We start from the raw sequence: 144,179 nt of genomic DNA, 5'->3' as shown, positions 1-144,179 counted from the left end.
CGCCCAGATTGTTATGGAATAAAAACGATCATCCCTATTCACCTCCCCCCACTCCCTGGAAAGGGATGTGTCCGAGATTATACGTCTTTGGTGTAATATGTTATGTAGGTACTGAACACGGCGTGGAAAAGTATAAGTAATTTATGTATATTATAACAATATATGCAATTGTATCAGTGGTAAACGAAGGTAAAAAACATTTAATAATCGACGGTAGTGATAAAGAAGTGCTAACAGTGCAAAATGCAGTTCCCGTATTATCGTCTAAACGGAAAAAAAGAAGGAAATAGGACCTATATTATACGGCTGTACGTTGAACTATCGATGTTGACGGAACTCGTTCTAGTCGCCCATGAAACGACATAATATGTAATGTGTTAATGTGCACCCGGAACAAGTTTAGCTCGTAATTTATTACCGATGGAGAGTTCAAATACCTTCAGCGCTAAACTTCATCGCGTACTCACTGGCAGCGTCACACAGATGTATTCAAATATTTACATTAATTTTACGGGCCATACGTCATAATACTGTACTGCAGTGCACTTTCGGAAACTCGAATTTCGTTCACTCGAAATCGTTGACGGAAATATAAATTGATTCGCTGTCAAAACGCTTGTGTTTTTCGATTTAGTAAAATACGAGCATATTTTCACCAAAACGTAAAACTAGTATTATTTTATTGTCGTGTTCGATATCTACGTCATTTGGCCTAATATTTGTCTACTATAATATGATTTATAGGTCAAACCGAGCCAATAAAAATGTCTAGTTTCGTCCATATTGGATTAACTTCATATTGGCTATATTATTATTTGACACTGCTGTCCGGCTTTTAGACATATTATTATAAATAAACAATCAGTGTTTCGAACACGTCTATTGAGACTTTGAGAGGAAAAAACTTTATTCACCGAGTAGCCCACTGTTCATGCGGGACATGAATGGAAAAAATTTAGATTCATGCTTACGTGATTGTTGTCCACTCTGTTGACGTACTTCTCAGCGTACGGCGATGGTGGAGGAGGACCTCCACCGCCGTCGCCGCCGTACTTGAGCGGTTCGTATTGAGCGGGCGATGCCGAGTACGAGTACTTGGGGGCGTCGTACTGTGACGTGCCTTCCCCGTACTCGCCCAACCCCCAACTGGCCAGCTCGTCCGCGTGGTCAGACACCACGTTGCTCATTTCCAAACTGTTACGGTTGTAATAGTCACCGCCTCCACCCAAAGCCTAAAACGATCGTCGAAATCATTGTTAAAATTGGGTTGGGTTCAGCTCAGTTTGGATAGTATCATCGCAAAACGACCAGAAAAAAAATTATATCATGGCATAAGTATGTACCTCGGGAGAATCGTATGGTCCCGACGGAGGTGGATGGTCCAACGTGGGACCGGCAGGGTAGTAATCTCCGTGGTAGCTCGGTGGTGGTTTGATTGGCACAGGTACCGGAACAGGGATCTTGAGATGGTGGTGGTGGTGCTTCACCTGAATAGACGAAACAATCGATATCATTAATCAACTGCAGATTATATATATATATATATAATTATATTATTACACTATTATTGTTATGAATTATTAAATAGCGAATGAGCGATACTTAACGATTCATATACTAAATTTATCTCGCATACCTATACGGCGCGCGCTTTCGCCAAAATAATAATGTGATGACACATGCTCTAGACAGTCTAAACAGCAGCGGTGGTTGCAATAATATTAATGTGGGCTGTCTATTGCAAGAAAGCTATGTGTGTAGCTTGTGCATTATTAAAAACTAGACGAAGAGAGTGCTTAACGAAGTCTCGGCGAGATGGTATAATTATGACAAATGGACACATAGGTTATTTCATTATATATGTTTCGTGACCCCCTTAGTCGTTGTTGTCATTACGTGTATAATGGTTTGAATTTCACTAATTATTATCTTATCGTCATTCTGAAATATTGCTGCATAACAACATGGGTTCATACGATAATTTGATTTCGAACGCGTTGTATATTATGTTTAATTTCAATTAATCGTACGGTACCGGACATTATTTTATACATCGGATGGTACCACTTGTACCTATTAAAATATGGTCGATTAGGAGATGAGTGTGTAACTTCACATTGGTCAACATGAACAGCAAAAAGGATAAGATAATTCCTTAAAAATGATAGGCCACAGACAACGACCTTAATTGAAAACCGTCATAAATCCGTCGTAAATCCTTTTTGTTAGCACGATTGCGAACGATTGTCGGCAGATCAAAGAAATAATAGTTTATGCCTAAAAATTCTAACGATTGCTAACGATTTTTCGAGCGAAGTTGTCAGTTTTAAATTTTCATAGGTCTGAGGTATCGTTGTATGATACTGAAAATGAAACGATTGAAAAGAACAAAGCTGAAACCATGTCAGACAAAGATTAACAATATGATCATATTACTTCCAAAATGAATTGTTATAAAGAGTTTAAGCAGCCTGAAGATATGATGAGGTCTTTAAACATATCCCTATGCTAGGTGTAAAATCAACTAAAGAACAAATCTTATTTTTCAAGTTAAGGACGATAAGGACCGACAACGACCCATATCTGCTGATTACATTCTCGCATACCTTGTGATGGTGGAAGTGATAGAACTTGGAGGCGTGATGGTGGTAGTACGAACACAGCTTGAACAAATGGGCCAACGGTGGGAACACGAACAGTAGGACTTTGAGCAGTATCTTCTTGGCGGCTCCCGCTCCGATCAAAAGCGGCAACAATAACAGAACCTTGATTTTGATCAGCTTGATGATCAACATAAGAGCCATTCCGCTTGACATAAGTTTCTTTTTGAACAGTTGCTCTGAGGAAAACATATAAAATACACGTCTGTTATTGCCTGCAGGATTTAAGATGCTTACATTTAAATAGTATTAATGAACAAAACCACTTTAAAATGTGCACTTAAAAATACTTGAACTATGTAATTAAGTATTATGCGCAATTCATAATATATACTTTTCAAAAAAAAAGTTAAAGTATAAAAAAATTATTAATTATATAAGTTGATTAAAGTGGATACATTTCAATAAATGCAAATATTTCCATTGAGCATATTCATAAAATAATAATTTATTTTTGAAAATGTCGAATGTTTATTATATCTAGGATTAAGAATAAAATCGCATAAGCCCATTATTTTGGTGAGTGTAGTTGGTTTACTTTATTCAACAATTTGTATTTTATTATAAATTATTTAACAACTAAAAGAATTATGAATTGTGCAATAAAACCCCTTCCAAATCGCTACAACATAATTGCACACAAATAAATACCAACACATGCAAAAATATACAATAGGTAGGTAATCGTTTTTTGATTTTATTTACCGGCATCATGAAACTCATTTGTTTCTAATCAGATTTCTCTTATATTATATTTACTCTCCTAAAACAAAATATATGCAAATACGTCACGTCCCGTGCCACGGTCAGTATTCTCATGACATACCAATTAGTCTTAAGTCGTGTTATATGTTATCAGAGTTACATTTTATATAGGTACAACACGACACTATATGACTACGGGTCCTTTCACGGACGTCGAGGATCGTCTTATTATTAGGTGCTATTATTATTATTCTTCCTCAGTGTCATTCATTATAGCACAACAACAATAATTGGTGTGTGTTTTTTGGCCTTTGTTTTTCCGTCTAATTTTTCACCCGGCTTTACCAAACTCGTGTGCCTACGCGATATACCAATTATTATTATTAGTGCCATCGCGAAAATCTAGGCTAATGAAATACATTAGGTATTATTCCAAAACGGCCTCCAGTAAGAGTGCAGCAGGAAGCAGATTTAATTTGCCTGCTGTCGAGTGCCTACGTACAACACACGATACGCACTGTCGGTTTTCAAATTAATAATAATACCATTATGGTAATTCGTGAACACACGCTTAAAGAAACGACCGATTTTTCCCACGTCCACCGCGATGTTGTCTAACATTGTGGACACGATAGTAGTAATAATATGATAATATAATGACATTATTACCGTCACACGACGATTAATACTAATTATTAATATCGATCGCGTCGGTTCCGTAAACAGTGCTAAATACATGACGAAAGTGGGCGGGCGGACGAATATAAGCAATTCCATACAATTTAGATGATGTCCGGCGTGTTTGTGTTTGGCGTGAAACCATTTGAAATCGTCGCACACGCGACGCGCGACAAACCGAAACTAATTGAACATTTATTGAATTAGTTACCAAGTAAAATGTTTGACATAGATAAATTCTATATATTAGTTGATACATTTTAGTTCAATCATTAGATAAAACTTTTCTAATCAATTTTTACGCCGAATATATGTTTTACAATGCCTCAAAAGATCAATCGTGTTCCTTACTCCATAATATGTCTGATATTTATATGATGAATTGTGAGCAATAAAATGTATTGTTTGACTTAAGTACGATACTTGTACATGTTTCCTTGCTCATGTTCTTTCTCTATTTTAAAGGATTTGCAGACAGTAATAGGTTTATAGTGAAAGGTTCGTTTTCCAGCAAACAAATTATATTCCGATAGTGGTTTGATTCATTATTTTGAACAAATTATCATAAAAACAATTTATTATGCGAGTATAAATATTCGAAGCATTGTAACAGAGAAAATCTTGTTATAACAAACAAATGATTAAATCAAAAACAAAAATTGATTTCTTTGAAAATTTTCAATGTTTAGTTTAAAAGAAGATGTTAAAGATATTGTTCTAAAATCTAAACATTATTTAATCTGTTTGTATAAAAAGTAACCTATAAATGTTATAAGTTGTAATAATTTCACAAAAATCGTATATTCAACTGATATCTTAGATGTCACTTAAAAAAAATTTTTTTTAGTACCTATTCCTAGTTTAAAGAATATTTTTTTAATACAAATTTGATTGTAAATGGTAATATCCTTTGTATCATAATATATTATAATAACTATCCCAAATAATTTCTATTAAATTCCAAACATAATTATAAAATATCAAGGTACAAAAAAAAAATGTGTCTTACTTAATACTGGTTTTTGTAGCATTATTATTTAGGTGCGTTGAGTTTATATTATTGATTTTGAATGTAATATTTAGTTAGATACAAGCCAGTCCAGCCACAATAGCTTATGTACCTGATGAAATAAATTACGATGTACCTACAGGCTACGATGGACGGTGTACTTACATTAATTTTCATTCCTCAAAATATTTTTAAAGAGTTTAGAATATATTACATTCCAAGTTTATAATAATGTCACGAGATTTTGTGTTTAAAAACGAAACTCGTATTTTATTCATATATTTTTTTTATTAGTTCTCTACATAATATTAAGTTTCGTTTTATATTTAAATACAGTATAACTGTGGGATCACTTTGTGGCTCATATATTATATGATTTAGATGTCTTATGGTGTATTACTTTTAAATTATGAACATGCTCAGTGAAAATGTGTTATTTAAAATATTTAGGTACCTACCTATGTATAATAAAATAGCTATAAAAACTCGTATTTTAACTCTCCGATCCCAAAAAAGTGAAAGAAAAATGTTGATATTATTGAGTTCTTGATTTTGGAATCTACTTAAGTATTCTAAGCTATTCGAGGAATATGTATCTGTCATTTAACAAGTTCCCATTAAACTTCAGCTAACTAGTATGTACATTTTAACTGGGAGATTAACTTAATATGTATAACTAAATTTCGGTTAGGTTAATAATATGTACATTCTACATTAATTACCTCACATCTTAAAGCAATATATTTTTTATTACCTACCTATACCTACTCACAACAATTAAACAATTTGTTGACCGGAGCATGGCCTGGAGATTTAGGAAACTAATTGTGTATCATGTAAATTTCTACTGTACTAATCTGCTCTACTGCATGTTTAAGCATATCAAATATAAATAATACAATATTAGTGTATTGAAAAGTTATGAAAAATACAACAAATAAACAAATAGATTAAATTAATATTAAACTAACTAATAATTAAATTAACTAAAATTAAACTAGATCATTCTTTTTTTTAAGTATAATAAACCTAACTACCAATACACATATTACACATACAAATACTTATTAATGTTTAAGAGTGATGTCTTGGAATGATTTACTAGTTTTATGATTACATTTTAAGGATCATGATTATATTTAGATAAGATTAGGTAGTTAATTATATTGTTTATAAGACTCAAAATGATTTTTTTGTATGTTATTTGTGTTTATGAAACATGATGTTTATTATAGATGAAACATAAATGATTTAAAAACATAAAGTTAGTTGAAACAGTAAGGCGAGTAAATAATGTGTGTATAAAAAATAACAAACAAACGATTCGTATTAGAGTGTTGTGTGATATTTAATCATAATGAGGATAATTTATTGAAAATCATGGTGTATTTACGATAAGACATCGTTTTGACACACATAAAACTCACTGGTGGTAAATCGGAGTCGCCGTACTTGGATTCCAGCCAAATCAAGTTCAAGGCCCCTCATAGACAGTTTAAATGCTTTCTCTTTTTAATAACGTATTCAAATACGTTCGTGACTAATTGCTTTAATTAAATATTTCAGAGTGAATTCAACATCTACGTCTAAAAATGTATTCGTTTTGGCAGTATTCTTCAAACAGACATGTTTGTAATTTAATTCAAATTGATTAACACGGATAGAGTAGATAAAACACTCTGTGTTTACGCCTTATGGTAATATTGGTGATGAGTTGACTTCCTATGCTTAATGCATATGAATTAAACTGCTTTTTTAGATCTAGGTTGGTATTTCAATTGATATCTAGGTACCTACCTACCCGCTGGGTTTTATAATACCTGCCTATTATTGAACTCCATACATTTAACAGTTATATTATACTGCAACGATACACTTACGGACACCCAAATCACTGTAATTATCTTAAGTATGACCTCCTATAATAAACGCCCACATACAGATTGACTTGATTAGGGTCTTACGAGAGTTCTATAACTCCTATTATAATCGAACGCGTTGCTTACTTATCATCTTGTGCATGAACCTAGGCGATCTAGCGTCTCTCGCGGCCGGCAACACGTCCATCCGCAGGATTATACCGCCGTCGGGCAATATTTTTTTGGGCGACAGGCGAACCTTAGCACCGGGTCCACCGCCCAAAAAACTCGGTACAGTAGCCTCGAAGTCGTGGGTGGCCAAGTACTTGGCGCCCTTTTTGTACAGCTGCTCTGTGACGTCGGACCAGCCGTCATCGGCTGCTGCTTCTTCTTCCTGCAGAAAAGCAAAATAACGAATTAGCCCTAGCCCGATACCATACGACGCCTCCGTGGGGGGGGGGCATTATCCAGGGATCCCGGGGAGGTATAATATAATGGTATAAATGATAAAAATATGGAACAGTTGTTTTTCACAACAAACCAGTTGACGGTCGTCGGTGGGAACACAGCCGCTGACCGGTTTTAATCAGTCGAATTTTATCATTATTATTATTACGGTAAAATGCGCTAGCACAATTTCCGCGTTAACACGTTTGTTATTACATTAGGTCCTATTTAACGCGATTGTGGTTAGCGGAGTGCAGCACACTAGAATTCCGCGACAAATGCAAACGAGCGCGATTCCCGTGTATAATATTATTATGTGTACGTGACGCCTACAGCTATGCGTACACCCGGCTAAATGGAATGAGTGGGCCCCCCGGTTTGCGGTTTCTGCGGTTAGCGGTCACCGGTCTCGACCTAATCGCGATAGCCGGCCGATCGAGTAAAACCGATGTGATGAATTTAGTAACGCAAATAGAGACGACGGCGAGCGGGAAAACCCTCGTTTCGTGTGGATCGCGTCATTACCATTTCAGGAGCTCGGGCTTCCCGGTAGGACGCGGGGGTGGTGGAGGTCTCGTTGTTGCCGGGGGGGCACATGGACTCGTAGTCGTTGGAGTTCTTGGTGAATATCAGCCCGTCGGTGATGTTGAAGTCGGAGTCGAACGTGTGATCGACGTAATTGTACAGCCGGCTGCGCACGCAGTCCATCGTGTTCCTGGGACCGTCGCACTTGCCGACCAGGTCGTCCCACAGCCCGTTGCCGCTGCCGGACTGCTGCACCGAACACAGCGACGCCGGCGCCAACGAGACGAACACGATCGCGGCGATGGACGCCACTGCGGTGACCGCGGACCACGGGGGAAGATGATGATTGACGACGGTCGTCATCGTGTAACGCGGACGCTAACACAGTTGGCATCGCACTGACCGAACCGGCGTCCGAGAGGTCTCCGAGCGCGTTCACCGGTTTCTTTGAGCGACGCGCGCGCGCGCCAGAGGGAGAGAGTGACGCCGATTGGTGCGGCGGCGGAGAAAGGAGGAGAGCGAGCGAGGAACAATAATAATAATATACAAGAACGAATAGATCCTACCGCCGCCGCCACCGTCGCCACCGTCGCCACCGTCGCCACCGTCTGCAATCGCCGCCCGAAAACGCATCCAATGTATGTATATGACGTGTGCATGCGCGTCTGTGTATATTTCAGCATACACGTGCATATTATAATTATACGTTGCATATATACGCGCGGTGACCCCGATTTGCGACAGACGCATTTCGATTTCTTCCTCGTCGTCGTCGTTTAAGCGAGATCTTTCGATCCGGTGTTTGCCGGAAATCATCGCTGCGTGTTATCTCACACAAACGCAGTCCGCCTTGTGTATGATTTGGTTTTATTATTTTTTTTTTTTTTCGAAAAAATCCGGATTTTCGAGTTTGATCCGTTTGCTTTTTGGTTTTTTAATTTTTCAAAACCATCACGGGTCGAGACATGTATCTTTTCAGCTCGGGCGTTGAATAAACAACGTCATCGTCGTATCTAATAATTATGGGTGGCGAGGTAACGCGACATCGAAACATCGAAATGCCACTCATCTATCCTAGTATCCTACTGCGCGATAAACGTCGATATGGACCAACCTAAATCTACCGTCAGACTCTGGAATGTCACTTTTAAAGTTCACACGCGCCTGGTGCCTACTACCGTGGTTTACTTTACGACAGTCGGCGTGTATTCTGCTATTGGTAAAAGCATACCACACGTACACGAACACGTAATTTTATGATTGCAGTTTTCCTTTCTTTACTTTAATAATCGCCTACTTTTGAAGATGCGGAATAAAAAAAATAATTCACGTTTTCTCTTCCTATTTCTCGCAATGGTCATGATGTAAACACGTTATTCCGCCAGATGATAATAACCGCATTTGCCCTCATTTCTTGTAATCGCCAAAATTACGGCCATTAATCTCATCAGTAAACATAGCTGGATAATCCGTATCTCGTGGAAACATATCTTTCGTTGATTAAATTCCATCATTATATTATGTGTTGGCCGATACGTTTTATAGGTTCGATAAACTACATAGGTAGTAACAGATATTTTTTATCTATAATGCAAACACGTATGTACCTAATACCTAGTATTTTAGCTGTCTGAAAAAAGTTTTTATGTATTATTATTTTATTCATACTATACTTCCAGAAAAGATTTTTAAAACCATTTTGACAAGAGTTAAAGGGTTCAAACGGAAACAAAACCAAAAAAATAAAATAAAATAAACATCTTGATTATATAATAATAGGATACACATATTATCTATAGTTATTGAACAATAATTATTTTAACGGTCTTATACCGCTTTCGTGAGTTGTAATTTGTAAGCGACAATATTGTCAGCGGGTTAAAGTGTTGTGAAAATGAATTACACATAATAATGATATTTTTATTTTAAACAATAACTTAACCTTTAATAATTTAAGTAACAACTACGAATAATACGAGTTTCACGAGTCCCAAATATTCACGATTGTTATATTATCATCACAATATTGTGTATTGAACTGTTGTAGCGTGCCAGGTAAAGGATATTATTATGATTCTGGTTGATGGTTATGTAAACCATAATACAAGTAAATTATAAGGTACCTCAAATACCTAATATGCCACTTATAAAGTGCATATAAATTTGTTTAATACATATTATAATATATAATATGCCAGTATAGCACCATAATATTATCGTCCAAAGCACGACGTGCATTATAACGCTTAGGTACGACAACTACAACTATTCTCCATTCATAAACTGCATTTATTTAGTTAAACGATTAGTTTTTACATTTTGAAACGAAGGGTTGTTTGTCTAATTGTAGAATAATACTATTTTGTAAATCATTGCATAACCTATCCATGTTCAATATTTTACAATTCAATTTTAAATAATATGATCTATTTCGAAATTCAAAATGGTATATTTAATTATTTCTTTACCTGATGGACTAATCAGTACGTATCGAACTTTCTACTAACTGAATATTTAAGTTGAGAGTCCATGCATTTAATATACTTTATAGCTAAAAAATTGTAACATCAATATATTTTCGAATTGCATAATTTTGATTTTTAAAAACTGTTTATTCGGTACTTTTAAATATGTTTTTCATAAGTTGTAAGTAGGCGGAAAAAGTGTATGCATATTTGCATAGTATATAGGTATATAAATATTTGTATATATAATACATATATTTTTTTTTAATGTACATGTTTTTACTTTTGTACGTTTTTTTCTTTAAAAATATAAGTTTAAGGTAAATAATGTGTAGTTAACCTGAAAGCTTATACAAAATGAATTGATTTACGTTTGACTTGAAATTGTTACTATGCTTAAATTTATTTTTTATGTTACGTTTTGGGACATGGTCGATGACAAATTCTTAACCGCTTTTATTATGCAATGCAAGCTCTAAAATGTTTAAAATTTAGTCATAAAAGTGAATGTGAATCACATAGGTAGTAATATAATGTACAGGGTGATTCACCAAGCGTCCTCACCCACTTTTTTCTTTAATAATTTTGTTATTTAAAATATGATTTTTGGAATTTTCAAATATACTAAAAACATTATTTTAAATTTTTTTTAATTGTTTGTACTAGTTAAGGAGTGTCCGTGCTGATATAATCTGTTCTTCAAATGAGAACCCCCCTTGTTTACTGTGAATTGTGTAATGTACAATGTTTTTACAAAATGTTGATTTGCCCCTGGATCCCAACACAAGTCTTACATCTAGGCGTCAGATATCGAATAATAATCCACATATATAATTTATATTTATTAAGTATAATATTATTATGTTATCTAATATATACCTACTTGGTGGATATGTGATTATGTATATATTATTATTCTTACCTAATAAATAAATAAATCTAATTCAAAATTTTAATGAATAATTATTCCGTAGTTATTTAAATGTTTGTACCAAAAGGTTAATAGGTAGTCCTCAAAAATGGTTTTACAAAAATATAAAATATACAGGTGCTTCCGACTCACACAATTGAATAGTGGAGAAATAAATTCTTCGTTCCTTAATAGTAATAATGATACTAGACGATACACCAAACTTATAAAATTATAACTTATTATAGTTCTTAACCTATTAAATAATTAACCGTACATCTGGAAATAGATATGTATACCTCATTAGTTCATTACCTTCTATGTTTTGTTAGTACATTGATTGTTGCAAGTTAACTTTAAACGTATTGTGGTACAAGACAAACTCAAGCAATGTGTATGAGCAGTAAAGTTAAATTTGTTCAGTTGATCATCAGCCAATTTGGAAATATTAAAATTAGATCACTAACTATATTGATAATGGCACGCCTCAAATGTTAGTATTTGTTTAAACATATGAAAAATTATCAATTTAGTATTTATTGGAAAAACTATGTACTTGACTAAATTAAGACACCTGACATGATAATAATATTTTAAGATTATTTATACCATCTTAATAATATGGTCCTTGGATCATGTAAATCATTGAGCAATCCGATCAGTGTACCGTAAAATTTCCAGAGATCGAACGACTTGACGCATACATCTCACGGGTACGATTTTTCACAAGTGCGAGTGCGTCCATTTGCTGTCAAATGGCTACTTGTACTGAACGACTTTGCACATCACAGACATGGCACAAATGAGATATGTTCTCAAAAGTGTCATCAGGTGTGAGGTCGGACTTCTTCTACAATTTATTATTTAACACGTATTAATTGTTGTTCATACAATTATTTGGGTACTATGATTTACTGTTAATAAATTGGTTAAAATGTATTATAATCTATTTTAAATTTATTTATTTCACTGGGTTTTTAAGTCAATAAATAAAAACAAAAAAAATTGTTCCTACTTACTATGCTTTATTATTACCTAATATGTTGATTGTTGTCAGTTTACTCGTAAGATATAGATACGAGACGAATGTCGAGCAGTAAAGTTCAATTTGTTCCGTCTAATCATCTTCCAATGGGTAAATATTAAATTCAATTACAAATAAACTGATCAATTTATTAGCTTGTTATAAAATCTTATCAAAGTCTTATAGCTAGCGTATATTTTTTAAAGTGTTTAAAAAAGACTTAGGAAATAATAGAAATGCATTGAATACAAAAAGTTTGCAGTCAAGAAAGTGCAACAAGGTTTAACTGATAATATTTTAAAACCGAAATGAATTTGGTATAAATACGTAAGTACCTACATCATAAACGATGATCGGTGTCACAATGTCATTATATTGAATGTAGCAAATACTGTTCAGATGGACTATAAAAGTAATCGTATATTCCACTATTTCCACTAGGAACACACCCTACAATTCGAAGGTGGTTTTGAGAATTAAAAAGTTCAAACCATGACTTAAGAAATGTTTAGAATAATGCATACCAGAGTGGATAATATTATGTAGAGAAGAAACATAGACAGTAAACACTTTTACAAAGGTGATTATATAAAACTCATTAGAGATTGTCACTTGTTACTTATTAATTATTTTAATTTAAAACAACAAAGACATGTTAATCAACATTAACTAAACATTAATACTGTTTGATAAATACATTTGTAGACATACATATACATTTGTTCTGATATGTATTGTAACACAATTATATTTATGTTTTTTAGAAAAGCACCTAGTACCTACTTACCTATTTGTCACTTGACAATCATAAATCATAATACATGATATCATTATACTATATTATATTATAGACAAGTATCTCAATTTATTCTAAATATTTGGTTTTCATTATTTTCCGTACTGACCCGGAATTGACTGACTGAATATTAATTTCTTAAAACCTTTGTTTTTCTTTTTTCTTTTTTTTATGAAAATAATTATAAAATAGTCTAGCACAGGTTTTATTCAAATCTATAAAAATAAATCTCGCGTTTGATTAGTTTACTCAACGCTCTATTTTTCTTTTGATTTAAGAAGCTGGTTTTTTTTTTTCTTTCGTCACGTTGGTTTTACGCATTTATATATAATATATTATAGCTTCAAGTTAATATATAGGTATACACCATTGATTGAATTGGTAGGAAAAAATAAGTGAACCAGCTCAAATTTGTAAAATATGTTAGCCGGATGAAATGGAAACCGGTCCGGACGTTCGATGTGCCTGTGTGAGTGTGTGTGTGTTTGCGCGTGCGCTGCACGAGATTATATTATTATATATTGCGTATAGAGCCATAGCGGACAGGAGAAAGGACTCCTATTTAGCAACGCGTGGAACGCCGGACGGAAGAGACGGAAGAGACGGATCGTAAGTATAATATCATATAGAGGCGTGTGAGAAAGTCAAACGACGAATTTTTAAACTAACTAATAGAAACACGTGTAGGTACTTGCAGCAATCGATGTGCGTGTAAATAAATATTGGTGTTGATATAATTATACGCAGGACATCATATTTGTCGATGTTTAACAATAGCTGTGGTAATAACGCGTGTATCGGTTCAATTATATAAAAATAACACGAAACGCTCAAAATCTCACATTTATTAATTATAAGTGTGATGAAAGCGAGAGCTGATACCGCAGAAGGATAATGTAAATTATCGATAATGATGCATACGAATATACAACAACAACTTATATTTTTGAGACGTACCGAAGTCCTGATAAAGATTTTCGGGACACCATTATAGACATTTCTGGGCAACTAATGGTGACTTGAGGCAAAATGTAAAACTCAATATTCCAATATCCATGATGATAACTATAGTGACTAAAAAACGGGAGGGGGTAAGAATATTTTGTTGCCGTTCCTGGTATTATAATTGTCAATTTTATAGTTTGGTCACTCTTCTCAGAATCTAAAATCTACATATCTACTTGTCAGTAGCTGAGTAATTTATTACGCAGATACTTCCTATTAAAACAAAATAACTCGTTTTTTTTTACTAAAAATATTAACTGTGCCTGCCTAATGATCAATGACTATCCTGTTGTACAGGATTTCATAATTTTACTTTTGTAAAATGTAATTAATCAATATACGTGATTATCTATACCAACAAAAAATTTTTTTTGGTGTAATCACTTTTTTAAATTCCCGTTCCATCCATTTTCGGAATTTCTGGAAGTGCCTAACCCAAAGGTTTATCAAATTTGAAATAATTACTATATTTTTGTGTAGTTTGATATTATCCAAAGACGATGGGACTTAAGGGGTTTATGCATTCGTAACCTACCATATATCACTTAGCGTTTATCTCAATATACGCTTATGTACCTCAAATCTCAATATACATTGAAGTTTTATACGGCCCACGAACCTTTTCGATGTGGTCCACTATGAAACCTACCTTTTTTCATTCATTATTAAATGACCAAAAAAAAAGTTTTTATCATACATATAATGTAAAATAATTACTATTTGTTCTACATTTGAAATCCTAATAAATTATTTTTGTAAATTTAGTCTTGTGTTTATGAAATATACAGTTTCAAATGGTTTGTGTGTAGGTACATTTTTTTTACGACAGTGAAGTAAATACTTCATAAGACAACTACTCTACAAATCTAAGGCAGTAAACAACAATATAGTTGAGGTCCGTTACATTAGCATCACCATAATATTCGAAAATTCAAAAAAAAATTATACCAACGATTGTTATTCCATTTGTACACATTTGTAATTCTAATATAAACATTTGTACAACCCCTCAAACGCCCCAAAAAAATGTTTTTCCGTGGCAGTGCTAATGTAACCTTACACCAGCACCCCACTTTTTGTGCAATCGACTCATGGACTCCAAATGGTACCGAAGATTGTTATTCCATTTGTAAACATGCTTGTCTTTAATTATGCGAATTAACTAACAAACATTTATTTATTAATTAACACAACATATCGTATCTAATATTTGTGGGATAGGAATGGAGGGGAGGAGCAGGGCTGAGCATGGCCTGGTAAGGTATAGAGCTGTAGGCTGGGCGGGGTAGTCGGATTTTCCGGATTCACCGGGGATAAGAACCTTCCACAGACAGAATTTCTGATATAATTGATTTTAAAATATTGTGGAGAATGCCTTTAGTCATGGTTAGTGATAAAGAAAAAATACAGTTGTTTAAAGTAGTAAACCATCAGAAACCTCTGGAATTGCGTTTAGATCATGGAAGTTGTGTGAATACTCATTTCTATCTCAAAACACTTCCATTCGTGGAAAGTAAAAACATAAAACAAATTAGAAAAAACCTAGATATGCTATAATCGGTTTTCAGACTGATAGGAAAAATAGTGTGGGTAAAGCAACGTCATATTTTGATCGTTGTAAAATCAAAAACTTGAAAGTTTATTTAAATTTGGAAGTATTCCCCTACGAATATTTCCAAAGTGATTTTACTAAGAACAAGATGGCTACATTATACCGTGAATATATACAAAATTCTAGAAATCCTACTATGGTCGTGATAATGTTACACCTTTATTGACTTGATCGGATTTCAAAAAACTATCACCGATTAAAGCTAACATACGAGTAGACAAAAATAAATGGTAATGTAAAAACTTCGACTGTCGATCTTAGAATTGAGATTGAAACCGAAGAAGCGTTTCCAGCATCTATTTCGGCATATTGTTTAATATTACATGACCAAATAATAACTTATAATCCATTTAATGGTGAATTAAGAACATTATAAATATTGATTGTAAAACTTAATATTATTTTAATAAATGAAAACGTTCATTTTTTGGGGGCATTTTGGAGGGTGTGCAAATGTGTACAAATGGAATAACAATCGTTGGTATAATTTTTTTGGGTATTTTCGAATATGGTGGTTCTAATGTAACGGACTTATATAGTTGTTTTTCTAAATTATCATGTTATTTTTATCACATTATTAAAATAAAATAACAAATTAATGATTCTAAAATAACTTTTCCTGTAGGATCCAACAATACTCATGGATAAACTCTAAGATACCTTTTAACGCTTCAAAACGCATTTATACCTAGTTACGTACGTTTAGCTTAGTGTTGTAAGACATCAATATAATTGTTTACAGAAGGAAAACTTCAGTATGTACACCATTAAATATTGGACGATTGAGGACAATGATAATAATGTGTACATACTGATATCGAAACAAGAAAATATATTATAATAAACAACATTTATTTTATCAATAGTAAAATATGGTCCAAACAACAATCATTGTTATAATATATGATAATATGACATTGTGTGATGGGGTTATAAAATTATTATCAATAGGTACTAAACGAAAATACTGTATTCGAGCCAATACGAAACAAAACAATTACCGTATAATGTGGTCAGTCACTGCCTTTTTTCTGAGCACATGTTTAATATAGTACATATCAAGTATATATATATTATATATACTATATCGAGTATCAATCACATATTTGTAAATACCTGCGTATAATATTATGTTAATTATGAAATCTTTTTCATTTACGGTATTTTTGCTGAGGAATCAAAAATGGGCCTTATAAAATAACGAATAAATTGGTATAATAACCTCATTTATCAAATGTCGCTTACTGCCTTTTGGCTTAGAAGGAAATAACTGTAGTTATCTAAGTCATCCTAATTCTGAAACTTCTGAATATTACAGATATAATATATGTGGACATCCCAAAAATTTCCTTAAGAAAATATGCGCAATACAGAGTTATGATGATGCCCCTCCTCCTAAAAGTAAAGCCTATAGTCACCTCTGCTAACTAACCGAACAATCTCGCACGGATATGAATAAACTAAATGGGTTGGCCTTATTGGCGTGTCATCGGAATATCAAAATTATGCCGGATGAAGTCATTGGTGAATTAAGCTCAAAAAATAGAAAGTTGGCTTTTATGTTATAGGTTGTAATGACTATGACTATGCGTAATTAATATTATAAAGTGATAACTAATAATATCTAAATGCCACATATTTTATTAATTGCAATAACACTGAACATGAATAAAAACAATACTTACTTACTTAATTATTTTAAACTTAAAGGTAACAGGCATTGCATTATATTGTATTTTAGCAAAGCATAATATACGTTAAGTTTTAACCGAATCTAAGTAAAAATGTCGCAGGAAAAAATGTCTACAGTAAAAATAACTAAAATTGTCCAAAATCAAAAATGTCCATAGTAAAATTCTTCAAAATAAGCAACTCTTCTTTCTAAAGTTAATTGAAATCAAAAATATGATAAGTATACAAATGAAATAGATTATTATTATAAATAATACACCTAGCTAAAGATATATTTTCATCATTGATTTAAATTTTGTTTTCAAAAAACAAGTCTGATGATTAATATTATTCAAAATTGTCTTTATACCTAGGTACTTCTACTTTATACACATAAAATACAATTTCTGGTTTTCGAAAAAAAAAGAAAATCAGATAATTAACATATTAACACATTTACTTAAAATGTTTAAAGGTTAATCAAAAACATTTAAACACTATTTCCATACTTTCGTTATTTTTATACTCAACACATATTTTTTTCAAATTTGTCTTGCAAATCAATATTATACATTTTTTTTTCACTAGATGTTGATCAATTTCTCTTTGACCTAATTTAATTAATAAATACAAACTAATAAGATAATTTTTGTGCCTCTGTTATTCTAATTTGTTACTCTTTTTTTTTTTATTGGACAATTTTATTATTTTATAATGAACACTTTTAATTTTGAACAATATCACAGCGGACATTCTTGATTTTGGACATTTTTGTAGACTGCCATTTTAACTTATCGGGTGATGAATTGTTGTGTAGAACAATAGTATAATTATGGTTGTAGGTACTTATACGAATTTGAGTCAACTTTGGTGTAGAGTTGTACAACACCCTAATTTGTAAGCTCTGTATAAAAGTATATCCCCCACACTAAGTCAAAATGCTAAATACACCAGCGATACTGACGATCACTTACGCATAACTTATTAACTTATGAATTATTATATTATACCATAATTTATGGTCTATGGATAACTTAAGAAAAAAGGATGTCACCGCAGCTGTATTAGTTTCTTTTTGTATACTAATTATCGTAAGACATGCTATTACTCTCGAATACAAAAGCGTAGCCAAGAATTACTTTACTCGAGTGTTTTATTATATTTGTATAAATTATTATATGGGGTGAACTATAGTCCAGCCATTAATAAACGTTAATTATTACTATATTATGGTCATTAATCATCTTCAAATAAAACAAATACCTTTATAAATCGCCTTTATAGTGTATGATATAGGTATACAGACCATATGATATTGATCTACTATAAAAGATATTCTGTATCTTAATCTAATGCTTTAAGTAATACCGTACCTATCTACTCTAGTTACTACCTACCTTTTTAAATGTTTTACCGTTAGTGTGTTCGGCATTACTAGTAGATTAGAATCGAATAAAACTAACTGCTGATGAATGAAGAATTGGGTGGGACAGGTAATGAGTACTTTTATATTTGAAATCGACGACAATTAATTGCGTTAAAAAAACGTTTCTGAGTGAGATAGTTTGTTGTACCCGAAAGTTTTTAAGATTTGTTAACGACGCTTCCCGGTTAGTTTTAGTTTATGTTATTAACGAATTGAGTCATGACATAAGTACTATAACTTACATTTGTCCGGTATAAATAGGATATAAATCACACATGAGTGATAAGTTTTCAGTATTTTTTTGTAAGCCCGTTTCCATATTTCTATTAGTGATTTAAATTTAATTCTTTTTATCTGATTGTTAGTTGTTGGCAATTTTAAAGTTTTGCTCAATATTTATGTTACAATGTGCGTTAATCGTGTTACCAGTGTACGCCTGGGGATCTAGGTCACTTTGTACGGTCAGTCATTAAAAGTGCGAAACTCAGACGCTTTGTACTACAGGGTAAAAATGTTCATTTTCGAACGTGGACACTTTGTACTAAATAACTACATAAAGTTTATAATATGTATAAATGTATAATATAAGCAATTGAGAAGTCATAAACAATATATAATTATCTATTATGTAAAAAAATATGTTATTACGTTTAAATACCATTTGGTATGTCTAATTTTATAGGTAATACAATTATAATTTATAAATATAAATAAGCACCAAGTCATGTTTGGTTGTTACCTAACGTGTACATTTAAAAAACTTATTATTTTGACTTGTTTTTGTATACTATATATAACATTCGACTTGACTATTTAATTTCAAAAAAATCAAACTATGTTTAAATCTCATCAAACTTCATAACATTGTATTATACACTTTTATGTGCATGTACACCTTATGTTTATAATAGTACTAAGTGTCCGGTTCTGAAATTAACTTTTTTACCCGACCGTACGAAGTGTCCGCGTTATGCATTTTAACAATAGACCGTACAAAGTGTCCGCGTTATGCATTTTAAACAATGGACCGTACAAAGTGACTGTTTACCATGCCTGGCTATCAAAATATTACCTTTTTAATCCAAGTTAATCTGCAGTGGTATTCCTGATGTATCTATTACAGCTCATGGTTTTGATTTATACAAGATGGTATAATTTCAAGAGCCAGGACGCGCTCAGGAGATCCTGTCGATAAATCTTTCAGGATCAACAGGCAATTTAATATCGTTTCGTACCGTATATATTATTAGGTCTAACCTAATTAAAGTTAAAAGGTACAAAAATATCAAAATATTAAAATTGGGCATTTTTGAGAAAAAATCAATAATTAATATGGAAAGTAAAATGGAAATGAAAATATATCAAATTATATGGACTGTTGGGGTATAAGTTAGTTCTTATTCTCATGGTGTGTCATTTTTAATGTTAAATTAATAAATTGGGATGCAATAAAATTATTGATTTTGTGTTTGTACGCACAAAGAATAAAAACAAAGAACATTTCGGGATTTCGGTCTATTTTGTTGATGATGGTGTTAATATATTTTGTAAACCAAAAATGGTATTTTTTAATAAATAATATTAATATAATATCATGAATTCATGCTGCATTAATTTTTTTTTAAATGGTTGTATTATTTTTTGGTTAATTTTTTATTCACACACATTTTAGGCACCTAAAATATTAAATTGTTATTTGTTGTAATAATATGGCACATCAAGTTTGATGTTGTAATATAATTAAAGTTTAAAATGCTGGGATGAGTAGTTTTATCATATTCTAATACAAATATATATTAAGTGATATCAAATCCAAACAGTGCTTACCTAGTTGATGAGTATATTGATAACTTTCAAGAAATTCAGTCATGTTAGTGTGTTGTAATTCCTTTAGGCTATACAATTTTTTTTCGTTAGGTGCAACTGGTGCAAGTATACTTGCAACATATAGTGGTTTATTAATTATTATATACAAAAGTATATATATATATAAACACGTTTTCAGATTATAAATAATATTTTGCAGTATTAATGGTAACATCATTATACATTTCTAGAGTATCCATATAAATATATAATCAATTTTAATTGTATTAAAAACTATACACGTACCTACCAACCAATAAACAATCATGTCACTCCGATCTTACCAAACGATAAAACTTTGGATGCAGAACATGTATCATTAAGACATTAACCAACACAATTAATATTAGTTTTATATTTTGGTCTCAAATATGTATTATTGTTTGACCTAAATCTATTGAAAATAAATTAGGTACATCCTGATTTTGAAACAATTGTTAGTAAAATATAATTTACGTTTATCACAAACAAATTATTACATTAGTACGAGTTCTTACTTATAAAATGTATTCAAGATTATTAAGTTGAATAATTCAAAAAAAATTTATTATCATATCAATATTTTTTGTGATATTAAAGTTCGGGAGAACACCATTATCATTAAAGTAATCAATAATCATTGAAGTTGATTGTTTCATTATAATTAAAATTGGGTTATTGTAAACAATATTTAATTTGTTTTAATATTCCATTTAATAATAAATTGAGGTAGTTTTTATTTCAAGCAAACATTTGGCAATTTTATAAAAAAAAAAGAAATGATTATCTTTTCTAACGAAGGAAGGTGCCATGGTTGTACCAATTTAGTCATTACTTTTTATTCATAATTTGTTTTAAAATATGAAATTGGTGATCGTTTACATCTTATTAAAACCTCTGAAGTTTTTATTTTAATGTAATATGTTGGATGTCGTAATAATTTTCGATAAAATTTCAATGTAGGTTTAGATTTAATAGTTTACTTTTAATTAGCAATCAAACCTAAACAAAAAGGTTAATAACTATTCGTCACAGTACGCTAATTATTCGATTTCATTGACCAATAATTATCGTTTTTTATAATCTTTATATAATTATCATTAATCAAAACTATAATTTACAATAATTGTTATGTTCGTTTTGCATTTATTAGATTATCTCGACAATGTATTAAAAATAGAAACTATTTATTTTCTTGTTTTTCTAGTACTGGGAACACAGAGTACCCGCTCAATACCCTTATTTACTCTTCCCCTATAATAGTTATCAACTAAGTTGTATTTTTTTTTTTTTTTAATAAAATTAAGATTTTTCAGTTTAGTCGCTTATTGTCTTTAAGTTAGTCATTTTGATTATTGAATTGTTTGCTATGTTAGTACGGTGTAAATATAGTAGCAGTGATATGTTCATTATTTGTGGATTATCTAAGTACCTATATATTATGTAATTTTGAGGATTATATCATATGTATTATTTGTATACAATTTGCATCTCATAATGTGTGTAAATACTAAATATGCAGTTTCATATTAATGCACTTACAGGCATTTCCTGAAACTCTGATTATTGATGATTTATAATAATTATTATAAATCACAATTAAATAACTGAAAATTCTAATTTATTAAAAATTAAAAAAAAAACAGAAATTGCAGTGTTTGAAATGAATAAAATTAAAATTCGAACTATTCAATAGCACTATGTTCTTTAAGTATATTTAATCAGATTATTGTAATATAAACATATACTGATAAAAATAAAATAAAACATCATTTTCAAACAGAGAAGTCTTAGGCATAACAATAATCATTGTTAACTCTGACATTGATTGGTTCCTCAATTCCAACTATAATACAGAGTAAGACGGCTTAAATGTATCTTATAACTAATGTACTAATGTGTATTATATTTAATTGATGGTACCCTTAATTTTTTAATCGAACACACTTTTCAATACAATTCATAAATCATTTATGATTCCATGAAAATCAGCAAATGTAAAAGGTTGACATAATTTTGACCATGTCAAACATATAATTTGTCGAGAATTTCAACTGCAATAGTTCGATTAATTTATGACTAGGTAATACTGGCTACAGACTTAAGCACATATTATATCGCATATAATATACAACGATATATTGTATGTACAAAAAACTGTCTATATATGAGATAAAAACTAAAGATAAACTCTTTTGCACCGTAGAACAATCGAAATCGAAACCTGGCAAACAGTTCGTGGGCAATCGTGATTTTTGGTAGAAGTTTATCTACTTACCCATACACGAAATGTGCGCAATATAAAATAATATTAATATACTTCACGCATGTATGTGAATGACCTGTTTAAACATATTATACTTTATTGATATACATAATATATACGGCGATTCACAGGTAATTGAAGCATTTTAAACTTTAAAGTAATACATACAACCGTGTACGTAAGTAATTGCCATTAGCTAAAAAATAATTATGGGCACTGTTTTTGGTATATAAATGCGAGTAATGATATTTAAATGGTCATTCGTTGTTGACGTTTCATCTGCTACTTGCAATTAATCATGATTAATATCTATCGTAGCAGCGTGCTGATTAGAAAATGTGTTGCGGTGAAAACCTATTTCCGTTAGAATGAACAGGGCTCGTTCAAAAAATGAAAACTTCATTCCATAAAATTGTGATATAATTAAGCAGAATATAATGTCAATATGACAGTATGAATTTGCATAGTACACACGTCATATCGGTTTGGGAAAGTTGAAAACACGTTTTATTTTTTGATCAATATTATGTTTTTAATTACCTATAATTTATAACATATATTCAGACTGTAGGCACAACTGATTCACGGGTAATTGGAGCATTTTTAAGTAGGTAAAGTATACAATAAATTGTATAGTATGTATCTGTAGTTAATTAATTATGAATATAAAGTAATTTAACTAAACAATAAGTACCTACCCTATTTATATACAAAGTGCTTATAATATTTTTAAAAAGATCATTCGTTATTGATGTTCAACATCATACTATCATCACACCGATGATTTGTCTACTATATGAAATTAATTATGATTTTTTTTTTATCGTAGGTGAGTGCTGATTAAATCTATCTTTGCAGTACTCGTTTAAAAATGAATACTTCTTTTCCGAAAATTATAATGTACAATCTGAACAAAATATAAGGTCAAAATTATCAAATTTACAAAAAATGCTCATACTCGTCGCTTTGACATAGAAACACTTTTTGTTTTTATATCAACACGCTCTTAATTACCTGTATAATTTATAATGTATAATATTTAGACTACACTGTCTCATAGGCACTATAATTATAATATTGCTCTAAACTTTTAATGAATACACCCATATCCTACGGTCCTACCTAGGTCCAATACCTAGGAGTAGTATAATATAGGATATTAACAAACAACAAATCATAAAAAAACTGAGAGACTTTTCCGTCAATGGTGATTAGGTTGGACAACCAGGTACAATTAATGAATCGAAGTATTGTCTAAAATCATATTATGATATAATAAAATATCATTCTATAAAAAAAATATAATTAAATCAGGCCATTATTTGCTTTTTGCGATTTAGTTTATTTTAATAAAATAAAATTGACTTTATCACTAATTTGTTTCCATACATCAAATCTGTTCACGGTGTGCTGATGTAAAAACTAATTATTCATAAAATATCATTAATTGCATATTACTACTCATCGTTGTATTCATAGCTGATATACACAAATCGTGAATAAATACCATTAGTGTGCCAAACAAATTTTGTTTTTTAATTTATTAAAATATATCAATCAACCGTGGTTGATCATACATTGTTTAATATACGTAATTTTTAAAATTCATTAACTGAAATAATCGTGAAGCCTAAAGTGTAGACCGATATTTTTTAGGCATATAGGTACTATCCTCATGGAACGTCTACCTATGTTTGTATATTATATCTTGTGCTATCCGTGATCTACTGTGTGTCTAATTGATTAATCTCAATTCAATTTCCTTGCCGCTACATAGCAGCTGTTTATTATTATTCATTTTTTTTTCTCTTTATTTACCAAGAAATAGTGTATTGAAATGTCCAACATTTTTTGTCTTCTAATTTTGATTTTGTACGGGTTATGTCAATACCTACGTGATTATAAACATAATTACTGTCCACGGACTATTCAAGCGGCAGTGTATTTCTCTTTATTTTTTTTCTTTATACATTTCATTCTTCGTGGAATGTTATTTTTTAATGAGGACAATGTAAAGTAAATAATAGCCCAACACAATGTTACTTAACCGAGGCGGTCTGATAGGCAATCATTATTGCTTTAGCGTAAACGATCGCTTTTCGATGCCAACGCCTTCAATCGGTTTTAGCAGAACGAAAGTGCATCCATATTATAAATAATTATATTTTATTACTTATGAATAGTTTATAATAAATAACAAATGTGTTAAATTAAATATTATATAAAACATAGGTTTATGTATACATACGAAAGAACGGACAGTAACACGCGTCGATAAAAACCGTATAAATACTTTTAATATACAATTATGATTATTATTTGTTAAAACTATATAGATAGATATAAAAAAGGAAGAAAACAAATTGCTAGTGTGAATATTATAAGAATCGTGAAAGCCACAACGTCTAAAAACTGTGTAAATTCTCACATTATACTCAAAGCAGCGTTATGAAACGACCTAGTCGCGAGGTGATGGTAGTTGTTAAAATTGTATTTCATTTATACCAAGTGGCTGCCTAAAGGTAAGCCTTTGATAAACGATTTTGTCGTATCCGTGATAATATTATTACAGATAACTCATCGTCAATCGGGTTAGAGGGAGATATTTCATTACAATAGTGTTGGGACTCGGTGTTGAATATTCAAAAGCTATCGTCATGGCGTCATATAATAACGATATTGTAAGAGGCGAATATTTGTGTTTTTACAAAGCACTTGCATATTTGCAATTACAAATTAGATTTTTTCATGTCTTTTTAGTCTAATTGTTTTTTAATGGCAATTCATATTTTTAATTTTATATATAGAATTATTATTTGGAAATGTTGGCGAAGTTAAATAAATAGAATATGGAATCAATAAATATTTCAATTATTATTCATGTTTGATGTTTTTTCTATCTGAAAATTATCGTAAAGTATCCACTAACACCACTCATCTAAATTCTAAATTAAACTTTTAAAGATTATAATTAATAATATCCAAATTTAGATATTCGCAGATGCAAATTTTTCACAAAAATAATATTCTAGTTAGAATTGTCATAAACATGAACTAAAAATAAGAGTTGCCATTAGAAAACGTTTTCAAACAAAGTCTAAAAAGGACATTCATAAAAAATTCTAAAACTTTGTACTTTTCTAATGTTGCATCTCATAAATACCTAGGTACTATTCAAATGGTACAAAATACAATGTGCGTAATAATGAAATTAACTGAGAAAGTGAGTACAAACGATACGATAAAAAAAAAATCACCTCTAGGTGCGATAAGGACAACGAAAATGCCCATTTATAATTTAACATTAAAAATAATAAAATATAACATACTAGACTGAGAGAATAAACTGAAAAGTAATATGAGTACCTGCAACAAAAACGTTCCACGACATTATAATATTTTGGGGGTGGGGGATGCATGTCTGGCGACTTACAGATTTCGAGGATGGCAAATCATGTACCTGAAGCTATACAGCTAAACGATGACGGTTGTAGGGGATGACGTGAAGGTGACGATGGTGGTTGATTTGAGAAGGCCGAAGGGGTAAAGCGGTGACTAGTTTGACGGACACGCGCGTTTGGATGACGTCCGCCCGCCCACTTCCGGATAACCACGGACGTGCCAGATGTATACATATAAGTTTCATATCCTGTGGCCGGAAGTTTGGGGCGGGGGGGTGATTGTGATCGTGGTGTCGACGAGACAGCGTTTAGGCAGCCCCGTGATAGCCGTGAGGTTCATAAGAAGGGTACATCTGTTGGAGGGGCTGTTGCGAAGACGGCGACATGACAGCTGTCGCTGAAGCTCCGGCCGACTGTCCAGCGTAGGCGAGCAGATGCGCGTTTCGGTCGTCCTTGTCCGACGACCAGTCAGCCTGGACCACGGATCCACTACCGTATCCTCCGCCGCCGCCGCCTCCGCCCTTAAACTTCTTGAGCAACATGAGTTTGGATATGGTCAGCGAGACGACGGCCAACAGCAGTGCCTTGAGCGCCTTGGCGCCGATCATGACCATGGCCAGCGGTCCCATCAGCGACAGTTTGGCGCACATGATCACGCCCAGCATCGACATCATTTTCTTGAGATGTTTCAATTTGGTCTTCTTGCCGCGGCCTAGATTGCGACGGAACAAAAAAAAAAAACAAAAACACAAATATATACTAAACGGAAAACGCAAGCTGGCTGAGAATAAATGCCTAAGTAAATATTGTTAACGGAAGGGAAAAAAATCGGTATTATAATGATACGGCGGCGCGCGCATTCCCGCATTGTTGTCGCCGCCGCCGTCGTTAAGATAATAATAATATTATTTTACTATTATAATAATAACGCGTTGTATACATTATAATAATATAATATTATTATTATTTATTATGTTGCAGTAATTGCGCGTGCGATGCCCCGCTCGGTCGCGGCCAATTGGACTGTTAGAGTAATTACGCGCGCGCACATAATATATAGAGGTATACAACAGGTATGCGCCGCCGTTTCGAGAAGTCGGAAGTCGGATGGTAAGTATAACGTGGAGATAGTGACTTCAGTATAGCTATGGTGTGTATATATACACCGTGTATTATAATATACCACCGACGTTATTATAATGACGCTATCGCCCAATGACTCGTGACGACCGCCGTCGTTTGATTAACCCGTTGACCTCAAACATTTTTCCGATATTCGCCCGGAGAGAGAGAGAGAGAGAGAGAGAGAGAGAGAGAGAGACGGACGCGTTGAGGAAATATCTTCCTCTCGCAGCTTTTCGCCTGCGTGCACTACTACAATATGTCATTATCGTAATACATATTAAATACTATATTAAATGCGACCATAGCTAGGGGCCCCTATTGTGTTACACACACCTATTGCACGTCGACTTCCGTTCAGAAGTATTTGCTCGGAAAAGCGAACCGGAGCGGCTTTCGCCGAAAACGAAAATATTCTACTATTTGGCCACTGACTATAATATAATCGCACGATATAATATGGGTACCTATGCTAACCCGCTGACCTCAAACATTTTTCCGATATTCCCGAAGAGAGAGTGAGAGACTTCCGCGTATAGAGAAAATATATTCATCTCGCTGCTATTCGCTTGCGTGCACTATTACAATAATATATCATTATCGAAATATTATTGTAAATTAAAGGCGACTTGGGCCTTATTGTGTTACACACACTTATTGCACGTCGACTTTCGTCCAGAAGTATTTGTTCGGAAAAGCGAACTGACACTTTCTAGTTAATGCCGAGGGTTTTGTCGCATGTAGGTCCATCACACTACGATGTAGGTAGTATGTGTGACGACTGCCGTCATTTCATTAACCCATTGACCTCAAGTATTTTTCCGATATTGACGGGTCCGGGGAAGGGGTGAGGAAATATCTTCCTTTCGCAACTATTAGCCAGCGTGCACTATTATGGTGTATAGTTATCATAGAATTTTTATTTCTTTTATTGTTTATATAATAGAACAATCCGTTGCCTAAATTACAGAATCGAGAATAATATTATATAGGTACTTGTACATAATATTAATAGGAACAAGCAGATGAGTAATAATCGGCAAAAAGCATTGTCCTAAACACATCGGTCTATTATACCAGAATGATATGTTGGTGGTGCAATGGGGTATGAAAAAAGGATAAAGGGCCTAACCTAGGCTAACCTAACCTAACCTAACCTAACCTAACCTTGGAAGCTAGGGATCTCGAAATTTAGTTCAGGACAGTCAATATAGAACCATCAATGAGTTTTTTAGGAACACTTGGGTTAACAGAAACACAACACATTATGTACAATGTATATATGTATATATATAGATATATAAAATGGGACATGGGCCTCATTGTATGACACATTGCACCTATAATTGCAGTTTGACTTCCGTTCAGCGTTTACTCGGAATAGCGAACCGGCGCTTTCGCCGCGAAAAACGAAAATACACGACAACACTGAATTCGTATAGTCTATCACTCGATATAGTATGGGTAGGTATAGGTAACACACACCGATGCGGTAGGCGGTCGATTTTCCGAACATAGTAAAACAATAATTGCGCTGAAAATCGGCGCAGCTGACGTGAAACGAAAACGACAATAACAACAATAATAACAATTATAATATTATTAGAAAAGATCAACGCCGCCGCTCGGATTTGTATTATTATTGTGTTGGTCTACACAGATCGGCTTCATCCGTCCTAATGAATTATACACGGTATACCCATAGAAAAGATTTACCTACCTACTATAATAATAATAATAATAATATTAGAATATTACAATTATTATTATATTGTCATCGTCTACAGAGACTATTGTAGACTATTCGGCGGCGTGTTTACACGACTCGCAAATTCGGCAGTTCGTCTGCGCGGCGGCGATGGATACGAATCAAAAACCGTAATGTCGCTGCGTTCTTTTCAGCTGAAATCTTACTACTGCCCACTTTAGTACACTCGGTGTGTCTGTCGTTAGCCGTACCAGACTTTGGGACGAATATAATAGTAGGTATAAACGTTTTCGTTTCAGAGGAAAGGAGAAAAAAAGAAACCGTTTTCGATCGACCGTGTTAGAATACAGTGCCGTTTACGAATAAGACGTATCCAGACATTCGAAACCGAGATCGCGACGAAAAAATAACCGACGGAAAATCGGATGCGAATTACACATATTATTACGCTCCAATATAATAATTAATAACACAGGCGTGGGACAAACGATTATATTGTGTTTACCTGAACATAAATAGCTATGTCTAAAAAATAGGTTATGTTTCGTTAAGAAGACGCTACCCATGCACTTGAAGTCTCTGTCATACACACGTACGACATGGCAAATTTTCATTTACTAGTTTCAATAGTGTGCCCTTATAGTTTCGATATTAGAGTTAACATTATTAAACTTTTGGGTAAGAACATAATCTGTGCTTAAGCGTCGGCTTTTATTCGATATTTGAATTTTCAAGAGAGATATTAGCATTTTTAATGTATGATGTTTCACATGTACCTACCAATATATTTTGCTTGAAAATTAAAATATCGGAAAAAAACCGTCGACGCTTAAGCACAGATTATGTTTAGATAATGTTCGACAGCAAATGCATGGCGGTCTATTAAATGATATTGCAATGCGCCATTAAATAAAAGTTGAATCGAACTAATTATTTGCATTACCTAGTACACTTAGCAACTACTTCATTATTCAGCTTTTTATCAGCGCTTTGTTGGACAGTGGTTTTTTTTTATATTATCAACATTTATACATTAATTATCATTGAACAAAGTAAGTATAAAACACTATAACGGGATCTATGTACAAAATATATAGGTAGTAAAAACCAATAAATTCAATTCGCAATTCCATCTTTAACACCGACAAGGCGACCATTTAATGCTTTAATGTTTTAAGAAATGGTACTTTATTATAATAATAAATATGGGAAGGTAACTGCCATGTACCTATGTCTTGCAATATTATTATATCAGCTTATTACTTTTTAAACCTCGTGAATAAATTTGAATATCATCAAACCGATCGTTAATCGAATTCAATATGATATTATTATGTTCAAAATGTTTTATTTTTAGATTCATTCTATAATAACATAAATAAATATGCAATATCCTCACATAATTTACAAAGCAAATTTTCAAAACTTGTTAGTCAATATACATAATGGAATAAGCGTACCCGTATACCTTTTTTAAAATATTAATTGGCTTTATTTTTAAAAAACTTTATACCTATAATGTATACCAAATCTATATTAGACTATAACTTCGCCGATCAATATGCAATTTTACTAAAATAGTTCCTACTACAAAATATAAATATTTGGCAAAAAAATGGTTTGTGCTTATATGTCGAAATAATTATTATATTGATTCTGCGGTAACTGCGGAGTATTTGAAGGTGATCGATGTTTCTGTCCAACCTAACGTTAACGCGAGTGAAATTAGTTTTAACTGTTTAAACAACCGCAACTCACGGGCCACCGCCCTATTACTACTACCCACGCAAAACACGTAAATTGATTCATAAGTTGTTTTCCAAGGTTTGACTTTCAAACTTGATGTACGTTTCTAAGCAAATTCCAAAACTTAACCCTCTATTTCTTCTCAGAATCCTAAAAGCTGTATCCTTCCTTGGAGTGTATGTACGTATTAAAAACAATTTTCATTATGTCAATGTTAAGAGCAATAATTGTTGTTGGGCTTATAGTTTTAGATACCAAATTCCGAATGGTTGGAAACAATTATTGATGGGTTGTTTAGAAGTTTACAGCTCAGAAGTCAGAAATAATAAACATGGCTTGAGTAACGATATCAGTGAACAGGAAATATTTGTATAGGTACTTCAAGTCTGTCCAAGAGTAAGAGCAGAATTGAGTAAATATTTATATAATTACGTAATATAACTAATAATATTATTATGTCTAAAACAATAATACAAATTATATAATAATAGTATTTATTATGTTACGTTCATCTTTCGCAGTAAAAAATGACGAGATCTATCTCGTAATGAATATTACGAGGATGTGTACACATTGTGAATACCCACGCAAAATATTGACATATTTAATACTACTACTCTTAAATACTAATCGTCTGTAATGGAGATTAAATGTAGTCTGAACGTCCACAACGTCACAGGAGTTCATATTTGAGATTTATGATGTTACATAACCCGCGACGTTTTGTAATCGTGTACATTGTACAGAATCACGGAGACATCTTACGTTTCGTAATATAATAATAAAATAATGTAGTAGAATATTTTCCGTGTCTAATACAGACCGATCTTATTAAAATGACAGATTATTCACATTAGCTTCGGTGTTTAATTCAGTATTTCCATTAATTTCTATCCAAGAAACGCCTAATCATCTGTCACACGATAAGATTAATATTTACTGTAAAAATAACGGATCGTAAAGACAAAAAATTCCACACGTAGTTATTGGAAAAAAAAATACTTTAATTAATTTGTTAATACAATCACACGAGGCAATATTGGATAAACAAAACCAAAAACATTCGTGTGTTTAATTTATTATTCGATGGTCTTTATTAACCCCTCTGTTCCGGTGACTTCACAATACTATTTTTTAAATTTTTTTTTTAGTTCAGTGACCCATATTGAAATTAAGATGAAAAATTATCTACGCAAGGTAGGTGGTAGAATATATTTTATAAGATTATAATATACCAACCATAATACTATTTGTTGAAGACTAATATACAATACTCATCGGTCATTATTCATTCATCAATAATACTTGTATTTATCGTTAATGGTATCTAAGTAATGTGGACAACGGACATTAAAAAGTATTAATAAATTATTAATACTACTATTATGTTTATTTTTAAAATAACATTGACCATATAAAATACAATACTTCATCGAAATACATCATTTAAATAAAATTTTAAATCTTCAGCTGAATACATAATATAACAGTATGAAATACATTAAAACCTAATAATAATAGTTTTTATATTTTAGGAAGATACTTGACCTATCGTATAACAAACAGTGAAACACCATAATTTGTTCATTTTAAATAAACTCCTTACAAAGCATTTTTAATCTCATAAATTATCTAATCAAATTACATTTAGTTCATTACTTTGCAAGACGTTTTGTAATTTCATTTTTGAAATTCTTAACCAAAAATAAGTATAAACTTGTCGGTACCGAACTAAGATATCCAAATCGAATATAGTAGAACTTAGAACTTAGACAATTATTTCATCCACTCGACAGAAGATGGTTTTGACGAATCTACATTCAGAATTAGAAACTGAGAGTACCTATAGATTTTATGGGTAAGAAAATCATTAAAATGAATATCAATTCGGATTAACAAAAAATCATACAACTATTTTTCATTGCTAGTTTGCATTTATAGTGTATTATTCTCGAAATGAATAAGACAATTCGTTAAATATACTTTTAATATAGGACAGTATTTTTTCTTAAATTTCCAACGTTTACTCTAAGGCTTAGAGAAAACATTTTTTTTAAATGGACGTATGGTCACCCTACTCTAAGATGTTTTCTTCTTTTTTATATACCTAGTCAGTTTTATGATTTCAACTGCCACAAAAAAATATTGCACATAAATACATAATAACCATATTCAAAGTTATTTGGTTTCCATTAGACTAAAAATTAATATACCAATTATTATCGTCACTAAAAGATTATTATTATTATTATTACTTACGAAATTCGATAAAATCTGGAACAAGAGTAGACAATTACAGTAGTAAAGTCAATCGATCATTTTTTTTTTCTTATAACGGTTTGAGAATTAGTATGATTGTATGAATACTGAGACACATAATTAATTTACATAGTAAAAACAAAAAATGTTTATAAACAATAATTATTGTAATTACAATTAAAATTCCTTTAAGAACTAATTTTTTTCTTCTTATATATAGTCGAGTAAAAGTTAAGATTTGTGTATTTTAAAATAGGAGAAAATTGTATATAATAAAGTGTATATTAGTATTATTGTATTTAATTCGTATAATCGTATGTATGAAATATTTTCCACCAATTGTTATTAATTGTAGTTTATCAATTATAGCTTATCGCAACTTAAACTGATTTATAATTTTTGTTTTTAACAAAGAGCAATAATAGACTTAATCACAAACAGTCAATTAAAGTTACATATTTTAATATTTATAAGTATTTATAACTTCATTAGTAAATGTTTTACTGCTATATGCAGTATTATAATGTTAAAATTAAACTATTTAAATATTCCATTAAATGCATGTAAATTCCATCCAGGTCAAAAACCTTATAGTTTTGTTTTAAAAAGATTGAATAATTTTTGCACGAAAACAAAAAGAATAATAAAAAAAATAACAGAGAGACATTAAAATAGGTACAATACTGAAGTGATTTAAACAAAAACAATAAATTTGACTAGGCATTAAAGATGGTGACGTCTATTTTATCTGTGTCGACAGTAATAATTTTGTACAAAATAAGACAATTATTATCGTCATGATTACAATATCTTATGTATTATATTTTGATAAGGCTAAATCGTTTTCCTTATGGTTGTATATGATACGCAATATCCATAGACTTACAAACTGAGTTTGCTTTATAAAACATCATTATACGGTAAATACCTACGATGTGACATAATAGTGTATTATGGCCTATAGGCATAATATGTAATATGTATAATACAGGAAAACATAATAATAAGCACATAATATAATATTATCGTGATCAGAATACAATCGTAATCAATACCATTAGAACATCGAAGTAAAAGACAAATAAAGCCAAGTCAATTCAATATTTAATTGAAATGTCGTCCCTTCTCGATTTAAATCTCGGCAACATTTCCATTGTTCCATACACAATTATTTTGTCCTTTTAATAACCGGAAGAGTCCTATACAATATTAACATTTATTTTCCATACATAAGGCGAACATAACTGCGGCAGTATATTTTTTACAATAAGGATCCCGTCTTTTTACGTTTACTCTCTAACATAATATATAAAGGCACAATATTGCAACAGATAACGACGGAGACAATGGATATCCACAACCAACAAAGCTGCTGCAGAAATAGTCGCTCGATATTGAAATATGTTGATGATATTCACCCAAAAAAAATCCGACCGCGGTTCACGTTTGATTCGCAGGTCATCACTCATCAGCTAGCGCATCGTGTACATGGAGACAAAATCAATAAAAACTACAACAACGCCGACGACGACTTCAACAACGAAAAGACGTAACCTGCAGCGGCCAGGTATAAGTGGTTGGTGTATCACCCCTCGGAGCTTATCTGCACTATAAAATACTACTATTATTTATAAAGTACTTATCTACGTATTCTGCGATATGTTAACCTACATAAACGCTTCGGATTTACTGTCACGTCGAACCCAACCTCTAGAAGTCCAGAACAGTGGAACACATCACATATTTTAAGTACCTAGGTCTTAACCGCGAGGCACAGAGTATGAATTTGTTCCCTAAATTCGTGTCGAACCCCATCCGTGGCAACACGTAATATAAGGTAATAGTTTATATATGATCAAATCGAAAGCTAACCTACTATATCCATGAATCATCTCGTGCGTCTCGGTCGATCTGATGTGACTTAATAATGGATTAATTTGTTCTCAACCTACGATCGCGCTGATCCACTTCTATTATATAGGGGTATGACGTTGTACGATGCGCATCGCGACGGGGTCGGGGAAATCGCGCCTGCTGTTACAATATAGTTCGGACGGCTTTACCTCATGATGTACATAATATTATAGTCACCTTGCTGGTCGAGTTCCAGATCGATGTCGTCGTCGAGTATCCAAGGCAGCGATATCCGGATGGTGTGCGTGTCGAAGTACTCGTCGATGGCCGGTCCCAGTGACGTACTAACCCTTTGCACGTGCGGCTTGCTGTTGTGCGGCTGCAGCTTGGACCTGTCCTCGGCTAGGCCCGCCTCCTTCTTCTTGACGATCGTCACGATGTCACCGACCACGTTCAGCTTGTCCCGCTTTTCCAGCCAATTGACGTACACCAGCAACTTGTCGTCCAGGCAGACGATGGCCAGGTCCAGCACGCAGTCGTCGGCCGATGTGGCGGCGACGGACGCGCCCCGGAGCGCCAACAGAGACGCGGACGACAGCAGCAGCAACGCCATGGCGGGCGACATATGTGTGACGGCGGCGGCGTGACCGCGACGCGGGTGATGTTCGAGCCTGGTATACCTCGGTCTGGTAAACGGTCGGGTAAGCGGCCGGCTCTAGGTATAAACCTGGTTTGCAATGTGCTCTACAGTTCACGGTATATGGCCGGTATTATAATGTACTCGCGGATAGCGGCCGGTGGTCGACGAAACGAGACTATGCGGCGACAGCGACGGCGACGGCGGCGATGGCGGCGACGACAGTGACGTGAAAATCGATCTTGGCCCGCTGCTCTCGCACCGATGCGGCTGCTGCCCCTCGTCATCCCCCGCTCAAGACAGCCGTCGTCGTGATTATTATCGTTGCTATTATTATCATTATTATTTTTATTTTTAGTAGTTGCAGTAGGTACCTACAGTCTATACATATATAATAGTCGAGGCGTCGTCGGGAAATTCGCAGTTTCACGCGGTCATTTTTCCCTCCACGGAGGAGAGGGGTCGGTATGGGTAGCAGCGGGAGGGTGGAGGGGGGAGGCTTGGCGGTGGAGAGACGGAGAGGAGAAAAAAAACCGAGAGAAGAAAAAATAAACACGGTGACTATAACGAATTCGACAATGAACTATATGGGACTAAACACAATATATACAGATGCGGCCCGGTGGGAGGAAGAAGCTATATGGTATAATATAGGTTTAGTTAGCCGTGGCTGGTGGCGGGCGACCAGAGAGAAAAACGAAAGAAATATAGGAGAGTAAAAAAGAAAAAAAAAACAATGTAGAAATATAATATATAAGTTAAATGGTCATTTGCTTAACTAGTTCACACCGAATCCCAGCAGCGGTTTTTCTGCACACGATTTTCGCGATAATTACAAGTCAAAATACGTAGCGACCCGCTGCACCGTCGTCGGTGGACCTATATATATATATAAATATTATGATGTAGACAAACGTGCCCAGTCAGTCGGCTGCCGCACATCGTTGTATCGTTTGTGTGCGCATTTTTTTCCCCGACATTTTTTCTCCACTGACGTTTGGGTTTTTTTTTTGTTTTCGTCCCCGTCATCATCATCATCATATTATTATTATTATTATTATTATTATTATTATTATTATTATTATGTTTACCGTCTATTGTATTTACTACACTCGACCGACAGCGAGAAAAATCTCATGCAGGAAAGTCGAAAGTGAGACTGTACATATAATATATATGTGTATATTATACACACACGTTACACATTTTATTATTATAATAATATTTATCATGATACCAGCTCGCTTCTTTGGGCATAATTATATTGCGATATTATTGTTATAATAATATGCATTTATGATGATGATGCGCGATGCACGGATGTTTGGCGTGATATTGCGTGACAACCGTTTCGAAATCGTTCATCTCGACGCTAGTAGGAGGTACCTGTATCGGCCGTATGACCACAAAACAATATTTTTATAATACACCATACAGCCCTCTTGTTTGTTCGTATATTTTACGTCTTTATCCGACGCGATTTTTTTTTTTTTAAATGAGAGAACATCGAAGGCTTAAAACTATGTTTCACGTTTCGTTTCACGCCGCGATGCTCAAATGTTAATATTTTTAATTTTGTGCATTATCTGCCTGTTTGTACCGTGGTATTATGTACTGTGCGTATACTGCAGGGCGGTGATTCATCAAACATGCTCATAACTCGACCCCTACCCCTTTTTGTACTGACGCTTATTACAGTTCTGATATTTGGAACTTGTAAGTTACCCGTAATTAAAATACCACTATATAGATAGGTACCTACTTATAGATTTGTTTTATACCATTTGAGCCATTTAAGGAGCATCCTGTGGTTATATCTTTTAACCAAAAGATAAGATCTACTGTGTATAATACTGCAATAATTGATTTTACTACAGATAATTGTTTTGAGTTATCAAACTTTGTGAATTTAGGATAGTAATATTTGAAATAGGTTTTAAATTAAGTATAAAATGTATGATAATATAGTAAATTGCCTAGACATCAAGTAATTGTTAGCTATTATACACCAAAGTCAATATTTTTATAAATTATACGATTTTAATTAAATACTATAATTTTCATATTCTCATCATAAGCCCCGTATCTTTAAACCTATTATTATGGATATCGCGTATAAAGTTTTATAATCCAAATTATGATTAATATTTAATTAACATAACTTAACAATTTACAGTAAAAAAGCGTGGTTCAAATTTTTTGGGTGGTTAATTTCAATCTAAATATTTGAAAATATTTGTCTTTAAATTATACTTTAAAAAATTGCTTAAATAAGCTTTTGAAAAATTCATTGTTAAAGGATAAAATTGAGATGAGCTACGTGGTCAGTGAATCACTCTGAATAAATAATATATTATTGTCTTCGTCGTCGACGTGTAATTGAATCCAATTTCTTCGGAAAACAATATAAAATATTATGTTTATTATGAACATATTTATTTATTACATACTATTTTATATACATACTTATTTTCATATTAAATTATTTTTTTCAGCACTGTGTAGCACACTTTTGGTAGTTAATATAGGACAGCGAAGGTTTTTCGCATATAATTATATAATTTGTTTTTGCCAATACGATTCCAATGTAATACACTAATAGCAAAATTACGCTTTATTAAAATATAATATTTTTTAAGCGATGTGTGTAAAATATTATAATATAGTATTCAGCATTCGTCCAACCTGTCAATAATAATTCGTACGACATTGACCTCGGGTGATCGATGGCCGTTTCGATTTATATAGATGATGCGTACAACATTCGTTGGTCGATATAAATGTATAATATATCATAATATTATCATTATCTTATTTTAATTTATCGATATAATATTATGTGGTCCTTCGACATTGGTTTAAATCAGTGGCCTACTCAATGGAGTTGCTAATAAATATATGCATTTCTATCTATATTCATTAACAACATGAAAAAAAATCAACACAAACTAACCTTATCATTCTGTGAAATAAACTTTTATATTTCATTTTTCGCTAAAAAAAATGTGCTGGTTTCTTAAAAATATAAATTATTATTTTTATTTCCGACCAATCAGAATATTTATGCCAATGCAGTCAAAATAAAAATAAAAACGTTTTTCTCTTATAAGACATTTTATTGGTAAGGTATTGGTAACCTATATATGTCTCACGACGATCAAATCTGTATCAGTAATACTTATACCCGTAGTTACATAGAGTTGTATGGTATTTTAGCGTATTCTTAAAACGGAATAATAATTTTTTTGTCTTGTACATACAGAATTTGGTATACATGGTCAACCGTGGTTGGTATCCGGCGATCGTTGTATCTATCACAAAAACATAATAATATACAATATTTTAGAGCTAATAGCGTCAACTTACACGAACGATTTATCTTAGTCCATAGCTAGACGTAGAATAAATAATTATTGTAAGACGTATATTCTGATAGCACCCTAGACGAATAATATGTCCAGAGCAGGCGGCAGGCTCTAATGGAATTGTTACATGCTCGACGGCGAGATTTATTGCTTATTATACATTATTATATTGTGTTAACAGAACTATCGTTTTCACGTTCTATTCAGGTATTAGGATAATTGTGCCCAAGTCGTTTTGTGGAAAGAATCGCTCAACAACGACACATTCAGATGAAAATCCGTTGTACTGTGGCACGAGAACGACCATACTATATAGATATGTATACGACATATCATTGCAGATAGAAGCTGTATTATTTATGCAAATCTATAATGATATTCACTGTCGTTAACCATTATAAGCACTCTTAATATTTTTAACGGTGCATTTCGTCATGAGCGTGATTTTTTTACACAAATTGAAACGTTACCTGGGTAGGTACTAAAATACTAATATTCCGTCAGTACAACGTCTTCGCTGTGCACTTATCATTTGTCTGCGGATCGACCCGTTCCAACAAATGTCTTATCGAGCATATTAATAATAATTATTAGTTTGCTTTTTCATTAAATCGTATGTTCTATAACTTAACTGCAACAATCAACGGAAATTTAAGTTAAACAATTTAGATATTGAAGAGGTCATACAAATTCCGAAGAAAATAATTTTAAACTAGATATACTCGGGTATCGATATCCAGTCGAAAACAAGATTGAATCCCAATCAGCTGACTTAACCAAGAAGAGAAATTTAGTAAAAAAAATTTATATATCTTGAATATAATATAAAGATTTCATCTTATTTATAATTCATAGTAACAATATGTATAGTTGTACACATAACTCTACCTATGTATACATAGTACATGTGCTATAGTTATTTCAAGTATTGAAGTATATAATATTATATAGTCGTATTGTATCTGAATTCGTGACTATGAGTTGTATTGTTAATTCGAGGCATGTCAACAATAACTGACCATGACAATAAGAACAAACAAATATTTTTAAAAGGTATAAAAAAATCATACAAAACTTAACAATATCTGTGCATACAAATAATTTATTGGCGTTATACTTACACCCCATTTTAAAAGCTTGGAGTAATAATACTCTCCGGCTAAAATGTTTAAATCTGTCACTGCAATAGTCTCTTATGATACCCACACCATATTTATAATTTATATGATAGTATGGTAATTCAAGTTAATAGTTCTGGTTTTAAAGACAAGGTAATTCTTGTTATATTTATAAATACATTCACATCTCAAATGCATAAACAACTTTACAGTTATACAATAATTTTAACCTTATAATGAATCTTAAAAATAACGTACATTTTATGAATTCAAAAAACATATAAATAATATCGTTTGTGTAAGTGTTAGTTGAACTGTTTTAATGTAGCTCAACAAAGTTTATAATTTTCCACTGGATTTTCTTCCTTATAGGTTTGAAGATAAATTCATAATATTATGCCGTTCCTTTAAATGTACCTATAAAAGTTTTAAACAGAAAATGTAACTGTAATATCTAAAATCTGATCCACATAGTCAACTCACTAAAATAATTAAATAATTACATTATTACAATGTCAAAAAACCAGTATTATAGATAAGTTCCTCTGAACGACTTTGTCATACCACTCAAAATAATTATTAATGTAGATTAACATCATTAGTGTTATGGTTTTAAAGAGAGTATAATAACAATTATTATCTTATTTCTATATACGGCTTATTTTATTTTTAGTACCTAAATCCAATTAAAAAATAAACAATAGGTACTAAAAATGTTTTTAGCAGATCAAACTTCATTTTAAACTGTTTGAACAAATGCTTTCAACATTTATACTCCGAATAGGAAATTTGATAAATCTACCTATATTATGTGTGTAATACGTTTGTAAGTGAAAGTATGAATATCAGCCAAAATGTGTTCATTTATTCTGACTGATCTAAGACAAAGTGATGATTTCAGACTTTGATCAATTAATCTTAGTACTTAATGTGTTACATTGTGCATTGTTACATAAAAACTTACAAAATATATGATTACTTTAGTTTACCATATACATGATGATTTACCAAGAGTGTTCACCTCCATGTTTTCCTTTAATAATTAATTATTTTAAATTCTGATTTTTGTAATTTTTAAATATACACAGACTATTTTTTTAAATTTGAATTTTTATTTACTGCATAGTGCTTGAGAAGGGTGAACCTAGTTAAAAATTGGAATGATTAGTATCTTAGTTATTAAAAGGTTTGTTCTAATGATAATAGTCTATAAAAATGTTTTTATAAAAATCTAAAATAGACGTAGTAGGGAAACTAGCATTTATTATACTTGGGCCATTTTTACAAATTTTCATGTTGATAGATTAACTGACTAACATTTTCAAAACACCATAGCCCCATATATTATAAAACCTTTAAAATAGACCTTTGATCCTTAAAACACAAAGTTCAATAACTCGAAAACTATGCATACCAATGTTGGTTCTAATAGGTCAAATTGTTCAGAAAAATTATCTCAATTATCTTATCTAAATAATTTTTAGTTGGAAGAGGGGACCCCGGATTCTTGTTTGAAAAACCGAAGTTAGTATATCTCCACATGGCACTACTTAAGTATTACAAAAACTCTCAAGAATTTGAAAATAATATGGTCTGTAAGTATATTTATAAATTCCAAAAATCAGATTTAAATAACTTCATTATTGAAGAAAAAGTGCTTGAATGAGCGTGCTTGGTTACTCACACTGTAAATACGAATATAAAATATAAAGAAAAACACGTGTTCGAATGAATCTTTAAATGAATTACTATTTTTTTAGTTCTCTTTTATCATTGTTGATTGTAACTCTCGTCCTAGTTTAATTTTTTATTTCTTTATTTTAAACATACCTATCTCAAAAAATAAATTTTAACTTAATGTGTTATTACTTATTAAGCCTAACATAAATAAAAATCTGATCCTTTTGAGTTTACACTTTTGCATTTTTCAGTGCTTGTATAGTTGTACAAATTAATTAAACATTTGAAAATGCATAACTTTTATGATATTATAATAATATATAACTTTCGTGTTTTATGTTTTAACATTTCACATTACTTACTAAAACTACAGTTAGATAAATGAAAAATAAACATGACCTGCGGCTGTAAACATTTCTTTCAGTTATCCCGTGACTTGGTGGTCCAATGAGGACCAATGTTATTTTGTCCAAGGCCTTTAAGGTTTACCGACCTTCTGAAACCAGTTTCAAGCCCCTTATTCATGAACAAGGAATTAAAAATTGTTTGACTAACTAAGATACTAAGGTTCATCTTGGTCTTCTCGGAATAAATTATGTAAAAAAATTATCAATTCCAACATATATTGTGTAGTGTGAATACAAATGTAAACATATACCAACCAACGTTAAGAGCGTATTGTAAAAATCTCATTGTTATGAGTACATCTTTTTGGGCTAATAAGTAATAACTATTGTACTGTTGAAGCCTAATTAAAATGATGATGAAAAAAAATAAAATATATATACCGTTGAATAGATAATCAAATGCAATAGAGTAGGTCGATTTGTTTTTGTTTATACCTAGAAATAATTAAAATACATATTGTAAAAATACGGTTACCTACCTATATGTTTCGTAGCTACACATATATTTGTTACCAACAAAACGCTATATTATAACATTCAAATGCAGTTAATACGCAGAATAGGTACGCGCGACACTATAAGAAATTACGTGTTAAAGTTCAGTTCACGGAACAGGTTTTGTTCTAACGAGATAAAAGTATACTTATTAGAAGTCATTTTTAAAAGGTATTCTATGGAAAAAAGGCAGTTTGTACACTTTATTTGCAAATTCGAAATTGATTTATCTCTACATGATATTCTGATATTATATATAATGAGCAAAACTACTGTTATTTTTTTAACAAATATTGAACACCACACTTCAAGTCAGATAACATAATATTATACGAATATTACTGCCAATATAGGTAATAATAATATTATAGTTCATGTAATCAATTAAATTATTTGTAAACCCAATGGCCCATGTAACCGAGGGTCTTCTATCAATAAATAATATATTTACTCTATTTATTTTACTCTGTCTTCAATATATTATGTCAAAATGACCGTCGTGACTTGAACAATATTGTTGACAAATACATCTTCTTTACATATGACGCACCTATTTAGAATGGTCAGATAAAGGTGTGATTTTATTTCAATATTCATTACCTATGCAAGCCATACAATGTTATGATACAATATAAAAACGGTACAAGTCCTTGGTGAAAAAATTTACCTGACGCGATGACTTTATTTTATCCTTACAGAGCGCACGCTACGCAGTCTCGTCCGTGTATTCAATTGTATAAAAAACAATTTTTAACAATCATTCAATCATTAAATAATGTATTTTTATAAAATTCAAGTAATTATATAATAATGATTAAAATAAACAATAAATCCTGATCTAGTTTAAACTTTGAAAAATCAAAAAATTAAATTGAACTTGAAAACGTTTTTTTTTTATCGGTAACTTTATAATTAATTACTCAATATTACAGCTATTCATCTGACAATTTAGACCCTCTTTAGTTAATATTGATTTTATGTCCAGTTGCATACAAAAAATAATACAAGACGAGAACGTATAAAAAAATTGATTTTGCATCTATATACATAAGATATAAAATAATATGAATATTATCTAAAAGTTCATTTTTAGATTTAACATAAAAAACCTACACATAAATGAACAGATGTACTAAAAAAATATTACTGTATAAAAATAAATGTATATACAGTGTATTACGTAGATTTGTTATTTTTAATTTAATATGATTGAAAAACTCTAAAATTAGTGTTATTCATTTTTATACAGGTTATTTTAATATTCTATGAGAATTAATTTATTTTTGTTTGACTGTTATTGATTTGTTAAAAATGTATATTAAAATTATAAATTTCAGTATAAATACAAACACATGTATTATGTTACAATATAATGTTATGCGTTAAATTAAAATATAAGAAAGGTATAGTAGCCGGTAATAAACATTCTACTGTTTGAGTATAACGGTACCTATTTTAATATTAAAACGAAATAATTCATCTAAAATTTAGGGCAATGCTAATCACTATACACAAAATTGGTTACATTTCCATTTTAACAACACTTCTAAAAGTAGTAACTAGTAAAATTAGTGTATGTTACTTATATTTGTACTCGGTAAATATTGTATATGGGTAATAAATAATAATTAATACACTTTAACCTATCTCCATAAGATAATCTTAACATTTTTTTAAATAATTATGATGCATTCATTACTTAATATTCCTAACCTAACCAAATCAGTTATACAAATAAAAAAACAGCAAATTCGTCGGGCGATTGCCGATTGTCTAATGTGGACACCATAAGCCCTCTATATATTTTTAGGTCATGAGAAAGAAGGAGAGATTGTCATTTAATGCATATTTGAGAATTTTCATACAGTGCATAAAAACGTCCATTCTTCTGTGTTTGCGCTGTTTGCAGTTTATTTATGAAAGAAACAACTCAAATTATTATCTTTACTGAAAAATACCTATGTTATGTAAAATTTGTCAAATAAAGTGTTTTTAAAGTATCTTTATATGTAAACACGTAATAAAAGTTATATTTTTTTTAAACTAATGACCAAGGTTCTTGAGACATTTTAAACTTATGTCGTGAAGTGAAAAGGTTAGTGAAGTAGATTACACCACCTTTTATTTTCAGGTAAAAAAGTTATTTGTTGAAGTTGCAGAGGTTGGCAAATGTTTTTCCTTGCGGCTTCCTATTTCTACTTAAGGTTTTCTCATGGCACCATTCTCCAAGCATAGCATAAATAATAATAACAAATAAATAAAAGCCAGAAATGACTGTAACGGATAATATTAAAGTATTAATTTGTTATGACTATAAATTTATAATTATTTTTCATGCACATTAAATATATTGGTTGAACGAGCATGCAGATAACTGCACATTTTTTTCACATTTATGAACCAAACTAAACACAGCCATCATCATCGTGCACAATTAAGAAAAGAAAAATGGAATTAAAATACATCGAGCCTTATTAATTAGAAAGAGATATGATTCATATTTTATTAAAGTCTAGAGAATGGTCAATTTCATACCGTCAAATGTTGTTTTCAAACTTTTGTCACAAGACAACTCAATATTTCTTCTGCAGAAATATATTCAGAAGGAACAATGGTGTTTTATGAATCTTTAAACTATGAATAGTTATAGATGTTTTTATTTTTAAAGTATTTTTCAAATCAGACGACAAGCTGTGATAAGTGATTTTCAAAAATAAATGTCAAATCTTGATGAGAGATTTTAACTCCATTAAAGGTCAAAGACTTCTGCAACATGAAAAAAAATTCTTGATCGTGACTTTCTTGCTCATTTTTCTTCAACATAAAGTTTTTTTTTTATTTAAAAGCTGATTTGTTTTCTTTTAAGTATAACCTTAATTATTGTAACCGTCGCGGTGTTACCAAAATTGTGCAGTGATAAGCACAATGGAATAAACTTGTCTAGAACTCTTTTTTGGTTATTTGTTTTAGACATTTTATTAATGGCATTTTAATAAATTCGGTGTAATTTTAACTGTATCTATGTTATTTGAGTAAAATTATTTAATGATTACATTCAACACCTCCCTAACTACTGCAGTGATGAATACTTCACCTGGACTTTTAATTAAAAGTTCCAATTGGTTGGTATTTTATAACGAAATCTTGCTAAAACTGGAAAATATCATCGTCATAGATGACGTAGTTGAAGTAAAATGAAGTAGAATGCCTAGTTAATAGTTAGATTGTTCTAACAAATTATTTTGTTTTATTTTATTTTCATTGGAATTGCCTATATTAAACCCCTTCAAATTATTCACTGAATGTTAATAATGAAATATAAATATTTTTAAAGAAAAATACTTAACAAAAATGATTATCTCGTTGATATTTCGATATCATACTCGCTTTTTACAATGTAATATACATTTTTAATTTTGAAAAAAATCAACTAAACTAAATATTATTATTTGTAGTAACAATCATTACTAAATATTTATATATTTAGAATTTAAATACTATATCATGTTATTCCAATGATTTAGTTTGATTCTATTTAGCAGTGAAACAATTTATTAAAATATCTATAATATGAATAGTGCCTATATTATATTTTATAAAAATATGTTTTTATTATTATTATAAGACGTCGATGTTCAATATACCAAGTAAACTGTCAATATTTTAATTAAATATACCACAGATACGAATATTTAGATTCCTTTTCGACACTCAAGAGTTTGTATAGGTCATCCATAGTTTAAAAATGGATTTTTCGGTCAAGACTTAATCGTTCAAGGATATTAATAAGCCGTTTAACAGATTGAAGGCCTTCCAGCAGTATTCAATGAATTATAATTATTCTACAATTAATTGAATTATAATTTGTTTAACAGAATGCAATATTGACTATTGTAATAATGTTTTGGTATTTAGTAATAATAATTATGCACTTCAATTTCGCGGTAGCGTTTTTCGTATTTTTTTCACTATAAAGTTTTAAATTAAAATTAAAATTTACTTAAAAAATACTTCAATTCTACATAACCATAATACAAAATAATTCTTGTGTACATAAACTTGTATTTATTAACTTGCAAAATCAAGGTTAAAAAATCTGTATAATATATCAAATATATGCATTTATTTAAATTGTTTCTCACGTTATACTAGAGTATAAACTATCGCGTATTTTTTAATTTCTGAACATTCAAATACTTAATTATTTAATTCAACGAATTCAATTGTTTTTAGATTTTTATAAAAAACAAACAAATTATGGTTTAAATTTTTTGATTTACTGATTAATAATTTCTATTATATGTATATTAATACCATAGTATATTATTCAGGCACTCAAGTATAGAATTAATTTAGAAATCTTACATGTTTTATTTGTTTCATTATAAACAAATTAAAATTTTTATATGTATATATGAATCACACTTTTACGAATTGCATTAGGGTCATAGTAATATATCATAGGTACTTGTAGAACGTTCACCATAAATGTATACTACAGGAGGTATCTTTTTTTTTAAGGGTTGAAAGGTGAGAATCGTTTACCGATTATTCTTTGGAGAACATTTGTTTTATTAGAGTTACTTACTTTTAGATTCATACTTTGTTCTCTACTAAATTTGTAAATTTTTTAATTTACTGCCTTCTCTCAAAAAAAAAATTAAAAAATGCTAGGTTATTACCTAGGTGTAATAGGTACTACACCTAGATTCACAAAATATTATATCTTTTAATACTCCGGTTTATTTTATTCAGAATTTGAAAATAGTAAAAATGGTAAAATTTAAAAAGACGAAAAATGTATATGTTTTTATAAGTGCGAAGCGTCGATACAATTTCAAATCAATTGCATAAAACCGACTCCTCCCAGTACTCTTCATTCGGTGTAAAACTGTTATGATAATCAACTATAAAATAAACGTATTTCATTTTATATTAGTTTTCATTGTGTATTTGTGTAAAATTATGATAATGTTTTAGATTATTTGTTAACTTACTTTAGCTAACTTAAACTATTAATTACAAATTGTATCATAAAAATGAACTTTAGTTTTTAATTTTGTTTCGACAATTTGTGCTTCGATAAGATACGAATGTAATTGTTTACTAAATAATTCATGTTTAACATAATACAATTAAATAGTCAATGACCTCGATAAATGTTCAGACGATAGATAAAATTGTTTTCACGGATATAAAATTCGCAACACTTTTTACTCCTGCATGATTTCTAGAAAATTAAGATTGTTACCAAACAATAAAGAAACCCCTCAAGCTGATGAATCCGATTTCAGTGATAACTGATAAGTGATAACATATCTAACGAATTATTGCTTCTTCGATATCGTGTTAACCGGTCAAAGATGTACCTATCTTTAATCGCGATGCCAACTAACTAGGTGGTGAAGAGTTGAGACTCGATTCGTTAATAAATGTTTTTATGATATGATGACTACATTATGTGAGTGTTATTATGATATGTCACTTTTATAAATATAATATATTGTCCACAGGATAATGATGTAGGTAGGTATTTATAATGAATTAACATTAAAAATTACTTAAGCATAAGTTTTATGAATTTCTACTATCAATAAAAAAAAAATGTTCTTACAGAGCCTTATTTTTACCTCGTTCTAATAATGAACCATAATATTATGTAATGATGATCATATGTAGTTATTTTAGTATCGAGCACTTAAGAGTTACGTACAAATAAAAAAGTATTTGTACTCGGTTTTAGTAAACATTCATTAATGGATATGTGTATCTAAATTCTTCTAGAACAAATGTATGGTTTTTTAAATATATTATTTAGTGCATCGCTTACTATATGGTAGGCATTCTTTCAACATTATAAAAACAGTATAAATTATTGATGACATTGATACAATGAGGCTATTACGTTGCTCTTTCTAATCATATGCATACCAAACAATAAATAATTTTAAAACAACTACACGAAACCTATACGTTATTAGTTATTACTTATTATCCAACTATTAACCATATTGCATTAAAATATGTTATGTGTAGTTAAGTATACATACAAAGAAAAAATTTGTCTCTAATATTTTGTAATTTTAATGTACACTTAACATTTTATTGATCTATATAAATATATTATATATTTAGTTCAAATCCAATCATTAAGTTATATTTCCATTATTATTTATGTACTTATTAATAGATATATCTACCTACACAATACTCATTAATGGCATTCTGACATTTGAATGACATTGTTGTTCATTAGGTACTCTTTGGACTACTGCAATTAGCTCTACAATTCCAATTAGGTATTTACTATACCAATTCATAAATAAAAATATTTAACACTGCTCACAACAACTAAGTGCTTTTTGAAATTTGAGGTACACTTATAACATAACCTATTGTTAATATCTTCTTATTATTATCATTCTTCTTCGCCCATCTATCCCAACTAATACATAAATGGGTTTGGCAACCCTTTCAGACTGTAGTAAATACATCTTCACAGAACTCTGTACCCTACTCCTCTCCTTTACTCACGCCAGCTATTTTCATGTCATTCTTAGTATTCTGACCATCTATTTTTTCTAGGGGCTTTCCTCTCTTTCCTTTAATATTTACATTCGTAGCCAATGGCACTGTTTCTGAGTCGCCACTAATTATAACATGACCAAAAAATCTCAAATCATTGCGACTAGTGAATTTAATATATTTATTAAAATACAAATATCACTTTATGATTATATTATTTTGTATGATAGTTATATTCAAATTCCAAAGACTGAAAGCCCAAACCTATCATACCATATACCTACAATGATTTAAGTAGAAACTAACAAACTAAAAATTGTTCATTTACCAAAAATAATACCGTAATGTACGAATACATGTAATGGACATGCATTGTATGTTTAGTTACTATAATACCATCATACCGGTAACCATGTCATAAAGTGTCCAAATACTACGACATCGGGGGCTGATAAAATATTGTATGTAAATGTTTAACACTGATGCTCATTTCTGACCCCATTTTATGATTTTATAATGCATTAATTCAAATTCTGACTCTTTTAAAATTTTAAGTATACTTGAAGTCCATATTTACCAATCCTTAGAAATTTATGGCATTTATGGAGTATCTTTTGCCGACACTAATTTCTTTTTTTCAGATGAGAACCGCCCTTTTTATAGTTAATTGTTAAAAGCGATTTTTTTTTTAATGTTAATAAAATATTAATCAAGATTCGAACAAGAAGTTTCAGAGTTATTAAACTTAATATTATGTACCAACTACCAAGGATAATAATATTATAGTCCTTAATAATGGTTTTACATAAAATATAAAATAGATTAATATTTAGTCTAGTACTTATAACAAATTATGAATTGTTAATACATTAATTTTAATTGCTATAACTTACAAGTTACAATCATCATAGCGGGGGGCTTCTAAGCCTTTAATCATGGATTATTATCCTCAGTAGGTATTTAAAGTTTAATAACTCAGAAACTATAAAAGTTTGAATTTCGATCTCCGAAGGTACACTAACATTGAAAAAAACCTCTTCTTAAAGCTGTGCAATAAAAGGCTGATTCTCGCTAGAAAAAAGAGATGTTTGTACCACGACTTGAGTTTAAGTGTTTAAAAAAAAAAAGGTCCTCCAGTGCATTTAAAAATTACCAATATCACAATTTATTTAAATGAACTCATTATTGAACGAAAAAAATCAGGGGAAAGCACGTTCGGTGCATCACTTGAGTATACCTAATAGTGATGATAGGTAAGTACCTGTATAACATTTTTAAAAAATAAACAAACAAAACATAGTTTGTTGCCGGTGAATTAAATCGTCTCGAAGTATACTTAGATTACGCTGGTACAACTATATTAATAAACTACGCCGTATTGGATAATGCGAGTACCCACATGAAACCGTTTATCCCTGAACTCTTCTTGCGCGGATACTAATTTGAATTAATTTTCGTCTGCGAAACCAAACAAATAGGTTCTGTACGCCCGCGTTTGATAACAGCATAAATAATATATGTATGTGCGTGCGTTTGTGTGGCGTGTGTGTATATAATATTATTCAGATATACAATAAAAAATAGGTGCACATGCACCGCTAATGTGTAATATTGTAATCATCAATTGCGTACGAGGACACAAAAAATTATATGTTACGAAAATAGAATTTCGGTGCGTAATTATTGGTCAATTAACTCGCTGCAGAACAACTATAATAATATTATGGTTATAATTTACCCACCTACTAATAATGTTCAAAAAATAAATAAATGGTTAAGCACGTGCTTGAGATGTGCGTATTATAACTTATAAGTGCATTTTAAAACACATAAAATATGTACCGAAATTACGCTGTACTGTAATTATTATATTACAAATTTTAAATAGGTTTTACATGCACTTTTTCCGGTGATAAACCGACAGACTATAAAACACTCTACACATACCTACTTTTAGGGCTTTCGTCTTGTTAACTTATTCACTATTAAGTACTATCACTTATTCATTACCTAGTATATAATACCCATATATAACTTGAAATTGTACAACTTAAAATGATTTCATTCAGAAAAATATGTTATCTTTGTAAACTCTTAATAAAATGTGTAACTATACTACAACAAAGCACTGCATATTAACTACCTCCCAATGAAGTCATCGTGTGAAATTAGTAAGATATTATTTTTTTTTCTCACGTAAGTATACTGAAAATTCACAAATGCCAAACTTAATTGGCACTTATCGACTGGTTATGTTCCAAATTGTATAGCAAGAAATTATTTCCCTCGAATGTACCAAGTTAATAAACGATCTACCATACTCACACAAACACTTATGTACCCAAACGTGGGTAGGTATTGACATAATTTATTGAATATCACCTTAAAGTAGTACATAATCATTGGCATCGACTTTACAGTATACTGTATACACCAGGCGGTAGTGGACTTCCAAGCTTCTTTCGGAGTGATTATTGGTGTTCATGAAAAACAAGTAGCATTAGTTTCTCACAGTGGAAAATTAATGTTCACAACTATTGTTACAAATGTGAAATATTGACTTTTGACTTTTGAGTGTTCATGGAATATTTTCATTTTTCTTAAGTCAGTTCCGAACTACTAAGTTAGTACCTAACTATATTACTTAGAAAGTAATAAAGAATTGCAACATTAAGTGCAAGATTTAACTACTAAATAAAAATATTTTTTTGTTCTGTTAAAATTTGGCTATAATTGTCACCTTCATAACCCGTGCCAAAGGTTCACCTTCCCTGGACTATACATTATAATACAGTAAAACCTCTAGATAACGGACACTCACAGGGCCGACAAAATTGTCCGCTGTTGGGAAAAATTAATAAAACAATATTTATGTTTTTATGTATTTATGTCTGAAAATTTAAATTTGATTGACTTTTTAAAAAATATCTTACTTTAGGTTTATCATAACATGATTTATTAAAATTATTTGGATGAAACAAAATATATTATACAAATAATTACTAATTGAAAAAAAAATCTGAAATTTTAGTTTGTTTTTTTTTCTTGTATTGCTATTTCCTCAAAATTAGACTGGAGTTGGTATTGATAATGAAACTGCATAACAATATCATTTATAATAATATTGTCCTAGTACATATTGTATTGTATACACAATAAGTTCGTATTTTTTGGATAGCTGTCCGTTTTTTAGATATATTTAAACGCTTCTGACTACCTAAACCTGTCCGCGTCCGTCATTCAGAGGTGTCGGCTATTTAGAGGAGCATTATTCATTATTTTCAACGGGACTATGTCGGGACCGGAAATTTTGTCCGTTATTGAGAAGTGTCCGCTAATTAGAGGTGTCCGTTAAGAGAGGTTTCATTGTACATAGTTTCCCGGCATGTCGATATCACATAAGTACGAGTTATAAATGGAGTGACAACATTTGAATTGAGAGACAATTTTTTTCAAATATTTTGATAGGTTAAATGCATTCATATATTTTATAAATATAAAAACAAATTTTTAATAAACTTCAAACGTATTATATTTAACATTCATAAAGTACTAAACGATTTCATAACAATTATTACTTATGTATGGTTAATATTATGAACAGGGCATTTTTTAAAAACCATTTAAAAATCCGACACATGGAGGTTTATTTAAAATTAAAATTTTTACAACTCACCTATAATCCTGTACCAATACGAGGTAAATTTTAGACAATTTGTTTCAGACATTGTTTTCAATGTAGCCAAAATATAAATTAAATTATAGCAAAATATTACTTATATTATTTTTTATCTTCAAAAAATACTTAAGTAGGTATAAATGTATAACAATAGCGTAGGATGCATGTAGGCGCTTAAACATTTATGAAAAAAATTGTCCATAAATCCAAAAAAAATATCCGATTCGGAAGGGTTACAACGTGGACGAGTGCACCCCTTGCCTCGGTCCACTACACAAAGTAACCTCGAATCCGAATGCAGAACGTAATGCGTATCACGTGCGTACCTACAATATTAATATCACGATAACAATTATTGCATCTACCTTATACATAGATGCGGATCGGTCGGTGGTTCGACTGACTCCGCCGAGCGGCGGCGGCGGCGGACACGGGGGAGAGGGGCGGTCGCCGGGGGGGGTGGGGGCGTTTCGGACCCGAAAGTTTCAGGTGCGGCCACGTCTGCGGAAGGCGCGTAAACGTTACTCAAATACGGCGGCACTACTATTTTACGAGTGTACACTCTCCCGCCGCCGTTGCACCGTCGCGACACGACCGCGCCGCGTCCGTCCGTCGTCGCTGTCTCTCGGGCCGTCACTCTCGTCACGCCGGCCGTCGGACGCAGTATATAACATCACGCTGCACCAAGTACGCGACACGACCGCGCGCTCCGCCATCGACGCACCACCGCCGGTGCACGAAGCGACTGCTAAGATATTATATTTTTTTCTTCTGCATGATATTGTCGGAAGACGTTAATAATAATTGTCGTGCACGGCCCGTCCGACATTTTCTCCACGAGGTGCGTAACAATTTTTTTTGCCACGAAAATTCCCGGCACCGTTCAGCGTAGACGTGGGACAACGCGCAGTGTACTCTCCGTTGTGCTGCGTCTACGCTCAGCGGTGATGCGAGTGCACGGCGACGTCTGCCACTGCGATTTAAACATAATTTGTACGCTCGGTGGCCCGCTCGCTGTTCACAAACGGACGGGCCTCGGAGACCGCGTGTCGTCGTAGCACTGTTGTTATTGTTGTTTTTATTGTTATTGTTATTAATTGCTTAACGTTATATTATTATTATTATCGTTAGGTAACGTGGAAGCCGTCAGCCGCGTGCTGCAGCTGGTGAATAATATTAAACTATTATAATACAGTGACCGACAGTAATAGCGACGCGAAGACAGGGGATAACGTCGCACCGCATAGCATCGCCAGCAGTCGAAATGACCAATCAACCGACCATAGTGATCAAGTAAATAAATTGTTTTCATAATAATTGATAAAAGTCATTACGCATAATATAGTGAATAAGTAGTGTAGGTAATTAATGGTTGGCAATATCGATGTATATCTTACCTGGTTTTAAACGTTGTCGTATTCGTATATTCGTTGTTTTGCTTTTAAGATTTATTGTTGGGTTAAGCTAAAGCATTTTAATGTCCATTTTTCGTATGTTTAGGGTTTTTTTCATATACATTACATTAAGAGCATATTTTCAGATTATGTAATTTTTTAGTGAGTACGTTTGGTGATTTTAGCTCAAATTTTATGGTGATTAATATTGAAATTTTGTACAGCAATTTTCCCGATTAAAAACTTGCTAATTTAGAGACTAAATTATAGGATTTGAGATTTTAATCTTATGCCCGTGTCATATAAAGTCAACAGTAAATTATTTCATTCTTCAAAGCCCATAGTTATTTTACAATGCTTTATTGTTGTGAACGTATTTTGGATAAAATGAGTAGAGAATAACAGAATAATAGTTAATATCTTGTAATAATTTAAAATGTATAGTAAATTAATAATCATTTTTATTGTAAAAACCACGAAAATTCATTACTATATAAAAAAACTAGAAAAATATTATTTTTTTTGTGTTTTAGCATATTTCTTATTTTTATGTGCACGACTACAATAATATTTATCACATTTTATTATCACCAGTAGGTAGTTTGAGCATATTTATTATAACGATTAAAAGGATAATGCGGGTTATCAGTTGTATTGTGTATTCTCCACCGTTCCATAATTATTTTTTATTTTTGTAAATAATTAGGCTGCAGGCGTCGAAGATTTTTTTATTCGAGATGGTCAATCGTCAATTCGTGAGGCTTTAATTTTCGTTCACGTTTCAAAAACCGAATTATTAATTCCCATTACGTGTTTGCATATTTCGTTTTTTTACGTTTTTAAGTTTAGGACCCAGAAGGTTTATACAACCATGGATACCAATGTACCTTTATATTTAGATATAATATGGTGGGTATAATATGCTCAATGTGTCAATGTCTGTCGGTGTATATAATATACCTTCGGGGGTGGCCGATGACTAAAGCTTCGCGAGCCGCTCCGTTAACTGCGACGTGAATAATATAATATAGTTTAAAAAAATCACTTCATCACACAACAACATCACTCTTAGAGGTTGGATCATGTTACGGTGGAACGGTCCAAAAAGACGCTTTTACAAAATTATGTTTATCGTCGAGTTGATAAAATTAAAAAAAAATTAATTTTTTTATTATTAGACTGTAAAAACAATTAGTCTCGACAATTTAAAAGAAAGAGAAAAAGAAAATACAAAAACTGAACCGATAGTGGGCGTTCTATTAAAAGCCACTTTTTTAAATTTTTTCATTAGAGTAAAAACAAAATTCAATTTTACGCGCTTTTTCACGGACGAATTATTTGGTTTTTTTATAATGCGTAACTTTTTATTTGTTTAATATTGAATAAAGTAACATAAATTGTGTCGTTTTAAAGACAATATTGTTTTATTCAGTGTTACACTGTAGAAACAAATATGTCACTTGGTGTCGTGTTTGATTGAACGTTCGTAACTTATTTTTCTTATTTCAAAACTATAAAATGTGCTGCCTATAACCTATTAGTATGATATTGTTTGAATGTCCGATTTTCCGATATTATTTTGAATTTTCATAATACAATTTTAAAATACGTTGTACATGATTCAATTTTTCGTGAACGCTATATGAGCGTAAGACGCTTCGAGTTTGCCTCCTCGGCTGTTATGAGTGATATTACTATGTAGGAGCCTACTACCTATAATACCATAAGTTAAATACCTATGTGTTGAAATACGATTTCGATCACATTTTTGTAGCTGATTATTGTTTTGAGTCGTCATGGCACGTTTCGGCTCAGCCGGTCTAGGGTCCAATATAGTAAATACTGTCTTATTATCTTCTTTTATTATCGTTATTATCAATATTATGTGCTATTTTTACAAATGGCTTAATTAAGTTTGTAAATGCTGAAAAGGTACACATAATATGGGAATAAGTATACATATTTTCTGTATTAGGTGTTTAGGTGTACATTATTATTCAAAATTACCGACTTAGTTTTACCAAGAAACCAGAGAGACAAACCTAGCTATGAAGTTATAATAATTGTTGTTGCTTTTATAGACGACCACATAATAGTATCGAAAAAATCAATTCAACAAACTTCTGACTTATGTTTCAAATCAGTTCATTTTATTATATTTTTACCATGCCTGAGGATCTGTATAGGAATAACTACTGAGCTACAATCTCACATTTCGCGATTTGTTCAACTGTCGGTTGCTGAGACAAACTGTTCACATAATATTAAAGTTGTTAAAATATAATATAGAAAAATATAAACACAAAACATTATGTCTCCCGGCATAACTTTAATACAATAAATTCCACCATGTTAGGTTTAAAGCTTAGACTCGTTTAATTTAGTATTCCAGTTGTCATCGTATTCTAAAGTATAGGTACTACTATCTATATCATACACATTAGAGATACCTCTGTATAGTTATATAATTAATGAGTGTGTTCCGGTCGTTTATTCAGTCGATTATCAAAGGATTATTACTTGACTACTGTCACACTCTTGTAGTGATACCCAATTTTACCGCTGACAACTAGACTCGACTGTTGAGTATATTATTTTACAGCTGTCATAATATGACTTCCCTAAATCTTGTATATATAGGCACAGTGGGTCAAAATCATATTATATAATTGTAATAAAATATCTCTCTTTCTCTAGCCGTTTTTTCCGAGCAATTCAGACACCCACCTGCGGCTCGAGTACATATTTATGTATAAAGACGTCGGTGAGCTGTGTATCATCACTATCATCATTCATAACTTTGGCCATCGTTTTCACAATTTTCCCACGGAACGATTGGATCGTTGTTTTACGTGGGTACAACAATAATATATTATAGGCAGTTGTGTTCCCATATAAGTCATAGGTAATATACGTCATAAACAGCGCCTAGAGGTGCTTTCGAGCTTAAGATGAATAAAAAAAGAACGCGGGAGGTATAGTGACGATTTTTTTGAATGAACTGATGGTGAAGTTTGACTATTATACGACAGTTGGAAATAATATAACGAATTGGGCTCTTCTCCGAGAAGTAAAAATCACTGTCGAATTATTTAAAATGTATTGATTTTTATAGATGTATTTTCTATATGTATTTGTTTATTTGAATAAAAACATTTTTGATTCAATTATATCATTAAAATCATAACATAAATATTGTAATATTAAACATAGACAGCCAATATATTACATCTATTACGATTCGTGTGCTTAAACTTTCGCTTTCAAAAGTTCCTACATGACGTGAATGGCGTGCAATATTACTTGAACGTATTATACTCGCGTGGTGTACATAATAATAATATTATATATAAATAAACAGGTGTCGGCGGCGGATCTGACCGCCGCGCGCCGCCGAGACGTTGCACTAGAGACTTTCTCGCGTTGTGGTTTTCGACGTGTCGGCAAGCCATCAAAATTAATAATAATAATATAATATATAAATAGTGTCCTGAATGTGGATACATATATATAGAGACGTGCCTCACTCGGCAACAACAACAAAAACAACAACAATAATAGTAGTAGGTAGTCACGCGTGTATGTGTTGTACTAATTTGCGGCGTAGGTAAATGTAATATATTATTTAAATTTATTTTTGAGAACGCATTCGTGAAAACGCAAAAAAAGCTTGGCCGTCGAATCTGGCGCCGTTCGCGGTGTGTACCTATATAAGCGTTTGGAACGTTTCACCCATATTGCACTGCCATCGCGGGAGGAGTATACACAGCCGTTGCAGCCGCGGGCAAACGAAAAAAAATCGTGACGAATCCGACGCCCTTCCTCATCAAGTGCGGTTATCCATTATTATGTAGATCCGTCTGTGATCTATTATATTTTCGTACCCGTATACTATATGCGGCTGAATAATAAAATAATATCATGATATATTATAGCCGTATTATTATTCGTATCAATAGGGCACCTGTACTGACGAAACTTTCGATATTCTGCGTCTGGCACGGTTAAATTGCGGTATATACAACAACTGTGCTGCAGGTATACGTATTATTATGAGTTCCAAAAGAACTATATTATTATGATGTATATATTGCGCCTTACAAATGGGTAGTACGGAATGCGAAAAACGCCGCCATATAATGGATTTTGTTTTTTTTCACGCATATTTTTTCCGCGATATTCGATACTAATAAAATAGTATATATGCTTTCTAAAAGTTGTACACCGGTGCAGACCGAAATGTGAACACACAAACATAAGTGTAAGTATAAAACGCGACACTTGTCTGGAAACCTGCTAACCTACATTACCCGAAACAGCATAATATTAATATATCATATTACCTGTGGACGTCGCATTAGTCGTAGGTATAGGAAATCGCACGCTTCGATATCCACGACGGGAACAACTTGGCAGTAATGTTATCAATGATACTATCACGTTTAACCAGTAAAAGGTATCTCTATAAAATACTATAATATGACTTGTTCACTCGGTACTGCAGCTATTTGCCCAATTACAATATCCATCTTTTCATTTACTCCAAGGTACTAAAATCAATATCAGCTTTCCCATAACACAGCAAATATAATGTATCGATATATCATATTTGATATTCAGTTTAAATACGTTTTTGTACATTCCTTAGTTAATAGGTACAAATTTATGAAGATAGTTGAAAATCAATGTATTAGTTTAAATATGTATATGATAACTTCTCTACATCAAGATTCTAATTTCCAAAAAATAATGTGTGCACAATGTATACAAGTTATCTTTTGTATGATATCTCAGTATCTGCTGTACAATATACACGTCATAATTAATATTTATTCTATACCTAAAAACGCTTATCCTAAATAACATAATATTTGCAGTAATATCAAAAAATCGAAAAATGTAAGGCGCACAGGTATCTGATTTTCCCCTAGCCTCAGCGACCCTGTGAGCGTCGTTGGAAACTCTCCCCGTTTTGCCAGTGGCACGCCGTAACCAAAGACCGATGACTCGATGGCTAATAATAAGGTTTTCTCTGTGACCGAGCATTTAATCACAATATAGTAATACACAATATAACATTATTCATAATATTTTACCTACCCATCCGACTAAGTTGAGATCAAATAATATGAGTATTATACTTATTTGTACTAAACGTTGGAGGTTATTAGAATAATTCAATTTTATCCAACATCTGACTGATGGTAATGGATTGCCTGATACAAATGATTTACTAATTAGAACACGAAATATACAATATTATCAATTATGAAATGTATTCCATTATTTCAAGGTATAACCTATAACACTGCGAGTACAATACCAGCTTGAATACACAAATTCAATATTATTGCCAATTGTCCAAACTTTAAAGCGACATCTTCGTCCAATAATGTATTTTTTTTTTGTTTTAGCAAATAGTTATAGAAAAATGGAAATTTGTAATAAAAATATAAAATAAAATGGAATGATCCATACTCTTTCGTCTATTATTTCGATTTCAATCGAAGACGTTAAACGTGTTTCAGAGGACTTAAACAAATTTACCAAATTAACTTTGAGACAGCACCGGTTTTAAGACCGTTCGGTTTGAAAATATTGATATTACGAAACACGCTCTGACGATAATAGGTAGGTATTATAGTTGTGCACTTCCAATGATGTCATATTGTTGTATTATTATTATGGCGATCGTTTCAGACGATGAGCTCCGAAAAATTCAACTGATGAATTAATGCAAAGTCATCGTATACGACACCGCCGGTATTATATCATTGAAATTTGCTTGGATACTTCACGTGCATGTATTGTTGTCGTAGAAACCAACGTTGCTTACATAACTATGGCATAATGTGATATGTTTATTGTAGAGATCGATCGTAAATAGACGTTCATAATCGTCGTTTAACAATAAAACGCCTGATTAGATCGGTTTTTATAATAAATTTAATTTTAAACAATATTATGTTCATGTATCATAATAATATTACTACAGGAATTTGTCGTGGATAGCGAGAGTTTAGAGAAAGCCCCTGGTTATTGGTCATATTGTTAATATTACTATAATATTATATTTATATAAAAAAAAATTATAACAAAACATATACATCCGCATAGGTTCTTCATATTTTTTGACTTGAATGCGTGGAAGAGAAAGTGATTAAAACCGTTCATTTCGATCATACACTAAAAATATTAATTTAAAATTAATACAATGAAAATCGTGTGTCGTCTGGTCTCGTTATATATTTTGTCATAACCGCAGTTAAGAATAAAAAGTAAATATATCAACTTAAACGTACTTTCGTATTTTTTTTTCGTAATATTATTATGTATGTGTGATATGTCGATTCGAATATCTTTTATTAGCCACCCTGGCGGGAGTCGGAAAGAAGTACGTGACGATCATAATTCATAAGTTATCATCAGTTTGGTAATTGATAATATTATACAGGTTAGAGGTAGGTGGTACCTATTGTGGTTATGGTATATACCTATAGAATATAATTAACACCAATTAATTATAATTTAATATCATAGATCGTACAGTAATATTATACTAAAGTTAAGAAATCTGCACCTATAAACAAACACAATATAACACACTGTGAATCTAAACGATAACTCTTCAGGCCACGTATACACAGTAAAACCTCAATGACTCGAATCAGTCGGGGAAAAAACAAAAAATTCTAGTTTTTGAGTTATAAAAAAAATGTGTCAAATAAATATTGAAATGCAACTGCCAAAACAATTAAATGGAAATTGCGACTTAAAGACGTTCGAGTTATCGAGGTTCCGCTGTAACTATACAGCAGAGTGTTCATATTTTAATAACACTAGTAAGAATGAAATCGCGAAAACAAGCATGATCACTGTTTCAGTATAGGCAGAGATTTAAATTTAAATTATAATTAAATGTAACATTATAATGTGTGAGCAGGATACGAATCTATAATATGGTCAACGATAGACAGGGTAAATTAATGACGTTCGTGTCGTTGACTGATCATTATTTATTGTATTTATTGTATTTATTATATATTATTGTCGTTTGAACTGTGCGCAATGCAATGATGAAGTAGCACCTATATAGGGTCGAATTAAAACGAGTACGGTGAATCCGGTTTCCTTGTGAGATTATTACGATGAGATGAGAGACATTTGGACCACGTCCAAAAGGTTCGGGTCCGCAGAAGACTCGACGATAATATAATATACATTTTGCCTTATGGCCGTGAGGTTTGCTGTTTCTGCAGGAGCATGGAACGGACCAAGGTCTTTTATGAATATTTAAATCGAAACGATTATTATCGTATACGGAGGTAGGTACAGCATGCGTACCTATATATCGTTTGTTCTCCGCCAAACAATTCAGCACATTATTTATGCGTTTTGTTTTGTTTTAATTTCGATGGAATCTATGATGCAAGTACAATACAATTACACAGCAATTATGAAAATTACGGACTGGAAAAAAAGAACAAACGGAAATTAATTATTCTAAATAAGATGAAATTATTATAATCGATGCGTGAACTAAATACTATTTAAAATATATGATATTTAATACTCGTGACATAACTATGTTGTAGTGTAGTTAATACACACACACATATATATTATATATATATAATAGACAATACAAATCATAAAGTATAAAAACTTATAAGACTATCGTACAAATAAACTTTCGTATATCGAATAATCTGATTGAATCAAAACCTTATGAGACGGCACTGTATACAACATAATTATATTAAATTATCGATTTCAAAATTATATTAATTCCGTTTCAACTGTTTTAGTTGACTGAAGCGGTATAATATTGTTTAAGTCTCGACATTTAGCGCGGGTTACAATACGATATGTATGCCATATATTTGTTTGAACGAATAAAATACCTTTAACTAGTTTTTTATTTTATTTTATTATTACATCATATTGCTATTAACCGCAGTCGGTGTATAAAAATACACAATAACAATTAACGAATAACATAACGTTTTAATCTATAGACATTCTAGACGTTGGAATGCTGGTGTGGTAAGAGGATTATATTTTTTGGATCGTAATCGCATATTTGGTATCAATAATCATCTTTCCATTAATACGCACTTAGTACGCAGTTTGTACAACAAACGATATGACAAAATTAAAAAAAAAATAATATACAGACAAATAATAGTTATACGTTTCCCATTAGAATTTTCGTTGGTTACCTATCAATGTTTTAAGGAGACATAATAATAATGTATTATTTTGTATTCGTAAATCACAATATATTATTTTTACACACAAACACAACAAATAGTTTTTAAAATCAAGGCTCTCAGGGTTTAATAATAATAAAAATATTAAAACAATAATCATCATAAATTATAATTATTTTTTCAAACAATAGCACATAGGTTACAGAAAAATAACAATCATTTTACCTAAGGGTTGTTATAGCTGCTGTGTCTAATTAATTTCATTAGTCAATTATACTAATAATTTTTCTTAAGAATTAAAAAAATTAAACTAAAAACACAAGAGAATGTCATTTATTACAATAGATTTTCGTACTACGGACCAGCTGGTTTTTTTTCTTGTGTAAACAATGCATTTTGTCTGCCAATTTCATTGTTTATCATCAGTTAGTATAAAATAATGTGATCATATTATATTTTTGATGGTCTAATGACTAATTAAAATTCAGCCAACGATCTTTCTTGGTTCGGTCTAACCTGTCAATTCGGTCAATGTCAAACGTCCTCAGAATGGAAAACGTATATAGTCGTACGTTTTAATTGTGAGTTTGTTCGATTTTAACAGACATTTCAATTCAAAAATAAATGTGAATACAAATCTAAAATATTAATTTTTTTTTCATATTATAATCATTGTATTACACTTTTCAAATAATCAAATTGATAGGTATATAAGATATTATAATCTTTTATAATAATATTCTATGAGCGTTCCATTTCAATTTTACTTTAAAAATACACGATGGTGTGTTATATAGTAATATTATATAATATGATATACCTAATATTATTTTTGAGATTACTCTGGCGTAACGTTATAAAGGGTCACGCACACAAATGTATATTCTTTAAATGTTTTAATTGTTTGACTCATTAAAAATACATGATCGTTTTTATAACTCGGTGATAAACCGAGCATCGTCATAGTATTATAAGGTTTTAGTAATTGTTCACATTTTAATCCATCACTTTATTAATAATATAATAGTGTGATGTTATAACATATTATCGTAGTATTAACTATCTATTTAATTTAAAGTGGATTAACGAAAATGAAATCTATCATTTTTCTAAACTAACAGACAACATCAATATAGTCAATATGGTGAACTGTAACAACGGCTATCAGTAGAAATTAAAAAAAAAAAAAACAGTTTTATCGTGCAACAAATATTATTCTAAGCTCGTGTTGTCTTCAGAATGAGCTATTTTAATGTTCATAGATAGTTTAATATTACTATTCAGTCTATCATCTAATCATATTCCTACATAATTGGCATATTATTATACTATTATATAGTATGTGTCACATATTCAATATTGCCTATTATTATTATTATTATTATTATTGATTGATAAAGGCTCACTGTAGACAATAATATTTTATAGCTTTAATGGTGCTTGATGTGATTTTTATGTACTGGTACGAAACAATAAAGACGTATAGTATTATCGTCGACTCGAACAAACCGGTATAACCTATAAACTACTGTTTTAAAAACTGCAGCTCTCTGCAATAATCACTGTCACACATAAGTATGTAACGTACAATAATTAAGGGTCGTGACACATAATGCTCGATGTAATAATAATACACATTTCAATGTAAATTGTAAAGTGTAATCATAGTATTGCGTTCTGTACACTGTTTTTATACGTACTATGTCGGCCGACGACGAACAGGATTTCCAATGGGGTGTTTTGATAATAACGCTCTCGAGTTTTTAACACTGCAGTTGATAACGTGCTTAATTAAATATTTAAAAACACCAGTTCGGGTCACTAGTTAAGGCCGCGATGGTGGTTTTCGCGCTTCACTATTCGAAGGATAGAAAGCAATTGGCCGGAACGTCTCTACTCTGAGGCCAAAGGTCGTCGGAGAAGTCTGCGAGGAATAAGAAAAAATACTTAATCAAGCGACCTTACCGGTGTCTTGAAACTATAGTTTTGGCCTGCAACTGCGAGATACCTATCTAAAAAAAACAAACTCGAACGATTAAAACCAAATCAACGCGTCTTCGTTGATAATGTTTAAACATACACAGTAAGTATTTGGTTTGGGAACTCGTAAAAAAAATACCGACCCATCTTCAGAGCATATAATAATTGACCACGTTAAACTCGCTGCTGTAATTAAACTCAATATTTAAAAAATAATTTACTTTTAATTAGCCCGTATACCTGCACAATGTTCAATGATGTCATCAACTAGTGTGTTGCAACTTGCAATGAGTTAGAAAACAGGATTTCTAATATTCGGATGTCATTATACATTTATTACTATTACAATTATATGCCATACAATTATACCTTTCTACAATAATATTCTCGTACAAATCAACGTGATCGAAATACAAATAAACGTTCGTAAGAGTATTACAAACACGAGATTTTTTCCTCACAAGTTGGTTAATCCATTTCGTGAAAAATCTATATGGAAGATTTTATCAAATTAATCATAATAATAACTAGTGCTGAGAATTTCTAGTGTTTTCTTGAAAGATCGCAGAACAATGTGAGTGATGTATAAATATGTTTTATAACACAAGAAGGTTTTATTTTTCATATTTTTGCATATTCTGTCGTTGTTGCATATAAACTCATAGATATTCGAGTATGTTAGAAAAATTAGGAGCGTAGGCTTATACTATATAAGTATTATAGGTACACATTTGGAAAATGTTAATACTAAGTATAATAAAACTTATACAACACATAAAAATATAAAAATCTGTAAAAAATTATTATTTTCCGAGTGTCTACGGTCAACTTATAATATGTTATATTAATATTATTGGTTAAGTACTCCCCTATAGGTATGTCTGACATTCTGGCCGATAACATTTGAGGTTTTTGAATTCTAGAAGTCCTCAGCCCCAATAACAACAAACAATGAGATCCAACAATGCTCAAAATTGAGCAGAAAAGCAGTGAAAGACAATTGGTCGAAAACCAGCACTCTTAATGTCTCACTGATGCGCGTAATGTCGCAGACAGTTAAGTTATACCTAATTGAGGTACCGTTAAATATCGTTAAAATTGTACACTTTGTGTTGGCAATAAAAATACACATTCAAAAACATTCTATAACATTCGAAAAGACATAAACGCAGTTAATACAAATCGAATACATTTTATGTTTCTCTCTAAAAAAAACGAACGCATCGATAATAATTACTTTTTATGCATAACGCAATAAACTTCCATAATAAATATTAATCACGGCCTTAAAATTGATATTTGCCGGGTTTAAACTAAACTTACCACGAAGTGAACAAGTATTAAAATATTATTATTACAATTAATTATTCACGACGGATAAAATATAATTAAACGCATTGAATTAAAGCCAAATAGCTTTTTTAGTACGTATTATCGTTATATAATGTATTTTTTTTTTGTTTTACTGCTTATTGCTACACTATTGCAGGCCCCACAAATAAGTGTGTACTTACCTATCAATATTTAGTATGCGTCTGACGTGACAACTTGTTCTCTATATTTTCCAAACGAATATCAATAAAATATTTTATGGAAGTGTAATCATTTTGAGCATAAAAGCTAATTTTCGGTTCTAGTTTCTAGCGTTTATATATTATGATGTAAGCCTTGATTATCTTTTGGGTTTTCAATAGTTAAAATTCAACCAATCAGGTTGATTTTTTCTCGCAGTATTTCCAATATTCCATACTTGTGCCTGTTCCATTTTGATTGCAACTTTGTATTCAATAGTTTTCACCAGAAAGGGTTTCCCGGCCGTTTTCTAAACACCATATGACAATAATACCGCGATCAGTCCCTGGAGATTATATCGTCAAAATCTGCAGATCCAGACGAGGGTCACATACAATGATTTAAACAAAATACACAATTTATTACCTATTTATTATTATGTACATCGATTATATATCTATACAATACTTGTGGTCAAACATTATATGCTTTCTTAACTTTATTATATCTTAGGTACCTTAAGCTTTAAGTTACAACACTTAATAATAATAATAATAATAATATAATATGTCAGTGTCGCCCCTAAGTGGGTGGACTTGCAGGTCGAGAAATGACATCAAATTCGACCCAACGCAATTATTAAAAAACTTCAAGAGCACATTATGTATGTTGCGTTTTCAACCATTAACATATACCGAGTATATGGTTTAAACCTCGAGTCTGCAGTATATGATGGGAAACAACATAGAATTCCGGAAATATACGCAAATATACCCAAATATACGCATAATATAAGATAATGTATGATAATTTTTGCGGTTTGTTTTAAATGTCTGTAAATTGTGCAAAAATACGATAGTTATAATATATTTTCGTGATTTCTATGCGAATACGTCAAACGGCTTTTTAAAAATTAATTTCCTTTTTCGTGGTGCCGACCAAACCCGTTCCCCGGTCACTGATCTTGAAGTAGTCCAAACTGGTCCGGACAGTGTGTCTTCGTGCCTAACACCATATATAATATAATATCTTCATAATGATAGTGCCCAATATATAATAATATAATATTTATGAATTATAGTGCCTAATTGTTGCCTTTGTCCACTTTTTTTTTGTACAGCTTTAAAGTCGAGCCATTAAAAACACTCTATATTTCCATCGGACGAGAAAGTGGCTAGGAGAATAAATAACATGCACCTAGCTGTATGTTCCACAAAAAAAAAATATACTATTATAATATTATTAATACATGCCGCTAAACGTCACACGAATTTACAATATCTATACCTAAGCAAACTATTTTGTTTGAGATACGTTTAGAAATGGTAGTTGTCTGTTTGATAAATATGATTTTATTTTTAAGTACCTACACAATAACTGTCAACACAACATAAAACCAAAATATATAACGCCGTGTACGCATGGCTACAGCGGGCGTCCAAAATAAAACGTTCATGTGCATCGCGATTTTCACGAGAAGCGAGAAAATTCGGTCTGTAACTCGAACGAAAATTCGGTTCGAAAACGAGTCCTCCGGTCTAATCGACTCGGCTTTTGTGTTTGACAACTCGCTTTGCTCAGGTCGGTGGTGGACAACATAACATTATACATTTGAGATGATCGTTGTACGTGCGCGGAGGCATTTCCAACAATACGCACGATAATGGTATCGTGCAGCCACCTATTATGTGGGTTCGAGTCTTTTCCTGTTTTCACTTTTTCGTTTTTTTTTTCTCTCTCTAGTTTTTGGTTTTCAGTTAAAAAAAAAAAAAAACATCGAACGCAGACAGTGGCCGTTTAATTACATGGGGGTATGGTCGATTGGTCATGGTCGATTTCACGTACTCGGGTTCGTCATAATTTTCACCGAGTATAATACATTTTATTATGAATACAATAATATTTCTACTGTTATACACAGCCGGCTGTATCAGCTGCAATATTGATTTACATAAATCGTGTATAACATCGACGCCTGTGTTTGCGCTTAATAATATGGTATACAGTCCATTGCAAAGATCGTTTCCTCCTAAGGTTTTTACAGTTTTCCCGAAGTATCAATCACGCCGATGTACGTCACAATAATATACCATCGGTAGACTGCTACACGACCGATTACGTTTCAACACAGCGATAGTATTAAAATTACTATGACGTGGTACGGCTGGTATACACTCGGCAGCAACTATAAATTGTACAAGTAACTCATAAGTAATGATAATCGTAGTGTAATATATCATTATGACTGTTATTTTCGGGAAACCAAATCGGCATCGTTCAAAACTCATTAATTAGTATCTACTACTAATTAAGAAATAATTAAAGCGAAATGCATCGGCTGTATAGGTTCTTGTATCATATGCTGTTCTAATGTTATATTACCAATGACTTTACGGTTTCTTTATCAGTCTCCGAAAATTATCAGAGTGCACGCCGCGTGTACATGTATTACAAACAAATGATTTACAAAATACGAATTAAAAATCTAAATACGTAATGTTATAACTATAACCTATTTTCATCAGGTCTTATGGTAGTTGTGTTGATAGGACTTATGTTGATTTGCAAAAATTAAAATCAAAGCTAAAATATAATATTATTATACTTTGTAGTTTGTAACCGGAGGAGCATTTTGCTATATGTGCGCATTACAATATTATGATAAGTTATAACTTATAAGCTATGCCCATCTCTCAAACCCAACTAAAAATTTTAGCTGATATTAACTTTAACCTACCTGCAGGATTTGAATACATTAGGTGCCGCTCTCTATTATTAGACTAGTGGTTAACTCTAAATCAAATCATTTGTCTATTAGACTTGACCAGGCTCGTCCCGAGTTCGATTGGTATTTATAGAATATAAACTAGGTATTAACATTATATAAAAAAAATCGTCAATCGCATTCACTACAGCAGTTAATGGGATCGATTATTAAAATACACAATATTGGATAAACAAATGTATAGATAATTATGGGTATATTTATGAATATACTTTCTATTTGTTTTCTTCTAATTTTAAAAATCCAACTTAAAATCCAACTTGTACAATAATTATTATATTAAATTATATATACATTAAGCCATAAATAAATACATACTAAATAAATAAATAATAATAAATATGTGTACTTATACACAGCCTAATTTTTAAATTTAGCTTTTAAATCTATTATAATTATATACGGATAGTATATAGTATTATATTTTTACTCTTGAACCTTCGCTTTATCAACCAATTCCGTAAATGGACTCGAATTATAAAAGCGATAATATATTATTTATCAAATCAAGTCCAATAAGTAGGAGCTACCGTTTTTAAACAACGAATTAAATGAGCAATAATTGTCAAATCCTCCAGACACTCACTGCATATTACGATGATATAGGCATTTACGCATAGATCAAATAAATACGTCTCATACGAACACGAAACATGATTATACACATGGTTTGCAAAATATCATTGTTTGTGTTATAATGTATGCTAAATGCCAACAAATAATACAATAATGACGATTTTTTTCGTCTCCCGTACAAGAATAACGACTGCAACAACGGATAGCCGACAATATTATTAATGAATACATAACACGTCATTACAATATTATAATATATTTTTGATTTATGATAAATGTGGACACTTTTTGTTGCAGTCGCGGCGATAGCGTAAAACGGCCGTTAGACGTTTTCCTGTTTTTCACGTCCAAAAGTTAAACTACTATTATAATATTGCATTATTGCATCCGTATACTATTTATTATCAATAGGTACGCGTTTATACCTGTGCGTAATAAATAATTAATTACTCGCAGTTATGACCGCTGACGTGCCTACGACTTGCAAGCTGCGTCTATAAACTGCGCTTCTATATGGTCATAAATTTCACACACACTCGGAAATTTGCATATTGCTTTATTTATTTTTTTGCTCAGAATTATAATAATTGGTTTTCGGTCCGTTTCAGAAACCCGACATGGTGGAAGAGGAGGACGAACTTGGAACGGAATCTGACCATCGTCGCCGGAGGAATGCTATTGGCGTCCTCTTTCCTGGCCCTTGCTCTGTCCACGTTGTACTTCAACCACGGCTGCAATATGGGTAAGACGAATAACGTTTGAGGTTTGATTTGTTTGAGCCCCGCAACCACACAACAAGGGTATAAACAATACTGTAAGACCAGTGTATTATAAGTACATAAAATATGATATCGATTAAAGGCAGCGTGATAGCTGCAGGTACGGGATACCACGTGTGACACATTTAAATGTGATTTCAATGTATTGTATATATAGATACTTTAGACACACGCTGTATGTGAACACTAAATAATTACAATGATGTTACAGTAAACCGTGGACCGTGGTTGTGTCGAATCTCGAAGGGAACAGAAAAAAATTCGAGATATCTAGTTTTACTGTAATGGTAGGTTAGGTTAAATGAGATTTCAATTGAGTTCGAGATTACGAAAAATTCTGTATAATATCGACGTTTGACATAATAAGAATCTACTGTGCGATATATACCGAGTCGGTACCGATAAGATGCAGTGCAGATAATAATTAATGATATGTAAACGTTATGGTCGTACATAATATATAATTATGTTACATTATCACATTATTATAATACGACCCATAAATAATGTGCGTTAAAAATAAAACTCGCCCGTTAAACTAGTTCCACGATCTCTCGTCGGCGCAATATTAACTAGTGCACAATATTATAACAAAAAAAAATTAAACACGTTGTATTATATCCACATAATATTGTACGAAAATATGATGTCGATTAACAGCGGAGTGATTAGCTGCAGGTACAGGGTACCATATGTGACACATTTAAATGTAATTTCGGTGTACTTATACTAATAGGTTTATAGCGGTTAATTTTCAAATCTTCCCCGGACACACCCTATGTACCTACCCACATACGCGGTCCATTGACACAATTATATTACACCAAGAGTGAGTACCAACAAGGAACAGTACATAGATAGTTATCTTTTTTTTCCGCGGTATCGAGGACTGGCGGAAGAACTGATGTTGCTGTACACTGTCTACAGTATATATTAAAATATAATTATGTCGAGTTATCACGTTATTATAATGTGACCCGTAAATAATATTATATTACCTACGTAAAAACAAAGCTCACCCGATAAACTAGTTCCAGGTTCGGTCGTCGACACAGTGCAGCATAATATCATAAAATAAACCCGTTGCTGCGCTCCATATTATAACGGACCGCAACGAAAATACGTGTCCGCTAAAATAAAAACTTAAACGTGTCCATACTCCATATTGAAGTAAAACTTAAACGCCCGCGGAAACCGGTGTTGGGCGCCAAACGGTAATAACCATCACCGCGGTTTATGCGAATCGCAATCGCAGCAGAAGTCATTAATGTTTATCACTTATCAGTTGGTTGCGATTTTCCAACGCGAAATATAATCGTAATGCGACGAGGTGTAAAACGAATAGTATAAATCGTGCGCGAGAAAATTAAAATTAAAAAAATCACTCCAGTTCGGACGCAGCGACAACCGGAACTGGAGTTAGTCGAATTATAGGATTGACAGGAAATTTACAATTTTTCGATTTCCGCAGTGAATGATATTATATAGTATATATATATATACCTCGCGTAATATCATTACAGTTTTCAAAACGATTACAAATCACGTATAAATAATAATATTTATTGATAATTTCCGAGAAATCCCGGAAGATTTTCGTTTTCGTATTTGCACGACGTGTTCTATCATATTTTTTTATTATTTTTTTTTTTTCATAATACATTTCGATAATATTTTTTATTTTACATACGTATACGCCCGTAGTCGTTTGATAATTTAATTTTTTGTAAATAAACATAACCTATGTGGCTGCATAGATATATAAGCCTTGAATATATTTGAGGATGATGTAGGTAGTCCCATAATACGAGTAAACAGCTGTCAGTTTCAACATTTATACGCAGCACATAACACTTTAATAAATCTATTCATCAGTGAATAATGATTAAAATAAAATACACAATAATTATTAAATGGATGATAATTTATTACATTTTAAAAATATAATGATTATTTGACATATGAAACTTTTTCGTGCTATGCTATAGTTGTTTTTAATATTTTATTTCATCTTAAAAATATTATCTAATATTTAATTTGTCATATAAATATAATATTTTCGTAAAAGCAACTATATGACATATTCCATAAAATCACATTGTATCTAATCACATTCTACTTATATAGCAGAATACAAAAATAAATTATTGTATTTAAAAATATTATTTTTACCATCCGTTTTTTGTAAACATTAATTATAAATTCACCACGCCATCCATTAATTACACATTTCAGTTCTCCATATTTATATTATATATATAGAAATGAAAATAATGTTCATGTGAAATATACGCAGTGTTTATACTTTTCCAATTAAATGGTTGAAAATCATATCGAAGTGAGAGCCAGTTAGACGTTCTTATAATAACCTTTCTTAATGGTGCACGCACAGTTTATCGCAACTATAATATCCTATACTTTAGTAATTATATAATATGATATTATGAAAAAAACAACATTTTATTTAATGGTAACTTTAATAATTGCAGTTTAGTTATTATTTTGTAACATTCTAAAAATACGATCATTACTCCAATGATTTACAACGTTAAGCCGACTAGGTATATTATCCAGCAAAATCATATGCTGTTCTGCACGCTGCGTGTTCATATATTATTATGATTATCATTATTATATCATATAAATTAGATAGGTATAATGATAGCATTTAACTCGACACGTTTATAATTTTTAACCGATTTTGTACGTCCCCAGAGAGCCTTCCGTCGATATCAGCTGAAAATAATGGTTTGATTGGCAAATCACGAGGTAGAAGTCTGTTCCAAAACAGGGAATACGAAAAGGATAATATCTGTCTCACTACCGGTTGTGTGAAAGCTGGTAAGCAAATAACTCATTTGATATAGGACTCGATTAATATTTATATATCTATAATAGTAAATGTAATTAAATGTTTAAATCGTTTAGTTGGTAAATATAACCACGTACCTACGCTTTATTATAAATGTCACTAAAATATTGTTTACTGTTATAGCGGCTTCCGTAATCAATAATATGGATCCATCAGTAGATCCTTGTGATGATTTCTACCAGTTCGCGTGTGGTAATTTTATAAAAGAAACAATCATCGACGACGACAAAACGTCGCAGACCACGTTCAGCGCGATTAGCGATTCGCTGTTAAACAAGCTTCGAATGATCGTCACCGAACCCATTCAACAGGATGAACAAAAACCGTTCAAAATGGCGAAATTACTGTACAAATCGTGCATGGACAAAGGTATAGTTAATAATACGATCGACACAAAGCTTATAATGTCTATAGTTACTATCGCGTGATTATGGTACACCTATTAGTATATATTGTAATACAATCTCTATAATTGTTTTATTAACAGAAAAAATCGAAAAGGAAGGCTTGGGACCGATCAAGGAAATGTTGAAAAGCCTCGGCGGATGGCCGGTGTTGGAAGCCGATAAATGGAACGACGCGGATTTCACTTGGAAGGACAGCGTGTACAGGTTCAGAAAGGCGGGCTACAGCGTGGACTATTTCATCGACTTCTCCATCAGCACGGACTTAAAAAACACCACGATGAGAGCCATTGACGTGAGCCGATTTACATTATACATACAATAATATTTTTATTTTTTCATTATCATTATTATTATTATTGAGTGGAGTGTGTGTAATAATGCGTTTGACGGGTACTTTTTGCGCCCCACCGACACATTTCAGTTGGATCAAGCGTCCTTGGGACTCAGCCGGGAGTACCTGGTCAAGGGCACCGACGACAAAATCGTGGCCGCGTACTACAGGTACATGGTGGACATCGCGGTGCTGTTCGGCGCCGACAAGCAGAGGGCCACCAAGGAGCTGAGGGAGTCGTTGGACTTCGAGATAGGATTGGCCAAGATATCGCTGCCGCTGGAAGAGCGCCGGGACGCTGCCAAGCTGTACAACCCGATGAAGATCGCAGACCTACAACAAAAGTTCCCGAGCATACCGTGGCAAGAGTACCTGAACAAACTGTTGAACCCGCTGACCATTCGGCAGGACGACATTATTATTGTAAACTCACCGAAATATTTGTCGGACCTCGAAGCCATACTCAGCAATACACCCAAGAGGTAAACATTATACGAATAATTCTTTTTCGGCATTAGTTCGACATAAATATTGTAGAGCTCAACTACTCGTGTATATGTCCACAGATGATTTCTTATCAAATCACCATATTATTATACTTGAATATTATATTACATCGAAAAAATACTATAATATCAACTATAATATATATATAAGCATTGACCACAGTCCACAGTCCACAAACTACGATTTAAGATATAGAATGATTCTAAAACGAATGCGTCATTTCATCTTAAATATTAAACTCATCGTATGCTAAAATAAGAACAGTATGATCCGATGATCTGTATCAGAATATTTTTCTGTGTCCATTTCGTAATTGCGTATTGAATAATATTACCTGAATATTGTTCTCGAAATGTCATTTAAATTGCCTATATTAACTCCTTATATAAGGTGTATCAAACACACGGTCCTCGACTCATTTTTATGGTCCATAGCTATATTAATGAACAATTAATTGAAAAAAACTATACGATTTTCCTTTAGTGTCATAACTATATAAGCGAGGACCAAGAGGTATACATTATACTTCATCATCATAGTCCCTATATCATACAAACCCAATACCATGGACCTTTTAACCTTGAAACACAAAGTTAAATAATTCAAAAACTATTCTTACGAATTTTGATATTTGATATCTCAAATTTTTAAACAAAATTATAAGGTAAATAATTCACAGTTGAAAAGGGGGAGTTCTCATTTGAAAAATAGAAGTTTACATCTCCACAGGAGACACTCCTTAAAAATCTCAAGAATCTTAAAATATGGTTTTTAAGTATATATAAAAAATCCGAAATTCAGATCTTAAATAACTGCGTTATTAAAAAAAAAAAAAACATTAAATAATTTGAATAAAATGTTTTTTATTCGATAAATGCGTACGTGCTGCCCACATTGTAAGCTATTCAATATGTTTGGTCCAGTGCAATAAGTTTGACATGTTTGCCTTATAGTAACGCAAGTGAAACGCCCTTAACAGTACAATCCGTAATTTCATTTTTCCGACAGGATCCAAGCGAATTACGTGATTTGGAGAGCTGCCGCGGCGTCCGTCAGTTATCTGACCGAAGAAATGAGAAAAAGACAATTGGAGTACAGCACCGAGCTCTCTGGTAGGACTGAAAGAGAACCCAGATGGAAGGAATGCGTGGACATAAGTTCCGGAAGTTTTTCACTGGCCATCGGGTCGTTGTACGTAAGACGATTCTTCGACGAAAATGCTAAAAAGAACGCTTTAGAAATGGTGAATGGTATCAGGGAGGAAATGTACAAAATATTGTCGTCGATTGATTGGATGGACGATGAAACAAGGTAAAGTTTGACTTTCAGTTCATATAAACATCTCTTTTGATAGTAAAAATGTTTATGATCTTATAATTTTTATCATCACAGGAAAAACGCTATAGACAAAGCAAAATCGATGACCAGTCACATTGCATACCCTGATGAATTATTGGACGACAGCAAGTTGAATGCGTTCTATGAAAATGTAATTATAATTGAATATTTTATTATGACCTAACTAGAGAGCATAGTAAATAATTAAACAGTATAATATTATGATTAAAACATTAAAAAAATAGTTTTTGTTATGAGGGCGTTTTTGATTAATAATTATTGTGTGTTGTTATTGTTTTCTTAGCTTGAAGTCAACGACAATGACTATTATACGTCAGTATTAAATTTGACTAAATTTGGCACTGACTACAGCTTTTCGAAATTAAGGCAACCTGTTAACAAATCGGATTGGATTACTCACAGTAAAACAGCAATAGTGAATGCATTTTATAGTGCTATTGAAAACAGCATCCGTGAGTAATATTGCAAAACATACTAGACAAATATCTAATTATTCGGTGTCTACCCATGTTGCATAATTGCAGAAAATTAAAGTTGGACGTACCAATTAGCCATATCAACATTTTAAATAAAACAACGAAATTTAGTAGTCTTCAAACAATAATTATCTGCTCAGCCCATCCAAATTATTTGGGTGACGTATTAGGAACAGCGCAACGCGTAAATTAAACTGCTTTTTAAATCATTGTAACAGAGAACACTAAATAGTTTATCAGTTTTATTCTTCCACTAAACACTATACTCAACAAAACCGAAATTAAAAAAAAAAAACTATTTATAATGTCAAATGTGATTTTTCTTAACCACGATCTAATTGTACATAAATATCTAGGTACATGAATTCTTTTTAAAAGGTTTTTTCACGTAGTTGTAATATATAAATTTGAATTTATGCGATTTTAAATTTTCCAGAGTTTCCCGCCGGTATCTTGCAAGGCGCGTTCTTCTCCAGCGATCGTCCTCGGTACATGAATTACGGCGCCATTGGGTTCGTAATCGGTCACGAGATCACCCATGGTTTTGATGACCAAGGCAGACAGTTCGATAAACAGGGTAACCTGGTGGACTGGTGGGCAGAGGAAACGAAGAAACGCTACTTGGAAAAGGCGTCGTGCATCATCAGACAGTATGGAAATTACACGGCTCACGAAGTCGGTCTCAAGGTGTGTGCAATAAAATAAGTTTCCTAAGACAACGTTTTTACGCGCATTAACTTCGAGGTTGAATATGTTATTAGTAATTTTTATTGAATGTCGAATACCCAGACTGTTCGTCATTATAGATTCTACCAAGCAATCGATTAGTAATTAGAATTTTAAAAACGCATCCAAAATAACATGTGATCATTTTGGGTTACTCGTTCGGAACGAATACTGTTAAAAGATTCTCTCACTAAAAACGTAAATACCCGCTGCACCGAATAATCGTCAATGTCATTGACTTTGACTTAAGGGGGCGTAAGAAAATGATTTATTTTGATAAATTCAAAATTACAAGATACAATAAATGGGCGCGTAAAACCAGTTACAAATAACATTTTATTGAAAATAACAGCACTGATATGGTTTTAGTACCTACATAATATATTAATATTGTATCGTTCGTAACATAAATTTATAACGCAAGGTTGTGAGCGATTAGATTTTTGATGCATTCAGACCAATGAGCTGGTAAAAAAACATGATAAATTATAGTAGTTCAATTTTAATTTTGAAAAATAATTTGAATTTGTTAGCTTATTTTTATGATGTTTTATGAGAAATTCTTTTTCGTTTTTTTTGTTTTGTCAGCCCTTTAAAGTGCATATTTATCCTAAATATCCAAAACTTATTTCCTGCAAAACAAAAAGTCGAATTCAAATTATTTTTTAAAATTAAAATTGGACTACTAGAAATATATTATTATTATTAATATTCACCAGCTTATAGACATTATTTACTACAGCATAAGGACAATAATATTTTCTAGTGCCTTTGATGACCTGTAAATTCGAGTACATGTGCTATAAAACATAGTCACCAGTTCACCACGTCCACCCTCATTTTGAGCTCATACTAAAGTCGTTTACGACTAAAACAAAGATCACGAGCAGTGTCGACGAGATTAGAAATTGCCTAAACTTACGCCTTAAACATAGCCACTAAGAGACGCCGACTTTCTTATTGATATAATTTGTAGTTAAAAGTTTACACATTCAAACCGCACGGATTATAGCATTACGATATTTGTCTTATAGTAGTTGGTACTTCACAATGCCTCTTTATATATGTATCTCTTATCTTTCGAGTAGTCGCCGCGCAGAAGACTTAAATTCTTATTCTCGGTCGTCGTTGAGTTTTAATTGACATATTTTTGGTACAACACCGATCAATTTTTTTTTAAAAATATTTCACGAATTGCATCTGCCGATAATTTTTTATTCAAATCTCTCGGACCTGGACCAATATCCACCGGCTGTATTTACCCACGACCTAACCTATAACGAATTATTTTCCACAGTTGAACGGCATCAACACGCAGGGCGAGAACATCGCGGACAACGGTGGCGTGAAGGAGGCGTACTACGCGTACAACGTATGGACCAAACGACACGGCGTCGAACCTCGTCTTCCCGGACTCCAGGACTACACACCGCAGCAGATGTTCTGGGTCAGTGCCGCCAACGTGTGGTGCTCCAAGTACCGACCGGAAACACTCAAGAACCGCATCACCACTGGTTTCCACTCGCCCGGACGTTTCCGGATCATCGGGCCGTTCTCCAACCTGGAAGACTTCAGCAACGACTTCCGGTGTCCGCTTGGTTCCAACATGAACCCGGTCAAGAAGTGCCAAGTGTGGTGAAACCACCCTCCAACTGTGCACATGTCATCATTATTATAATTATTGTGATTATCATGCGAAATGATGATGATGTGTGTTTATTAAAAAATCTCGTCGTGCTCCTTATCATATAACATCAGCACAAAAATACTGTTGTAAAGGTGTAAAATATTATGATATATGTACTCGAATAATACGATCAAACCAGTCCCTTGACTTGTCCCATCCCACCACCATTCGTCACCCAAAAAAACATTCCCGTCGACGACTTAACTCTTCGCTCCCGCAGATCGCCCTCCCCATCCTCTGGCAGAACATAATCCTCCCGCGAGCTTTATCTGTGGTAATTTATTTATATACAATATTTTATTATTATTATTATTATTATTATTATTATTATTATTATTATTATTATTGTGGTATTGTATTATTATTATTGTTCTTAAAACGTACGATATAGTTTAAGTACCTATACAGTCTACAAAATGAGTATTAAGTATATATAAAACATGTGACATTTTTTTTAATATGATTTAACAATAACAACAAAAAATTACAAAATTAAGAAAATGTTTTATTTTTGTAATAATTACCTGTATAAGATTATACTTAATACTTAAACGTTAACAAAAAATTGTACATAAAGGTATATGCTATAAACTGTGTGTGATTTGTTAGGCTCTAATAATCTTTGGTAAACTTATAATTATATACAATATAAATATTTTAAACACATTTCAGTCAATTTCTACAACGTATGTAGCTGGGAATACTCCGACAGCGCCCTTCAGCTCTCCTAACCACCAGCCGTCGGACTTCTTGCTGTGGATGTGTATAACGTCGCCTAAAACAAATTAATAAAACATAAAATAACACGATTCGATTATCCTCTAACGTGCACCCCAACGGTGAAAGTTTTAATGTTTGGCTTACCTGGTTCTAAGCTCAGTTCATCGTTCAATTTCGCTGAATACTGGTAGAGAGCCTTACAGCGAGGTTTTTTGATGTTTTCGTCGTCATCGTCATCGTCAGCATCATCTTCGTCGCTAGAGAAATCATCTATACAAATAAATCTTCCTGATTAGTACTACGTCGAATGAACAACAAACAATAACAATACTACAAAATATCACAAATTGAAATTAACCTAATCTAACCTATACGAACAGTCAGCATGTTCAATATGCAGATGATGATATAAGTGTTATTATAATTGAATAATTTTGTCTTAATATCTAATGACTAGTTCATACTTTAATTGTAATAATATTTCTATACATTTGATAACACGTGGTTTGATGATTTGAAGCATCACGGTACATAAGGTTATCACGTCATGATCATTATAACAACTATATAATCTACATAAACGTTGTGTTTATAAGATTAAGCAAGTTTTGAATCATATGAGTGTTGTAAACAGCTACTTTAAAATCAACCTTATCAAACCTATTGCACAGTTGAATCAATGTAGAAAAAACAAGTTTTTGATTTCCCGATGAACAAAATATTAAACATTTTTTTTTCACTTTACACCTTAGTTGAAAAGTTACATCGAGTCCTTGATAATTCATACAGGGGTTTATTAATCTGATGTATCTAGATTATACTTGGATTTATGTGTTTTTCAATTAACATGATAAGGTAACTATTTATAGGTACAAACTTCGTAGAATTATATTGTTTTGGAAATACATTTTCACTATTGAAAGTAAATAATAAATATTCATTACTTATCAGTTATCAGCAAATAATTTTCAATTTTCATTAATAAAATTATGTTACTTGGTGTTTTCAATCAATAAAACTAAAACCATTAAAAATTGTACTCCTATCTCATTGAATTTTTATGCGATTAATATATGTTTAAACTGATGAGTCTGCATTCCTTTGCGATTTTAGACAATCGAGACAGTTTATAGATGGAACACAGTCATAATAATAACCCTCCGTGGAGAATTATAGCTACATTTCAGTGATGAACGAATACGTGTTTTTCGGTGAAACGTTTTACGTTTTTGAAACATGATTCATCAAATCTGGCGAATAAAATAAAACAATACACCGACGATCGATATAATAGTAACAACACGGAAATCAAAAATAATTCGTGTTAAAAAAACAATTCATATAGGTATTTATGGCACTAATTGGCTAATTATGTGAGACTACTGATATTTCAATCGTATCACGACGACGACAGTTCCAGTACACGACGCATATATAGGAACGGTTTCTCTAAGAATTTCCATCGACCGTTTTTCCCCTATCTACTGTCGTCTGTCCGTCTAAACATATACGACAACGAGTAGTAACGCGATCAGAACTTGATCCAGAGAGATTCTCATAAACGCAACGGAAAAATTGCCCACCGATGTCAGTGCCGTCCGCGGATCCTCGGTCTGACCACATGGACTCGTTAAGTAGGGCGTCGATGGGAGCTGCAGAGGACGTCAGCTTCTGGCACACCGACGCTGGCATCTAGATAATGGACAGAGAACAATACATTATGATGGTTAAAGGTTGATGGATAAATCGGACGTCCGGAAATTGGGCCTCCACATTTAATCTTTTTTTCGAAAAGGAGTACCGCGGTAACTATTGCAATTCGACATATTTTTTAAGAGGTGCACGCCGCAACGGGGCCACGACTTCACCATTTTTATGAACTCCTTATATTATACTTGTCGGGGGAGATAATATTATTATTGTATTAATATTATTTACGAGTTATATATTATTGTCGCTATGCCGTACACTAATTTGAAGGTTTTTTAATTGTATCTCATTATTCAAAAAAAAAATAATTGGTTTCGGAGTGTTGTAATAATTTATAACCGACTGTGTATTATATTTCTTGGATATTTTTTTTTAATTAAATAATAATTGCGTAGCTTTATCGAATGGATAAAATAAAATAAATGTGTAAACATTGAATTTATTCAAGTTATTAAGTCACGAGTTATTTTAGTTAAGCTATAAATATAATATGGCCCGATTTCCGGTGCTGTTAACCATTTCATTTCATTTTTTGTAGTGGCCCAATATCTGGTCAATAAGGTGTAAAAATATTTTGTAAACGAATCGCCGACCGTCCGATAAGACTCGGTGGGCGGCAACGACCGATGTTCGGGATTTGCGTGGGTACGTACTTTGAGCACCGACATCTGATGTCCGTTTTTGTCTCTGGTCGTCTCGATGTGCTGCGAGAACGTGTTGGATGCTGCTGGCGGGTGACCTTCTAGAGTGGCCAGAGCAGTAACTACCTTATAATTGACCGCTTCTAAGTACAATATCATTAAATTCGTCTGAAAACAAAGTGAGCACGTGACATGATAGTATCATTGTAATCATTGCATAGGCGTCAAGTGTGTTGTTTACTGCCGCAGGCTGCAGCAGTGTAACACAACTCGTACGCGCATTTAATTGACAATGGCTAAAACGAGTTGATAGATACGATGATTACAAAAGAACAAATCTCAACGACAACTGTTGCGGTTATTTTATGATATTATACAGGGTGATACGCGCTCTGCACTCCCATATTTACCATCCATAACGATGAATTTATTCAAATTTATTCTGATTTTTTGGTAATTTTAAAATACACTAGAAGATACATGCGTAGAATGTTTTAAGGAGTAAAATTTAGGCAATTCACACGACACGTACATTTGGGCTGTGACTGCAGTGTGTGAGATGTATAGTAAATGAACATAATGCGTGTGTGTAATCAGTTATCGCTTTAAACTCTCGCACAAGCACATTTCAATACGTCGTGGACAATAAAATATATTTGTCTTGTATACAGCTATAAGAAATACTAAAAGCGGTAGTTAATTAAACACAGGGACTTCTTAAAGTTCGATATTTTAAAATGGTCGAATTCATACATTCCTAGAGTAGTTACTATGACCCAGGTTATTTAGGAATCACTTTCTATTTATAATGTGATGTGACCAAAACGATTACAAATGTAATGCAATTATTTCACAGAACTCAGAAATTAATATCTTAATTTTAAGGTTCTATAAAATTCAAAATTTTAAATCGGTCGAATTTTAACTTAGTGTAATACGGATATGGTAGCTCCACGATAATGGGTTTGGATGATATGGTTTCTATGATGATTATTGTAAACTCGAGTAAATAACTGAAAATATGATCCTAAAGTAGGTATACTTAAAAATTCCAAAAACAAAACAATTTGGATAAATTCGTTGCTTGATGAAAAATGCTTAGACGAGCATGTTGCGAATCACCCTGTACATGTTATCAGTTTCCGAAAAAGGAAGATCCAGTTGGAACTCGTAATAGAACATTCCGAATCGTCGACGGGTGCGCCCGACGCCCTCGCGAGTCCCGATAAGGACAAATGATGGAGTGTAGGTATGAAAAAAATGTGTTCTGGACTAACGTGGTGAAGTTTTTCGTAGACGTTTTTGTGCGAGTCGTCGTGTTTCAAACCGGAAGAAGCGTGGTGGTGCATCGCGTTGGCCAACGTGTCCAATCCTTTTTTACTGCGCCGCTCCCGGTCCAAATCCTGTCTGACGAGCTGCAGTATTTTCGTCAACGCCTAACATAATATTATTATAATTATATTAAATATATGTATTTTTTTTTATATATATGTTTATTATTATTGTTTTTGTCGGGAAAACGCCCGTGAAAAATCACTCACGGATATTCTTCTTTTTTTGTTCATCGCCAGATTCGTGTGTTCTGGATAAAAGTCGGGCAGCACTTGGATGCTCAGATCTTCGTCGTATCGATTCACTGTGTCTGTGATGATTGTAAAATCTTGCGACACATCGCACTCGTACGTCGGTTCGCTGAGTCGTGAAGATAACTAAAAAACAAAAGGTGGCTTGTTTAAGAGTTGGGTGAGAAGATAAGTACGACGATTAAATTACCTGAGAAATTTTTGGAACTAACTGTTGGTAGGTCTGCGACACGTGGTGAGCGTATTCCTTCAGCCTCAGCAGGCGCTCTTCCTCTAATGTCATGAAATTTTTTTCGGCGTCGTTTACAGACATTTCCCATTCAAGCCTGTGAGCAATGTTTGTATTGTTATACAAATAAAAAAATCACGGTCCTCACCGTTTCCCGCCAAGGTTACACTCCAATTTCCGCAAAAATGAATTAATATATTATTTTAGATATTTTTTGAGAACCCCTGAACCTAAATCCATCAAATCGTAATGATTACGATATACGCACCTCACCTCACCTCACCTCACCTTACCTTTTATAGTTTCTATATCATAACATCAAGTAATATAATTTTACCACTGTAATTTCCCAACGTACGTACATGGTATTAGCTAAATTTATATTTGATGCACAACATATAAATGTATTAGTATACCATAGCTATAATTATAGTTGTGTATAAGTTAAAAGAATTTTTAGAAGTGGTTTTACAATATGTTTCATTAAAATATATTACCAATAGCATAACAAGTACCTATACAATTTAAATATTAAAAATATACCACATATCACTGGAGTTTAAAGACGAAATCATTAAATTATAAAACAAAATTACATAAAAAGTACAAAAATGTTGACATATTGTTAAAACTTAAAATGCTAATAATAATACGAGGTATTAGGGGTTCTCAAAAAATATCTAAAATAATAAATCTATTTATTTTGGTGGAAGACGACCCGATGATAAAGATTTAGGGTTTTTTAGGTTGAAAACATAAACCCCCAAAATCAATGTGGTCATATTCTTTGTCGATTGATGTTTAGCTTAAAAACATGCACTTTATATAAGTATAATATAAACTATCAAGCACTTATAAAACTACACTTTCTACATCGGTATGAAGGTATGTATTTTTTTTTTTTTAATGTTCTTCTTCGGAATATGAAATTAAGAATAGCGATTGCAAATTACAACCTCATAAAGTAGAAGATATAAAAATAATTACTTAAGTAAAACTGCAGGGGAATTTGCTTCTGCTGCATAGTATAGGTTTAAACTTCAAAGTGTACCTAACCCCCGTCATTGACTAGGTCACTCACTGTAATATGAAGTTGTCAAATTGTTTTCAATGATAAATTATTCATTATATTCATATATTATAGTATTACTTTTTAATACTGATTTAAATATGTTTTTCCCGACTAAAAGGTAACTTACATAAGTACTGGGATTTACCCCCTCTCCCACCCCGTGACTAGAAAAAATATGAAACCATAAACCAACTTTGATGTAGAAAATTGGAGCACATTTTCTGCTATAAAACAGGATGGATACATAAATCCAAAAATTATAAAACACACGTCATTGTTTTTAATAAGATGCATATTTTGTATCCCTCGGAATCTTAAGAACATTTTGTATGGAAACATGCAGTTCATCAGTACTTATTTAGTACTTATATAACATTAGAAACAATATTTTTTTTTAAATTAAATGTAATATTCTTACTTGGCTCTAGCTGTTCGAACACAATAAGTATAATATTCTGTGTAACTCTTTTTTACAGACTCTTCCAATTTTCTTTTTTTGTTTTCCAACTAAAAAAAAATTAACTTGCTTTAAATTATTTTGGCATATAATAAACATCACAAAACTAAATACTTACTTTTGTAGCATCTTTGATTAAATTCGTATTACTTGTGAGGATCGAATAAGAAGCATCACTTGTCATGTCTTGAACTTTTTCGTTTTCTCTAGCCACTGTAAAACTTTCTTTTTTACTTCTTCGTTCATCGGTTCTCCATTTGTTCATACACTTTTCTAATAATTTAAGACATAATATTAAAGCTCATCATTTAATAATATAAGTGTATATATTTTCATCAAGAATTACTTATTGGTTATATAATATTAAATCATCTAATTTTAAGCAATATGTTTTAGTACAAATGTCTAATGACAACCAGTGTAATTTCCATACATTATTATCATTAGGTAAACATTGAAAAATTAAAGGCCTATTTTAAATACATTTTTAATAAAACTCTACTCATTTATAGCACTGCGTGCTACTTTATTCGAAAATGTATTAATAAAAAAATAAATAAAAGTAAAAGTTAACAGAAATAAATGTTGAATCCTGTTTGGTCAAAGAAAATACTTGGGAATATTCATATTTTACAGTTTCCAAAGTAGTATAATTGCCTACTAATTCGTCCTTTATGATTGATTACATAATATATCTATAGGTATATATTAAATATCTCATTTATACAACAAATGTTACTAACCATACTTATTTACTATTTTTTTCCCCTAATTAAAATACAACTTACTGGTTTTGCTGACGTTGCATTCAACTGTTTTTTTTATTCTACAATGCGTTTCTTGCAAATTCTTAAGTGGTTTCACTATGTCGTCCTCCAACGAATTAGCAATACAACGGTGTGCTTGACCATCGGTTTCCATCTCTTTACCAATAACTAACCAAGCTTTTTGTATGGAACCGACGCCTTTTTGTGCGGCTTTCATAAGTTTCACAGAAAGCTTAGACATTGTTTTTGCATAAAGCAACTCAAGTTCCACTCTAAATTGTTTTACAAAAAAATATTGTAATATAAACCGTGCAACCAAAAAACAAAATAAACTTTAACATAATATAATATATATTTAAGTATTATAATATATTATGTCATAAATTATATAATAATTCATGGAGGACTCCTTTTTAAGTGTGTTGTTTACCTCTCTTGCATAATGTTTCCAAGTTCCTTGCAAAAGTCATTGCCCTTTTTCACAAATTTACGCAGTTCGTGATATCTTGAATGGCCCTAAAATAATTAGTCGATTAGAACACTGCAGCCCACTCTTCGTCCCCGCGGGTGGGTGTGCTACAAGGTTGTCTTGCCCACAGACACTTACCATAGTATCGAAGTCGAATCCTCCTCTGAGCGTATACCTCAATTTGCCCTTCCTGCTGCCGGATAGGCTTCGTTTATCTGTGCTCATTGCGACAGAATGTCTGCGAAAACGTGAACAGTACAAATGTAATTATAATATTTCAACAAAGTCGGATTCAGCTTTCTAATAAACATATAATAATATTATGCGTATATATATATATATATGTTGTACACGCGTGTGTGGTGGTGTGCACGCATAAAAATTGAAAAAGTAAAATTTATTTTTGTCAATAGACGAAACCGGTTGGGCCGGGCACTCAGCTATTGTAGAACCCTCAAAGAGCCGCCGATTTAGGTCTAGTTGTTTTGAAAGTAATGTCCACTCTGGCCACCATCAAGATACATCCGAACAAGGCCATCTGCTTTCTCTGAGTTGTTAACAACACTGAGCACAGTGCTTCTTTTTTTTTTTAATGAAATAATTGATTTAATACTTATCAAAAGCATCATTTTCTACCGTAAAGAATAATTCTGTAATTAATGGATTTTAGCACGCTCTATTAATCGACAGAACCACGAGGATTATGTTCTGCGACCACTACACGCTATACAACATATACCCATAATATGTATTGCTGCGGCGAGATGTAGCACATTCACCTCGGCATTTTACCAAGAGAAATTTTCTCGCACATCAATACGAAGTCTGATTACTATAATTCAGCTCTATACTGACAATAATGGACTTCATATCTGAAAAACCTGTTCCCGTGACATTTCTGCAGAAACAATACCGAGTATAGGTACTTAGAACAGAGAAAAAACTCTATATATTGTACATTTCATGAAAAAAACCTACTTTTTTTGCTATTAATAAAGAGTAACATAAACGTATTATTTCCACTTGAAAACATTTTTGCTTCGACAATATTAGACATCGACTAGTGCGTCTTCTACAGCACCGCGTTTATAATTTAAATTATAAAAATAATTCATTACCTAAGTGTTGTGCAATAACATGGTAATATTGTACAATTGAATTGTTTTTTTTTTCAATTCATTAATAAAATAAAATCCTTTAAATTGAAATTCATCGAAACGAAAACCATGGTAGTAACAGTGGGAGTGATAATTATTCTATATAGTGTTATTGCATTTCGAGTACGTGAGTCTAATAATTGGATAGTTAAGAACACTCAGTTATGATTAACCTTTAACATTACAATTTGCTAGGCTTGGAAACAACAGAGAGTTGTAGGTGAGTTGTATATATATATATATGTACATACTTATCGGCTGTATATATAATAATATACCATAAACGAGTATAGTATAGAAACCCTAATTCTCCGCGAATAGTGAATTAACTTTTTTCTTCGACCGTGACTTGTTATTGCTAAGTGTTTTATAAACTCTAAACGAATTCATAATAATATATTGGTCATCTCGCTGGTCTATATGAGCACGAAAACAAATTTAAGTATTTTTATAAATCAATAATAAAAGTATAAAATAAAATTATAACAGATGTTCGTTGCATACATTATCGGTTGTTTTTTTTTTGTGTGTCTGTGTTGGAGTGTAGAGTTAGCTCATTTTATTTATAAGTGTGTGTGTATACATTTATATACTTCTTTCATATAATATTATAATTATTATGTGTATATATATACATATATATGCGTGTGTTTATCTGCCAGTCCACGCCACGGGAAAATATTCAAACATCGTGGGGTATATTGTATTTCAGCTTCTGCACGTGTAAAATATATTATTTCGCACAATGACCATCAAAGAATACTCAAATTTCGAGTAAAGAAGTTGTGAAAATACTGTGTAGAGTGTGTATCTCTATACTTTTCTTTCTATATTTTTAGTGTAATACACTAAAATATACGTTAATTATTTTGAAGTATGGTATTATATTATTTTTTCGTATGGACTAGGTAGGTATATAGTCTATAATTGTCGTAAGTATCTATATAGAATCCCAGCTACGACCATTAAACGTGCATCAAAAACCACAAGTATACGATCTGTAACTCTTTGGTTTTGTGTGGTAAAATTAAACGCAGACGCGGCTCTCGTCGATACGATTTTCGATTTAAAACAATCCCAATACTTATTTAAACGTCATAAAATAATAAATAATAATGTGCATGAGTCGAATAAGACTGACAATGGCTGAGCACCGCGCGCAGTAAAAGAAATTAAAAATATGTGAAAAACAATAACCGCTATTGCTAATCAATCACGTATATAATAATTAATATATGGAATTGTCCACGGACGAACACGATAATAATTGTTGGTTTAAGCCCGTGACACACGTGTAATTTCGTGTGATAAAAATATAATGAACTCGGCGTGATACTACGATGACGTTGAGAACGAAAATCATTATTTAATTAAATAGGTACGTCCATTGGCTTATTTTATGTATAGATGTTGCGTACATGGACCTAATAGCGACGGTATTAAAATAATATATTCTTGTACGAGTATGGTACATCGCGTGTCTTCGAAATAATAGTGTATATTTATTTTGTCGAAACATTATCATTATTTTCTGTTGCCAAATAAAATCGGTGTGAAATCACGAGTATAAAAAAATATGTATGTCACGGGACGGCGGCGTATGTTTAAAGTGAGCATAATCGTATATTATCGACGCGATAAAAGCACGATCGCGTGAAATCGATATAAAATAGGATTACATAGGAAGGTGCCTTTCGTATTCCATCAAAATATACTGTGAGAGCACTACGAACAAAAAATATGAAAAATACCAAAAATCGTTTTTATGCCCGCAGATCGTACTCGTCATAATTCGCTCATCTTCTCTCATTATAATTTTTTTTGTATTCTAAAAATATTAGGTACTCGAATTTGGACGCCACCTCCTCCTCCTCCGATCGGTTGTAATCATTAAATAGCACTATTACACTATATTATAATATTATTATTTTGATATCAAAATAAATAAATAAATACCTTCCAATATTTCGAGAACGATCGGTACAAGATCGACAGTGTACAATGTTATTGTTTACAGTCGGGTCTCGATAGCTCGAATCTCGAGGGGAGGAGTAACAGTAAATTTGACTTGTGTGTTTTTCGAGTCATTACCTCATACACACGAATCAAAAATACTACATGGTGAAAACAAAATCCGATCCATCGGGGTTTTCGAGTCGTCGAGACTCGGCTGTAATCAATAATTTATCACAATACTGATATTATTGTTATACGTATCGTGATTGAGCTTACCGGAGCGGTCCTATTGAATGAGAGATGGTCAGCGGCCTGGATGGGCCGGGAAAATGGCACGAAATCCGGCAAGTCGTCGGGACTCGGGTGTTTCACGGGCGGGCGGACGACCGTCGAGACGCGCACATGTCGCCGGCGCGGTAACCTGCTGTTCGCGGAACACTGAAAAACTAAACCTCAACGCGGGCACGGCGGACCACTTGACGATCGTTTTCCACGTAGGAGAACCCGTTCGGCGGCGGCACAGGCGGTGGCGGAAGTGCGGTCGGGTTGGCGGCTGACGGAGGGGGGGGCCGAACGCGTATTATGTGGCCGCACGCAGCCGTCCGCGCACTTACCCCCCCCCCCCCTCCCCTCCCCGACGCGCCACCGTCGATTTATAAACAACACGAAAATACAATACATGCATATTGTATAATGATAATATTATAATGCGTCTATGTTATTTTTAAGGCTACCACGTGATCAGCCTTGTGTGCGAGTGTTGCTATTACACATACATGTATAATAAATAATACTGCTCGAATTTGTTTCGTCCTCAGGATGTAGGCGCACTGTTTGTTTTCTCACTCTCTGACCCACGTAAACCGTAGACGAAACGCGTTCACTCGAAATCAGATTTTTTATTGTTTCGATGAGTGAGATCACAGTAACATCATCCATAACGAAAATTATTATCGTAGAGAATAATGTTTTTCGGGGTACGATGATGACAATTATTAACGATTTGTCTGAATATTGTCTCAAAAGGGTTTAATAATTTACATTTTTTTAAAATTTTTTTTTTTAAGAAAATATGATGTCAACTAGTATTATATAAGGCAGAGGACCTGTAGCTTTAAAAAATCACCAAATATGCACTAAAATGTACAAAATATGCATTAAAAAATAAGACTATTTGTATGAATACATTATATTTAAATTTTGATGTCTGCCACCGACGTGGCCCGTATTGATAATACGTATAATAATATCTTATGCAGTGAACAATATCTGTACATAAATAAAATTAATAACCGGAAAATAAATGGTCTTTAGGAAAAACATACATGTAAGAACCGTCATCAACCATATTAATATCATCAAAATTTTTAATTCAACATTATTTTGGTTGTATATTAAATATTTAAATTAAATAATAACGTCGACGGTAAAAATATTGACGAAATGATACATTTTTGAAAATATCCATTCTAAAGTAGAGAATCGAAGAAATATGCACTAGAACCAAAAAAACTCGAAATATGCATTTATATGCAAATTATAATTTGAAAACTAGCATTTTGTCTCCGTGAAACGTATTTGTTTCTTACTCTACTATTTTTGTGATTGTGCAAAACAAATATTCAAATGCTACAAGTTCTCTACCCTAGTAATATAATATAAAACCTATAGAATATCAAACCCTAACCTCAGACCTCGATAATTTTTGTAATTGGTGATTAAATTCAACCGGTTACTCAAAAATTATAAAAAACGATTTTAAGCAACTGCGTTTTATCTATATTACGTCGTGCGTGGGTCTGAGAAAACAAATATTATTGTGCAAACATCCATATGTTTGCTGTTTATTAAACTTGTAATACTGAACTCTCATGTGTTTTCTTGGCAATTATAAGCGTTTAGATTTTGGACCAGCCTATGAGTTTAAAATAATTGTGATCGGGGCCTAATATTTTAAGACGATTTGGGAATATGGTCATAGCACACTATATTGGCAAATTAATTTTTTTTCAAAATCGTTGTTACTCGATTGTCCATCTCACTCTACTACAGACCACTACAACATTACAAAAATATAAAGTTACGATCAGCACACCTCATAATATACGCCTATATATGCATTACATAACTCGTCATCTAAATCAATTAACTGTTTCCCGCGAACAACGCAATAGTCGCTCTCCCCCGCCGGATGCAGAAAAATAAATATAATACACGTCATATTATAATACAGTCGTCGTCACAGGAAATGTCAATACAATAATATTATGATATCGACAACACGTAGTTGTAACCTGCAGTAAATCAACATCAATGCGTTTTCCGACCAGCACAATTCAAAATTGTACATCGGGCGTACCGTAATTCACAAGCGTTCCCACGGCAATGACGACGTCGTACGTATAAATCGCCTCGATGAAACATACGAAAATACTTGTCCCAGTGGATTAATCATGCAAGTACATAACTGTTAGGAATTCAAAATTAAGGTTAAAATATTTAATTTTGAAAAATTCTACGTTAATTGCACACAACCCCAGATTAAATTTTCATCGGGCTCCGCAACACCAGACTCTCTCATTTAAAAACATTTTTAATTACTACTTTTTCCGTCTGTATAATATAATTATGTAATTTTGTACCATTTAAAATAAAATAAAAAAACTTGTATGGTTTATAAGTCTAGTAAAAATAATTAGATACGTGTTTACACATATTAAACCCAATTATAAATTATTTAAACAAATATAATTTAGCCACTATACAACCACCGCAGTAATAAAATCAGTTTTAAGCGTAATACGCCATTACTATAAAATATTTTTACCTCTCACAAATAGGTCAAAGACGCCTAATATAAATATTAGGTACATAGTAATATCATGCATTGTTTACAATTCCCACTTTCACTAAATTACAAATTTTATCATATTGTTATCAAATACAAATGTATTATGAATAATTCATATAGAGTTTTAAACAGTTTTCATTTTTTATTTAAATATTTTGAAATATCTGTAAAAAAAATTTGTACAACGAAATGGGCCTCAGGAACGTCTCCCGGTGCACCCTCCCCCCCCCCTGATCCGGAATCGATTGTACATCATTGGATCATATGAAGGTTGTTTAATACGTTACAATTTAAAATTATAATTTTAAAGATAATTTTCACTGTCAGTTAAACCTGCACGAACTAAGGCGATATCATCTTGTGCTTCGATATTTTATTTGAAAAATGTTAACTGTGCCTAAACAATATTTTACCTCTTCAGGAGTTTACTATGCTCTCTTCTCTATTCGATCCCCAAGCCCTTTTATTCAACTGTTTATACAACTTTACAGAACATTACACAAATTAACGTAATATATTAAAGTTGAAACAAACTTAGTTCGATTTACCATATCGATACATTCAGAAGTATTATTATAGTCAATTAAAATAACGATAACACCTATAATGCAAATTACTCTGCCAATCACTGGTAAAATGACTTAACTGTAATTATGTAGTGCAATATTTAAATGATTCTGCATTATTAATATTAAACTGAAATCGACTTGTCCATAAAAATGTTGAAAAATGACATGGTTTGTTTGCATAGTACACAAATTAAAGTTTTTAAAACCGTAAGTATGACAAATATCATAAATGCTGTAATATTGTTGCCTGCAGGCCATGTATTAGTTTCTATGAAACTGATTTAAAAATATTAATTTCATAACCAGCAGTATAGCTAATGATGACTTTCGAATTCTGAGACATACTGCAGCAGTATAATTTGGAACATCATTATTCATTGTATTCGATAGAAATAAAATATTCCAGTTGTGTTCAAAACCTCTACTACTTAAGGTATACTACCGGTTTCTTTTCGATATTTTGTCTATTGTACACTGTTTTGATATTTAATTTTACATTCATACAGTTACGTAGTTGTTTTTTCTTTGCTAACTATAATATTTAATACGTACTTATTATTATCCAATAATGATCTCAATTATTTAAATAAATCCAAATGCCGATACTAAGCCTATGCCCACATGTCCAATAATAGTAAAAAGTAAAAACTGATAATTAGTATCAAATATAATGTAGTTTTTAGTGTTTATACTATTTTTTCATTTAAATAGTTTGTATTGAGTAGGTATACAATTATTTATTTAACCTTATTCAAAAATAATTATTGGTTATTATCTATATATGATAATAAAGATAGGTACCAGTGTTATATAATGCAAGTAGTCGATATTTTATGATGCACTAGAATACTAAAGAACTGATAAGAGTTTTAAGTAATTTCATCATTACTAACACATCGGTTATCATTAAATTTGTTTTATATTTGATACCTATGGTAGGTATAGTACACAAATATTACTGTATTCTATAATAAAACAATAATAATTTTAATACGCATTGGTTATATGGTTGATAACAATAATATCTTGTTATCAAATTGTGAAGCCCAGCATTTTAAGTACGAATAATACACACGGTTTAGTGTCATTTTTATTACATTGATGCAATGCTGCAGTATAATAAAAGTTTTCTGTACACCGAAAAGTGCAAAAATGCAATATTGTGATATTGTTCCCACAATAATAATCATAAATTATATTTATAATACACGAATACACCATTCGATCGTTACACGTTTTAAAAATTAACAGAATATTATTGTAAAAATTAAAGCACTGAAAACGTATGGAAGTGATATTTCTAAACACTTTCTACCGGTGTGTATAAAAAACATTGCATCGAAACAGCGACTGTTACAATAATGTTGTGTGCAGTTATTTTCTATTGTACTGTAGGTACGTCATTGTTTAATAATAAATAACTATAATTAATTAATAATTGTGTGGTTTTTTTTTTTTCATAGTGAGTAAGGCGAAATCCGTAGTACGCGCACCTTGCCTACTCGACTGTTAATATCTTATTTGTTTAATCATTGAATCCATAATCTATGCCTTGTACATGCGTAAGCCTATACGACTCGCTGGTATCGCAGAGTGAATAATTTGTGCATGCGAGACTCGCAAATTTCTGTGTAATTGTTATCCGCGGTTTAACGTGTGAAATTGAAACCAGATCGTTTGAATTAAAGTACCGTTGTCGCGGGTTCGTCCAATTGTAGGTATATAGGTAAATACGAACTATTTAGAACAAAATCCTACATGGCCATAATATATATATATTATTATGCGCAGTGTATCAAATCGAATGTTGACATATTATATACTCTTTTTTTAACATCCATCCCGTCCAACGAGTTCCAGATCGGGCAAAACCACCGACGAGGGTATAATGATTTAATGGTATACCCGATACCGTACTCCGCAACTATAATATAACACTGTACAATAATATGATATTGTGTTTCCCGCAATAAAATAAAATATGAACAATAATGATTTCTTTTTCTCTATTTATGTGTGAGTGGTGTGTGAGAAGAATTCAAAATAATATTTAATTGCGGATGACTGCCATGCCGTTTGACTAACATTTTTTTTTTTGCTTTTGTTTAGCTTGACGATTTCCCGTCATTCTGGACAATTTTATTCAGACTCAGTACGCCCGTGGAGTAGTACATAATATTATTATTTTATTTAGACGATACTATTGCACACACGCCGCCGATTAGGTGACATCGCAACGTTTATTTATGTATATGGTCTGAGAAATATTTGATTCACATCGAACCACACGATCTATTTATTGAATATTACAACATTACATACACACCATATACACATAATAGTAATATTTTACGAAAATCAAAAGTAACGTGACTATTGCAGTTGATTCATGAAGTTTTTTTCGTGAAAATTTCAGAACGAAATATTTGAAAATAACCAAAACTTTTTGGATTATCCCGGAGCTTAATGTTAAACACGATTCGCGTGAAAATATAGGTTTTTAAAATAGTTAATGTGTAAAGAAACTGACGGAGGTTGTGATTTGGATAATTGTTCCTGTTTAATTTTATCGATATAATATTATAATCTGCTATTATAATGGTGACCTAGAAGCGACGGTTCGTCGTAATTTGTCCTATAGCTTGTTGACAAAAACCACAAAATCGACACGTCTTCGGCTTGGCCAGCAAAACAAGATCATTAGACAAAAACCATCATCTACCGTATTTTTTATTTTACATTATAAATTATAATATGTAGGTAGCTAACCAAATAACTTGGCTGAGCGTCAGAATTTAGCGTACCTATATGTCCTGTACACATTATATAATATACCTACATACAACCAAACCCACGTGCTACTCAACAAATCCTAAGAGTATTTCCTTTTAAGATATTTGTGTCTTACAGACGTGTCTTGGAGTTGTAATTTTCTATCAATTATCGTTCCAATTATTTATTTAAAAAAACTAACTAATATAATATTTTAAATAAAGTATAATACATAGTTGCGTTCAACAATGCTATATAACTATATTTACCCGACCGCATTGGTGCACCTAGTATCTATATAATTGATGTTATACAACGTAGCCTCGTAGGTAGTACTTTAGTTTTGCCATAATATAGTCGCCCAACAAATAGTATTGATAATTTTAACATAACATCAATTTTAGATCGAAATATCAAATATTTCAATTATCAATAATTATAAATATAAGTATAATATACCTATTATAACCACAAAAAAATAATTATTGAAAAAACTGTTCAGTGTACATTATTGTACTTAACATTTATTAATTTACTGAAAGTTTAATTGAATTAAGTAGCTACCCTTTTCAAGTTGTACATCAATAATCAGGTGGGTACACGCAGTTGGTAAGTAATCGAAACTATGCAGGTTTTTAAAACTAGTGTTGAAACGCATTTTAAAAGTCTTTCGTTCACAACGACTAAAACTATAAAAATATACAAAATTCTTACTTTATCTTCATAATATGATGAGTTCCTCCAAATCAAAGACGGCAATGACAACATGATTTTTAATTTCATGACCATTATACACCAATATACGTATAAAATGTATACGTTTACAACGCGTACATATACTTCAAGAAGGCTTTAAAGTTTTACGACAATATTGTGAACACGCAATTGATACCGACAAGCATGATCGTATAAAAATTGTTTTTTTTCGGGGATAAAGACGAACTGAAAAAAAAACAATATTAGTTAATGGAAAATCAGCGTCAACAAACAAAAAAAAAATGAATTACGAGAATTTCAAAGAGTGAACAATAGGTAAGTAATTCTACAAACTACTACAACAATTGTTTTAATTTTCATTACAACTCTATATTATTATTTAATTAAGGATATTTTATGTAATTGACACCAATAATTAGTTTAATTTGGCCTTTAATATAAAATGCAACCAATAACACAGTAAATTCAATACGACTATGCGGGCTTATGTTCATGTTATCGTTGTATTGTAGTTGGCTAAAAAAGTCAAACGATACTCACTCGTTGCATAACGAAAAAACTCGGCCATTGGAATCATTAACGTTGCGCTTTATATTTTATTAAAAACAAATTTAAAAAGTAATATTAAACTGAAACTGTATGGTCTGTCAGCCGAGTGATAATGTATAACAAACTATGTGTTCTACCTATCATGATTGTTGAGTGATTACTATAAAGTAGTAAGGTACTAAGGTACTTAGTACCTAAATAAATTTCAAGGAAGAAAATATTTCGAAATAATGTATGAACCGAATAATTAATTAATAGATCACCGTAATACTATAATGACAATGCTCCTAAACTAACCATAATAAGCCATTAAATATAGACCTGCACCTGACTTGGTTCATTATTTTTATTTACAGAATGTTCATAAATACTTAACGAACAAAATATGTTTCTTCCAGTTATTTATCTATTTATTATGTGTTTCATACGAATCTATTTCCATATTTAGATAGTTAAGTAAAAGAAAAATGTATACATTTTTCTTTTAACTATTAAACTCTCAACTACGTGTCTTATCTAAACTTAAACAATATATTAAAAATTGTTTAATAATACAAGTAATACAAAAACCTTATTTACTAATGTTGTCATTGTATTTTTTTCATAACTAGTATGAAGTCCTCACGATTTTTGAACGAGTATCAGAGGGCTCTGGTGAAACAATCATGGCCGATGATTGTTTCAAATAGTTTTTGGACTTCGTTTTATACTAAGTATACAAAAGTGTCTATACCTACTTTCTAATTGTATTTTAAGTACACCAAATAATAAAATGTATGGATTTATATGTATATATATACTTTTGTTTTCCGAAGTCTATTCAAGAGAAGTCCATCATATCAATTACAATTCGATCGTTTCGCTCACGTTCCAATCGAAGAGCTTGAATCGAACGTTCACATTTGGCACACTCTTTCAGGACTGGATTCGCATTTAAAACTGCTATTGAACTCTTGGAAACACCCGACGAGTTACACAAAGTCCTCGTGGATTTGGGAGAAAAACATCGCAAATTTCGTCTTACGGTCGAACACTTCGAGGTAAAAAATAACCAAAAAAACCATATATAAACATTTTACTAAGACAAAAACACTGTAAAACTATTAGTTTGATTTTTTCAATTCTGATTATTTTTCATGGATTATTTAATCTTTTCCTGGCGGTAGTGCATATATTTAATAGGAAAGTATGGAACAATATTAATTCAAGTAATGCATATGATATGCAACTGAGAACTATATTCAATCATCTGATGTATTACTAAATAAATAAACTTTTATCAAACTAAATAATCAATTAGGTTGTATGTATAATGAATTTGACGTATATACAGGGTGTAACAGAAAGATCTGAAGAAATAAAATTGAAGCTAGTTAAACGTATGACTAAAATTGTAAAATTATATGGATGATAAATAATTTAAGAAATATACTCATGTCAGGAAATGCCCGAAAATAATGGTTTGAAAAAAGTTATTACGTTTTAAATTAATTTACATCGAAAAAATATTGATATTTCAAAAAATTCTTCTAAAAAAACCCATCTGATTAAGGTACATATTTTTACCATCAAAATTGTTCTTATAATCAGATTTACAAATTGGCTATTTTGAAATTTTCCAAAAAAATTTAAATCAAATTTTAAACTAGGTATTTATTTTCAGTTTCAAGAAAAAAAATGGATACTATAAAATACATAGCGCAAGAGTTCATAAATTAAATATAAAAAAAAAATTTAATATTCATTATAATAAACATTATTACATTAGTCAGTTATTTCTGTTACAGCCTGTGTATATTTATTTATTTATATAAGTACGTGATAGTTTTAAAAATGATCCATAATAATCTATTTGGTAATTATAATGAGTTAAATTATTTACTATATTATGAGATATTACTTTTGAATATTTATTTTACTATTATGCGCACCTAAGCATAATATAAAAACTGTGAATTTTCAAGAAAATAAAACTTACAATTTTCTTAAAATCAAAGTATGACTCAATAAATTATAATGAAAGCTTACGTATAAGTACTCGTATATTTATATCAATACTTCAACAAAGAAACGAATAATTGCGTATGCAACCAACTAATTATTATTAAATTTGAATATTGTGTGAAATGTGGAAGTGTTCTAATGATTTACATTTATGTTAATTTCGTGCCACTATAGTGTAATAATAATATAAACTGAATATATTATCATCGGTCCGGTGATTAAATAATAATTCCAATAGTTTGGTTATTTTTGTAACGTGAAATTAATAGTAAATATTATTATTATTATTATAAGCTACATAGTATTATTACCAACACCAGATTTGTTTTTATTCCTACATCAGCTCAACCAATAGTCGTAAAAGTAAAACCGTATAATATGATTATCTAGGATCTATACCTCGAAAAAGATTAAAATATTGTTTTGTTGAATCTGTGCTACAACTATAACACTATATTATTGCTCTTTATGTTTTTAATGATATAAACTCAAAAAGCCCGACAACATACTATCGAATAACAATTTTATAAGCCTCATTATAGCTAAAAACTGAGGGCCGAGGACCCTAGAAGCCGGACATTTGTATATTACATGGGGCAGGGGGCAGTGAAATATTTGTATGTATTTATTTTATTTTACCTATTTTTAAATGCGTTTATGAAAAAATAAAATCATAATATTGTTTTCGGCCATCGGAATAGATTGGTGGGCGGTCGTTTAATGATGATAAAATGAACTATTATTACATCGAAGAAGTTCATCTAACTTTAAATGTTATCGACAATGTTGATAATCTATGAAAGGTGTATTAAAAAACGTAATTTAGTATAAAGTTTAAAAAGAATTCCATGTTTAATAACAATATTTATGGAAAAATAAATTCTTCATCTAAAGGAGCTGTAATAATTTTACAATAAATGGAGGGGCCGTGTAACAAAAAAAAAAAATTGAGAAACACTGGATTAGAAGACTAAAAACTGCGAATTGAGGTAACATTATAACATAATATTATGATAGTACTATATTATAGTCATTGTACGATCGCGCCCCAATAAAAAACTCGATAAAATTGACGAAAGAAGATTCAAAAGTTTGTGTGCGGGTATCGACGTATCGTAAATTTTGACTAGTCATAGAAACGAGCTTAAATTACATAACTGTGTACCACTCGCGAAGTAACCTATAAGAACGTGTCAAACGATCTAACGGAAATCCGATCGAACGTGCTGCAGCTATATAGGTAGGTATGCGTACCTGGTTAGGTTAGGTATATAATAAACTAAATAATATGTGTGTATATATATATATATATATATATACATTTTAAATTATAAACTATTTTATGACTGTATATTATAAATTATAATAGACACTCGAGCGCGTAAATGTATTGCGGTCGGGACTGTTTCAGATAGGACGTCCGTAATAATTGAATATCGAGTGTATTCATATCATATAATATAATACAATAGGTTCCGATTTTTTTTCCAATATTATCGACAGTTTCGATTCTCTCGGTGTCGCTCTACATAATAATAATAGGTAGGTACCATATTGTATTCTCGTGTCTCGTATTTTATGGCCGTTCGACTGGATACGTGCGTCATACCGGGTGATTCTTTCGACTACTACAATTAACGAGCATTTTTTTTTTTTTTTACAAGACGATGTAGTATAGCATACAAATAAAATTAAGAACCAGCTGATGAGTGTAGCTTCTAATAAGTTGATAAAAACTAAGAACCGATTTGAATAAAAAAAAAAAAAAATTGTACCGAGAAAATGACTGTGCTGTTCGTGATAACGAAATGTCACCTTTTAATATTAAAATAATATATTATCGTGCACTGTTTTGTAAAGTAAAGTATAATATAGCTTTGGAAATGTATTTTAAATTGAGTACCTATATGTATACTATGATAACAATAAGCGAAGTTGCTTTATACGAAGAAAAAAAAAGGTAAACATTGTAAAAAAAAAAAACCCCCCACAAGCCCAAATAGTTAACAAAATATATTACAAACCTAACCCTCCCCCCCCCTCTTATAGACAAGTGTCTGCGGGCTCCTACGGATTTATATGGCGCGCGTCATCATAGTAATAGAATTAGTTTTGATAATATTGCAGACGTTATCGTTAATTATTGTTTGCGCAGGTCGTCAAAGACGTACTGACACGTATGATCGAGAATCGCTTGCCGACAGACGAACCTGCCAGAGTCGCGCTTCTGGCGGAGGCGTGGAAGCCGTGCATAACCTTGGTGATCGGAGTGATCATGGATTCCGCGACCGCCACGGATAATTAAATCGCGATTTATACGGCGGCGGCGGCGGCGGCGACGATAATAATATTATCATCATGGCCGCAGACTGTGTATAATAAACGTTTACAGACTAGCATATTACGTCAAGTCTGTATACATACTTAGAGCCCTAACAGTATATAATAAACCGCAACACATTTATAGAGTACATATATATATATATATATATTATATTATATTATATTATTATTATGTATATATCTAACCTAAATTGACATCCTGGTGGGGGCGGAGACGACCCAATTTCGGGACTTCGTCGCACTGCTCGAGCACACCGTGACCGTCAGCGCGGACAATGCCTACCTATTTAATATGCTATTACATCGAACGAATAATTAACAGACTAATTATCGTTTAAATACGAATCGCGATATCATCATCGTATATCGTTTCGGAATGACTGGCAACGGCGCACTGCTGCAGGAAAGGGCGTAGGTACCTATTTTTTAATATACGGCCATACACAGGTAGGTACACCTACCTATTTAATATAGGTACGTTGTACATGTATGAAAAAAAACCGATGTGCACACACAATAAATGTGCATATAATGTAAACATCATTTGGACAGGAAGAGCTGCGGTGGCATACACATAATACTATACTATACTAACATCTTATATTATACAGGGTGATTCACCCAGAACGCTCCCCCCCCCCCGAATTGTCCCTCGATTATATGCAGCATATTTAGTCGAATTCTGATTTTGGAATATTCTCGCATGGCCTCTGGCCACCTAAACTTACTATATTTTCAAACATAAAAAAATCTTAAACAGATGAGTATTTTTTAAATCTGTTACAGTATCTATATGAGCTCAAATTCGAATAAGCATTCGGCGATGCATTCATTGGTCTTTATAAACTTTGTATTTATAGGATAATAATGTTTATTATTATGATTTGAAAATTATAGAAATCACTGTATAGAAATCCATTAGTATTTTAAGTGTATACAAATTGTCCGAGTGCAATAAATACTAGCCTATACGTATTGCCATTGGCTAATGACCTTATAGTGTACACTATCCTTATAGTTCGAAAGGCTTAAAACTTAAAAAAAAAATTTGATTTTGATTTTAACAGTACGTAACACTGGCATTAATTTTGTCTCCGTCTCACAGGTGCGTAACATAGCAAATTTACGTTGAACAGATCACCTGTAGCTTTGTTACTTTGAAAATTACAGTGCATCAACTTATTTTAAAACTTGATGGTTAGAACATTATTTATGTTTTTATGTGGGTTTTTTTACAATAGTTTCTAAAATGCTCATAACTCAATTAAAAACTAAATTAGAGTAAGAAACCCACACACAAACACAGATGATGTTCTTTCCATTGAGTATCATAATAGGTCATTTCACTCTAATTAGTAAGCTAAATAAGCTATACGTGATCTGCTGACCGTCAATTTGCTATGTTACGCACTTGTAAGACGAAGACAACAAATGCCAGTGTCACGTTTTCTTAATACTTAAGACCTATTGACATTTTCAAAAAAAAGCATCTAAGCAAAAATGTACAATCAAAAAAAAAAAATGTATCGCCACAGAATTCCAAAGTCTCCTGCAATATATTGGGCATCAAATGTATAAGTGATTGAAAGTATTATCTTATAACATAAAAGTCACTTAGATAGATGTATTATAGTTCGCCCAAAGATTCCGAAAACCAGAACTTATATAGTGAAAGCACTAAAGGAGGACGGCCATCGTAATTATCAAATCACTATTACTATGGAAATCACCCTATATTATGATAAAATATTGTTTCGTATAATGACAAACCAAATAATGTAATACAATAATATATTATATTATTATGTGTGTGTCGTTATTGTAGTCGCAAAACGCACTGTTTGTACAACAAGGTCACCATCAGAAGCGGCGGCAGATAACTGTACAGGAACCCGTTCGCTCAACCACTGGCCTATACACTTTATAATATATAGTATTGTATTATTATTATACTGGATACGTGCCCTGCTGAAACTCTAGATTTTTTATAATAATATTATTACGTTTAGGTACCTACGTAAATATTATACTCACGCGTCGCCCGTACACTGTTACAATATATTATAATAACGATAATGATAATTATATGAAACATATCATGAAAACCATACACGTTTAAACCTAGGTATACCTACTGTATGGTTAGTACATACAGGGTGTCTGTTCGTGCGGTTTGTCCCCGCACCCCCTCTAGTGACCATACAAATATAGTCGCCTACTAAGTTACGACTATACATCCTCTTACATTGTAACACTATATCTTGCCTTAACACAACGTAAACAATATAGTTTTATATTTTATTTTATTGAATTTTGAAAACTGGATTTTCGATCCAATTAACGACGCACGTCATTTGCGTATAAGTGGACAACGTCACAAGGAATGTTAAACGATCTGACGATAACCGATAAGGATAAAAGGAAAGGCAAGGGACGGGCCCGAGTTGCCAAGGTCTTAAACACCCTGTATATTGTGATACACCCAACGTAAATATCATAATATAATATTATAGTGACATAAATGCGCGTCCAATGAACTTATTGCGAACGCCAACGTCGCGATCATCGCGTCGCAATATAATAAAATAAAATCGTATACGCGAATGTAATACTTTTTACACTCTATACACACGTGTTGTGAATCGCAGGATCTAGCCGATCGAACAAGCCGATAAGTATAAGGTTTCCTATCTGTACGTATCTGCGTACATAATATAATATCGTGTACGGGAAACGGATGAAAATATTCGGTTTATATGACATAATATTATATTTTCTTCGGACGGCGTTTTTAGTAGGTAATTAAAAAATCTCAAGCAGTCGATCACCATGCAGAAAGATAATAAAAGAATATTCTAATATTATACAATTATGCGATTATGTGTTCAATATGAACATGTGCCTACATAACATAATATTACTTCTACCTACTTAATATTACGTATATATAATACATTTTATTAGTAGGTGTAGGCTGTATGCCATCGACTAATTTGTCAACAACACTAGTGTTCCGAAATGGAATACGATACGACACTATATATTTTATAATAATCTGTGACTCTTTCGGCGGTTAATTAAAAGTATAACGTTTAACGGAATAATCATAGGAAAAAAAATGTATTAAATATGATTTTTGATATGTATACAATATATTATGCACTAATTTCATAACTTATGAAAGTTGTCCGAGAAGTTTATTACTGTTAACTACTCTTATAAGTTACTCACATATATATTTTTTAATTTATACGAATAGATGAGAAGTACCTATACATAAAAAAAATACAAATATATACGACAGCTATAACATCGCATTAACGTAAAACACTTAACATTTTATAAATATTTTTGACACTGGTGCGTCGTAAATATCAATTAACGAACAAAACAATATACATTCTTTAAAATGTTCTCTAAATCAATAGTCTAAAAAACATAACAGCATTTAAAAGACAGAACTATTTGAAAATAACATTTATATTTTACTAAAAAATTTTAACAACAAGATGCTTTGTTCGTTTTCGACGACTTACGTAAAAAGAAAACTGAAGAATATTCGGTAATTCTGAGCAATAAAATGTATATATTAATTCATCCCGGAAATATTAGCCTAGAATAGATAAATAGTAGATAAAAAAATCATTACACCTATATTATATCTACATAATTTATTTTACAGCCGACAGACCGTTCACTGTTCGGTTTCTATCTTACAAATTCATAATATTTAATGCATTTGATCCTTAATTTAGTTTTGAAAGATTACGCGTGTTATGTTGTACATCGTAAACAAAATAAACATAATATACCAATTCTGAAAATTCAAATGTACCTTTATATATACATATATGTATGTATATTATACGCTATACCTGTAATTATTATATCTTGCTATATTGCCATGATGTTATTTCAAAGGAAAAGTTAGTTTTCCGAGTGGATTATTGATGAAAAATCGTAACAACATTCAAATTCAGAGAATTGAATCGACACAATATTTTTGAAGCCAACGAAATCGTTTATACTATTTCTGTTCTACCAGACTTTGTATTTGTTATTATTATTTTTTTAATTTCATCACATTACATTATGACTCTAAAAAGTTTAATACAACATTTATTGCTTTGACGAACTATAAAACCGCCACCCACAGAGGTAAGTATCATAATATTAATTATTTAAATCGCCGTATGAGAAGGAGTGATATTATATAATTTGTTAATGATAAAAAAGTGAAATAAACGATTAATAAAAGTGCCAATAATAGTTTGACATGCCGAAAATTAAAAATATCGTTTTTGTAAAACATAACAACAAACAATACACATTTTTTCATATAGCATGTGTTATTATTAATCATATTATTATATTATTATTAAACTGTTTGATCGCATATAATTTTATAGGGCAGTGAATATTAATTATATTATAATTATTGTACACGCTTAAGCTGTGCAATAAGTGCATAACAGTTTCGTGAAAAAATAACTGAGACGATAATGAACTGCGAATATAATATATAGGTAGGTACAAGAAAGTCGAGTGTTCCATTGGCTGGTTATTGTGCAATGTTCTAATTACATTTAATAACCTTGCAGCGCGTAAGTGTGTTATTACGGTTCTGTCATTCTGGTTTGAAAAAAATGACACTCATATTATTTATGAAGACATATGAGATCAAATCTTTAATTTTGGTCTCAACAGTGAACAGACGCGTTTAGGTGGTGCATAAATGTATTTAAAACTTGAGCAATTATTTTTCCATCGCATAAACAAAAACCCAAAAAATCCAAAACGTCAAGTTTGTCGTATAGTTAATGTAATTTTGTCATTATGCCATGATATATTGTGTTATTAAACAATGGTATATTGGTGATTGGTAAACTAATAGGTATTATATGGACATATGGTATACTCGTCGAGTCATTACTCATTAGTCGTTATTACAAAACCAAAAGTAAAGTGTGAATTGATTCGTTTAAAAAACGCTGTAAGTAAATTCAAAAACTCCAATGTGACTGTATATTTTACAGTAATTTTTAAGAGACAATTTGTAACTAAGAAGAGGACATGTTACTTGATTTTTTGAAGTGGGAATAATTTTTTTTGTTTTAGAAATATCGATGGTAATAAATAATAATATAGTTGTATGCCCCTTTTCTATTCATTCTCGTTTATATTTTGATTATAATATTCTAGTGTATGATTCTATTATAGGTGCTAACAAGCAACAACAAAAATTGAAAAAGCACATAAATATTATTATGTAAAATTATATATTTTGATTTCATAACCTCTTACTAGAAAGAGTAACTTCCTTTAAGTTCACTCCAAACTATTCGTTTCTTTATTATCCATACTACGTTAGATATAACACCCGTATTTAATTGTCAGGGCCTTAGATTGATGAAGGTAGGTACTGTATAAATCCATGTAGCATTAAAGTTGAAAATCTGGGAGGGGGGGGGCAAAATTTTAAACTCTTCTCTAAATTAAATTGTAAGCCTATTAGTCGCTGGTTTAATTAATATAAATCGGCGAGTGGCAATTTTACTTTGATTATTCAAACTAACATTATTGCCAGCCCCCTCCCTCCCAAAAAAAAACTAAAATTTCTAAGTAACTATAAATGTCTTAATTAAAAGTATTCTTAATAAACCTAGACTACATTCTTCCAACTTAATTTATTTTGAGTTTAGGGTTCGTATACTCTCATTAAAACTTATGAACATGTTTTATATGTATAAAGTTAATGCTAGTAATATTTAGACTTCGAAATTATAAATAATTGTAATTTAATTGTACCATTTAATCAAACAAATTTTGAGACGTGTTGTGGAATAATTAAAGGAATTTCTTTGTATCGTTAATATAATATTAATTTAAAGAATTTTGTTACTTTTAAAAAGTACAAGAATTATATTAGCAACATTTTCACTTCTTTTTAATTTGTAATTATTTTATACTTAATGTCTTAATTCTGATATTTTAGTCTTACATTAATTTGTACAATTACTTTTTCTTAACTATTTGTTCTCATTTATTTTAAACTCAGCTCAACCGTTACAGCTTACAAGCATTTATACGGTTATTGGTCGTGCTTGGAATTTTTTAATTACCTATGTTATGTTATTTCTATACTTATGTATTTTGTTGCTAATTACATTATTATTATTATAAATATTTAATAACACTGATTGATTGATGAGCTTAAAAAATGTTCCTTTATATACGAATTCACGTGAGTTAAACACAATATTGAAATACTATAGAAGTAGTAGTATACCAAAAACCAATACAATATACCTACATATCATATATATTATTATATTTTGTCCAATAAAATCATTCAAGTCGGAAATATCGTATAGGTACAAAATCGTTTTGCCGTTTTCAAACAATTATCATACTCACTGACAATAATAATAATAACCACTATTCGTTGTTTGTATGCGTGTGCGTGGAAAGTGCAACGAACCAGCTACAATATTGTACTGCATAAATCCGACTCCAAGCAGTCATTAAATGTCAAAAATTACGTGTATATTATTTAGAAAACAGAAAACACACAGGTCTTGCAAATGGGCGTACGTATATCCATACGGTTCGTGTAAATATTATGATACTTGTTGCCGAATATTATAATAAACTGCAAAAATTTAAAATCTGTCATAAGTTATAAAGCGTCCCACGACTACGGTTTAAAAAATGTAAACACACATTACACACCAATCATAAACACAAACGTGTTGAGTATACCGTATGAATGTTTCCTTTTGAAATTACTAAAATTCACTATCAGAAAAAAAAAACAAAGTTGTTTACATAATAGAAGTAGGTATGTAAATATCGTCGTATAATATTATTTTCAAAAGTAATAAATTCTCTGATCGTATCTTAACTTTTTTTAAGGATTTACGTGGATCATCGTCGCTACAATTGGAAAGTATGGTTTTTGTCAAAGAAGACAGGAAATTTGCGTAAACGAACATTTCCATATAGTTTTCTTCAATTGACCTTTTTAAATTTATTCAAAATGCGGTATTATGTGAGCCACTCGTCGTCATTTAATAATATATTCAATGCGTATCAATACGTATACATTTTTCAAAGTAACTATAGAATCTACACTACTTAACTACTTAACTATATATAAGCTATAAGCTTACCTAATTAGTAGCTATTGGATATTACCTACATTCGTAATAATGTATTCTAACTATTTATAAAACGTACAAAATATCATTTATATTCATTGAAATAAAATCGAATCCATGCATTGTTAATATCGATAAATGTTATCAAATAATCGGCATAATTCATTTTCACCCATGTTTTGTATTAAATGGTGGCAAGGTTTCACCTTAATTCAAACAGTCACAACTGCAATAAGTCATAAACAAAATAATAACCGTTTTTACGCCGTTTTCTCTTATTGTAATCGTAATACATAAAAATTATAACGGTACGCACTGAGAAGTTTTATTATAAAAAAAATTAATATCAAATGTATGTTTCAGTCTGTGGTATATTTAATTGATTTTATAAAGCATCAAGAGAAATTTGAGATCTTTATAAATTTTAAATAACTAAATTATTATTATTATTATTATTATTATACAATGACACTACACGTATTGCGATTTAATGGTATCTTCAGTTACATTTAAGAACTAATAATATTACTTAAATATTTTTCAACAAATGAAAGTCTAAGTGGGCAACATCTAACAGGTATAAATTAATTTCAATTTAGTCCTATATAGGTAGGTACACCGATAGACACAAATATAGTATTAACTAAAAATCAGATTATAGATGGTGAACAAGTAAGTTTAAATTATATTTACGAATACTTTTGAACACAAATATTTATGTTATTTTTTTAATACATTTCATTGATTTAACTCAATGCAGTTGGACAGAAAACTATACTTATTAGTTATTAGTTATTACGTATATCATTGATCCAATTGTACGATGCATAATATATAAAAATATAGTAAAATATTAAATAATACTATTATAACATAATATTTTGAACTTATAATCTTAATGACATTCAGAATTATTATAAATCGTATTATTTTGTATTTTTACCTAATTTATACTATTAATACCATCACAGATATCAAGTGAAATTCCCCATTCCAATGTAAGATTGGAAAATTAAATTACTGCATAATAGTTTTTAATATATTATATTTCATGTATAGTGTTCCGATTAAAGTTTATGGTATAGAATTGTATAATAATATTATAGAAATATTAAAAGTTCTCAACATTTTTTTTTATTATTATGTTGAAACCTATTCTGCTTTGGGAATTTTAATTTTCAAATTAAATTACAGGAATCAAGTTCAATAGAATGCATATATATATGTATATAATTAGGTACCTATAATACCCTGGCAACCAGGCGTCTAGGCACTAGATAATTAATTATGTGTATTACTGAATATAGCCGTGTAGGCTCACCTAACCGATGTCGTATGTGATGAGGCCTAAAGGCAACAAAATAAATCAAAGTTCATGATTTTATTCTTATTTTTGTCATAAATACAAAACTCTACTAATTAGGCGATTATTACCAATGTACATTAGGATTAGACATTTCAAGTAAAAAAAATTAAATTAACCGTGTAATACTTTTTATTGTGGATACTTAAAATAATTAAACACTAAGCTTGAGTAGTAAAATATATTATTAACAATTACGTAAAAACAACAAGCCCAAATAATTTATAATAATTGTTTTTACCAAAATTTAAACACACATTGTAATCCACTTATTTGTAATGCCTTAGTCTATGTATCATCACAATTCCAAAAAAACCCACTACTTAGACAAAAACTCAAATGGTGTAGACTGTTTAAGAGACAAACAATTAATTTAATTAATATGAGATATTATACTATTGTGTGATTATGTCATCATTTGTCCATACCAAATGCCATAGTGTATTATCTATTAATTTATTAGAATTACTTATTGTCAAATTATTGCAAACATTGTAAAATGTCTTGATTTAAATAATATATATATAATACTGTAATAATGTGTTATATATAGATTAATTGTTATACAATACCAATGGTAATAATTTACCCAATAATCTCTGATACAGTGACACATAGGTTATACTGGTTGTAGGTATACCGTATATCAAGATAATTTTCAATTTTTAACAAAACTTTTATTTGTGAAAAATATTTTTTAAATTTGTGTAGAAATAAATAAAATGAATGAAAATGTTAAAACGTTAAAAAACAAATTATCATCAGTTGGCAACTATTATTATTACCTATAAATAATAGTCTTCAACAATTTCCCATTTTCTGCAATTGTTATTATTGTTTAAATGTAGGTACCATATAATACATAGATTATCTGTAGGTACATATTATTATAATATGCCTAATAATATAATAGATAGGTACCTACGACCTACCTACTGTAATATCACTAATATCTAAATTATATAAATATTATATATATATATTATATTGGTTGGTATTTGTATGCGTTTATTGTCTAAAAAGTAAAAACATCTAAATGACATTTAACAGCTCTAGTAAACAATACTTAAGCAATTTCTATACATGAAAACGAAAATTTAATTTCAGCGAATTATACAATAGCTACTATTATACCAATTTTAAATAATTATTGTTATTATCATACTAACCAGCTCATATTATATAGCATAACGTGTTCTACAGTTAACGGTGTGATCAACTTATTAAACTAAAACAATTTAACTAACAACTACCTACTTCTCTTATTTTATTGCACCATATTAATTGAAAACGTAGATCATTGCTCATTAAAAATAATAATTAATCTAACCATTGTGTCAAACGAGTCATGTCAATTTTATTGTGTTATACCAAAAATAGAAATAGGTAGCTTTAAAAATATAGATTACTATTTATCATTTTTATCTGAACTTCTCAAACTATTTCTTCTTTTGAATTGTAAATTTCGGCACCGCTGGTTGGTGATAATGTCCATGACCAGTTTATGTACACTACGAGTAGTGTTCGTATAGGACGTATATATTTTGTGATTCCTACTGATTAGTGATTATTAAAAAATATATATATTTAAAATAAGACACATAATGTGCATTATGTTAATATTATTTGAATAATTAAATTATGTTTTATTTGTTTGAAAATAATAGTGGTCAACATTATAACCATATTTTATCATTTTAATACAAATTTGGAACAGATTTTTTTTTGTAATACTTTAAAAGATATAATAATATAATATTGACATAAAATTAAACTTGGCGTTTGTTTATTAGTCTAACGTTATGTACCAACAAGAGTAAAATAAGGCACATCTGGAATGTCTGGAGTATTTCAGATCAATTTTGTTTTTTAAGCAAATTGTTTGGCCTCATGCTACATATCATCGTATATAATTTGAGAAAACCGTTGAACAAATGTATATATTGGTAAAACTTAAGAACCCGGGTACAGCATTATTTTGTACACCAAACCATTGCACCATATTATGATATAAAGTGTTTATGTCTTATAAAAATAGCATCGGGAATTGTACTTCACTAAACATCAGCCACGGATCTGAACGGTTAGTCAAATAATTAATCGATTAAATCGTTTCGATTATAATTAATGATCGTGTAAGTCGTAAGGCCACCTGTACTGTACACTATTATATTATGTCTGTACAATTTCTAAACTATAAATGTGTTTTTTTTTCTATGCATTTGTATACCTATTTGAAATTTTAATTTTGACAAAATTGGATATTTGAATGAAACATAACAATTTTAACTAGGTATAGTTTATTATGTAATTAATTTTTTTTTTCCTAATTTTCAAACAAATAAATATAATGTACAAAGCCTGCAGCTTTAAGGCGGTCAGATCTGTGCAATGACACTGGGCCCGGTGCATACAGCTTGAATGGTCCTGGGGCTTGTCACAAAAATAAAATATTATCCATACTCCATGGTTCGTTCCCCTGTTCAGCTAATGATTCATATTAATGGATAGGCTTATAAGTAATCGGACTGTCTCTGTGAGTTCCCAAAGTAACATGCCAAACTACTACTAAATATACCCCGCTCAAACATTTTGCACATAAACAGATATTCAACTGTACCTATAAAATAATATTTTGCTATATTCTTACGATTTATAGCAGACCAAACTAGAAATCCAAACTCAGGGCCGGCTCAATGTGGTAGCAAAATAGGCAGCCGCCTAGGGCGGCACTAGTGTGGGGGCGGCAAATTTCGAATGAACCAAAGTGATTTAATTATTATAATATAATGTAGTATGCTGAATTGTATGTTCATTGTTCAAAATATACAAAAATAAATGTGTAATAACTAATGATAATATACTATTGATATTTCGTTTACCGAGAACGTAACCAAATGTAGCTGTAGCACTTCACATTATTTTAACTATGCTTGTGTCGGTTGCATCTGGTGAACAGAGCTTTTCCAAATCAAAAATAATTAAAAACTATTTGAGGTCTTCTATGAGTCAAGAAAGGTTAAGTGATCTTGCTAAAATTCCTATTTAAAATAAGTAATGGAAAACCTGGAGTTTAAAAATTTACCGACTGATTTTGCCCAAGAAAACGCTCGCAAAATTAATTTCATTTAATATATTTTTAATTGCGTAGTTATATATTTTTTAATTTTTAATTAAATACATATTGTTGATCTATGAAAATGATACTGAATGAGTGACGATGGTCAAAAATATTACTTGTTCTATTTCATACCCAACATTTATATTAATCTTATTATTATTATTTTATATTTCGTAAAGAAAACTGAGGTCAGTCAAAACATTTTTTTTTTAAACAAAACAAGGGTTTATAGTTAAAAATAAATGTCCATATTTTATTCAACCCCCTCCGCTCAAAAAAATTAACTATTGCATATAGGGCAGCGTAAATTAGATTTGCCTAGAGCGGCAAAAGACCTACGGCCGGCCCTGTCCAAACTATACATTGGTGGGTGCAAAAGAAAAAAAAGAAAATACATGTATAGTAAATTGTAGGTAGGGAAAAGAGCATATTTCTCATTGATTTCCATACACATATTATGCATGTTTAATAGTTTTTCTTTCTTAAGCCGTGTGTTTTAATAATAATATTTAATATGGAACTCAGTTTTATTTGACGTAGGTAGGTATTTATTGTTATCGTCGACGTCGATTATTAATATAACGACTTCATTTCGATAATATTTCAAAGTACCACTATTGAATACATTGTTTAAAACTATTCTTACAGTCGAATAAAATGTCAAAACGCCAAACAGTTTTCCGCCGTATTTAAAATATTATAATTTTATTTTAAATATCTTATAGTGCAAATTGATAATAACATTATTTTAGATGTTTTTTATTTTGTAATAATTTAGGATAATTTGTAGGTATGCATATTTTACAATTTATTATTTCTTGCAAATCTGCCTAAATGAATGCATATTTTTCCTTCTAAGTTTCTATAACTTTCGTGCCCTAGTTATTAATGATCAACACGTTCGTTATCATATTAATATCGTAGAAAACCTAACCTTTACATTCTTTACAATATTTTTTTAGAAACACCGTACACTAATATTGAAAAAATACTTCTATAATAATAAAATTATGATCCATAATAATAGTATAAACGGGATCTAGGGGACAGGTGTGCAGTTACGAAAAGTAACGCAAAACCAGATGAGACAACGTAGATGGCGTGGTGCGACGCATCTCGGCGGAATCATCACGGACGCGCATGATTGGTCGATCGTTTCAAACATTCAAACGACCGTTATCGTTCATCTTATCAACGACAACAGCAAGAAGGAACCAGTCGTGATTAGCGTAGATAAAGAACGAAAACCAACAAGTCTAAACTCTAAATAATATAGCCAATAAGCTGAAAGTCCAAGTCCATTGTTCAAGTTCAATAGAAGTGTCTAATGTCTATGCCATAAGTGGAGTCAAGTGAGTCAAGTGAGCACTGTCAAGAGTGTCAACAACAATAATTATTAGCCACAGACTACAGCCGTCCGCCACACAGTTGTAATTCTCGTTTAAAATAATATTATTATCATCATCGTCATTTCACTACAATCTATCGATTGTCTGCGCTCCCGAACCGTGGTTTATACGACATCTGCATAATACTTTGTAAGTTTCGTTAAATCTGTAATGATTTCTGTCAATTGATATGTCAAGTTCAGTCTTGGTTAGGTTAGGAAAAGTGTACAGCCTAATAATATTAACTACTTCTTCAAACTTTTCATTCCCATACAATTTAAAATGCAATTAAACTGATGATGATTGAACTTGTTATGTTTTTATTCTAAAATAAGTACCTCGATTATACTGCAGAAGAATAATCATGTTTGACTTAATAAAAAATTGACTTTATATTGATTGATTTTTACTTTCAGTTTCCACCATGACGAGATATTTTAATGTTGACATTGATAATATAATCACCGACTATGAATTAGCACACCAAAATTCAAAGGAAAACTTTATCAACAAAATAAAACGATCCCATGATGATATACTGAAAGTATACACACAGGACATAGACGAATACAACAAGACATTAAGTATGTATATTATAATGCCAGATGTTGTGTAGATTATAAATGTTTTATATTGCTTATTTTTAGAAAATCTCTCAGATGTAAATAACAAAATTAGCAAGAGCCGTGATACACTTCAGCACATATCAGACAAAGTCAAATGTGAACAGCAGATATTGCAAACAGAAAACGATCGCTTGGAGTCTATTAATAATGAATGCAGTACTCTGGGAGTTACAGAAATTGAGCTGAATGACGAGATAAATAAAACCAAAGAGCAACTCACCCACGTATATAAAGGTAACCTAACATATTATTTATATAGATACATTGTACATTTTATTTTTGTTCATTCCTTAAAGAAGATAATGAGCCACACTCTATGTTAGTGTGAGGAAAAATGTTTTAGTTTTTAATTATTTTTATTTATTTATTTTTAGAAAAAAAAGCAAGCCTAAAAAAACTTAAAAGAGAAATAAATTCATTTAGAACTGGAGTTAACATGTATGAGCGATTTTTACAGTTGAATATGAATATTGAATGTAATGAAATAACTACTGTAATCAATATTACCATGAAAAATGTAAAAAAAAATTCAGGCTACCAAGTCATTTTTGAGGAAAATGATAACAACTTTAAACGTAAGTGTTGTGTACTTACCTACTATTCTTACCTACTATTATTTTATTTGATTTAGTATTTTGTCATGAAATCTAATAATACCTGCAATAATATCATTTTATGCATATTCCTGTCTTATAATTTTGTATTAAAGTACTTTAACTTAAATTACTATTTGACACTGCAAATATGTACTTTAGGTACATAAATAGTAATTATTATGTCCTTGTTGTCATTAGTGCAATTACTATAATTATTTGTAGCATCAGTTGGTTACAATTTATATAAATAAAACATTATACTATTTAATTTGGTTACTTTTTACTGTAAATATGTTCATGTTTTAAAGTGCTTTTCAATAAAAAAAAAATTGTATATTGATATAACAAACACATTTGAACAACTGATGTATTTGAGTTAGACCATACTAATTCAAACTAATCAGAACTATTAATAATTAAGATACAATTTTGATATTGTTTTCATTATCATAGCTTGTCCCCATAATCAAATATCAATTAATTATAACAATTAAAATTATGTTGATAAAAAAATGTGTGCCTATATCCTATTTATTTATGCCACTTATCAGTTATGTTATATCATTTTTAACCACTGCATTAGGTATACAATATAATATAATCACTATTAGATTGAATTTTGTTTGATATTTATTTAATTTACCTTCTGATTTTTATTTATGTTTTCATGCACAGTTATTGACATTATTCCACGTAGCCAAACAATTATGAAGGCAGCAACATTGTATGATCAAAATAAAGATATCCAAGGCCTGTTAGCTTTCTTATATTATAATACAAAAGAATAACCAATAAATCACATATTATTATAAACTGTATTATAGTGTATTTATATATTATGTTTTCACTGTTGTTCTCTAACTATGTATTTTGTATTTTAAACATTTAACTGCTATGTATTTTACTAACTTGTACATGTAAATACTATAGAATTTTTAGATTTTTATACTGAGCTAATTATTTTTATAATTTAAAAATATATAGCCCATATGGGTAAACTTAACCTTATTATTTGTTTATTTATTTTTTTTACGACCTTGTTATATTATTGTGAATACCTAAAGAAAAGAATTGAATTTTATAATGGTGGTACTGATTAATATTATCAAACTGACCTATCTCTATTATTAAAATGTTTATATTGAGCTTTTTAGTTTCACTTATATTTTATACAGTCATGTAACCATTATATTATACTCCACTATTCCAGTAGTTTTTAAAATGTCTAAGACACTCAATGTGATAGTTGATCATGTAAGTAAATGTTTAATTATCAAGGTAACTAAATAGTTTATAGTATTAAGTTAAATCTATGTTCATTTACTTATTAGAAGCTTAAAATCGTATTCAACAAATTTAAAAATGGTTGATTAAATAATAATTTTCCAAACTTTAGAATACACCTTATATTTACTTAATTGTAATATAATTTTGATATGTTTGACATGTAGATGCCACCTTATTTGTTGTTAATGACAAATAACGGTAACATAAATGATATCTCAGGATATGTAGGTGAAATTTGGAAAATCATAGAAAAACGTCTGGATTTCAGGTAATTTAGTATATATTTTCACTCTTCAATTTTAATTTTTATGTAATGATTGATATTTATAATTTGAAAAAATTGTACATTATGTTTAATGTGATCAAATTCAGTGTTATCCATTGTTGGTCGAATATAAGTTTTTAGTTTCCATTTCGGCATTATTTCTGGTTTCAATTTCCTCGACTGCTTTTTGTTCAGTGCCAGTAACAATAACTTTTGGTAATATTTCTTCAGCTTTTAGACTGGTTTCCAGTGGGTTGTCTCTAGTTTGTTCTGCGTGGAGACCTCTGGTATTAAGCGTGGCTGCTTCTCTGATGACGATCACTTCAGGTGTGGCTAAATTGCTTAATGGCCAATTGACCTTAAATCATACTCAATTTATGATTAATACTAGACTATGTACATTAAATTTTAAAATGTACATAAAAACTGCTAAGACAGTTAAGAATACACGTTCCTTACTTCTGGTTGTGCAGGCACGGCGTCTGATTGTGGTGGATTTTGAGAGTTCGGAGGAATTGGAGGAAACAAACTCTAAATTAGAACGTAAACAATTAATGGCTTACCGCCGAATTACAGTATAATACAAATACATGTTTGATGTGTAATTGTGTTAATAGGTACCCTACTAATATGTCATTAACCAAGTTGCCACGTTTACTATCGTTTTGTTCTTTTATTGAGTATTTCGGTGTATACCTACTCAGATATGCATAAAAACCATGTTTTCAAATATCAACGGGATAACTGTTCGAAAAGTAGTGCACAGAACAAAATATTTTTTTGTTCAAATGAGATGATGTGAAACAAGATATATTTTTGACAGTACACTTTTTGATCGTTAAATTTCAGTAAATATATACAGGCTACAACCCATAGAAGTAAGGCGAGTTATAAATAAATGACAATATTGATCATATAAAAGTACCTATCTGTTAGGTTAGGTCATTGTGTTACCTCGTATATATAAAAGTGTGTTTAACCTACCAATTAGCAAATTAATAGTAATGAAATAATAGTGTTACATGAATGTCTACGTATTATATTATAGAATATTAGCAGCAAATCAACAATTAACAACTTTTTTGTTCCTCGAAAACAAAATATATTTAACCAGTTATCAATTGATCAATATATACATTTTAATTTTGAATTAATGAATTGTTATTATTTATTATATTTATAACAATAAGACATAAACTAAATGGCAAGCAAAAATTAATGTATTGACGGTAAATTTAAGGAGCGCAATTAGTTTACTGACCCTAAAATGCAAATTCTGTTTTAGGCTCAACTGATCCATGAATTTTAATCTAGGAAAATATCTTATAAGATAATTTTTTTTTCTAAATAGGTATTACATAAACAGATAAACTATAGAGTACCTACACCTATTTCAGGTTTCTCCTGTTGAATAATATTTGACTTATTTTTCGCTTTATCTGGGTTACAAAACAAGTCAATACCTATTAATATTATTTTATGAATTTATTATGATTACATGATTATCATTTAGCATCACATTATTGTTTTTAAACAAGTTATAGGCTAATATCACAGTATTTTTATGAACTCTAATGCACTTAATATTATTTCACAATTATGAGTACCAACCTACTAGTTGTATTTTGTTTCAAAGCCATAAAATGAGTTTAAGACTTGTGCAAAAACAAACAATTTATTAGGTTATGGTTTCAATCTTGATGAATAAATTATTTTGCCCTCCCCCCTAATTTCTTACTCAGTTACGCCACTGAGTATGAGCCGTATACATACGGACAATAAAAGTGGCTGTACGACTTTACGTCTTTACAACGGTATAAATGTATATTTGATTTTGAAATGGATATAATATAATATAGCCTATATTATATAGGTATATATATATGGACAATGGAAATGGGACGTTTCGGTTAAACTAACATACTAGGTATTTAAGAATGTCGATAGGTTGATGATGATAATTACTCCTCTAAATTGATTTTATAATTTTTTAAAACGATCCGAATAATAATAGGTAATGTTGCAATGTACAGTATAGGCACTCGACCAAATATTACTTATTAGTAGGTCATAACTCATAACAATTAAAATCTTAGAGATCATCTCAATCCAAGCATAATATATTCGGAAATATGATCTTAAAACAGCTGCGAGTGTCTAAAACCACGATTTTAATAAGTGCACTGCGGTTATAAATGTGGGATAAAATCAGGTAGATGAGCGTAGGGACCTATTACATCGGACAAGCAGAGGTATACCTATTAATTGGAGTTCATTACGCGTGTAGGTATATTGTGTAAATTATAAATCAGATAATATTATGATGTATAGTAATGAGGACGACTGACTGCGAATACACGATTGCATAACATATTATAATAGTACATCTAAAGGCATTAACAACGACAACAACTTACGCCCAGCACTAGCTGTCCGACAAATGACAAGCACAAAAGGACGAAAATCCAATGTCCACTCATGTTGGAGGCGTCGCTGCGATTTCCGACCCGCCGGATATAACAGCGTACAATATGCTACAACAATAATAATTGCTGTTGTTGTTACGACTGACAATCGTGCGGCGCTCTGGCGAAACGGAATAGCTGCGAAGGTGGTACACCGGCTATCATCTATACGCGGCGGCGGCGGCGGCGGCGGATACGTCTTCTACTCTACTTGGCTTCGTCGGCGGTCACGTCGTCGTCTTCGCACTCGGCTCAGTCGGCGGTCGGAGCACGAACAACGACGGTTAATTGGAAATTTATATCGTGACGCCCGCAGTTCTGGCGGCCTGTAGAGACACTGCCGCAATAATACGGTCCTGTGTTCGGCGAGTACAACACAATAAACGTGTCATTGAAAAATATGTAAAACCCAAAACATCGTGAAAAAAATAAAATAAATAAAAAAAAAAACAACGAAACGCCAGAACAGCGCTATTGTATGCCGCGTTTCTGGTGCCGGCGCAACGTATATATTTATACATAAACGTGATAATTATACATACACATAGGCAGTAAGTAGGTATGCCTCCTCTCCGCTAGCGCACTGTACAGTGTACATAGGTACGTCGGGCAATTATACACGCGTGTGTTTGCGAATTTTAAATTGTGAAACGAGGTGTTTACCATTTTTTTTTAAATTTTTTTTTTTTCCCCCGACGAGACCGATAAATCGATGTCAAGCAAATAACGACAGGTAACATTGTGCTTGTGTGTGTGTGTGTGTGTATGTACAGCTCGTTGTATGTAAGTATTGTGTTGTATATAGGTATACATGGGATACTGTAGTTCGTCTCCGTTCGTCATACGACCGCGGGTGTTATGCGATGATGACATTATTATTATTATTATTATTATTATTATGACAACTGGTTCGTATTCACACTGCACATATTTGTGTATACATCTCGACGTGTAATTAATGCGAATATTGTAATGCGTATCGCTCGAGTAGGTGTGTGTTATATATATATATGTGTGTGTGTGTAAATATATGCACAAAAACAGCAATAATGATATAGTTGGGTAAGTATTAACGGCAAAACGGTCGATAATTTTTTTTTTTTTTCAAAGAGACGTTGCAACTATGATAAATTAATATAATGGGCCGTATACGCATTCGTATACATGTAGTATATACGTGTGTATTATTACGCGATTTAAGGACTTATTCGCGTATTTGGAGTGTTTATTAATAACGTGTATAACGGTAGTGCGTACCTGATGCTCGACGAAGGGTGCAGGTGAGAGGTGGAGGTGCTTAAATTTTTTATTACAACGCACTGAGAGCTCCCTCTCACGCCTACACGTTATCAACTTCTCGAATATTTTACAGTGATATCCATTTTAATAATTTTATACTTGTATTTAATTTTAACACTAATTATCCTATTCAACAATTGTATACAATATCAACAACAAAACACGGCCCAACTTTCAGGGAAGAGCCTCCCCAGGCGGTCTACTGCTCACTTCCCCCGTTCCAAAAAAAAATTTGACACTAATATAATATGCATATTATATACTTTCTAATATATGATTATGTATGTTTGAGAGCAGGAGCGTTTACGTGCACGGAGACTTCAAGGTGGGCAAATCAATGTTGAAAGATAACACCGGTGACATCCTCTTGGTGCCGATCGTGGTCACTACTACAGACGTACAGGATTTCGACTTTTCAATTCCGATTTTTAAAACGTGGTACGTTACTAAATTAAATAAAGTGCGCGGCGTGTACTGTATAGGTCGTATGCCTGGTGTCTATTTTGCATGGTAATTATATTCATAGCTGCAGCTCTCGTCAATTCGAAAAATTTTGTAAATTGAGAAATGTTCTCGTTTTAAAATATGTAATGCATATAAGTACGTGCGATTTCTGCAACGTTTTTACATCGCCGCACATTGTAAAACAACGCCATCACAAGCAAATGTATATATACATTATATGCTCGTGTTTGATATTTCTATTTACGCTTTTCTCCTGAGCAAGTGCATTTAATTTTATTGCAACGGATAACGCATTACCTACATAATATAACTGCTATAACTTATACAACATGAATCATTTATATTACCGTAAAATCTCGAAAGCACATCATAGTATACAATATCACGAACGCCGTTCGAACGCGAATGAGTCTCGTACACCAATCACGTAGTTGTGTACTGCAACTTTCAAGCCAATGTGATAAAAATCGGTGGGAATTGCATAAGGACTTAACAATAATATATTTATATCATAGGTTCAATACCTTTTTCGTTACTTTATTGCGGGAATTTGTACTATTTATACACATTTACCAATTATACACAAATACACAATACACATAATTATTGTTATAGCATTATTATAATGTTATCTGTTTTGATATTTTTAATGATATATCTGATTGCATGTGTATATGTGTACTATTAATTACAATAATGAAGAAAAAATAGAATATGTGTATTATGAAGTTTCAAGGCTGCGGCAATATTGAAAAATTTTTAAGTACAATTTAATTTTAATTGTAACGTTATAGTACCTAATTATTGCAGTATGGAATTTGAGAAACCCAAGAGTATGTACGGTATATACATGTCGTCAGTGCCGGATTACCCATTAGTCGAAGTATGTATACCCGTATGGATGAAAACACACAAGCTATAGGTGAAAAACGGAAAACCATTTTTTATTTTTTTAAATTATAAGTATCCATTTCATTTACGGATTAGTGAACAAAAATCGATTTGAAAATCATATACTGTATATAATTGTAAGCCGTAAAAATGTTTAATGGATTTAGTCGAATTATAAGTAGGTACTTGATGATATTTATTGTATATCATATTATTATAATTTATTAGGCGAGGACGAACATTGCCGTCGTGCGCTGCAAGCCTTCATGAACCGCTGTAAATATTTGAAGTTTAAAATGCTTAAACTAAGCATTACAGTTTACTTCAAGTTATTATTTTTTTATAGTTGTTGAGAATCATTTGTTGAAACTAGTAGAAACAAATAATAAATATAAATTCATTTTTCCTGTAATCGATTATTAGAACTTCAATGATATAATTTAATAAGCATTGTTTTGTTTATTAAGATTAGTTGGTATTATTAAAACTACTAATTTTAATTATTGAGTACTTAGTAAAATTAAAGACGTAATTGAGTAATAATGTTCCAAGGGGTCACAAAATGTAGACTGCCAGGAGCCCACAATAGTGTTTAATCCGGCACTGCAAGTCGCATACGCATATATAAAGAATTATAACATAATAATATTACGACAATTATAGGAACCCACGGCTTACCGTATGTCTTTGCAACGCACGGATTCCACTTGAAATGCATCGTGTACAACTTACCTGGCTCTAACGTCTCTGCTTGGTCTTGCAGGTACGAACTTTACGCAAAGTATACCGTCAACCGGGCAACTTCGCTGTCGTACTTGGTGACATGGAGTCCGGAAGTGTGGGCTGCGTTCTTGTTGACGATGTTCGTGATCGTCGTGTGCTTGTGGTTGGTCGTGAAAATCAGGTCTGCTGCAGCGTCAAGGTCGATTAATATAATAATAATATTAACAGACGATGGAAAAGGGACATTTTTCGTACGACATTCAGTCACATTTTTGTGTTTATCTATTAGTTCTATTAAATTGTACTCCGGTAAAAATAGGTGAGCTGCGGCGGCAAAGTGTGCACCCGTACTGCAGCCGCGAGAGCGAGTATTAATTATAGAGAGAGAAAAGGTCGGTACCTGCTATAGTACTTATGTATAATACGTAATAATATATTGCAGGTACGAGTCATAAATATTCATAAGTTTGACCGTCGAAGCAAATCGATTATTGGTCGTTTTTATTCCTTTCACCGGCGGCGAAAAAATATACCTATCCTATATAGATAATATTATCTTTATGCCGATATGCGCATAAAAACAACATTCCGTTTTAGAATGTGAGTCGATAGCTATACGAGTGTATTGATTTTGCAATGATGTGTGTGTTTTTTTAAAAATATTGTTGCGTCTCTCATCATCCTCTTTTAGGCAGTAAAATGCTTACATTTCCTACTTTAGCATATTTTCTTGTGGGGAAGCAAAATATCTAGTTTGTACTTTGGCGGGAGGAGGAGGGAAGGGGAGGGGGGTCAAAAGTTAAAAATTTAATTGACGAAATCTATTTTTGTTTTTTTTTTTTTTTTGGTAGAATATAATTTAAAAACGAATATCCGTCTATACTTTAAAAAAACGATACCATAAACCTATCATTGAATTCAAATTGAACACATCAATTACAGCGAAAAACCCACTCGACACCTCTATGTTGTACACTAAGTTTAGTGATACATTTAAATTAATATTTATTCAGTTGTATCGAAACTTTGAGTTTGTGAAATTCCAACGATATAATATATTGCATAATGTAGTTTATTAAAATAAAATAAATTAAAACAGATCGAACTCATTAAAATGATACGGGAAAAAATATCATATCGTGTGAAAAGGTACNGGTTTTTCAACGCCCGATCCTCGGAACAAGCTCCACCCACTTGCACGCGTTATCATACCTAATGTTCCGTCTATTTCTTTAAGTCTATGAATATAACTGCTATAACTTATACAACATGAATCATTTATATTACCGTAAAATCTCGAAAGCACATCATAGTATACAATATCACGAACGCCGTTCGAACGCGAATGAGTCTCGTACACCAATCACGTAGTTGTGTACTGCAACTTTCAAGCCAATGTGATAAAAATCGGTGGGAATTGCATAAGGACTTAACAATAATATATTTATATCATAGGTTCAATACCTTTTTCGTTACTTTATTGCGGGAATTTGTACTATTTATACACATTTACCAATTATACACAAATACACAATACACATAATTATTGTTATAGCATTATTATAATGTTATCTGTTTTGATATTTTTAATGATATATCTGATTGCATGTGTATATGTGTACTATTAATTACAATAATGTTATGAAGAAAAAATAGAATATGTGTATTATGAAGTTTCAAGGCTGCGGCAATATTGAAAAATTTTTAAGTACAATTTAATTTTAATTGTAACGTTATAGTACCTAATTATTGCAGTATGGAATTTGAGAAACCCAAGAGTATGTACGGTATATACATGTCGTCAGTGCCGGATTACCCATTAGTCGAAGTATGTATACCCGTATGGATGAAAACACACAAGCTATAGGTGAAAAACGGAAAACCATTTTTTATTTTTTTAAATTATAAGTATCCATTTCATTTACGGATTAGTGAACAAAAATCGATTTGAAAATCATATACTGTATATAATTGTAAGCCGTAAAAATGTTTAATGGATTTAGTCGAATTATAAGTAGGTACTTGATGATATTTATTGTATATCATATTATTATAATTTATTAGGCGAGGACGAACATTGCCGTCGTGCGCTGCAAGCCTTCATGAACCGCTGTAAATATTTGAAGTTTAAAATGCTTAAACTAAGCATTACAGTTTACTTCAAGTTATTATTTTTTTATAGTTGTTGAGAATCATTTGTTGAAACTAGTAGAAACAAATAATAAATATAAATTCATTTTTCCTGTAATCGATTATTAGAACTTCAATGATATAATTTAATAAGCATTGTTTTGTTTATTAAGATTAGTTGGTATTATTAAAACTACTAATTTTAATTATTGAGTACTTAGTAAAATTAAAGACGTAATTGAGTAATAATGTTCCAAGGGGTCACAAAATGTAGACTGCCAGGAGCCCACAATAGTGTTTAATCCGGCACTGCAAGTCGCATACGCATATATAAAGAATTATAACATAATAATATTACGACAATTATAGGAACCCACGGCTTACCGTATGTCTTTGCAACGCACGGATTCCACTTGAAATGCATCGTGTACAACTTACCTGGCTCTAACGTCTCTGCTTGGTCTTGCAGGTACGAACTTTACGCAAAGTATACCGTCAACCGGGCAACTTCGCTGTCGTACTTGGTGACATGGAGTCCGGAAGTGTGGGCTGCGTTCTTTTTGACGATGTTCGTGATCGTCGTGTGCTTGTGGTTGGTCGTGAAAATCAGGTCTGCTGCAGCGTCAAGGTCGATTAATATAATAATAATATTAACAGACGATGGAAAAGGGACATTTTTCGTACGACATTCAGTCACATTTTTGTGTTTATCTATTAGTTCTATTAAATTGTACTCCGGTAAAAATAGGTGAGCTGCGGCGGCAAAGTGTGCACCCGTACTGCAGCCGCGAGAGCGAGTATTAATTATAGAGAGAGAAAAGGTCGGTACCTGCTATAGTACTTATGTATAATACGTAATAATATATTGCAGGTACGAGTCATAAATATTCATAAGTTTGACCGTCGAAGCAAATCGATTATTGGTCGTTTTTATTCCTTTCACCGGCGGCGAAAAAATATACCTATCCTATATAGATAATATTATCTTTATGCCGATATGCGCATAAAAACAACATTCCGTTTTAGAATGTGAGTCGATAGCTATACGAGTGTATTGATTTTGCAATGATGTGTGTGTTTTTTTAAAAATATTGTTGCGTCTCTCATCATCCTCTTTTAGGCAGTAAAATGCTTACATTTCCTACTTTAGCATATTTTCTTGTGGGGAAGCAAAATATCTAGTTTGTACTTTGGCGGGAGGAGGAGGGAAGGGGAGGGGGGTCAAAAGTTAAAAATTTAATTGACGAAATCTATTTTTGTTTTTTTTTTTTTTTTGGTAGAATATAATTTAAAAACGAATATCCGTCTATACTTTAAAAAAACGATACCATAAACCTATCATTGAATTCAAATTGAACACATCAATTACAGCGAAAAACCCACTCGACACCTCTATGTTGTACACTAAGTTTAGTGATACATTTAAATTAATATTTATTCAGTTGTATCGAAACTTTGAGTTTGTGAAATTCCAACGATATAATATATTGCATAATGTAGTTTATTAAAATAAAATAAATTAAAACAGATCGAACTCATTAAAATGATACGGGAAAAAATATCATATCGTGTGAAAAGGTACAATTTATATTAATAATTAGTTCTATTTTTTTTTCTACATCAAACGGCTTTAAAAGTTATTTCTTTTAACTAAAATAAATGAATAAAGCTATCATTAATAATTCCGTCGCTATCCGTTGTTCATTTTAGTACCTAGTGCCGTAAAGACCTCAATGAATCTGGGGCCAAATAAATATTTACTTATATTATCAAAACTTTAAATAACTTAAGTAAATACACGGTTTGTATATGCAATATGCTATTTGGTTTATGTAGGTATAGATATCTACATCAAAGTTTTAAATACATTACTACTTAATACATGATAAATGTATGGATATTATTTCAATGTATTTATACGAAAGAGGTTTTTAAAAAAATGGAGTTTTTTATAATAAACTTTTCACGTGCATGGTTCTATTAAACGTAGTATAGAATTTCTCGTTTTCGTAAAATATTTGTGCTTTAGGTACATCATACACGTGTAAACTTAATAAATATTACCTGTATTAATTTCGTCTCATTTCGACGTTTTAAAATTTTGAATGTAGTAAAATAAAGAAAAAATCTCCCATTAATGTTATATTTTTAGAACGGGCATTTCTTACAAAATCGAACTTCATATTCTTGTGAGGGAATACTATATATCAAACAAATTAGGTAGGCTGATTCCTCGACCGAGTGGTCTCTGGTCAAGCTAATATATTGATCTGTAATAATATGTTCTCCAGAAATTTGTGCCGCATCACGCCACATAAAAATTTTAAATGATTGGGTGTGATTTTACATTATCCTACACCTAAATCGAACGATTCGGCCATTCGGTTTAAACGGTGCGCCTGCCGAAACGAATATTATATAATATATATATTTTGTAAAATATACAGTAAGACGAATCTATTCAAGCCGGTACAATAATATGCAAATGTAACCTTTGCAAATGTTCGTATAATGCCCGTACAAAAGGGTTTCCGTACATTATCAGAGAGGGGTAAAATCAATAGCGTAGTATATATGTGTGCGTGTGCATGTGAGCGAGTGTGTGTGACAGACCGTTTTTCACCCCTCCAGAATGGTCGTGAGCTTTGTACCAGGATCTTAGGATCCTGCCGCACGCTTAGAGGTCGGGCGTGTAAAGTCCACACCAACCCGGTTGACGTTTCGAACTTTTCCGCAAAAAAAAAAAACCGTAATTTTTATTCCTTCCTTTATATTTGCCCGCTCTAGAAGATCGTCCATCAAAATATTATCAATTCGACGTATTATTATTATTTCCCTGTAGCTCGTGCGTACATTAGAGATGGACGAGCAGAGACTATATGAGCATATAGTAGGTATATATATTTTAACGACGTTGATTTTTGACAAATTTAAAAATGACACGACATTATAATATAGACAATATAGGTATGATAACGCGAGAATTGTTTCAACAATTTTTTTGTGTGTGCTCTCTTTTTTAAATTTTTTTATGACTCAGAGATGAATGGGACGGGACATAGAAATATATGCTTAAAATTATCATATAATATGGAATAAAATTTTGGAAACAAGTTAAGTAGAGTGGTTTTTTTAAGGATATATATATGGTGGAGAAGGGGTGATATGAAACAGCCGATGTTGATCCATGACAAAGTGAAATCTTCTCGATTTGAACCGTAGCTTGTACATAGTGTCAAATGATCGGAAACATACTATATACACCCGTTATAGTATTCGCACGAATAATATTATAGTTATTGTGTTTCAGACATATAATGTCGCCAGCGGACAACGTGCCCGTGGTACAGTTACAACAGCCATCGGTCGCCGAATCTCCTAGCCTGATATCCTATTTCTTCGTCGTATGGGGATCGATTTGCAGTCAAGGTATATCAGTCATATATGTTACATATGTGTAAAGGAAAACGCGTACGTAGATCGAAGAGGCGGTGGGCCGCAAATGGCGATTTTGGAGTCCGTGATAAATCGCATAGTTTGCCTCCGAAACAATGAACGCACAGGCGTGATTAACGCAGTGACACAATTCAAAAATGTAAATTGTCATCGAGTGCCTCTAGTGCTTACAGTAAACGAACTAGGTTTTTCTGCGAGGTAGTGTCATTGTAACACTCTTGATAAATTAAAATCAAAACTTAGCGTAACGTCCATTTGCTGATTTGCGAACTGCTACAGGTCGCGGCTTGATAATATCTATAAATATATTATAAAAATTACTAAAACATATTATAATATGTTGTCAATATACAATATAATTATATTAATTCACCCACAGAAAAATAATGTTTAAAAAAAATATTGCGTACCTCGTGCATATTATATTGTACGATGTATACTATACTATAGATATAAGTCAAAATAACAAAATATGATTATTGACTACAGTTTATAATTTATATTATAAATAAATGGGAAACAGTTTCATTTGCAAGTAAGAAGAATTGTTCAACAGTGCTAATTTTATAGTCATACTTATACATAAACTTACTACTCACACCACGTATTATTAAACATATTTTGTACGTTATTTTGTTTTCGCTGCATTTAATAATGATAATCTTTAAGATGGATATCAACTACTTTTACATAAATAATATTTACAATAATAGTATATAGTATAGTATTTAACATTTAACAGTATTAACGTTTGCTACAAAAAATTAAAAATAACACAAATATTATAAATTGTTTTATTTTTAAGCATGACTTGAATAAAGCTATATTGTCATAATTAAAAAAAATCAATATCAACTTTATTACCATTCTACCATTAACACGTTTATTATTAATATTAATATGCACAATGATAGTGGTTAGTGGTAACACAATACATCTTTATCATTATTAATATCCGTAGGACTTCACACCGTCAACACCAACGCCTGTTCCGTACGCGTCGTATCTTGGGTCACGTTACTGTTCGGCCTGTGCATTAGCACGTCGTACTCAGCAGTGCTGTTCTCCCGGTTGACCGTTGACAAGTCCGACCTGGCCATACCGTCGTTGGACTCGCTGTCCAAGATGCGGACGCACGTGCTGTGCGTGAGGCGCAACAGCTTTGGGTACCTGCTGTTCAAAGTGAGTATAAATGTATTATTATGTTATTTATAATAATAATTAAGAGGACTCCGCCACTTACGCTTTTCAAGGGGTTTCAGATTTCGTTAACTTGCATTACATTTTTAAAAAAATAAAAATTTAAATGAATTTGAATAATTCAATTTACTAGTTTAAAGTTACTCACAAACGATTTCACGCGGGGAAGAACCAATAATTATATTTATTTATTTTGACATCACTGCGAAAAAAGTTATCCATCTTTGAAAATAATAAAAAAAACATTTAAAAACAATAGTAATATTTTTCGGGAAGTAATTCATAAAAAATTAAAACAGTAGGTACACACAATCAAAGTTTTCTTATTTTTCTTTCGAAAATTTGGTTTTGTTTTCTGGTACTGTATAATTATGGCCATCTCTGTTTTTTTCCCACGCTGAATCCTTTTTGTAGCTTATTTCGTAATCGCATAATAATTAACCATGGCAATGATTTTCTTTTTTTAAAACTCGTTAACCTGGGTAGGTTCTGTTGGTCTTATTGAGTGACCTAATTTGAATCTCACCTGCAGAGGGTGCAGTATTTTGGAATTGTGGCTACTAGAAACAATATAACGAATCAGCTAAATTCTTTAAGAAGTTATTTGTAAACTTATTTAATGCATTTTTATTAGTTTTGTGTAAATATAAAAAAAAACAATTTAATTTTAATTGTATATTTGTGATCATCAGGAAAATATAAGAATACGTTCGAACACTCTAAAATATAAAAAATGTACAAAAACTATCAATTCTTAATACTATTACATACGACGACATATTATGTTGTAATATGTATACCAAATACCAATACCTATTTATAAATGTACCCTATTCCTTTTGTCATGGAATCGCTTGAGAACGCCTTTACCTATTTCATTCATCATTTTTTTAAAATTAAAAAGGACATCTCGGAGCAAGTTTTTAAACATACATTTAGCCCAATGAAGTTGCGGTTATGAGAGGAAAGTGTGGTGGTGATGGAATGATAGATAGTGATGCCATTTGTCCAGCCTTCAGCAAAAACATTAACTAAATAATATTGTATATTTTTTTTGTAATCTAAATGAGGAATGGTATTCCCAACTTTAATTTTTCGACCGTCGTCCACTAAAATCTAGAGGATATTAGATAATATATTATATATAATTATTATGTACAACTAGGTATAACTTTGATACTTTAGAATTAAATTATACATTTAACAGCAGGTAAATTTCCAACCCTACCTGATAATATACTACTCGCATAATCACAAGGTAGTCTCACAGGCAGCGTGCAGCGCCGGGCTATAAATTAAAATATAATATGATTTACACTTAAAATGACATTTATTCAATCACATTTTTTTTCCTGGAAAGGCCGGAGGGGACGGCTAGTAGTGATATATAATATGACTAATATGAGCTATGATCATCACTTACTATAACGCAATAGTATAACCATATAGTATTAAATTGTATTGCCTACGTTTTTAAATTTGAAAACTACACACATTTTACATGATGATGTACACCAATGTTTTCGAAATGCTATCGAATAACAGACCTTTATTTATAATTATTAAAAAAAAAATTTAAAGTATTTCACTATTAAGGCTATATTGAAAAGGGTCGTGGTTTCGTCGTTTTTTTCGTGCATTCAGACCAATAAGCTGCAGAAGAAAAAAATATACTTCCAGAAGTCCAATTATATAATTTTGTAAGAATATTTTAATTCCTTATTATTTTTTCTAGGCTATGTGGAAAATGGATTTTCAATTTTATTTTAGTAACACTAAAGTAAAGGTGAATTTTGAAAAAAAGAAAATTAATTTGGTTTATACTAATTAAACAATACCAAAAAATCGAAAATTAATTTTCTATACAACCTAGAAAAGAGAATAAGAAATTCGAATATGTTTTCAAAATTAAAATCGGGCTTTTGGTACTGGGTGAATTTTTCTTCCACTTTTTACGGGACTTTAGAGTATTAGAGTTGACTATTGAAACTTTTTTGATCACAAAACTTAGTGACGTGCGACTGCGCATATATGTACGTTACTGATTTCCAAAAATCTTAGCCGTATTTTATCTTTAATTACATAAATCGTTCGGAGAACTCACTCACATTAATGATCAGTCACTATACACACATTCACATCACATCACTCATGATGGATATAGGATATTGTTTAAATCCAACCCCTTACAAATACGCATACACAATGAAGAGAGGAATCGAGCGATAAAAAGCGAATGTGAATAATTAATCTCTGTCTACGTCCAGGACGATTAAAAATTAAGTCTCCCAGTGCTAGACCAATGACCAGTGACAACTGCACAAAAACGGATGAGATAAATATTGTGTAAAAAATATTTAAAAAATGTTTGACAAACACACTGAAGTGAATAATGTTTCAAATATAAATAATAAAATACTATATATTATCACCTTAACGGCCAAACTTCTTTCATTTACACTTTTGCAGTATATCAAATTTCTGATTCGTGTAAATATATATATAATATATATACCTATATTAGCTTCCCCTATAGTGAAACTCTGTCCAGAACTTTATTATCATCAGATAGTATTAGATTAATTTTTGTACAATATTATGTTAGTTTGAAATTAACCTGTATAATATAAAACAGAAATATTTTTTCACTTTTCAATTCAGAATATAAGAAAAACCGACATCATATCCATGTGGGATGTGATTCCTCTTAAATTTCCTTCATAATCCGAGATAAAAGCCGTGTTCAGTGTGATATAAATATATAAAAGTTATAATTGAGATACATTGCGGGGATGTTACTGCCTTGCCATTACGACACGAATTTTGAGTATTATAAAATCTAAAAGTATTTTGAATTAGCCATTATATGTATGTTAGGTTAGGTTAAATATGTATGTATGATTCGTTGGTAATAATTTAACATGACATGACTGCATTGCGTATACATAGTAGGTACCTATGTGCATGCAACTTTTACAGTCGATATTTCTGAGAACTGTATCCGTGCTCTATTTAATAATTCAGTTATTTCAGCTCTGTAGTTTCATTAAAGGTCGATTTACGTATACATATTTCAATTTTCGTGTATGTTTTTAAAATGTTTTTGAAGTACCTGCCCATACGTAGGCGAAACTAGATGGTGGCTATGGCGGAGGGCTTACCTCCCAAATGTTTGTTGCACAATAAGTCAAGATAAATGTTTTCTTCGATAATGCATACAATTAACTAAGAACGAGTAAGCTAAAAAACTGTTTCTCGAACTTGGTGAATGCTTAGAGCCTTAGACTAATTGTTGTACTATTTAAGCGGTGTCCTGAATCCTGTTCTGACGATACCCACTTCCTTGCTTCTTGCATGCCTATTGCTATAGTTGAACAATACTCGACACATTGTATACATATTATAAATATTGATATAAATTTATATTTATTACGAGCCATTTGCTCGTACTTACCAAATGAGTAGAAAAGGGCGTAAGGAAGATGTCCACACAGATAAGAAAAAAATAACATGAAATCCCCCCCCCCCCAAAAAAAAAAAAATGTGGTTACAGTTTACTAACGATAGTATAATATATAGTTATACCTATTCACCAAAATGTAGTTGCAACCACCATTAAGTGTGATTGAACTAGAAAAAAATATACCAAAATATATATAATACAGTATATTGTATAATTTTTGTGATTTTCAATTTTGAACGATTTTTCGCATAGTTCAGATTTTTATGTGCACGTTTGTATACCTGCATATTTGATCAATTTTATTTTTTATAACTTCATAGCACCACTTATTATTACATTCCTACCTGTACCGGCTGTACCTATATTGGATGTCACACTGTTAAACGTCGGTTATGTACCGATTATTGTTAAATATTAACATGACTATTATCCGCAGGCGAACGAGACGGATGCGTTTATAATGGAACGGTGGCTGGGAGTGGTGAACGAGCCACCGTGCCCCCAGTTGGAGTACGGTGACATCGAGGTGATGGCCAAGTCGGTGTGCACCGATCAAACCATATTGGTGTTGGAGACGCCAATGGTGATGGCCAGGGCCACGAGCCACCAGAATGGCTGCCGAGTGATGTCGGTGGCCGGTCGTCACGCGGTCGCCTACGCATCGGTGCTGACTTCCAAGGGGTCGCCGTACACCCCCCTAATTAACGAGATGCAAGTATAATTATACGATGTCGTAGTATACACGCTGGCGACGAATACCCATGTCCTAAGGGCCGTTCTTGAGATTTTCCAAATCACAGCTTATATGAGCTATGATGAGCATGATGGGATGAAAAAAGTTTTGTGGTTTTGTGAAAGTATTACGTACCCTTTGGTTTTGTACTTTTGTCCCATCATATGACGGCCAGTCATCATAATATTTTGACCACAGCAGTTATTTATTTACTAATTATATACTTTATTTCTAAGAATTTCCTTCAATATTTCTTTATGAAATATAAAATTTTTAATGTTATGGAATAAATATAATACGATTTCTGAAACCGATTTTCCAATATTCTTTGAACTTTAGGCTCCAAATCTGAGTAAAAATCGCGAGGCCTCCCCCTCCCTATAAGGATGACTCTGACTATATTATACCTTATTGGTTTAAGCCATGGTTATGATTTTTGCCGTTCTTATTGTCTTGTCTTTGCAGCACTTCCGTAGAAACAGATGGACATTTGCTGCCCGCCTGCCCCGTATATACCTGTAGCCATCAACTGCAGTTACCAATACTTTATATGTCAAAGTAATAGTTTATCGACTGTTCCCCAGGGGAAAATATAATTGGTGTAGTTTAGTGAGTTTGCATAATATAGATAGGTACTTAACCTAATACCAGTAATACCTATAATAATACATTGGTTAGTGATGGTAACATGCATATTGTATTTCTAAATACTCGTAGGTACAATGGAATTTGATAACAAAAGAAAATCAAAACAAAACTAAGCTTTAGTTGACTTGTAGAATAGTATAGTGGACGCATCAGTCAAAGTTAGTAATTCACACAATAATATTGTAGTGTACCTAACCCTCCTCAATCATCTATAACTCGTATAAGGGCGCGGCGCGAATAGAATTAATTATTGATGCTCACCTGTCATCTACCACTCCACCACGACTTGGGTTGTCAAAAAATCCATTTCCACAAAATACATATTTTATATGAATCATATAATATATTGCAATACAATAATAATTCACCCTAAGCCCCTAATTATAATGTATCTATATATATCTATATAGATATAGATGGCGTTGGTTGAATAGAGTTTATCATCAATATCATATTGACGGACAATCGCAACTACCTGTTATAATAATTAACAACACTTTCAACACTATTCGATGACTTGATACCGGTGGAAATATTAGAATGATTTTCGTCTGGGATCATGACACAATTCTTGACGTACACACACTACAACGAAACACTATAATATAAGTGTGTTACAACAAGTCCTTATTCATTTACCTAGAAACCTAGTTATTAATTAAAATTATTTAAACCGCAAAAGGACCCTTGTCCAGTTGTCCGTTGGAAGTCAGAACAGTACATTATTGTATGATACCCGTATGGACATTTGTTATAAACTACAGTCGACTTCTGAAATACGAACAAATAAATGATAATAATTACAATAACAGGTAATCATAATTCAACAATTTAATGATTGCGATGGAAGCGTATAATTACGTTTTAACCCAATAACGGTTTCATTTATCGTAACAATTTTAATTTCGTCAACTGACCAAGAATATGAACTTTTCTCGTCCATTACATTACACGCTGCCAGTTTTAAATAACAATGCGATATCGGACGATGATTATCGCGAGCATTAAAATATAAAATTATAGGTCAACACCATTATAGGAAATCAAAACATGGTTTTAACAAACGTTACGTGAAATATTTAAGAGCTCATGTTGGGGCGTGTGATAAATTAATCCCACGGTTATGTTGCACACTGTAAAAACGAAACAGAAGAAGAAGAAAACAAACAAAAATATGAATATTTCACAAGGTACGCCGTATTATATATGGACGACCCAACTCGGTTTGTTCGGAAAATAAAAACTACCCTGTGCGAGCGTTATATAGAAAACAATATATCATATATTATTTTATACTTCATATATATATAATATGATGTACATTGTACCTACCTACTATATAATGGTATTATACCATATAGGTATGCACACGCGCGGTCAACCTATACTCGACCCACGGGGACATGTCGAGAGGTGCCGGAAAACGGCTACGACACGTCACGGTCGTTTAAAATCCGAGTAAAAAATATCGTATATCATTTTTTCGCACTCGACACTGTACACCTCTCCGGGTAGGTAATAATAATATCGGGTTGGCGACGGAAATTCGCGAATTTTTCACCGATCGAGCACACGTGAAAACAAAAAAAAACTTCCGATCGAAAACAATACTATCGGTATAATAATATCATGTGGGTATGCCTACCAATAATATGGTTCTCCGGGCGGGTTTCAGCCTTTCGTTCGCCGCCGCATCACCAATTCGGTCGAGTGGACGGAAACTGGCGCGATCCGTCGCCCGATTGTCGGTTCCGGCCCGCGAGCCTCACTCGTCCGCCAGATAGAGTTGCGCGGAGTGATTAATAATATTTCAACGCTATCAGAACGTAAGTAGGTATGCCAAACGTCTGCAGTCGCCAGCAACACTATTCGGCCGACCAATCGATAAAACGTTCCAATAACAAATAATAATAATCGCGAGGTAGCGACAATTTAATGAGAGGCGTAAGTGGAAATAGTATAATGCAAATCCTCTTAATTGCGAAGAGGTTTAGTAGAATTCAATTTCTGAGTTATTGGCTTATCGCATGTAAACTGTTTATCACAGATAATAATATAAGAACAAACCGCCTATAACATGTAGCTATTAAGGCCCGATTCTATGAATTTGGTGAGCAAATTGAACAATTACTATTCAAGCTTAACAATGTCGTCCAAATTTCGATAACCTTAGCACTGACAGCCAATAAGTTTAGTGGAAAAAATTCCAAAATTGGACTACTCTCAGATTTGACGGAAAATGAGAAAAATACTTAATTCTGTCTTGCTTCATAAAGTGACCACAAGTATATTATTGTGTTTTCGTATCGAATTCAGTCGATTCCGTTCCAATTTCTATACGATATTATTATAATATTATTACAATAAGTAATAACGGGTGTCACGCCATTATTATATATTATTACGATAGGTAGTAATAATATGCGCAAGTCTAAGGCAGCTGCTACAGTGACGCCGAACCATATATTATATTATATTATAGTTTCGAAAACTCTGCAGCTTACGTATTATAAAGCCCGACATACCCTACCACCCTGCTGCTGTACCAGATCCGTTCGTTTTGAAATTTCAATAGTAAATCGGCCAAAGTCTTATAGTTCTTCTCCAAAACGCACTGCGGAAATGAGTGAAAAATAAAAAAATAGGTAAAATTCCACATATAGTGTTATTTTAAGCATGTATATGTCAATTTAATAATAATTTAGACTGCGATTTTACTTTTTAGATTTTATTCTAATTCAAAGTAGTAGTTAGAATAGTTATTGGTAACCAAAATAAATGTCATAAATTATATATTAGGAGTCTACAGTCCACTCACCAGTTATAAACCTAATAATGTGTGGTATACCGTTAAAACATAATATTATCACGATGTCAAGATAAAAGCTATCTAGCGGAATCTTGTATCCAACAATAAAATAATAATGGACAAGAAATGCGTAAATATTTGTTTAGGAATAAACTTCGATCATTGTTTTATTTATAATAATTGTGGTGAGCTAATCCGCTATCGATTAAATAAATATAACAATTGTTTGTAATCAGCAATCACCGTATAATATGGAATTTAATATTTATGGTAAGCAGCAGTGGAGCAGTACATACAGTGCAGTATCGGGGTAGGCGCAAGCTGTATATAGTTACTTCTCTAGTTTTTCTTAAGCTCATGTAATATAATATTGTATACATTAAATATTGTATGTACTATCTAAATTTACGACCACACTTGAGTATATGGCCTTATAATATTATATAATTATTTACAATTTTTAATTATCAGTTGGTACTCATGTAGTAAGATATCTGCAGGTGATTATCAAAACACCAACAAGAATGCCCTATATCTTATGTAAAAATATTTATCATTCAGATAATTTTAGTCATGTAAAGGTACTACAAGAAATATCCAAAAACGACCTCCTTAAAGTACACACTGTAACTTGTACTAACAATGTGCATAACAAGAACTCGCATGGCAAAAATAACGATTTCGAGTGAAGAGAAGAATATTATTATTTTTACATTATTATAAGATTTTTACCATTGTCACCTACCTATACGCGAAAAAGACGCGTGCCCAAAATTTTATTTTGGCGATGCATCACCGAGTGCATATCATTAAATAACAATATGAATTCGTGTCGGTATATATTATTTATTATAATATTATTATGTAGTATACCATATTATGGTTGTAACCGTTGTCGACTCTATGCGCAGAATGGTGTCGCTGCTCACCAACGGAGTGGTGGACTACTTGCAGAAGAAATGGTTGTCACGAGAATTCCGCGACTGGACGTTCACGGAAGCTGACAGCATCGGAGTGACCATCGGACACGTACGCGGGCTGCTCGTCGTCCTCGGCTTGTCCGTCGTCGTCGCCGCTGCCGTCATGCTCGTCGAGCTGGTCACCGCTGGAGCGAACCGATCCGTCGTCTCCGTTCCGTTTCGTAACGTTGACCGCGACCACGGCCACAGAAGCGCTCGCGTAACTGCTTACGGTGGTGCCCATTGGCGCAGATCGCGGGGGCGCTAATGGTGCATTTCGTTTATAATACCATAGCACCCCGAACTCTATGTAGGCACGATTTCAGTTGATAAACGTACCCCAATTCGTGCACGGGGCGTCGCTTCACTGCACACGACAACCATAATACGGATTGTATATTCTCCGGGAGTTGTTATGGCGGGGAGGGGGTGTCGTTGCCTCCCGCCGAGTATAGAGTCACGAAACCACTGAATGCCTCATTCTTGACAGTAATTTGTTTTTAAATAGTTTCAATCCAAGTCGGAAAATATTTATAAAATGTCTATAATATACGTGGGTACATCACATAGGCATGTCCAGAACTATTTCAGAGATCTGGACAAAAGCACTTTCAAAAAAAAATAATTTAAAAGTTACATTTGATTTAATTTAAACTCGAAGTTCTGACCACTGCAATGAGGTCAGATCCTTAGACATAGATATACGTATAAAACAGCTAGTGCAAAACTGTAACAGTGAACACCCAACATTATCTCGAAAGTATTAACTATTTTGAACACTTTTTTTTAGACATACAATTTTAATATTTTATGTAGTATTGGCTTTTATTTTCTTCATACAATTTAGACTTAAAATATAATTATGAACAAATAAATTGAATACAATTGTGTTACCTAGTTGTAAAGTACTGTTTTGTCATTTATTTTTATGTCTATAATATGCGACTATATACTATAATAGAAGTACTAAAACATTTTTCAACAAGCTGTTCTTTTCTACTTCAGCCTCCATCCAATTTAAAAGATTTAAATGTTATATAACAATAAGATACACCATTTACGTAATATATAAGTATGATATTCTTACAATACCAATTTCCTATTTCTTTTGAAATAATACACTGACCCACAATATTTTATTCTCAAACAGGATTTAAAAACATTTTAAATGTATGTTTAAAGTTTACACTTTAAATAGTTTTAATACACATTTAAAATGTTTTAACCGACGTTTAAAATAATAGTTAGTTAATAGTTAAATTTAATTTTGATAAGCAAATACGTCATTATCATTTTGTATTTTTAAGAAATTAATTTTTTTAAACAATATCATTTTCAAAATATTTTACAAAAACGTGTATAAAACATTAAAAAAAAAACATAGTTTAAAACGAATGCAACGTTTATCTTGTTTGATTAGAATAAAAAGGTTTTCCAACCCTGTTTTCGTGTATTAATCATTCGTCATATTATAAAATACTATATTTATTATTTACATATAGGTAATTTGAAAAATAATTGCACATAAGTTTCAAGTAAAGTTTTACTCATTCACTTGCATTATGGTAGTTTGATGTATTTTAAGTTTTAACTATCAACCAAGCATTTTATAAAATTGTGGGAAAACAGACAAAGCGTCAGTGGTGTAGCAAAATTGCCTACCTTAAACGCCGTGTAATCATAATATTTTGTTATGTGACATAAGTTACAAATAATAATTATACATTTGTGCAGCAAAGGATAAAATCTCTTCCAGTTTCTACAGTACGGTGACTGACAAGTATTAAGCATCCACCGGTGACAAGAGATATTATTGTCTACGAATACAGCGAATACAGTTTTCTAGTCGTGAAATCACCCCTATAAAACTTAATCACCTACCGGATCGCCAGGATATTGCACTGACATTCTTTAACATGTTTTAGAAATTAAACGAGACATATATAAATATTCAAGTTTCAAAATACTAGAAAAATAACGTAAATAACTTGTAAGCTGACCGACTTTTTGTAAAATTGTCTTCACCAATAACTTAGAATATATATATTATTATAATACTGCCAATACTGGTATTTATAAATAGTCATTATATCTATAGTTATCGACCTGGGTATCGAATATATATTGAGTGATAAGTGATAACTAATAAACACAGAATTTTATTGGTCATATCAAAGGATAGTTAAACTGTCCACTCGTGGCACCCGTGATATCTATTGTATGCGGATTTGCTTTATAATAATCCATACAAAATACAAATAGATCTACCTATATATTTGATTGTCTATATTTACGAAAAAATAATTAATTGTTTGACATTTGAGAGTAGGTAACTAATAAAATATTTTTCTTAAAACAAAACTATATTATTCTTACAAAATAATATCAAAAACGTGAACGACCATAACTTTGTGAATTTTTACATGATTATTACTTTTTTTCGATTTTTTAAAAACTTAGATAAAACATTTAAATATTGTATTATTACCTCTTCAAAATGTATATAGTGTATACTTCATAGCAGAGGTTGTGAGACTAGGTTAGGTTAGGTTAGGTTAGAATTAGAAGAATACACAATTTTTTGCAGCAGTGCACTAATATATTCATATGTACTTCAAGGTTGGTGGTTTGTTGAACATTAGTACATTACTAACCACAATGTATAGTTTTAATTTTCAATAAAATAACCAATGATAGTCATAACAGTTGTTGAAATTCATTCAGTAATCAATACTAATAGCTATTTTTATCACAAATTCCAATTAAAGGGAAGGTGTATCGATATCTATAGGGCTTTCACCATCACTATTTATATAATACTTGCAAACCACCTTTGGCTTATAGCAAATGATTAGACATTCGAAATTATGCTCAAGGAATGATACAATAGCTATTAAATTAGAAAATTCCCAACAATATGTTTCAGAAATTCTTATTATCGGTGATATAGACAAATTTCAGTTTTTATACTATGATTATATATTATATTTTGTTGTACATATACACTTCACACTTCGAATCGCCAACGAATATAAATAGCTATTTAATAATTGTGATACAATTTGCTTTCTACCGACAAAAATCGTTTTTACCGGATGTACCTACATATTATAATATATATATATATTATATATATACTCAAAATATACAATATACAATAATAATATAATATGTATACATTGTACGTCAAAATGGGAAACAGCACAAAAGGACTTTGTTCGATTTAAAGGGGCCGGAAACGACTGTGCATAATACAGCAACTAAATTTATATTATGTAAGAGGTTAAATTTCGGCGATCCATGACGTATACTGTGTACACACTGAGAGATTTGACCAAAAACGGGTTAAAGCTACTGAAGCCACAATTGATAAGATAAAATTATAGTATTTAGTTTTTGTATAATGATATGTTTGGACTTCGTATACACTCGAAATTTAATTATATTCAAGTATAGAAGGTAGAATTTAGGTGACTTATATGGTTAAAACTTTTAAAAATTATTTGAGTAAAAACGATTACTTAAATATGCTATTATTATTGTGAACGCCTCACAGACGGCTGGCAGGTCACAATATTTTTCCGTGTACAGTACGTAATTCAGTATTTATACGTTCATATACAGTAGAAATCGCTTATAATGACACTGGTTGTAGTGACATATCGGGTTTTACGACTTCAAGCAAAGGACCCGAAAAATTACATAGGTAAATTTTATCAGTATTGTTACAAGTACTACTTGTCACTATCAGTTATTATGGCCTATTTTCCTTGGTCCCTTGAACGTCATTATAAACGATTTCTACTGCATCATAATTTCATAAAATAATATCAACAATAAATATCTAATAACACGAAACGCCATAACTATTGTAAAATACCTAGAAAAAATGTTTGTTTGCTTTAATAGCTTTCGCTAAATATTCTGTAGGAGTGGATCAACAACATTGACTTGCAACGAGTGGTCGAAGTGGGGGGGGAGGATACGGAGGGATGACATCCCTCTACTTTTTTGTATTTACATTTTTCATCCCTCTACTTATTTTGTCTAGAATAAAGCATTCCTCCCAATAAGACTTGTGTTTTAAAATGAAATAGTTATTATGATTTTTATATTTATACCTATGTATATAAGAAAACTTTTTATTTTTCGTATAGGCCTAAATCTGAATTGTGAGGCATCCCTCCACTTATTTTGAGCCATTTCGACCACTGCTTGCAACCAATAATAGTATATCACTCAAATTCCCAAATAAAAATTAAACATATTTAACATTCTTTATGACACTGACGATATTGTGCAATATTAATTGTTATTGTATAAAAACAAATTACGCACTCTAACGCAGTATACAAATTATAGGTATATTCGTAATCGTATTGGACCAAATGTAAATAGGCACAAGTGGGTGGCTGGAAAACTATGACATACCGAGATTTCGTCGAACACTATATAATATTATGAATTATTCACCAGACTGATTTTTGACGATTTTTTTTATTAATTTAAATAATATACTCTCGAATTTGTAATAAAGCAAATTGAATTCATTAAATTGTTTCATTCTAATCAAATTCTGCGACTGGAAATTGAAATTGAATAATTAAAAATGTGTCCGGCGGACCGTTGTTCTGTGAGAAATGGAGAATTCAATTTGTTTTAAATGATTTTCAAAATGCACTATGTTCCATAAATACTAAATTAAAATTTATGAATTAGATCTGACATCGCATAAATATGAGAAAATATATCCCCTTAAAAAATAATCAATATTACTGTCCACAATTTGACATAATACTATGTATAGTATATATGTCATACGAATGAAAAAATTGGGACCGTGTCTATTATAGATAACTCTTTGCAAGTTAAATTTGTATATTATACTTATGTTTACGTCCTGACACCATGACAAAAAGTATTGTAAATTTATCATACACGCATTATAAAGAATACAAGAAGTAAGGCATTGAAAATTATACAACAATTGTTTACCTATAACCTATGTATGTTAAAAATATTATACTATGAATTATGATTAAGAATTAATAGGCAAGTTTGGCGAATCAATAATATTGTGAAGTCTTTTACGATATCATATCCCGACTGGCCAACTGGACGAAGTGTTTGTTTCAAAAATACGAATAAATAACGCCGAATGATTGAAGCATAAAAGTTATAATTTATATATTTTTTCCGACAGTTTGAAAAAACAATAAAAGTTTCTACTGTCTTGTCACGAACCACAGTTTTATGAAACTACACGTACTGTTAGGTAGCTCGTTCGCGCACACACGCACACACTTGGTTGATTTTATCGAAACAGTTAATTATATACATCCACGCAGACAGCTCAGACCAATATTTGATGCTTTGAAAAACTTTAAGTACACATTATCGTAGCAGTACACGTCGCACGTGCTATCGCTATCACAATAATGATGTACGTTTTGTGTTATGGATTTATGATACTTACCGTATCATTATTAATGTTGTACACTGTAATAGGGTTTCGTTTTGAAGAAGTCGCATTATAGATTATTTTCACGCGAAACACACGACCGTCGTACCCGTCTAGTTTTCAAGTGTAAATCGTATATTTGTATACGTTCGGTTTTTGCACGTCAACGTCACCACAATAGTACACGTATTATCGTCTTGTCGTTTTTGTATTGATTATCACGTGTCTAAGTGTCGTCTCTGACTGTCCGAGTGGACGAACATTTCCGATGTGATGTCGTACGCGCGTGAGACGGTGACTTGTTGTCCAGTGCACTAGTCCTCTTATATGAACAAATCTCTTGTGACAAATATAATGCACACACGCACACTAATTACTTAATTGAGATAAATAGGTGCCTTCAGATGCAATGGTAGACAATGATGGTATTCTCAGACTCGTTACTTGCAGCCAGCATTAAATGGATTCCAAACGTCCGACGGCTTTGATTGCTTACTGTTTTAGCGAAACTCGAAAAAAAAAAACAAAAAAAAAGGGATGCAGTCGTCCGACTATATACCGTCGAGCCGTCCGAATTCGAATGAGTCGCCAACGATGATCCC

General features: G+C 31.7%; 7 protein-coding genes and 1 pseudogene across 11 annotated transcripts in view; 4 read left to right on the top strand and 4 right to left on the bottom strand.

The window, feature by feature from the left end:
• LOC111030488 overlaps positions 1 to 8,303 on the bottom strand; it is a 15,948-nt gene extending 7,645 nt beyond the window's left edge. Inside the window, exons 1-5 of the mRNA XM_022310004.1 lie at positions 7,884 to 8,303; positions 7,059 to 7,305; positions 2,607 to 2,839; positions 1,344 to 1,487; positions 972 to 1,232 (exon numbers count right to left, since the gene is read on the bottom strand). Of these exons, the coding sequence (XP_022165696.1) occupies positions 972 to 1,232; positions 1,344 to 1,487; positions 2,607 to 2,839; positions 7,059 to 7,305; positions 7,884 to 8,246 (1,248 nt within the window). The 5' untranslated portion in view covers positions 8,247 to 8,303. The remainder of the gene's footprint in view (positions 1 to 971; positions 1,233 to 1,343; positions 1,488 to 2,606; positions 2,840 to 7,058; positions 7,306 to 7,883) is intronic.
• Positions 8,304 to 25,069: 16,766 nt separating this feature from the next.
• On the bottom strand, positions 25,070 to 35,895 carry LOC111030515. The gene is made up of 2 exons (XM_022310044.1): positions 35,231 to 35,895; positions 25,070 to 27,016 (listed from the first exon to the last, which is right to left on the bottom strand). Exons 1-2 carry the CDS (start codon positions 35,616 to 35,618, stop codon positions 26,613 to 26,615), a joined length of 792 nt encoding a protein of 263 aa, XP_022165736.1. The 5' UTR covers positions 35,619 to 35,895; the 3' UTR covers positions 25,070 to 26,612.
• A 17,601-nt stretch (positions 35,896 to 53,496) lies between these two features.
• LOC111030486 (endothelin-converting enzyme homolog) lies at positions 53,497 to 78,789 on the top strand. The gene is made up of 12 exons (XM_022310002.1): positions 53,497 to 53,740; positions 54,031 to 54,192; positions 69,968 to 70,101; positions 72,854 to 72,979; positions 73,134 to 73,379; positions 73,498 to 73,709; positions 73,839 to 74,230; positions 75,264 to 75,566; positions 75,648 to 75,744; positions 75,898 to 76,066; positions 76,527 to 76,777; positions 78,114 to 78,789. Exons 2-12 carry the CDS (start codon positions 54,164 to 54,166, stop codon positions 78,453 to 78,455), a joined length of 2,301 nt encoding a protein of 766 aa, XP_022165694.1. The 5' UTR covers positions 53,497 to 53,740; positions 54,031 to 54,163; the 3' UTR covers positions 78,456 to 78,789.
• Positions 78,790 to 79,134: 345 nt separating this feature from the next.
• On the bottom strand, positions 79,135 to 96,382 carry LOC111030480 (nostrin). The gene is made up of 13 exons (XM_022309994.1): positions 96,171 to 96,382; positions 86,290 to 86,389; positions 86,113 to 86,198; positions 85,704 to 85,954; positions 85,034 to 85,188; positions 84,877 to 84,965; positions 83,348 to 83,483; positions 83,116 to 83,283; positions 82,852 to 83,010; positions 81,587 to 81,742; positions 80,807 to 80,915; positions 79,368 to 79,493; positions 79,135 to 79,278 (listed from the first exon to the last, which is right to left on the bottom strand). Exons 1-13 carry the CDS (start codon positions 96,179 to 96,181, stop codon positions 79,172 to 79,174), a joined length of 1,653 nt encoding a protein of 550 aa, XP_022165686.1. The 5' UTR covers positions 96,182 to 96,382; the 3' UTR covers positions 79,135 to 79,171.
• Positions 96,383 to 96,412: 30 nt separating this feature from the next.
• LOC111030481 lies at positions 96,413 to 101,183 on the top strand (annotated as a pseudogene).
• A 12,660-nt stretch (positions 101,184 to 113,843) lies between these two features.
• On the top strand, positions 113,844 to 116,331 carry LOC111030511. 2 transcript variants are annotated; one of them, XM_022310041.1, is made up of 5 exons: positions 113,844 to 114,065; positions 114,518 to 114,685; positions 114,749 to 114,961; positions 115,102 to 115,302; positions 115,999 to 116,331. In XM_022310041.1, the coding sequence occupies exons 2-5, from the start codon at positions 114,526 to 114,528 to the stop codon at positions 116,109 to 116,111; spliced, it is 687 nt and encodes a 228-aa protein (XP_022165733.1). In that variant the 5' UTR covers positions 113,844 to 114,065; positions 114,518 to 114,525; the 3' UTR covers positions 116,112 to 116,331. The 2 variants fall into 2 exon arrangements, with proteins under 2 accessions (XP_022165733.1, XP_022165732.1); XM_022310040.1 differs by having other exon boundaries at positions 113,852 to 114,251.
• Positions 116,332 to 116,872: 541 nt separating this feature from the next.
• LOC111030490 lies at positions 116,873 to 119,820 on the bottom strand. Its single transcript, XM_022310009.1, has 3 exons — positions 119,293 to 119,820; positions 117,335 to 117,406; positions 116,873 to 117,233 (listed from the first exon to the last, which is right to left on the bottom strand). The coding sequence occupies exons 1-3, from the start codon at positions 119,353 to 119,355 to the stop codon at positions 116,985 to 116,987; spliced, it is 384 nt and encodes a 127-aa protein (XP_022165701.1). The 5' UTR covers positions 119,356 to 119,820; the 3' UTR covers positions 116,873 to 116,984.
• A 158-nt stretch (positions 119,821 to 119,978) lies between these two features.
• LOC111030489 lies at positions 119,979 to 135,641 on the top strand. 4 transcript variants are annotated; one of them, XM_022310008.1, is made up of 6 exons: positions 119,979 to 120,073; positions 120,937 to 121,077; positions 122,759 to 122,899; positions 128,159 to 128,277; positions 129,266 to 129,486; positions 133,404 to 135,641. In XM_022310008.1, exons 2-6 carry the CDS (start codon positions 120,977 to 120,979, stop codon positions 133,686 to 133,688), a joined length of 867 nt encoding a protein of 288 aa, XP_022165700.1. In that variant the 5' UTR covers positions 119,979 to 120,073; positions 120,937 to 120,976; the 3' UTR covers positions 133,689 to 135,641. The 4 variants fall into 4 exon arrangements, with proteins under 4 accessions (XP_022165700.1, XP_022165697.1, XP_022165698.1 ...); XM_022310005.1 differs by having other exon boundaries at positions 119,995 to 120,402; XM_022310006.1 differs by having other exon boundaries at positions 119,995 to 120,620.
• The last annotated feature ends 8,538 nt before the right edge of the window (positions 135,642 to 144,179 follow it).

This window comes from Myzus persicae, unplaced genomic scaffold (assembly GCF_001856785.1).
Source record: "Myzus persicae strain clone G006 unplaced genomic scaffold, MPER_G0061.0, whole genome shotgun sequence".
Taxonomy (NCBI): Eukaryota; Metazoa; Arthropoda; class Insecta; order Hemiptera; family Aphididae; genus Myzus; species Myzus persicae.
The sequence above is the reverse complement of the archived record's forward strand: the minus strand, read 5'-3'. Positions and strand labels throughout refer to the sequence as shown.

What these genes read in the sequence shown, in the direction of transcription:
- LOC111030515 (XM_022310044.1), bottom strand. Translation starts at nt 35,618, where the DNA reads ATGTCGCCCGCCATGGCGTTGCTGCTGCTGTCGTCCGCGTCTCTGTTG. An exon ending in TCTGGAACTCGACCAGCAAG is followed by an intron (nt 27,017 to 35,230) that starts GTGACTATAATA and finishes GTCGCAATCTAG; the next exon opens with GCCGCGGCAAGAAGACCAAA.
- LOC111030486 (XM_022310002.1), top strand. Translation starts at nt 54,164, where the DNA reads ATGACCAATCAACCGACCATAGTGATCAA. An exon ending in CCACGATGAGAGCCATTGAC is followed by an intron (nt 73,710 to 73,838) that starts GTGAGCCGATTT and finishes GACACATTTCAG; the next exon opens with TTGGATCAAGCGTCCTTGGG. An exon ending in TGCTATTGAAAACAGCATCC is followed by an intron (nt 76,067 to 76,526) that starts GTGAGTAATATT and finishes TAAATTTTCCAG; the next exon opens with AGTTTCCCGCCGGTATCTTG.
- LOC111030480 (XM_022309994.1), bottom strand. An exon ending in ACAAAAAAAGAAGAATATCC is followed by an intron (nt 83,011 to 83,115) that starts GTGAGTGATTTT and finishes ATATTATGTTAG; the next exon opens with GCGTTGACGAAAATACTGCA. An exon ending in ATCAGATGTCGGTGCTCAAA is followed by an intron (nt 80,916 to 81,586) that starts GTACGTACCCAC and finishes TCCATTATCTAG; the next exon opens with ATGCCAGCGTCGGTGTGCCA.
- LOC111030511 (XM_022310041.1), top strand. Translation starts at nt 114,526, where the DNA reads ATGACGAGATATTTTAATGTTGACATTGATAATATAATCACCGACTAT. An exon ending in CGAATACAACAAGACATTAA is followed by an intron (nt 114,686 to 114,748) that starts GTATGTATATTA and finishes GCTTATTTTTAG; the next exon opens with AAAATCTCTCAGATGTAAAT. An exon ending in AAATGATAACAACTTTAAAC is followed by an intron (nt 115,303 to 115,998) that starts GTAAGTGTTGTG and finishes TTTCATGCACAG; the next exon opens with TTATTGACATTATTCCACGT.
- LOC111030490 (XM_022310009.1), bottom strand. Translation starts at nt 119,355, where the DNA reads ATGAGTGGACATTGGATTTTCGTCCTTTTGTGCTTGTCATTTGTCGGA. An exon ending in TCGGACAGCTAGTGCTGGGC is followed by an intron (nt 117,407 to 119,292) that starts GTAAGTTGTTGT and finishes GTTCTAATTTAG; the next exon opens with AGTTTGTTTCCTCCAATTCC. An exon ending in CCGTGCCTGCACAACCAGAA is followed by an intron (nt 117,234 to 117,334) that starts GTAAGGAACGTG and finishes GTATGATTTAAG; the next exon opens with GTCAATTGGCCATTAAGCAA.
- LOC111030489 (XM_022310005.1), top strand. Translation starts at nt 120,371, where the DNA reads ATGCACAAAAACAGCAATAATGATATAGTTGG. An exon ending in ATTCCGATTTTTAAAACGTG is followed by an intron (nt 121,078 to 122,758) that starts GTACGTTACTAA and finishes TTGGTCTTGCAG; the next exon opens with GTACGAACTTTACGCAAAGT. An exon ending in GGGATCGATTTGCAGTCAAG is followed by an intron (nt 128,278 to 129,265) that starts GTATATCAGTCA and finishes TAATATCCGTAG; the next exon opens with GACTTCACACCGTCAACACC.